At 33.5% G+C, this 144179-nt stretch overlaps 16 protein-coding genes across 22 annotated transcripts; 10 read left to right on the forward strand and 6 right to left on the reverse strand.

Annotated features, from left to right (window-relative positions):
* Positions 1-4436: 4436 nt before the first annotated feature.
* Positions 4437-6993, reverse strand: LOC108222455 (F-box/kelch-repeat protein SKIP30-like). Its single transcript, XM_017396373.2, has 2 exons — positions 6889-6993; positions 4437-5751 (listed from the first exon to the last, which is right to left on the reverse strand). Exon 2 carries the CDS (start codon positions 5677-5679, stop codon positions 4621-4623), a length of 1059 nt encoding a protein of 352 aa, XP_017251862.1. The 5' UTR covers positions 5680-5751; positions 6889-6993; the 3' UTR covers positions 4437-4620.
* A 5489-nt stretch (positions 6994-12482) lies between these two features.
* Positions 12483-23107, forward strand: LOC108219690 (probable RNA-dependent RNA polymerase 5). 2 transcript variants are annotated; one of them, XM_017393189.2, is made up of 19 exons: positions 12483-12809; positions 13433-13622; positions 13711-13855; positions 14449-14523; positions 15379-15550; positions 16045-16243; positions 16317-16404; positions 16487-16627; positions 18221-18262; positions 18372-18443; positions 18625-18731; positions 19425-19573; positions 19806-20031; positions 20211-20436; positions 20548-20693; positions 20881-21043; positions 21156-21294; positions 22483-22646; positions 22765-23107. In XM_017393189.2, exons 1-19 carry the CDS (start codon positions 12785-12787, stop codon positions 22951-22953), a joined length of 2658 nt encoding a protein of 885 aa, XP_017248678.1. In that variant the 5' UTR covers positions 12483-12784; the 3' UTR covers positions 22954-23107. The 2 variants fall into 2 exon arrangements, with proteins under 2 accessions (XP_017248678.1, XP_017248679.1); XM_017393190.2 differs by having other exon boundaries at positions 18387-18443.
* Positions 23108-24207: 1100 nt separating this feature from the next.
* On the reverse strand, positions 24208-26511 carry LOC135146725 (F-box/kelch-repeat protein SKIP30-like). Its single transcript, XM_064093334.1, has 2 exons — positions 26367-26511; positions 24208-25600 (listed from the first exon to the last, which is right to left on the reverse strand). Exon 2 carries the CDS (start codon positions 25519-25521, stop codon positions 24493-24495), a length of 1029 nt encoding a protein of 342 aa, XP_063949404.1. The 5' UTR covers positions 25522-25600; positions 26367-26511; the 3' UTR covers positions 24208-24492.
* Positions 26512-26756: 245 nt separating this feature from the next.
* On the reverse strand, positions 26757-29590 carry LOC108220896 (uncharacterized). Its single transcript, XM_017394778.2, has 4 exons — positions 29133-29590; positions 28194-28848; positions 27122-28104; positions 26757-27039 (listed from the first exon to the last, which is right to left on the reverse strand). The coding sequence occupies exons 2-3, from the start codon at positions 28308-28310 to the stop codon at positions 27175-27177; spliced, it is 1047 nt and encodes a 348-aa protein (XP_017250267.1). The 5' UTR covers positions 28311-28848; positions 29133-29590; the 3' UTR covers positions 26757-27039; positions 27122-27174.
* A 2888-nt stretch (positions 29591-32478) lies between these two features.
* On the forward strand, positions 32479-35566 carry LOC108220299 (F-box/kelch-repeat protein At3g23880-like). Of its 2 annotated transcripts, XM_017394035.2 has the most exons (3): positions 32479-34162; positions 34280-34326; positions 35318-35566. In XM_017394035.2, exons 1-2 carry the CDS (start codon positions 33212-33214, stop codon positions 34322-34324), a joined length of 996 nt encoding a protein of 331 aa, XP_017249524.1. In that variant the 5' UTR covers positions 32479-33211; the 3' UTR covers positions 34325-34326; positions 35318-35566. The 2 variants fall into 2 exon arrangements, with proteins under 2 accessions (XP_017249524.1, XP_017249523.1); XM_017394034.2 differs by having other exon boundaries at positions 32484-34326.
* A 3054-nt stretch (positions 35567-38620) lies between these two features.
* LOC108223890 (F-box protein At2g43440-like) lies at positions 38621-51237 on the forward strand. Of its 3 annotated transcripts, none has more exons than XM_017398343.2 (3): positions 38621-38952; positions 39171-40161; positions 50985-51237. In XM_017398343.2, exons 1-2 carry the CDS (start codon positions 38942-38944, stop codon positions 40120-40122), a joined length of 963 nt encoding a protein of 320 aa, XP_017253832.1. In that variant the 5' UTR covers positions 38621-38941; the 3' UTR covers positions 40123-40161; positions 50985-51237. The 3 variants fall into 3 exon arrangements, with proteins under 3 accessions (XP_017253832.1, XP_017253831.1, XP_017253830.1); XM_017398342.2 differs by having other exon boundaries at positions 38622-38952; positions 39051-40161; XM_017398341.2 differs by having other exon boundaries at positions 38625-40161.
* Positions 51238-53908: 2671 nt separating this feature from the next.
* On the forward strand, positions 53909-55030 carry LOC108221654 (F-box protein CPR1-like). The gene has a single exon (XM_017395518.1). It carries the CDS (start codon positions 53909-53911, stop codon positions 55028-55030), a length of 1122 nt encoding a protein of 373 aa, XP_017251007.1.
* A 2158-nt stretch (positions 55031-57188) lies between these two features.
* LOC108221656 (F-box/LRR-repeat protein At2g43260-like) lies at positions 57189-58325 on the forward strand. Its single transcript, XM_017395519.1, has one exon. The coding sequence runs from the start codon at positions 57189-57191 to the stop codon at positions 58323-58325; it is 1137 nt and encodes a 378-aa protein (XP_017251008.1).
* Positions 58326-61203: 2878 nt separating this feature from the next.
* LOC108221657 (putative F-box protein At1g47790) lies at positions 61204-62349 on the forward strand. The gene has a single exon (XM_017395520.2). The coding sequence runs from the start codon at positions 61204-61206 to the stop codon at positions 62296-62298; it is 1095 nt and encodes a 364-aa protein (XP_017251009.1). The 3' UTR covers positions 62299-62349.
* Positions 62350-68271: 5922 nt separating this feature from the next.
* On the forward strand, positions 68272-69366 carry LOC108221658 (putative F-box protein At1g47790). The gene has a single exon (XM_017395521.2). It carries the CDS (start codon positions 68272-68274, stop codon positions 69364-69366), a length of 1095 nt encoding a protein of 364 aa, XP_017251010.2.
* A 1464-nt stretch (positions 69367-70830) lies between these two features.
* On the reverse strand, positions 70831-71824 carry LOC108222517 (non-specific lipid transfer protein GPI-anchored 5). The gene is made up of 3 exons (XM_017396436.2): positions 71407-71824; positions 71277-71312; positions 70831-71161 (listed from the first exon to the last, which is right to left on the reverse strand). The coding sequence occupies exons 1-3, from the start codon at positions 71723-71725 to the stop codon at positions 71037-71039; spliced, it is 480 nt and encodes a 159-aa protein (XP_017251925.1). The 5' UTR covers positions 71726-71824; the 3' UTR covers positions 70831-71036.
* A 1529-nt stretch (positions 71825-73353) lies between these two features.
* LOC108222289 (non-specific lipid transfer protein GPI-anchored 5) lies at positions 73354-74669 on the reverse strand. Its single transcript, XM_017396210.2, has 3 exons — positions 74234-74669; positions 73980-74105; positions 73354-73673 (listed from the first exon to the last, which is right to left on the reverse strand). Exons 1-3 carry the CDS (start codon positions 74550-74552, stop codon positions 73543-73545), a joined length of 576 nt encoding a protein of 191 aa, XP_017251699.1. The 5' UTR covers positions 74553-74669; the 3' UTR covers positions 73354-73542.
* A 499-nt stretch (positions 74670-75168) lies between these two features.
* Positions 75169-76410, forward strand: LOC108222396 (non-specific lipid transfer protein GPI-anchored 16-like). Its single transcript, XM_017396313.2, has 4 exons — positions 75169-75586; positions 75683-75709; positions 75801-75863; positions 76017-76410. Exons 1-4 carry the CDS (start codon positions 75244-75246, stop codon positions 76235-76237), a joined length of 654 nt encoding a protein of 217 aa, XP_017251802.1. The 5' UTR covers positions 75169-75243; the 3' UTR covers positions 76238-76410.
* A 554-nt stretch (positions 76411-76964) lies between these two features.
* LOC108220456 (uncharacterized) lies at positions 76965-81623 on the forward strand. Of its 3 annotated transcripts, XM_017394234.2 has the most exons (7): positions 76965-77119; positions 77257-77322; positions 77650-77745; positions 78632-78735; positions 78829-78965; positions 80294-80379; positions 81305-81623. In XM_017394234.2, the coding sequence occupies exons 2-6, from the start codon at positions 77263-77265 to the stop codon at positions 80374-80376; spliced, it is 480 nt and encodes a 159-aa protein (XP_017249723.1). In that variant the 5' UTR covers positions 76965-77119; positions 77257-77262; the 3' UTR covers positions 80377-80379; positions 81305-81623. The 3 variants fall into 3 exon arrangements, with proteins under 3 accessions (XP_017249723.1, XP_063950658.1, XP_017249724.1); XM_064094588.1 differs by lacking the exon at positions 81305-81623 and having other exon boundaries at positions 80294-80556; XM_017394235.2 differs by lacking the exons at positions 80294-80379; positions 81305-81623 and adding an exon at positions 79230-79295.
* A 1316-nt stretch (positions 81624-82939) lies between these two features.
* LOC108221659 (vicilin Cor a 11.0101-like) lies at positions 82940-85526 on the forward strand. Its single transcript, XM_064093050.1, has 7 exons — positions 82940-83208; positions 83305-83663; positions 83753-83928; positions 84026-84106; positions 84205-84489; positions 84572-85022; positions 85104-85526. The coding sequence occupies exons 1-7, from the start codon at positions 83078-83080 to the stop codon at positions 85256-85258; spliced, it is 1638 nt and encodes a 545-aa protein (XP_063949120.1). The 5' UTR covers positions 82940-83077; the 3' UTR covers positions 85259-85526.
* A 31628-nt stretch (positions 85527-117154) lies between these two features.
* On the reverse strand, positions 117155-118582 carry LOC108203941 (uncharacterized). The gene has a single exon (XM_017373156.1). It carries the CDS (start codon positions 118580-118582, stop codon positions 117155-117157), a length of 1428 nt encoding a protein of 475 aa, XP_017228645.1.
* Between the last annotated feature and the right edge of the window lie 25597 nt (positions 118583-144179).

Below are 144179 nucleotides of genomic sequence, written 5' to 3' on the forward strand. Positions count from 1 at the left end.
TTGGATGAAAAATATCAAAAATTAGAACTACCTCTTTTATTTTCGGATATATTAGAAGCAAGTTTCATAATCTAATTTTGTTTCAGATTATTTATGGAATATAGTAGCTTGAAAATTTAATCTGATTTTGTTTCAGATTATTTAATTATGAGAAAGAGTAGCACACAAGTCTCTCTGTACCCATAAATATTGTAAGGTTTTGGATATGTAAAGACAACCTCCTCTCTCAATACAACAACCTCACGGATTTAAGTTAGATGTTTTTTTGCACAATCAATCCAAAAAAATTGGAGGAAGGTGATAATGTAAGAACATGATTACTTTTTAAAAAAACATAAATAAAACTAAGATTCGTCGTGCTTTAAATTGTTAATTACGTGTATAAATTTATTTTCATTTTTTCACCATGAATTATAGTCCAATTTTACAATTTTATATATTAGTATTGGTATTACATCAAGATTTTTACAATATAAAATTAATTTTATCCTACAAATATTAATTTTGAAATATTAATATACTTTTTATAGACAACCACAAAATTATTTTATTCTACAAATATTAATATTGAATCATTAATATAATTTTTATAAACCGCCGCAACGCGCGGTTTTTCAACTAGTTTAATATATAGAAGTAGATTTTACTCCTATAGTAGAACTTCCAACGCACACTAAGTTATGGTCTTTATGGAACTGTGATAATTAAATAATTAAAACTAATACAAGTGCGATTATTGGTTAATATGGTGAACAAGTCAATAAGTGCTGCCCCGGCCATAGTAAGACGACCTAGAGGCCAAATTTAACCACACCTCATTGTTAACTAATTTTAACTATATCTTGCAGTCCTTCAAAAGAAACTATGTAGTCGATCGTAATTTTATTTCTCGAACTCATTATATTAGAATTTCGAAAGGATATAAATTATTGTATTTCACTAGAATTCTGCAGTAATATTGAGATATTTTAGTGTCGCTTTCGCTTAAACAGTGGACCTGAGACGAACCAAAATCGGAGCAAAAATAATGGGTGGTCAAATCTCATAATTTTGGTCTTGCAGTGGGCCCCGGAAATTGATTGGTGTCTACCCACTTGCGAATAATCAAATCTGCACAGCAAATTTTACCAACTCTATCCGGTAAAATATTAACACTACCTAGGTGGGGCGCGTTTCGGAAAAAACAGTATTCTCTCATTTAGGGGCTGTTTGGCTGAGCTTAAAAGAAGTGACTTATTGCTTAAAGTAAAGAAGTGGATTAGAAGTGAGAAGTTGATGTTAACTTATAAGCTACCAGAAGTGTTTGGATACTGTGACTTATAAGCTACGAGAAGTTTTATAAGTGTTTGGATAACTTAACTTTTAGGTTGGTATAGTTTCGTAATTTTATAATATAGTAATTTGTTTCTATTAAAAAATAAATTATAATAATATAAGACCTTTTATTATTAACACATGAAATATATTATAAATACAAAATTTTATTATTAAAATAAATTATGATAATAAATCTACGATTTATTATGCATCTTGAGTCATGAATTAATTAATTTTTTTTAAAAATTATCTCTGATATAAATGATCTCGTGTGTAGATTTATTTATTTCAAATTTTACAAAGTTTATTTAGCATGAGACTAAACAATTGTCTAGGATCCGGTACATTAAGCAACAGTGAAGAAGATCAGAAAGAAGCCAGAGTTCGGGAAAAAAGCCAGGTAACCTAGCTTTTTTCTTGGGCTTTTATTACAACATTTAAGCACCTCTGATAATTTGCCAAACGGTAGCAAAGAAGTAGAACTTAGCTTATGTCTCTTTTAAGTTGAGAAGCACGGCATCCAAACACCCGCTTAATTGGAATATTAATTATTTAAGAATTCGATAAGTATCTTCTTTTTTTTTTAAGATAAGTATCTTAAAACTCTCGTATATATATTTATACTCCCTCCGTCCCCCATTTACATGTCCATTTTGACTTTTGACCAGTCAAATTGACTATATTTTTATTGAACTTTACATGTATTAGATAATCAAGAAAAATAAAAAAAATTATATCATTCGAAAGTATATTTAGTCTACTTTAATATGCAATTTTCAGATCTTAGAAATAATGAGTAGATAATTTGTAATATTTGGTCAAAAATTGGTCAATTTGACTTCTCGAAAAGCAAAATGGACATGTAAAAGGGGACGAAGGAAGTATAATTTTACATATTAATTGATTATGATTGAATGACAATGAAATATGTACTAATAAAGTTTACGGTTTCGATTTTAGCAAAAACTATTCATTTTTTCATAAAAATCAAAACTTTTTAAAAAAAAATCCCCAGGAGATACTCGTGTTCAAAATCTTCCGATTAATTGTAATTGCACTTGTAGCCAATTTATCTTCTGGATAACTTTATCAAGTTTCGGCTGTTTATTTATCTCAATGATTATCTATACTAGATTATCAAGAGAATGATTAATGAAATCCTGTTCTCACTTAATTACCACAATTAGTGATGATGCGCCCCTACCAAAAACGATAGGCACTTTGAAGGCAAAAGAAAACAGTAAAAAATGGTAAGCTGTCACATTATCAAACAAAATGTCGACACTCCTCATTTTCTATATGATTCCGTCACTTCAATTTGCTTCTTCTTTAGGTTGATAAGATGAGATAATGACATTTTGACATGATTAACAACGCTCATATACCTTGTATATACTGTAACCAGAATAAAAGAGGTTTTCGGTGGAACTCGTCTTTATAACTCCCACTCCTTTTACTAGTATTTTGTCGAAAATATTTCATGCATCTTATTTAAATATTTTTTTTATCAATTTAATCTATCCAATCGTATTGAATCGTGTCAGTAAAATAAATGTATAAAATGGATGAAATATGGTGTTTGATAACGCTAGATCTCGTTTAAGTGTTTCCTCCGCCGTGTACTTGTGTCGAGATCTGGCGTTACCGGTATCAATTACTCACTCCTTCTCAAATTAGATGAGCTAGTTGATTTTCAGCACATAATTGAAGTTGCATATTTCAAAATTTATTTTTTTAATTTTTTTTTTGTAAACGAAAATTTCATATTTAAATTTTTATTTGTAAAATTATAAAAATATATAATGTAGTTATGCGGCCAACAGACTTTAAAATGCGTGTCCAAAGTAATTTGGTAAACGATTTTTACAGCGGTAAAGCCTTTCTATTACATGAGATGATGAAACGAGGTAAGAAAATACGAAAGAAATGATGCTTGAAAAGGGACACATTGATAGAGGCGTGCTTCTGTCAGGAAAGTGATTGGACAATGAAATGACGATCATCTACTAATTGACTGCTGCCCTTTTCTTCTATGCTTTCCCGGGCCTGTGGGCCGGCCTGCCATCTGGCCCACTTTTTCTTATTTCTCAGGTACTCATTTAATTTGACCCCTCCGATTTCTTCGACTTTCGTTTTTCATAAACTACTTAGGATTATTTTCCATTTTATAAAAACAAGATGATTCTTATATTTATACATCATTTAATTCATGACCACGATGTCCTTAATCTTATACTATTTTATAGTAATTCGTACACGTATAATATATAATATATATTAAATCTCTAAGTAATTTTGAAGATAATTTATATTAAAATAATATGTACCTTTTAGTCAAAATAGTAATTTATAAGCATGTTTGGACCAATATTTTTATTAGATTTTCTTATAAACTTTTTTATACAACATATTGAATGAGCTATTGAATCTAAATAGTAAATATACATACACAAGGATATTTTACCCCATATTATCAATGTTATAATAAAATTGTATAAAAAAGCGTATCTAATTTCATAATTTTTATATTAACCTATCGATCTTTTAAGAATTTATTTACCTCTAATTATATCTCGCTCAAAAAAGAGAGTAAACTTTTGAGATCGATGAGATATTCCTTTTCATATAGTAGTTTTATAAGACTCTGTTAACCATATTAGACTTACATATTTTAAAAATCATGTCAAATAAAATATTTTTCTTTACTATAGTAGTTATTTTGATAATTAACAAACATGTTTGAGTTATATTTTTATTAGACATGTCAAATAAAATTTTTATTTAACATCTTAGAAAGCTCCTAATATTTAAGCACGTCAAAAAACTAATTAAAAATTTAACCCGAAAAAGTATATTTTCATAAGAATATTTAAATAATTCTAATTATAAGTAAGAGGTCGAATAGATTATGTTATAAATTAAGTATGCTCGCAAACCCAAGTAGCGACGATTTTGTCTATTTTCATGGCCAAGATAGGAAAGGTAGGCCCGGTATTATTTTCGGGAGAACATTTGAAAGGTTGTAGACTTTTTAGTCAACTAATTTGTCAATTCTTGACAAAACATGATTATTAGCTGAGTTTGGGGCATCAAGCCATCAACACATATAGCCGAGTCACTGATAAATAAGACCACAGTCCTCGAACATATCATATCTCCATAGTTCAAATTTGAGAGAAAGATCATACCTTCGCAGTTCATATCATATCGATCTTCTCGAAAAAAGTTTGCAAAGCTTTTACAGAGTTCCTCGTGGCTCAAAAATAAACATGAAAAACTAGTTCAAACAAACGTCAATGCTAGCTACATTCTCAACGGTGTACAGCCCAAGATAGTTCCTCGACAACGAGTCATTGGTGAGGCATGATGCGATGCCCAGGGCTCCTGCAAACTGGGAGTCAGGACAGTAACATCGGACAGCTCGTATTTCTCAGAATTGAAAATGTCGCCTCTCATTCCAGACCCGCCAATAAGATATATACTATTTCCTAAACTTGTCACTGCAAATCCAGATATTTTGTTATACCCAACTGCTGTAAACTTAGGCTCCTTTTTTTCCCTAACCTGACTCTCGTGGTAAAATTCTTCGTTACACATTACGTAGACATCATTCCCAATTACTGCCCGTGGATAATTTCGCCAAGGACATCTAGATAATGTCCAAACCCGTGTTTCTTTATCCAATACTTGCATTGCTGACAATTGCCTGTGCACCACATGCAGCTTTCGCCTTACAACCACTCCATAGCAAGGGGCATTGTTTGCGTACAGGAGGTCGGGTAATTGAATCCAGACATCTTTTGTAGGATCATACATTTCTACTTGTTTGATTGGCCTCCAATGTAATGTTGCAGTACTGAGACCACCAGCAACAATAATCATTCCATCCAGTACGCCACATGCAAAATTGGCCCGGGCCTTAATCATGGGTTCACACAGTGTCCACCGTCTGGTGACAGGCTCATATGACCATACCTGATTGGTTGCGGGAAAAGTATGATGCCGGCCATAAGCTATATCATCAGGAACATGGACGCCACCCAAAACATACAGCTTTCCTGCAGTCGACACAGCACCAAAGTAGGAAAGATGGCTAAGTTTTGAAGGAAGGACAGGGGCGGTGATCCAAACATTGTTCTGGGCGTCATGAAGCTGCCATATATTATCAGGTTCATGGGAGCACACACACATAAGATCCTCAACAAAATTCACCTCTTGCCGAACTTTCAATAATTTAACACTATTCACAATAGCTCTCCAGGAATGGCAAACAAGCCTCAACTTGGGATGGAGGGACAAGGGAACTCGTGCAAGGATCATGAGAGAGATTTCATCAGGAAAAACTTCAATAAGTGCAGACATAATGACAATTATCTTGTCCTCCCAGTCGTAATATCTAGAACAATTGTGTTATTTTTTGCTACAACCAGTCACCTACAAAAAACACACTAGCAGTTTACCAGGTGACTCAAAGTTAAGAACATGAGTATTAAGCATAACAGTACGTGGAAACGGCAGAAAAGGTATTCTTCAATATTAAAATGGATGCTTGACAACAAATAAATAATATTAAAATAGGCACTGATCTCTAGCAAACATGCCAGAGAGCTATATGCCGAGACTTTAAAATCAACATTAAATTGAGTGTCATCATTTTAGCAAGCAAGGGGATTAGCATTTAGCAGTTTACTAGTAATAAAAAGGAAGGATCTTGTTCATGTTCATCTAACATCCCTACAAAAGGGGGTTAGCCCTCCATCTGTGAGTAAAACAAAGATAACCATCTACAGTGCTACTTTAAGCTTCAAATATACAACCTTTAGGGGTATTCTTCTCTAACGTTAGTAACGCGTAGAAACAATTTAACAATCAATGCAACAAAAAACCATAGTGAAATAATACACAGTGCCACGTAAAAACAATCTAAAAATGCAACAAAACAAACATTGACATAACATCCATTGTATACATAAAATTCTGCAGAACAACCATTTATCATTTTATGGACCGTGTATTAACTCTATACTATAAAACTGGACAATAGGAAACCAGAATTCATGCGACCAAGTGAACTAAAGGAGTTAATCCGAAACTCTTACAGGCAAAGTCTAGATACATGATCACGATACTATAATCATTACCAAATTGTGCCCAAAAAATGTCAACTAACAAAATAAGATCATCAATAAAATACATGATTGCAGTGGTACCGGGGATTAAACAGCCTCTGTGAATATGATCTCATATGTAAGTGAAAATCAAATTACGCAACATACAATCTCTACTACAAACTGCTGGATCAACTATATTCCATTACTATCAAAGTTTAAGCTATGATGTTCATTAAAAGAACAACTCTACTTGACAATAATAAATTCACTAAAACAGCGGTTTGAATATTTATATGGCTCATCACAGAAAAATAGAGTAAAAATATTTAATTAGAAGTGCTTGCACATGCAAGAAAGCACGAGAACTTTCCAGCAATCGATCTGCCACTCGACACGAAAAGTAACAAAAACCGAAAAAATCAATGGTGAAGAAGAGAAAAGAGCTTGGTCCAGAATTTACCTGAGCAAGGAAAAGGGCAAGTTTCTGCTAGGTTTTTCCCGAAATTTTCGTATCAAAATGGATTCTAGGCCGGTGGATCTTAAGTCATACTAAATTATGGTTTTGGTTTGGTCACCAAAACTATATATAAAGAACGTAATTTACGTTTAACAATCTCATTAGGATTCCCAATGATGGTGGTCGATATATAAATATTTTAATTCATAAAATATTTTATTGAACAAAAAATATCTACATGCACAACGAACTATATTTTGTATTTTTTTTTTTTTGACAAAATCCGTACTTGCATTAAATCAAATCAAAAGTGATTACATCCGATAAGAAGTTGGGAACAACCTCCTCCCATTCCTGTAAGCCTGACATAGAACGAGACACTCTTGCTAGCAAATGAGCGACTTCATTCGCAGACCTATGCACAAAACGCACTAGCACACTCTCAAAGTGCTTAACTAAATCAACACAATCATTGACGATAGAATGGAAATAAGACCTTCCTGGAGTACCATTATATGCATCTGCCAATAGCTTGGAGTCCGTCTCAATAACACAACGTGCAAAACCGAAACTTTTTACCCATGATAATACTTCCTTGAGACTTAAAGCCTCTGCCTCCCTGGGAGTCCATGTTCCTGACATTTGTTTACACATTGCTCTTAGAAAACTCCCGTGTTCATCCCGAATTACGCCTCCAACTCCGATAGTTTTTGTATCTCCAAAAATTGCCGCATCAACATTTATTTTCACCCAGCTCTGCATTGGAACCTGCCATCTTCTTGTACTTCCGTTTATTGTTGCTGAGGCTCTGGTGCATGCCATTTGAGCTGCCTTCCAGTCCGTCAATAAGTTCACTGCTGCACTTGTCGTACCAAAAACAGATGTCTCAACTCGGTTCCACACCCACTGGTTTTTTTCATAACTTTGCTTCGGGAAGGAAGAAAAATAATCGGATCTCTAGATTGAAAAATAAACAGGGGGAATGGGTGGATAGTGTGCAGGGTATACAGGAAATAATTACCGACTATTTCTCAGAGGTATTTAAATCTTCATCGCCAGGAGGAATGCTTTCAGAAAATGAGAAAGTGAAGTGTGTTACAGAAGAGCAGAATGAACAACTTATGGCGCCTATTGAGACTGATGAAGTAAAAGAAGCTGTTTTTTCAATGCACCCTGAAAAGGCACCCGGATGTGACGGACTTAATCCGTGTTTTTATCAGACCTATTGGAGTGTGGTCGAGAAGGATGTGGTGGGTTTCTGTCAAACATTTTTACTTACAGGAGAGTTGCAAATGGAGCTCAATCGTACTGTTGTCTGTTTAATTCCAAAAGTAAAACAACCACAACAAATGAGTGAGCTACGCCCTATATATTTGTGTAATGTCTTATTCAGAATTCTGTCAAAGGTGCTTGCAAACCGACTAAAGAAGTGTTTACCAATGTTAATATCTGTTAACCAAAGTGCTTTTATAGAAGGGCGGCTATTAACTGATAATGCTTTGATAGCATTTGAAATAAATCATTACATTAAACGGAAAACTCAAGGGGGGAATGGTGTGGCTGGATTGAAGATAGATGTGTCGAAGGCCTACGACAAGCTAGAGTGGAGCTTTATCGAAGGTATGTTGAGAAAATTCAGATTTCATGACGTATGGATTGAGCGAATCATGACATGCATTAAGACGGTTACATATAGTTTTGTGCAACAGGGACTGGTTTTTGGTGAAGTTAAACCGCAAAAAGGGATTAGGCAAGGGGACCCTATATCCCCATACCTATACATTCTTTGTGCGGAGGGTCTGAGCTCAATAATTAAAAGGCAAGAAGACATTGGTTTGCTCCATGGATGCAGAATTGCTAGAAGGGCACCATCAGTTTCACATTTATTATTTGCCGATAACTGCTATTTTTTCTTCAAAGCAGCTGAAACTGAAGCGAGAGTGATGAAGGGGATTATACAGCGCTATGAAGAATTATCTGGACAAGCAGTAAATTTTAACAAGTCTTTGATCACTTTCAGTCCGAACACATCTGCAGAAAATCGCGAGCTGATTTGTGGAGTTCTTGAGGTTCGAGAAAGTGTGACTCCAGGTAAATACTTAGGAATACCAATGACAATAGGGAGAAAGAGAAATGAGGTGTTCAATTTTATAACTGATAGAGTGAGACAGAAATTGAAGGGATGGCAAACTAAGACAATTTCTAAGGCGAGCAAATGTACACTTCTGAAAACTGCAGCACAGGTAGTCCCAAATTTTTGGATGAATCTGATGATTATTCCTAATGAAATCTGTAATACAATTCAACGCCAAATGAATGGCTTCTGGTGGGGTAGTGGAGCTGATGGTAAAGGAGTTCGATGGATGGCTTGGGATAAGCTTTGCACTATCAAAGAAGCAGGAGGATTGGGTTTCAAAAGTTTACAACAATTCAACGTCGCAATGTTGGCTAAGCAAGGTTGGAGGCTGGTAAATGAAGAAAACCCCCTGGTTACAAGCATTATGAAGGCCAGATATTTCCCAAATACTGACTTTTTAGGTGCCAAGTTGGGCGAGAATCCCAGTTACATGTGGCGAAGTATTATTGCAGCGCAAGAGGTGGTGAAACAAGGCTGTAGACGTTGTATTGGCACAGGAATGGACACGTTTGTTTGGCAAATACCTTGGTTACCTTGTGTTGAAGATGGGTTTATTTCAACAAGCATCCCCAATGATTTTCCAAATATAAAGGTGTGCGACTTAGTGAATGCTCGAGACAACAGCTGGGATGAAAATATTCTGAATAATTTGTTCAATGAAAGAGATATTCGCTTGATCAAACAAATACCTCTAGCATCAACAGATAGACGGGATACATGGATGTGGCTATTTGATACAAAAGGTGAGTTCACTGTTAAGAGTTGTTATAGGCAGCTGGTTGGAGAATGTAGTACTCCTGATGCAACATTTTGGAAAAAACTATGGCATTTGGAGTTACCTGGAAAGGTTCGATTCTTCGTATGGAGGACTTGCAGAAAGTGCTTACCTACGGCTATGGCGTTGTTTGAAAAACGAGTGGATATTGATAGGAGATGTTCTTGGTGTCGGGTGGAGCAGGAAGATGCGAAGCACGCCCTCTTTGATTGTTCTTTTGCACGCAATGTATGGACAGCAGCAGGCCTGGCAAACTGGGTTCAAACATTACAAGGAGAGTCGATTATGGAGCACTTTAAAAGATTGTTTGCAACTGGCACGAAAGAACAATGTGCTTCATTGGCGCTGTTCTGCTGGAGCATATGGAACTATATTTTGTATTTAGTTTGGTTTGTATAGTATTTGTTTAAAATGTGATTATTTTATATTTATTTCAAAATTTGAAATATATATGATTAACTGAAAATTATTTTTGAAAGATAATGTGTTTTTTAAAAATATATTCCCATATATATTTTTTGTAAGATAATTTAAAGAAAATGTCACTCGTGAAATATATATATCCAAAATTAATTTTCCTCGATCTTTATAGTTGAATCCAAATTTCATAAAAACTATATTTAACTTCACTTTTAGATAAAGAATATTTTCATAAAATATGTCCTTCCCATCAAAAATTTCCTCGAGTATGGTTGAAAAGTGGATGAATATTTTATAATATGCTATTATATTTATATCTTGTTAAAATAATGATTGGTAATTATAACTCCACGTTTTGACTAAATATAATAATTTGTAGGATCAAAGAGAGCGTTGGCCAATAAAACATCAACTAGAAATATATATATTAAATATTATAATATTTTTTAAAATATATCTAGTAGTAAATAAAATAATATACAGGCTATAAAAAACATTATTTTGGATTGACTTTTAAAAATTTGTGATATATTGTATTCATCAACTAGTTGATGGATCAATAATAATTTTGAATTAAGATACGCAGGATTCACGTGAATCGTGATCGTAGAGTAAAGAAACTGGATTACTGGATCTGTCAAAAAAAAAAATTGGATTACTGGATGATAAACTCCGCTGAGATACGCATTACGCAGCACTGAACAGAAAAACATGAAACACATGTCTATAATCGCTCATTATTTTATTGGTAAAGGAAAAAAGTACAGTAACAAATATAAAATCATATACTGAGCAAAGCTTATTGGAGAAGTCTGACTAGGGGCTTTGGAACGATGAGATCCCGGAGACGTAATGTAAACGTGGCACACCATATGGTGGAGAGGGAGAGGAGCACTAGTGTCTTAGTTCAAGTCTCAAATATAATATAAAATATTATGTCCTAGCAATTTAGGACATGTTTTACTAACTTGAACTCCAATAATGTCCCTATTCTCACAATATGTCTAATATTTTATTATTAAAGACACTCTTTCTTTATTAATGCATAGAGGAAAGTTCGATGGAGACCACAATTTCATCGGAGATCATGTATGTTCTGCAATCAAAACATTATAAAATACATTATTTTGTAAAATATGCTCAACAAATATCATGTATTCATTAAAATTGTTGAAGATCATCTACATTTAATAAGTGGATAATGTATATTCTGCAAGTTGAACAAATGTTCTGCAAACTAAACATATTTCATAAAACAAAACATTTTGTAATGTTCACATGTAAATCTTATATAAACTTATATGATATTCAAGATTTTTAATGAAATAATGATTTCGTAGAATATGATTTGCAAAATTATACGTTTTGCAATGTTTTTATGAAATATTTTATTTGCAGAACATAGGTGGTCTCCAGGTCTTCAGGAAAATGTGGTCTCCATTGAACTTGACTCTTAAAGCATAATATAAAAGTAGAGAGAGAAAGAGAGTGGTGATGAAAATTTATAATAAAATATAGAATAGGGCAAGGAGAGATGTGCCTTAAATATAGGGCTTGAGTAGGTTGTCCTAGTGATATAATATAAGGCATCACTAGGACATTGTTGGATCATGTTTTTTCATCAATTGCCCTAAATTATAACTTAGGACATGATATAGGGCATCTTTTGGACTTGCTCTTGCTCCCCTGCTTGTGTCTGTTTTGTATGAGCATAAGCTGGCTTTTGTTTCTCTTGACCCGTTTGTGTAAATAAGTATGTGTAAATAAGTAAAAGCACTTTTAAGAAGTTAAGAAATTAGCTTCTCCTTCACAGCTTCTATTTTTTTCCAAACACTTTATTAACTTATATATTTCTCATTCCTACCCTACTTCTTTAGTTTAGCAAGGAATCACTTTTTTTAAGTTAACCCAAACCGCCCCAATATACTAACTTATAATTATAAGTCAGTTTTTATTAATTTTATTTTTACGCCAACTTCTAATCATCTCAAAAACAAAAATTTCTAGGCTTGAAATTAGAAAAAAATTTAAACCCGACTTTAAGCTAAAACAACAGGCGCATTCTGACTCCTATAAAATATAGTTTTAAATTATTTTTTCTAAAAAGAATCCTAAAAAAAATTGATATTTAAATCTTTATTCAAAAAAAATATATTCAAAAACGTTATTAAAATATATTTTTATATATTTTATAGGAGTCTCGCGCAAACCTAAACTCCCTGATGGGACCCGTGGTTATAAATCCCACGCATCGCCCCACATTAAACCCCACAAACACTTTCCCCCCTCACAAAAACTTCAACCCAACTCAAAAAAATCCGGTGCATATATACTCGTGGCATCGTCTTCTTATACAAATTTCTGTCATATTCTTCATAAATCAATCCCTTCTTTTTCACTTGTTTTTTTTCCGGTCAACTAACCCCCTCCGACAAAACTTGATTCGAATACTATACATTCATATCCCTCCTGTTGGACAACATTCGAATCAGAGGTTTGTGGTAATAGTAGTAACTAGCAAGGGAAGTAGCATTAGAATCAGAGCTTTCTTTGCCTGTTTTCTACCTATGTCTTCTAGAAAACGCCGCTTAGGTATGCAAGCTTCATGCTCCAATTTTATACCCTATTTTCTCGATTATCTAGTTTGGAACATATATAATAAGTCATGATTAAAGAATCAATTAATGAATCAATGTAACTGAGTCATAATCGAATAATCATTGTCTATCCGGAGATTCCAAATCATTCTCATTCATATCAACAATTATGAGGGGTCATCATACTTGTGCTTAAATCACTATCAGATCTTTGTATAATTAGGAATTTGGTTTACGTTTCTTGATCATTAGTAATTAGTTGATTATGTTGTTATTTATTACCAAGGAATCTGTCCAGTACACATACCTTACTTGGACCGTGCTCTCTATCGGGACATTTTGGTTCTCGGGTTACCTTTGTAGTATAGAGTGCATCAACCAATCTTTATGAGCTTCTTGTATTACTAGATGTTGCTGAATCTTGTTTTGCTAATTTTCTTTGTTTTACACAAATTAGTAAAGTAATTATGAGGATCAGAATGTATTTTTTAATGGATGCTGTCTAATTAGAATCATACAGCTAAAATCTTTATGTGCTAAGGATGTTCATTGGAAAAGGAAGTATACAGCTAAAATCTTTATGTGCTATATTCTTAACATGTTTTCGTGTGGCAATAGATAATACTTCATTGGTGTTGGAGCCTCGGAAACACACAGTCACTTCTACTCGGGTGGATATAGCAATTCCTAGAGCAAAAGATAGAAGGGTTAGACCTTGTTTTCTTTCGAAGAAAGCTAAAAGGTTATTGCTGCATCTTAGTGAACTCGAGTTTAGGAAAGCTTTCTTACTCTTCAGTTACATAGGGAGGTTAGTTTATCACTCATTCTGGTGGTAGATCTTTCTTTTTTCCTTATATGATTTATTTTTGAAACATGTGGGAAAACTTATTCTACAGGAATAATATTGTAGACATTATGTCTTTCGAGGACGCTGTTGAACTTGTAAGTTTAACTGATCTGCCTATGGAAACGTTTGAAGAATACCTTTGGAGTAAGTATGGTCGGCGCTATCTCGGAGAGGAGTCACTAGACAGGATAAATGTTCTTCTCTCGTCTCTGTCTCTGTATTCATGAGAAGTTGCTACACCATAATTTAGTTTTAATAATAGTTAATTATTCGTCTAACGAAAATTCGTCTATTAGATGTTTTGAACAATTGTAATCGTATATTGATGGGCGTGTTATAGTTAAACCTGGTAAGTAGCTTAATTGTAATTAGGTCTTTAGCAATCCTGCAATATGTCCAATTATCACACTAAGATTGAGTGACTGAGCAACTGCCAACTAGCGAAACTAATAAAGTGATAGCTCTGTGGTCTTTGCATATCTCTGTGATCTCCAGATGCCTAATTGCAGTGGGCATACAGCCCTTTGTCTCTAATGAAATTATAAATAGAACTTTTATCCCCAGTGGTCAACATGAAACTTCTAATATTTTTTCTACTTGTTCTGATATTATCTTTTCCGTAAACATGAAAGTGTACTTTTTTACTTCCTTTAATAATTTTTCTGTCATAAATAACCTCAACAACAATGAGGGCTGTTGCGGACTTCCTTATCGTAATTTACTAATCTTACCTTGTGAAAAAGATCACGATGGAATTCTTACAATCCTGTTTCAACTTGTCTTGCAGCATCATGATTGGGACTCTAGGAGAACAAATTTATTTTACTGTTATGTTTACCAGGATGGAACTTACAGTTTTAAGGTACATATCTGCGAGTCATAATCAGTTTTTACTGGATTGCATTTATTTATACAATTGTCATATTACTCGTACTATTCTGTTGCATGTACCCTGTCACCCTTCCTTTTCCTCCTGTGTTACTCGGACTCTTCGATTTTGGCCTTGTACCCGTGTTGTCCGGTCATGACATGGGTGTGGGTACGGCATCTGAGTTGGATCTTTCATATCGTAACCGGATACATCATCTTGTAACAACCTAAGGCCTTGCAACAACTTGTTAGTAAAGAGCAAGGTCCATATATGACTTTTCTATGTTAACCTTTGACTTTATGACACAGATATGACACATTAACGTGTATAAGTTTTATTGGTAGAAACCACTAGTCACACATGCACTTTAAGATGTAAAATGGATTAAGAACATATAAATTTTCCCTTCTATTAAGCTTATATGCCAAGTCCCCGAACTCGTGTCCGATTTTGGATTCACATCAATTTTCAAAAAACTAAGGATACGACACTTGGATCCGCACCCGTCTCGGACAGCCATACCCAAGTCCGGGTAACTTAGTTTGCCCCTCATGAAAGGGAGAGGAAGAGGGGGGAGAGGGTTGGTGCTCAAACTAAACCTCAATTCGACTAGGTTGCCTTTTATCTGAATTTGTACTTAGTGAGAATCACCAAGTAGATTAATTTTTTTAATTTGTAGACAATGCTTGTGATTGGATATAGGATTTCAATAGAGTACTTAGTCTGCTAGTTGTATTATATTGTGGAAGAACATGGTACAAGCATAATACAAAGTTGTTTGCCTTTAAACCATCTTATCATTATGTTATTCCTTAATTATGATGCCCTTTTGTGTGTATCATGCAGGGTCCATATCTGGACACAACAAGAACTCACTTACAGAGAGCATTGGGAGATGAAAATATATTGATTGTGAGATTTCATGACTGTGATATTAGCATCAGTGACTACGATGCAATGTGTACGAAGATTGCTGAAGAAGGAATTCTTGTTGGATGGAGGCTTTATCGACACTTTGGTGATATCCTTGTCAAGCTTTGAATTGTCTATAAGAATCTTTGTCTTCTTTAGTTGTTTGCTCTGGCTTTCTAATGTGCTTTTAATAAATATTATGGTTTAAATATCGTAAGACTTTTTGCAAAATAAAAAATTGTAAGACTAATAAGTCTCTTGTAGTTCTTGTTGTCGAGAAGAAGCGTGCTTAAAAAATTATGTTTCACTTGCAACTAAACTTATTTACTTGTTTTTCTCGTATGTGCCAAATGTGGAGAAGGAGTCTCAGGGATGAATAGAACATGTTTTACTTTTCTTTGTTGTCAGATTATCCATTCCGTTTTATACTCAAGAGTTCAGTCAGACGTGTTCTATACAACTCTAGGTTTCATTGTGTATCATACTCTCAGTAGAGGAACTTCTTGATGACTTAAATAATTGATAATAATAATTGACTTTTTTTGGCTTTAATGTGAAAAGTAGACTGTACGTGCATCTCAATATAATTATATTGATCAGGTTTTAAAGATGGGGGCAGAGAGGAAAAGAGGAAAAATCCTTCTTTATCTTCAGTGAAGTTCTATTTTGTTTGGACAGAATCTATTGTTCCCTCTTATACGAATGAAGCCTATATACTCGAAAATAGAACCATTCAAGAGGCTAGGAGTCTTTTTATGCATATACATATGACGCCTAGTATGGCCAAATATGCCTCGAGGTTGGTATTTTGACTAGTGAACATTATTTATCTTGTGAATCATACCATTTTTGTGACAGGTTGGAAATTACAGGTTTTCACTGATTTTGTCGAAGACTATAAAGCTTCAAGTGGATCTTGATTCAGTGCTTATCGAAGTGATTGAAGACATCCCTTGCTGTGTATGCTCCTTCTACTTCGTATAACCAGTAATCAGATTTTACAACTGTTTTTTGGCTTATTGTTACTGTGTCTGAGTTGCAGGATCAAAATGGCTGTCATGTTTACGAAGATGGAGAACGTCTAATCCACACCGATGGAACTGGTTATATAGCAGAAGATTTGGCAATGAAATGTCCTAAAGATATTTTCAAAGCTAAATATATGAAGGATCAACAATTCGAAGTTAGATTTTTGACCAATTTTCTTTTTGCAGAAATCTAACATCTATTAATAGTTTTTTGCTTAAGAGTCTGAGACTAATAAATATTATTGACCATCATTAGTAAATTTCTTTATATGTGCGTATATAGGGTATATTATATATATTATTATTTATTGTCAGATTAGAGTGTTAGGTTAATGACTGTCCTTTTCTAGCATTGAACAGCCACGTGTTCTTCTTTTAAATTCCAACCCTGGTTGTATCAAAGTAGAATCCTCGTCCCAGTTTCTACCATGTTAAAAAAATTATTAGGGGTAAATGCTTTGACGAGTATTTGAAAGACAGGAAAACTTTATCCTATAAATTAATTGGATGTTGGCATTAATATCGACATGATTAGACTGACAATTGTTACCGGAACATATAGTAGGTTATACTGAATCAAAATCTGTTCATCCCTTCAAATACTCAATTTCAAACCAGTTTCAATTGCAGCTTATTGCTGAGAAGTACTCGAAAGTAGAAGGGTATATATAGTGATCCAGCCATGTGATTACCTATCTTGACTGCTCGACCCACCTGATGCTTAAATACCGGGGCTCCTCAATTTTAACTTTGTTACTGGATGCTCAGACATGTTTCTGGAGTGTGTGCCCTTGACACTTTAATTCAGGCCAAATACATATATTGTTAAGTCAGACACATGTCCATGCTGGACATTTCCAAAGAGTCCTGGTAAAAAGCTTGAGTAATGATAGCATTGACCTGCCTAGTGTGTAGGAGAAATTGCTTTTTGCATTTTCTTCTGCCAGCAGTCGAGTTGGCGGAGGTAGCGTAAGTCTTGTGTGTGGCGGTAGTTGATTTCCACGTGCTCATTATTCTAACCTTGACACTTGTTGGCTCTGTGTGTGGGGGATCCACCGTGTCTCTAAGCCATTGGGTTGGATGATGTGGCATGGCTGAGATGGTAGGTTATGCACAGGGCATGGATGGTGCTGCTATGTGCTTCTATAAGTATTGAGCCTGATTGGTACTATCCTGTCATAATACTATGAGTAAATTATAATCATTTTGTTCGTTCATTTGAGGGAGACTATATGTAACACCTATACTATGAGAACTTAGAGAATAAGTTTGGGAATACAGAAATTATTTTAAGTGTCGATTAAAGGAGCAAGGAGATATAATCTATCTCAAGCATTACTACTGGAAACAAATATAGCACTTGGTATCTCTGATTGTGCAGGGTTAAGTAAGGAAAGCCGCTAGTTATATCTTTTAAAGTTAAATGTAAATAATATGGTTCCTTTTAGAGTTCTAGGACATTTATTAGAAGTCCAGGTTAAGCAACAAGTTCACTGTGACTTGAAATTTCACACCATGTGAGAATCTTTCTTTGTTTTTTTTTTGCTCTCTAGTATGTTGTTAAATTCTTTATAACGTTATACTTATTGCATTTTCTACTACAGCATTTTTTATTAAAAATTCTTCCATGATGTTTTCTGACATTTGTACTTGAACAACAATTCTTTGCTTATGTGCTAGTTCTGACTTTTTTCTTTATGATTTTTATCATCATTACATTTATCTATCATGTCATGTTGGTGGAGAAGATTAAGAAAAGTGCTCAGAGCAAGTATCATGTTCGAGAACCGGTAAATCTTCAGAAATCCTACTTTCTGCATAGCTAGCAATAATCAATTAGCTGACAAGCTTTGGCTATTATTGGTAATTGTATTTCATAGTTTATTTGAATGATTGTAGCCTTTGTTGATCCAGTGCCGCTTATTTAAAAATGGCCTAGCAGTCAAGGGAACTCTTCTTGTCAACAAAAAGGTGCAACATCTCTTTTAAGTGTTAAAGAAAAAAATTTCTTTGAATTATTCACAGGAAAAACTAGATTCTGTCATATATCTTATTTTAGGAATTATAATTTTGTTTATGAATGCCTCTTTTGATTGATTACTATAAGAATTGTTGCTTGAAGATTTGTTTGTTTGTCCATTTTTGTTCAAAGCTCAGAAGTGGAACAATACAAATTAGACGATCAATGATTAAGGTTGAGGCTGATTCCACACTTCCAACTGAAAAGTGTTTTAACTCGTTGGAAGTAGTTGCAGTAAGGTATCTTTCTTTGGATATACTTCATATGATTCAAATGTTTTATTTGCTTTCACTATTAATGTCTATTATTAAGTAATTGATTGGTTGAAACAGAATGACTAATAAACTCTCAGCATTAGATAACTCATAATGCCCTCAGCAAGCTTAAATTTGGTGGTAGATTTTCTAACCGTTTTTGTGTTAATAAGAAAAAAGAATTTTGGTCTTAATCAACATATGGTGCTAATGCGAAATGTCAGGGTAAATGGGTAATATACTTTAAATTAAGCAACATACTTTGGGATGATTGGTTCCAAATGCAAAAAGCAAGGGGAGTTTGTGTAGTCTTGAACTTCGATAGTACTGAACTTGTATCTGAAAGAGTATACAATTGTAATTTACTTGAAATTTCCTGTCTGCTTTTGCAGTGTCAAGTCTGATCACGAAAATATGAAAAACACGTGCTAGGAGAAAAATTGTACGTGATGAAAAACTTATATTCTTGAATAATTTCACTATGGAAGATGTGGGACATCTCTTTGAATAGTATCGTAGCTGAGATTCAATTTTCACTTAGCTTGAAGATGAACTTTAGGTGGTATTACTTGATCATAGTACATGAATTTCTACACAAATTAATGTAAGATTATTAAAATTAGATGCATGTATTATACACATATAATTTATATTTGACAGGTGTGTTTATTTTTTCAGTCATAAACCTAAGAGATGTACTCTGTCGAAGAATTTAATTGCACTCCTAAGCTTCGGTGGTGTTCCAGAAGATTTCTTTCTTAATTTATTGCAGAAAGCACTTGAAGAAACTCGGATCATATTATTGGAAAGGAGCTCAGCTCTTAAATGTACCTTTTTCAATTCTATATCCCTGTTGAAAAACTGCAGTGCTTCTTATTTGCTTTTTTCGGTCCTTTCGGAAATTGTGCTGGTCTATGTTATATACTAATGTTTCTTAAATCTAAAGAAACTAAAACTAGTCTCTTTACTTGTTATTCCCATATTTTTATATTCTGGGTAATATTCACTACTATATACTCTTTTTGAGGTTATCTTAGTTTCTACTGTTTCTACCTGCAGTTCTGATGAAGTTGAAAGATAGAGATAATGTAGGTTTGATGAGAAGAATGCTTGTGTCTGGGATTGCCCTTGATGAACCATGTCTTCAACATTGTTTAACTCATCTGGCGAGTGAAGAGAACAAGAGACTCCAGCGTGGAAAGCTTCCAATTAGTGAGAGCTATTATTTGATGGGCACAGCTGATCCAACTGGATTGCTAGAGAACGATCAAGTTTGTGTCATTTTGTAAGTGTACTTTTCCATACTATCATGATTCATAAAATTGATTTATGTGTCCTCAATGAAACACTCCCTGGACTAGTGTTTAGCTTGATGATTCATTGATGATAGCTGCCAGTTTTAACTGAGAAATAGATATATGAAGTGCACACTAAGCTTTTGTTTCCTCTTATATTATTATACAGAGGAGACGGTCAAGTTACTGGTGATGTGTTGGTTTACCGTAATCCAGGTCTGCACTTTGGGGATATACATGTTCTAAAAGCTACATATCTAGAGTCCATTGCAGATTTTGTTGGAAATGCCAAATATGCTATATTTTTCTCTGCCAAAGGCCTGAGACCAATGGCAAAAGAAATTGGCGATGGTGATCTGGATGGAGATATGTACTGGGTCTCTAAAAACCCCAAGGTTATAAATAAAATTTCTGTTAGATTTTCTGTCAAGTATCATATGGGTTGGTTATCATTCCCTGATATTTTGTATTTAACATATTATAGATTAACATACGGGATCTTTTAGTTGTTAGGTTATTTTCGATCACATCCACCATGGAAACGTACCTTTCCAGCGGGGCCTCATGTATTACACAGCAAGGTTATTGAGTTTTCTTCTGAGCAACTGGAGCAGGCACTAATGCAACAGTACTTAATCATAAGGAGACAGAGGTATGCAGTTGCACCTTTCAGATGAATCATATCCAGATAAACCACAGTCCCCTTCTCCCTAAAGCGAGACTTTCTTTTGATGTCAGGGACTTAGGGTAGAATATCTCATGTCCTTTAAACCATGAGCACACTATGCATATGAAATTATGATTATTAATCAGAAAGCTTAGCTTCTACTCTTTTCCAGCAACAATATTGCCGCGGCGGCTGATAGCTGGCTGGCTTATATGGATCGACTTCTGATATTGGGAGATAATAATCCTTCTGAGACAGAGCATATGAAGAAAACAATGCTTCACTTGATTGAGATATACTACAATGCCCTAGATGCAGCTAAGAGTGGGAAAAAGGTTTGTATTGGTGTTGTATAATGTTTTATGCAATGCACTCTGGTTGTAGATATGTTACTTCTATTGTGACCAGTTATGATCCCTTTTATATCTGCTTGGTCTATTAATATAGGTGGATTTTCCAAATGAATTGAAGGCTGAATTGTATCCCCATCACATGGAGAGGACCAACATATATGCTTCTACTTCTGTTTTAGGACTAATCTATGATGCAGTGCAGAGGAGACAAACTCAATCAGTGTCGGTGGAAGGTTTGTTCCACATTTTTTGTAATGTAGATCTATTTGCCAAATATACCACACTAGTATCTCAAGTACATATGCACCAGTGGACTATACATCATAAGCGCATAATAAGTTTTGACTCATCCAGCACAGATTTAATCAATACATCCTGCATCTTAGAGCAAGTCAAATGCTTGATGCAAATTGGCTATAGCCATTGCCATAATATGACACAGCTATAGCCATTGCCATAATATGACACCATAAAGTGATTTTGGACTTTTGGTGCTATTCTCTGATGCTAATTGCATTTTGCAACCAAATATTTCCTAATTTAACTAATTTTTGTATATGCCTTGCAACTTTTATTTAAAGTACATCAACTTGTATTTCATTCGTGGTTGATTATGACATGGCTAGACACATATATGCATCCTTGGTTGCAAATTCAGAACAAACTATGCATATTTGCATCCAATTCTGCAACTCCGTTAGAGCAAGTCCAATGCTTGATGCAAAATAACTATAGCCATTGCTATAATATGGCATCAAAAAGTGCTTCTTGGTGCCAAAATAAAACTCACTCCAATGCTAGATGCATAAACTAGTTCCAAATTTAACAATCTTTTTAGCTTCCACTCCAATTCTGGATGCCTTGATTGTTCCCTCCAATTCTAGTTGAATACTTGGTGCCAAATTTGCATCCTAGGATGCATTTATGCATCTTTGCCGCCTCACCATTTAACTAGAATTGGAGGGAAACAATTAATGCATCTAGCATTTAGCATTGGAGTGAAAGTTAAAAAGTTAATTAAAAGTTAAATTTGGAACTAGTTTATGCATCTATAGCATTGGAGTGCAAGTTTTATTTTGGGACCAAATAGCACTTTCTAATGCCATATTATAGCAATGGCTATAGCTATTTTGCATCGAGCATTGGACTTACTCTTATGCATATTAGCATCCAAATTTACAACCCCTTTGGAGTTGAATTTTTTTGCATCTGGTGCCAAATTATGGCAATACACTTTTGCACTTGCTCTTAGAGTTGATTTTTTTTTTTTTTTGCATCTGGTTTCAAATTAGACAATAAAACCAAGTTTAGCATTGCATTGGACTTGCTCTTAGTAGTCATGGCAAATCATACTGACATCCATAAGGAAGTCTATTATACCTGACAATACTTTTCTGTTATTGTTTGTTATTAAATTCTAGATACATGGGAACGACGGAACTTCAAGGAAGCTAAAGTTCCTCATGAATGCCTGAAGTTGTGGAGAGAGAGATACAAAAAGTACAAAGAAGAATTGTACTACGCCGTGAAGTCTGATGAATTCCAAAGTGTATCCGTCGATAATATTATACTGAAATATAAGCAGGTAAATCTATATCTGTTTTTTAAGTATCTTGGTAGTTGATATCCCAGAGTGTCTAGTACTCTAGTAGACAACACTTGCCCAGCAGCACAACCAATCTCAGCTAGTATCATGTTTCTAGATGTTGTATGGTGCCGAAGAATTGGATCACAGTAAGCGAGAGATGAACGATATCTACAATGATGCTCTTGCTATTCATAATGTCGTTTATGACTACGCGAAGAGTGTACGAGATGCTGGGAAATGCTTATTTGCCTGGCAAGTTGCAGGGGACGCCTTGTGCAAGTTTTATGGAATGAAAGAAAAGTAAGAATCAGGGTCTGTGCTCCTTCTGTTCCGCATAGATGCTGGATAAGCCGCGGTTTAGTATCCTCTTCGATGTAAATATAATAACGTTAATGTTGTAATGTATGATGAGCCTGTTAATGTTGTAATGTATGAGCCAGTTTGTCCTATAAGTAAAATGTTTGTTTGTGTAATAAGTTAGAAACTAACTTAAAGTTTGAAATAAGTCAAAAACTAAATGTCATAAATTAGTTTGATGTACTGTAACTTAATTTTAAATATTTTTTTGATAAAAGTTATCTATAGGTTATAAGTTACATATAAATTACTTCTTTTTCTATTGTTACATTTTTAACAATCTATAAATCATTGATAAGTCAAAATTATCCAAATAAACATTTTAAACTTTTAATTTATTATATTGAATTATATTAAGTCCTAAGTCATAATTTTAAGATGAGCTAAACATAGGCTCTCTGTCTTGTGTTCTGTCTGTAAATTGTTAACTGGAGTGTATTAAGTTTTTGCCTTTGACAAAATGTTTCATCAGTCCTCCAAATTGGAGTGATGGCATCTGCTGTAAAACGGGTTAAATAGCTAATTCATCACTAATTTGGTTGAAAATTTGCAACTGAGTCATGTTGCTGAAAAAATTTTCAAACGCATCATCAAGTAATTAAAAACTTTCAAAATCATTATTCTCCGTTAGTTCTGTTAAGTAATTAACGGAAAGTTCAAAAAAAAAATTAAAAAAAAACCAAAAAAATCAAAAAAATTGGGAAAAAATCGTGAAAAATTTTGAAAAAATTCAATAAAATCTGATTATTTTTTTTTGAAAAATGTGAATAAAATAAAATAAAATCAAAAAATTAAAAAAATGGAAAACGAAAAGTTTTAAACCTTTTTTTTATTCTTTTCAATTTTTCTAAAATCCGAAAAAAAAACTTGCCACCTAATTTTTTTCAAATTTTTTCATATTCTTTTAAGATTTTTGAATTTTTTCAGAATATTTTTGAACTTTAGAATTTTTTTCAGAATTTTTTGAATTTATTATGAATTTTCTGTTTTTTCTCCAAATTTTTCTGAATTTTTCAAGAGTTTTTCAGATTTTTTTTCATTTTTTTAAAAAAATGTTTTTGAACTTTCCGTTAATTACTTAACGAAACTGACGAAGAATGATGCTTTTGAAAATTTTTAATTACTTGGTGATGCATTTGAAAGTTTTTTCAACAACATGACTCAATTGTAACTTTCTAGTCAGGTTAGTGATGAATTAGCTATTTAACCCGCCCGCGGTAAAACTCAAATACTTAGCCACATGCTAGACAAAACATAATGAATATGCCATTGACATCCAAACTAAAGAAAGTTAACTAATAAAGTAACAATGTCAGCCTCTCAATGAAGCAGTGATGGTTAGAGACCGAAACCATCGCAGTCCAGCAAACATAACCCATGCTCGGACTTTAATTTCTACACTTGCATTGATGTACAAGTGAGTACGATTCCTCATTGAGTCATGATCGGAGCTGCTACACGGCAAGCAGGTGGTCCACTTTGATTTCTACACTCGCATCGATGTACACGCGAGTATGATTCCTCGACAACGAGTCATCGGAGCTGCTACACCGAGAGCAGGTGGTCCGCTACGACCAAATCTCAAAACAGTAACATCAGAGTTCGGGAAAGGCAGCCCATACGGGGTCTGATTCTTTTCAACTCCACCAAAGATACATATTTTATTGCCTAAACTTGCCATCCCAGACCCGAATTTATTATCGAACCCAAATGATTTATGTTCCGCATTTCTGTTGTAATAGCAGCGACGATGGTAGCTCTTTACATAAATTTCATCCTGAACCACTACCACTGGATTGTCTGACCATGAACATATGTCTGTTCTCCAAGCCTGCTCTTCATTGTCAAATTTCTGCACTGTCGGGAATCCCATATGCACGACGTGCATTTTTCCCTTCACAACCACTCCATGGCAAAGGCTGTCATTTGTATGGTTCAGATCAGGCATTAAATTCCAAACATTATTTTCAGGATCATAAGTTTCTGCTTTCGCTGTTGGGTTTCTGCTTGCATCAAAACCGCCAGCGACAACTATCTTACCATTTACAACACCACAGGCAAACATGATACGAGGCGTGACCATGGGCGCACAAATTGCCCACTTTTTGGTCACAGGCTCATAAGACCAGACCTCATTCGTTGCAAATATTCCTTCGTCGCCTTCTTCTAAGGTTTTAGGATTATGGCCACCACCTAAAACAAACAGCTTTCCAGCAACGGAAACAGCAGAAAAGTAGGAAATGTGGTGAATTTGTGAAGGCAGAGTTGGGATGGTGATCCAAAGGTTTTCACGGGGATCATAAAGCTGCCATACATTGTTAGGTTCCTCAGCAGACACACAGATAAAATCCTCAGTAAAATTGACCTCCTGCCGAGTTTTTAATAATTCAACACTCTGAACAGCAGCTCGCCAGGCACAGCAAACCAGGCTCAGACCCGGATGCTGGGACAAGGGAAGACGTGAAAGGCACATGAGAAAAACATCATCCGAGAGACCTTCAATCAGCGAAGACATAATTTTATCCAACTTCCTATAAATCCTCCCTCACTATCGGATGACTACGACCTTTTCTACTTCTGACAGCAAATAAAAACTGTAAAAGAACATACAGAAAAACAATTAATCAAATTGTAACTATGTTGCGTGATTCAAAATTGACTTAATTTGTGAATGAAATTTAAAATAATCTAAGTAAGCTGCGATCATCCCTATATAAATATCATTATCATGTATCATTGTTCGAGACTAACTCTGTATTCAAAATTGACTTAATTTGTGAATGAAATTTAAAATAATCTAAGTAAGCTACGATCATCCCTATATAAATATCATTATCATGATATCATCGTTCGAGACTAACTCTGTATTCAAAATTGACATAATTTGTGAATGAAATTTTAAATAATCTAAGTACGCTGCGATCATCCCTATATAAATATCATTATCATGATATCATCGTTCTAGACTAACTCTGTATTGCAATGTAGGTGAAAAAATTCGTCCCCGTTAGATTTAAATCCGGCTCTGCCACAATTAACACTAAAGTTATTCATCTCAAAAGAGACGTACGGGATCAACCATCCATCACATATCGCGCAAGAGTGCTAACAAATTATTATACATTAGTTATTTGCTAATAACTAAAAACATTTCGAACAGATAATTTATTAGAACAGATACTCGCTATAGGCTACACGTCATATTTGTCAAGGAAAAAAAAAAAGTTTCAGATACTTTTTATCTAATCGATTTGGGATGAGATATTAGCTGAACATCCAAAATTAAGCAAGAAAGGTAAAGAAAAATATTAGAAAGAAGAAATTTGATAAATTATGAAGTCACAGAAAATGAGAGTTGACCTGAAATGGTTGATTAAACAAACGCTGGAGTTCAATTCTTCGCGGCCGGAGTTAATGAAGATGAGTAGATATATATACACACGGGGTGGAGAGAGATTGCAGTGAGTTGACAATCAAGACAGAGTGTAGCAAATTGACGATCAGAAGATGAGTTATGTTGGGTGGTTAAATAGGGTTAATGCTTTCAGTTGGCGTACCGAGCCAAAAAAGCTTTCAGTCAACTAATTGTACCCTTAAAAACTTTCAAGTTGGCCACTCCGTTAACTCTCTGTTAAGTTTTTAACAGAGAGATCAGCAGCTGTGGATTTAAAATAAGCACACACCCTTATAAACAAGCTGTAATATCAATATTCCTAGGAAATAAAAAGCCAAATCAAAAGAGAATATAACCAAAAGCAGCACATGCCATTCAAATCAAGAATCCAGCTAGCAAATGTAAATGCGCAGTTAAACAAAGTCATGGTCCATGACTGACTACAGTGCATAAATAATACAAAAGTTTCATAGAAAACAAGTCTTTAAAGATTCCCACTGAGATAAACTAAAGTTTCTTTCTTGGATGAACAAAAGGCTTGGCCCTCTTCTTTTTGGTCTGTTGACTGCCCCCTGTAGCTTCACCCCCCCCCCCCCCCCAAGCTGCATTTATAGGGTCTGAAGGAGAGTTTGCTGGAACCTAATATAAAACAATTTGACAGAAATGTTAATAATATGCAATTACACAGCACATGTACAATTACACAGCATATGAAATTTACCTGTGTTGGTTGTTGACTGGATGGTGGGGGTGGTGTGAATAGCTCCTCTGCACTCATTCTAAGTGCTTCCTCCATTCCCCAGTCATAGCCTCTTCCTCATTTCTTTCCAGCTCATGTTCAACCTCCAAATCATCCTCAGTTGTAACCTTTCTCTTCCCACCCCTCTTCTGCCTAGCTTGTTCTACATAGCCCTCTGGCTTGTTTGGACAGTTCCCTCTGTTGTGCCCCCTCTCCCTGCAGATTGTACAGTGCATGACCCTTCCCAATCTAGTCATGCTGTTGAATTTGCCCTTCCCCTTCTTAACTGCACCTTCCCAGCCTTCCCTTCTTCTTTGTTTTTTGGGCCTCCCCCTCAGTTTTTTCATCATTGGTGGTGGAAGAATTTCATCCCCTTCAGCTTCTTCCCAAAATGGCTCTCCCCTCAACACCTCCAAGCCATGTTCATAGGTCTTCATATAAGTTTCCTTCCACTTAACTTGAAAATTTTGCTTCCCATCCCACAAACCAGAACACTCAGCACTTTCATTTATGTTTGCATCTAAAATTTGCTTAATTTTAGGCAATATTATGCAATCAACATCAACCATTGCATCTCTTTTTTGATGCATCCTCTCCATAATCAAGTCATGTATCTCAGTTAGCATGTCACATATAGGCATAAATCTTGTTTTTAAAATCCAAGAATTAAAGCATTCTGACATGTTGTTCTCAGTACTATCAGTTTTAAAATGAGTAGCAAAAAAGGCCTTTGACCAAACCTTGGGATCAAATTCTTCTAACCTCTCAGCTGCTTTCTTAGATGCTTTGGCCAAATCCTTCATTGCAGACTTGTGTGCTTGTGGATGAGTGGCCATGGCTGCTTCCCAGAAGGCATTTCTTACAGCTGCTGAGGGGAACTTCTTCTTCAGGTTGGCATAAATGTGCCTGGTGCAATTTCTGTGCTCCACATGTGGCAGCAACTCCTTAACAGCCTTGTCTAATCCCTGCAAGACAATCAAAAAACACATAATGTTAGAAAATTTAACAAGTAAAAACACAAAATGTTAGAAATCAAGTGGAAACAATGAGATACCTTTTGCTGGTCAGATATCAAAGTGTAGCCATATCCATCTCCTAAGCTCAGGTCATCCACCAACAACATGAGAAACCAGCTCCAGCTATCATAGCTCTCAGTTTCCACCACTGCCATAGCCACTGGGAGGATGCAGTTGTTTCCATCCCTTCCAACTGCACTAAGCAGTTGGCCACCACAGACTGTTTTTAGAAAACAGCCATCAAGCCCTAGAATGGGTCTACATCCAGTTTTCCATGCCTTTTTCAATCCATCATAGCAAACATAGAATCTTTTGAATCTTGTTTTTCATATCAGCACTGGTTGGGTTATTACAAACACCTCCAACATCCTCAAGCTCATATCCCTCCTTAAATATATCAAATATAGACTCCCCCCCCCATCTATTCTATCACCAACATTGCTACCTCCCTCATTACAAACAACCCCCCCTCTTCAGATCCAGCTATTGTGAACCCTAGACTTGGACCTTGATAAGCATGATACGCATGTAGTTTTACCACTCCAGTGTATCTTGAAACCCTAACCACCCTTTCAATGTGTTCATCAGAAATCAGTGACTCATACCCTTTATCTGGAGTTACCCCATCTTTCATGTAGTAAATTGTATCCTCATCTCCTACAACCTCACTAGCCTTAGCCCTAATTTCCTTCACTGTCATTGCTAAAAAATCAACATTATTCCACACCTTCTTAAATTTCCCACAATAATTATACTCAGCTGAGGTCATAAATCCACCTCCATAATACACTACTAGCCTATACGGCCTACTGAAATTCGAAATTAACCAAACACAATACAAGCATTCAAGACCCAAACATTCGAACAATCATTTCTAAACATACATACGATTATACTACTGCAACAAAACATGCAACTCATACTTTGATTTGTAAACATATATACGAATATATATATATATGTGAATACACACTTACCGATTCTTTGGATCGTTCATGTCCAGTAGCTCGGGGTTCCACAATGACGCGAAATCCATCTCCACCAGCTCGATCTTTGATTATATGATCACAAACTCCGATTCCGCACCTCGATTGAGCGAATCCCCCTTTGCTTCAGCTAGGTCACCGATAGCGCGCTCAAATATTGTAACGGATATATGTAATTAGGGTGGGGATCGGGACGGGTTTTATTAAAATGGGTGGGTTTAATAACGGGTCGGGTAAAAGCAAGCGGGTCGGGTGCTACGTGGCACAAGAAAACTGAGATTTAATGCCTCCCGTTAGAGTCAAACAATAGATTAACGACGCTGAAAATTGTGTTAAGGTTAATTATGTGATTGTAAGTGATTATATGCTTTGTTATTTAAATGAAAACCATTTTGGCTCGGTAGGCCAACTGAAAGTTTTAGTCCAGTACAGTGACCAATTAGAGCATTAACCCTGGTTAAATATGATGATTTGTCAAAGCTTATTGAGAAAGTTTTACAAATTTTTGAAAACTTATTGAGGAAGTTGTACAATGTTTTTCTAAACTTGTCTGCAAATATTAACAAATCATAAACTTAGTCCTGTAAATGCAATTAACAGCTAAAATACAATAAATAAATTAATATTAAATATGAAAATGTATGACTATTCAAGTTAGTATCAATTTAAATATAATACATAATAACTCAGATTTGGACTTAATGTTATGTAAAAATAATAGTAATCATATTTTTGAAATAAATTAGCATCGGACAATAAGTTTCTAACTATATAAAACAATATAAAAATATTATAATTATATATTAAAACAAACAAAATCAAGCAAATTTTTTCTTTGATATAATAATAAGATTGTGATACTTAAAATATATTAAATTATTAAAATATAAATTTAATATAAGCTCATATAATCACATCTTAAAAAGGAAGAACTAAACATATTTTTTTTAGACAAGTTAGAAAGTTGAGAAAATTGTAATATAAATATAATATGTATTCAAAAGTGTGATATCTGGCAAAAAAAAAAAAGAAGTGATATTTTAAATTATTAAAGACATAAAATAAATAAAAATTAATACAATCCTGTAAAAAACGGAAATCGAATTTAATCTGTAAACAGAATAAAAATTAATTAGAGATTAACTGAATTGTTCGGGGATTAATCATATTAATCGGTGATTAATTGAATATTTAATTTACGAAACAGATATTAATCGGTGATGACTTCCATGACTTCCAGAACATAGATATAATCATATTAAAATAAACCGATCCCATTACTTAGAGGGGTGTATTGGATTGGGATTTTAAAGCATTTTTTTGCATTCATGAAATCCGAGGGTATTCGATTGAGATTGTTTGAAATCCATTAAAATCTTGAGGTATTCAATTGGGATTTTAAATTATGCTACAAAATCTGGTGGTATTCAATTGGGATTTTAAATTATGCTTTAAAATCCGATGGTATTCAATTGGGATTGTTTAAGGGTGCTGATTTATGCACACCCTAAAGTTATTTATGCACACCCTCTATTATTTTTGGACTAACTTGCCCTCAATTCTTTAAGAGTGTTGTGTTTTTCTATTTACTCAATTAATTATCTTTCTTAATATTTATGCACACCCTAAAGCTTGTTAGTCAAGCTTGTTAGTAATTTTGAGGTGCTCTGTCATTGTTTAGTATAATTGGTACCCTTTCTGATAGAAACATGGTCAGCAACTCTTTGATTATAGCTCATTCCAGAATATTGCAGCATTTTGGATGATGAATACAGTTGCAGTCACATATTCTCTCTGGGATTCCAAAAAGCCTTTAGGTTATGGAACTTGTCTTGAGCATTTTTCTGACAAGTGCTTTGCGTTTGTGTAGAAATTTAACATTTGCTTAAATTTCTGATATTGATGGACTGTATGAGTTTTTTGTAGTCATATTTTTACTTTGTTGGTTTCCAGAGATTTTTGAGTGTCTAGATATGAAATAGATAATTGAAATCAAACTCAGGTTATAACAGAACTGGCTGAGATGTGATGAATGATTCTGGTCGCGGATAAATTGTTGTTCAGATTTTATAATTAGCAGGGTAATGATATAGAAACATTACTTACCGCAAACAAAAGGAGTGATGCAGAAGGGAGAGTAACTGGTGTTCTGTGCTTTTTGCATGTTGCTAGACCAGAACTTCAGTATGCGATGCAAGTCCAGAAAAAATCGAAACAAGTTGCAGCAAATTATCATAGCCATTTTCTAAGAACTATTTTTTCAAAGATGCACTGTAATTTATCTTTTGACAAGACAAATCCACCTAAAGCAAGTACTGCAAATCACTTGAAGCATATGATATAAAGAATGATTTTTTTGGGTGCTATTTATGTAACTATGAATATTAAGAAAGATAATAAATTGAGTAAATAGAAAAACACAACACTGTTAAAAGAATTGAGGGTGAGTTAGTCCAAAAATAATAGAGGGTGTGCATAAATAATTTTAGGGTGTGCATAAATCAGCACCCTTGTTTAAAATGCATTAAAATCTGATGGTATTCAAATGCTGATGGATTTTTTTTCATTTCATAAAATGATGGATTTTGTGGCATTCTTCAGTGTATTTTAAGTTTTTTGAAATCCCATCAAAATCAATGGGATTTTGAAGCATTGTACTTAAATCCTATCAACTCTGCGACATTTTATCAAGAATCCGCACAAAATCAAAATCTCATACAATCCATTAAAATCCATAGACTAAAAACAATCCATTAAAATCCCAATCGAATACAGCCCGTTAGCTTACATTTCCTGCCCTTCATCTTTACTTTACTCATTTTGTTATGTTGCTTGAGCTTCCCTTTCTTGTCTTCTTAAATTAACCAGAGGTTTATGTTGATTCTGGTGATCCAGGTCCGTTTGGAAGCATAGTCCTGAACCCTAACTAAATCTCACATTATTCAAAGTCAGGCTACTTTGGCTGGATTACAAAACTCTGATCGACTGCTGCTTTTTTGATGGATTCTTTCAGTCCCAAGTGAATCATACTGATGAGAACACACAGTCGCAAGGTAACTTAGCAACACATCTATATCTATTTCACATTTGTATCTATTTCAGCTGCACCATTGATTATGTTCACTCCCTGTATTTTCATCCAATACTGTGTTTCTGCCTGCAATCAAATGTGATCAAAAATTTAAGTAAACATGTGGTTGAGATACAAGAAATTATGCACAATGCTTGTTATGAATGTCACCGTTCACATATTTGTCCTCGAGCTCATTAGCCTTGCAACTTTTCTCCACATTTACCAATCGGAGAATTATATTGAGCACATAATTATATTTCAGTTGGCAAAATATTTCTATGGAAATCATTTTGAAGGATTTGGGAAGCTAATTGAGGAGCACTTATGCCATAGAATGTAAACAGAAACAAGTTAGTTATTTGACTGCAAGCATTGTCTTCAGCCAGGAGTTAAAAAATCTTGTTAGACAAAAGAAAAGGGCTGGTGCCTATGGCTTGCAAATCGAATCTATTAGAACATTGCATAACCTCCCCCTCCTCTTCTGCTGTGTACTATCAAAGAAATACTATCATGCCGTGTTCACTTGGATGAAATGGAATGGAATTTGTACTCTATTTGAAATTTATTTGTAATTTTTTATTCCATTTTATCCAAGTGAATGCAACCTTAGTGGCTTCCTGATGTTGATCAAGCACTTCTCTGCATTAATATTACACAGATATATTGACTCAATCGATATGAAGAAATTATTATGTATGCTCTTTTTGTTCAGATCATTTTATTGTATTTCTTTGTTATTAGCTAATTAGGAAAGGACTTATAAAACAAATCACACAAGGTTATATCCGCATTGACTCAGGGAGTCAGGGTGCGAGCTGTCAGAAAACAAGCTATAACTCTACTACCTCTTTTTCCTTTTTTTTTCCTCTTTCCAAAACGTTAATGCTTTTTCCTAAATTATAAGATATAAATGATTAAAATTTCTAAAAAACCCGAACATATTACCCGACCATTCAGCCTACCTTGATTGAGAAATCGATTCAACTTTACCTTCTCGATGGCAAAGTCTCTTGACGATTGTCCTGAAGAAGTTGTTACCAAAACACTTCTCCGACTTGAGGTAAAATCATTGCTCCTGTGCAAATCTGTCTCCAAGACATGGTTGTCAATAATCTCAGACCACAATTTCGTTAGATCTCACCTCAGCCGTGCCGTCGTAGCTTCCTCGAGTAATCCCACACTACTCATTATTAAAAATCTGCATCGCGATTATGGTACTATTGACGCTAATGTGCAACAGCAAAGCCGAGGACAACTAATGGAATTAAATGTGCCCGACTTTCCCATACGGGTTAATTATCTTATTCTTCCAGATGCGTTAGAGGTATATTCAGTTGTTGGTTCCTGTAATGGCATTATCTGTCTAAATTGTGTAGTTCGTAATTTTCTCGCCCTTTGGAATCCAGCCACAAGGCAGTGCAAGGAAATTTATGGTCCATTTCAAGAACCATTTGAAAATAATGTAGGGTTTGGTTATGATTCCGTCTCAAATGACTACAAGATCATTAAGATTGTGGAGAAAACTGGGTCTGTTGATATACCAGTAGTCCTGGTGTATTCCACAAATGCTACTTGTTGGACACAATTGAAGGTGCCTATTCTGAAAAATGAGAAGGTATGCGGCAAAAATATTATTTTCATGAGTGGGGTAGTGTATTGCGCTTTAAACAATAAGCTATTCTTAGTTGATTTGCACAAAGAGGTTGTTGGACTAGTTCCATTCCCTAAATCTACGGGACAACGGGGGTCGGAAATTATGGATTTTAATGGTTCTGTTGCTTGTGTCTTTTTTGACAATGGATCTGGAGCTAATCTATGGACATTGGATGATGTTTCTGGAAAGATGTGTTGGACTAAAAAATTCAGTCTTGAGACTAATAATATATGGCTATCTTGTTACTTGGGTGCAGGAAAGTTTTATGGTAAAGTACTATGTCAAAATGATCAGGTATTGTACGACTATGAGAAGAAAATTGTTAAATTTTATCAAATTCATGGACGTATAAATAGTTTTGTAGCTCTGAAATACATAGAGACGCTTGTTTCACTGGACGGTTTTAAACAGGTGGAGAAAATCCAAATTAGTCATCCTCATGGGAAAACAATATAGAGGTAACTTGAGAACACATTTTTTATGAATTTGTGTATAGTTTTTAAATGCCTTCTGGTGTTATCTAGTACTTCCCTACTTTTATTGCACACTTGATTATGCTTTTATTGCACACTTGATTCAGTATTCTATACCGGCACCTACATCATTCTTGAACTATTTCTTGTTACAGTCTGCATCACTTGAGTACATGTTTGATTTGATATGTCCCTGTTAGGTGTGACTTTTCTTTAGCTACTCCTTATCCACCACATTAATCTTCTTTCTTTACTTGGTTAACTGCCTTTGGCACAATTTGTTCATAAGACACAAGCTTTCTGATATAACATAAAATATTACCCTTAAGATCAATTATCTTTGTAATGACCAGAAAGCTTCACATTTATTGTTCGATCGACATTTATAATATAGAGGACTCCAGGGTTGTATACTACTATACTCTACACTCCACAGGAATTCCTTTCTTCATCTTTTTTGAGAAATGATATGCCACATTATTTCATTTGTGTAATTAACTGTCTTGATCTGCAAATTGAAATGCATGTCTACTATATCTCGTAAACTCACAAAGTTACGAAGAAATGATATCATCACTCAGATTCACATAGAATGAAACATTTCTTGCAAAATAGAGTTCTACGAAATCATATAATTATTTAATCCCCAAACAAAGCTATTGATATATTAGGGAATGCCAGTGACTTTCTTCCTTACAAACCTTAAATAATATATAGAGGCATAATCTTAAAAAGGGCTTTTTTTTAAGAACTTGGAAATATTGGTAGTTTGGAAACATCTCATCCTTGCACATCTCAGTCGAGGTGATTAATTTTTACCTTTATCTTTTTTTATTATAATGAAATAATTTACAGCCTCATTCAGCTGTTACATAGTTACAGATACGTTTCATTGCCATTTAAGTTGGTGTTATCGTCACACCACTCTCGCTTCAGTGTTTGAAGATTTATCTGACATTCATCTCAACATTTGCAGGATACCATACTTGACCAAAAGCTATTGCTGGGCAAAGTTGCTGGTATCTTTGTTTGGTTTAAGCTGGAAGAACCTAAACTTCTGTTTTATACTTTTTAAGTATTTGAGTACATTTACTAAATTGTATCCTCGCAATGGATGGATTTCTTGCCTTGTAACAGATGTTAATGGTTGTGTTTGTTTAATCATGGATGCAATCTCCTGTACCTGTCCATGAATTTCAATTCTGAACTTGAGATTTTGGCAGCACATTCTTCGTTTGCACAGATTATTACTTTTCTTAATAAAGATAGGTCAAATGTCTAAAAGTGATCTCCCAAATTATAGGCAAGATAATAACCTTTTGTGTTCACTCAGATGGAATGGAAAGGGGAAGAATGACATGAAATTTGTACTTTACAATTGGGGGTGATGAGAGGAAATGTCTATAATTTTCATTCGTTCGATCATTCAATTCCAAATTATTTGAAGTGAAGATCTAGCCTAATGTTTTAGAAGGAATGATCATTACACTTCTTCATCATATTTCCCTACAATCTTGAATCATAAAAAATTTTGACTCACCTATATTTTGTCACTATTTTCTCGTACCTTATTCTTTTTTCATAAAACTTTTTTTTCCAATTTTTCATTTTATTCTCTATTCATTTCATCATCTATTCAAATGAACGCAACTTTATCATCGTATCGGAAAAACTTCTGGTTCCTGCCATGTTCTAGAAAAAAAAAATTCAACTTTCTCCGAGTAGCAACCCAAGTAGCTCCTTTCAGTCTTTGACAGCCCAATTAGCTCCGTTGTCTGTACTATAAGTGAATCCACGTTCATGAGGCAAATTCATGAAGCAAGTGCGATACTGTTTAATCCTCGTGTTGCAACATACATGCACTAGCTAGCCTCTGGGACAGAAAACTGAAACAGTCCCTGCAGCTACAAAATGCCATGAAAGTTTAGATAGTCCATTAATAGGTGATTGACGAGAAGCATTAATATTAGACAAGCTAAACTGTTGTATAAAATTTAACCTACTAAGAGCATCTCCAGTCCTATGAAAATTGAAACAGTCTCAAGTTCTTGCTGTACAGGAAAAACCCTTCCATGATCCATCCATCTTAAGGTAAAATCTAACAAATAATCTTATACAAATTGATAAACGCGTAATAGCATCTCCAACTCATAAGAAACCTTATCAAAAGATTTATGTGACATATATTGTATGGCATTATATGGTCGGTTATTGGAATCTGTGTCACAAACCTAACTAACATTTAAGAAATAAAAAAATATATAGTTATATCTTCTATTAAATATGAGAAATGTATAACTAATTAAAATAATATCAATTAAAATATAATATATAATATTAAGATTTGGATTAATTATAACATTCGTCTGTGCTCTTGTTTCAATCCTATAAATAGTATGCTTTAACATTTCACATTTTAAATTATTGAAGATTTTTTTACGAAATACAGCAATAGGCCATCCGGGGTTGATCCTGATATACTGCTAGCCATACAGAGTTCATTTGTTTTTGCTTGAAGGTAGGCATACATGTATGTTTTTTGACCATTGATTCGATTCGATAAGTTGGAGTCTTTTGGAGGAGAAGTATAGATTCTCACTTCACAAGATTTTTCGCACACATATTTAATCTTCCTCCCATAGTTTGGCACTAGTTCTATTGGCCCCACCGTCCATGATTGCATGATTTTCCACAGCTATCCTAAATATGTGAGAATTTTTAAACAACATACCTAACTCAAAAATAGGACTTTTCATGTCAACTTCTTCATTGAATTTGGGAAAATTAGGCTCATCTTTATCAATAAAATTAGCTGTCATCCTCTCTTCATCACTCCCGATATACACACTTTCATCATATGTATACATATTGTCATCCTTCTCTGCAGAGATTTCATGATCTTCAAAAACCAGCTTATCCACATTTTTATCAATTATCAAATCATCATCACTTTCATCCATGTTTGAAGCATCTAAATGTCAATTTTCATCATCACTATCACTCCCATTTAATTTATAATCTTCACTATCTTCATGGTTTGAAAAATCTTTATACAAACCCTTTAAATACCCAAGGTCCTGTTCAAAATCTATTTCTTGCTATGTAGACTCTCCAAAAGGATTGTTCTTATTGATTTCTTCTTTGTTCGATTGAATTTGCAGTGCCTCAGAATGTTTGTTCACAACAACCTCTACAAACCTATGAGTCACATGCCTCTCTTTTAATTATTGATGAACACATTACTATAAGCTCATCATCACTCACTAACTCAAATAACCCCTTTTCATTATAGCTTCTGGAAGCTTATACCTCATAAAAATCATCACTTATAGAATTTATCTTTAGTAGACTAATAACATCATAATCACAGAAGTACACATAAATCAACATATCACCATCATAATATAGTTTAATTATGAAAAACTCATCACCTGACATTAAAAAAAACGCAAACACCAATAATTAAGTTAACATCCATTTTAACACATAAATTACACCATTAAATCATTATAATTTTAAGAACAAAGTATATACAGTCAACTATCATATTGTCCATTCATTAATTAAATCTAATCAAGTACAAAAACTTCAAAACACACGTAAAAAACACAACAATATATATCACATATCATATTCATTGTATAAAATCCCCAAATATGCATGTAGAAGAGGAGAATAAGGGTTATCTGTATATTATGGACAATTGTAAGTTTTGAACAAGTCAGTTTCTTCTCTGGAGAGTAGAGCATAAACCTAAAAAAATTAACAGGGCCCATTCAGGAACAAGAAAAGGACATTGTGATTTGGATTAGATCTCGATGAAACAATATATCAATAAGAAGTTAATTCAATAATCCGTCGACAAAAGGATCACCCTAAGATGATCATCTCATGGCTATTGAGAACGAATCAAATCAGATGGTTCTATTTCTCAATCTTTCTGATTTGCTCCTACGGAACCAAGACCGAAAAGATTGAAAAACAAGTCATTCACAACCACTGATGAAGGATTCCTCGAAAAGTTAAGGATTAGTAATCTTTTTTAGAGCTCAGTTTTCACGTCATTTTGCTATGATTGCAACTTCAAATTAAGCTAGACTTGAGAATTGCTGATTAGATGGATGTGAGAGAATTGAAAAATTTATTTTAAAGAAAATTATTTTAGAGGTTATTAGAGCAAAAAGGTTCCCGTCAATGAAATTTCTCCTTTATTCTCTTAATTAACTAAAAAATTGAGATTGTCTATCATTTGATAAGTCACTGTATCTATTATTAAAATTTAGATATTTTCATAAAAAAAATTGTAACCGAAAGATCTTCTTCAATTAAGTCAAAAATATATACATATCCTCGGCGAGAGTCCGTGGCCATAATGTATAAAGAGGCTTATGTGTTGGCTCGCAAGGCGTAACAAGAAACATAGAAAGACACACAAATAGCGATGCTTCAGAAAAAGGAACATACGCTGTATTTCTAATTTCATTTCTACTATTTTGTAAACTGATCTTCATCGACGCACACATACCCACTCTGATCTTGAAACATCTCATCTGGGTTTGCGTGAAAAAGATGCACAAATCTCTTTTCTGAGGCAAAGATAATGATTGTTCGGTATGTGTTTGTTTTTATGTCCCAGTGAATATTCAATATAGAATTCTTGTTTCTATGTGCCTCTTTTGAATGACCCTCTTAAATACCCATCTCAATAGAAACCCACCTCAATATATGGCCAAGAAGAAGGTTGCAGTCTATTTACCTGAAGAGCTTCTTTTTAATATTTTCTTGAGACTTGGAGTGAAATCTTTGCTCCGATGCATGTCCGTTTGCAGGACATGGCTATCCGTAATCTCGAGCACTCATTTCATTAAGTCTCAACTTCAGCTTGCCATCAAGAACCCCACGCTACTCATTATTGATTATCGGGGTGGATATGCTGCAAGTCTTTCGAGTAGAAGAGGTTATCATAATAACTTTCCCCGTGTTGTTCTGCCTTATGATTTGAAGAACTGTGAAGTTGTTAGTTGTTCTTACAATGGCATTATCTGTTTATGCGATGATAAAGATGTTTTTTACCTCTGGAATCCATCAATCAGGAAGTACAAGACACTCCCTCCTGCTCCCCCGCGAGAATTGGCTGCTCGTGATAACACAGGGTTTGGTTATGATTCTATCTCTGATGATTACAAGATCGTTAGGATCGTGTATGAAAGGTCTGAAGATGATATGCCTACAGTGCATTTGTATTCCACAAATGCTAATTCCCGGAGACAGTTTCGGGATCCTATTGTGAAATCGGTGCCTGGAGGCAAAACTAACACTGATATTGTTGTAAATGGGGTACTGTATTTTAATGATGGGGATGGGCTGATCTCATTTGATTTGCACAAAGAGGTGTTTGGACGAGTTACGCTTCCTGGTTTTTGGGAAACAAAGAGGTCAAATGTCTTGGATTTCGAAGGTTCTGTTGCTATAGTCTTTGAACCTGATGGTGATGAACAAGGAATATATCTATGGACGTTGGATGATGTTTCTGGCCGGATGCAGTGGACTAGAAACTTCAGGATTCACGCTTATTCCGAATCGCGTTTGTGGCTATATTGTTATTTGGGTGCAGGAGATTTTTATGGAAAAATGGCATCTTATGATTACTTCTTGCATAATATCTTGTATGACTATAAAAGGGAAGAGACCGAAATTTGTGGAGTTCGAGAAAATGTGTGTGCAACTCTAAAATACACACAGACACTTGTTTCACCAAATGGTTTTGAACGAGTGTACTAATTACCAACTAAATCATTTCATGGAAGAAACAATCTAGAGGTAACCTGGGATAACTTTTTTATCTGTTTCTGTATAGTTTTGAATATTGTAATGGTATTCAGTACTTTTTTACTGTTGGCAGTTCCTGAATTATGCCTTTATTGCTTACCTGTTAATTATTTCATATGCTGCCCATATCATTCTTATACTTATTTCTTCTTACACTTTTTATTAATTGTGTACTTGCTTAATTAGATAAGTCTGGTCTCGAGATTTCTTTTAATTAACTTTTTTATGCACATCCATTGCTGCATCCTTATCTTAATTGTATCACATTGCTGGTACATATTAGCTCTACTCTTGGTAATATGACAAAAAATTTAATATACCCAAAGGTAATCTAATATAACATAGACATATACCCTCGGGTGATCTAATTTAACATAGATATGTACATTGTAGTGATATGTCCTTTAACTCTGTGGTGACGAAATAGGCCCTCTGTATGTAATCTTTTTAATTACATGTTTTACTGGACACTTCAGTGTTTTTGATTTTTAACTTGTCGCATGTCTTTATGTTTAATTTTATTGTAGTCTACACTATTCTGCAGAAATTACTCATTGTTTTCAAATATTGACGCATGAATTTTTGGCACACAGCCACACACTTTTGAGAGGGTTGACCATGTAACTAGAATTGTTAGTTTTAAAATATTTTTCTGTGAATAAAAGTATTAGTTAAATAGTTTTATTCAAAAAGAAAATTTAAAAGATAATAATTTTAACTATGTGGTCAAAGCTCTTAAAAGTATCTGCCAAAAAGTCGAACATCAATTATTTGAAAAGAGAGGGAGTATGTGTTACAACTTGGAGGACTCTGAAGTGGCCTTTCATCAATTTGATATATTGCATTAATTGTTGTGCAAGGTCATCTAAAGGCCCATTGTTTTATGATGTACTAATTCAAATTAATTTTTAGTTATTTAGTTTAATCTCTTTGGCCTTATTTTCGTTGTATTACATTGCTGGTACATATTGGCTTCAGTTTTCTTGGTAATATGACACAAAGTTTCTATAATGGCCTCAAGTAATTTAATTAACATGGATGTAACACCCCACTTTTACAATAGGGCTAAACAATTTAACAATTCTAATTTCATTCGGAAATATGATAATTTACCAAACCAATTGTCATACTAGATAATAAAGTCTGAAACTGCATAATGATAAATCTAACAAAGTCTTAGATCAACATAAATATCGGCTCTAAAGGCTCAATATAGCCCCTAACAAAGAAAAGCAACTAGAGTGGGTGTCACTCATCACTCTCCCCGCTATCCCTGATTACCTGCGGAAAGGAAACAAACGGGAGTGAGCCAATGCCCATTACGAATATAAAAATATTGTAGGTGCAAGGAGTATCGATAATCTCGAAACAATGATTTCAATAAATTGGTACAAATAAGTACCCCAAGTCACAATAATGGAGATAAACAATGAACTATAAATAAGACTCAATGATGAATCAATGACACAATACGGGTCTCTTACACAAAACTGTACTTGCTCAACTCCAATCACCGAGCAAATACAGAACAATGATTTCTTCTTCAGTTATCCACAAGAAGAAATAAAGAATGTATAAAACATTCCACAAAACAATAACGATCATGATCTTCTCACGTCTCATACCCCAGAAACGTGCTCGTATGCTTAAATCACCGATACGAGTTGGTGTCTAGTTCACCTTTACTACGAACTCCATGTGAACATTGTCCGTGATTTACCCACACGGATAAGTTTAAGAGCCCAAACAATTACAAAAGTTGCCGACTCGAGAAACAAAATAAGTATAATGATGCAATAATAGTGCAAAGAGAAACAATTCATTATGAGCCAAGGCAATAATAACTTAAATATATGGAGGCCAAATGAAGAGAGTAGTGTGCAACAATAAAAGAGATTTTAAGGATGTCACAATAATAAATAATAAATATAATAAATATTTATTATTTAAATAAAAGAGAGAAAGGAATAGAATCCGTACCTTATATTATTGAGCTAACTTTTAAAAATAAAAATCCAAGATCAGGTGCACCGCTAATAGCCTCTATCTAGATTGAAAAACGGAATCCATGTCCAAGTATTAGTACCAGATACAATGTACTTATATACTATTAGTACTAATATTAAGTACTAATCCCAGAAATACATATTTATAATAATATTATAATATAATAATATGATTGCAGATTACAACAATACCAAATAATAATAATAATAATAATAATAATAATGATATGACTAAAAGGTGAACCTGACTAACTAAATGGACACTAGCAGTTACGACCAAGTCTGTGAAATTGAGAACAATAACATTGATCACTATGTATAACTAATAAGATAATCAAAATAATGATAATTAAATATTAGTTAACTAGGTAGAATTAATAAGCAATGCTAAGTCACTGTAGCAATTCAGTCGAACAATCAACAAGCTAAAGAACCGAGAGAAGCAATAGCCGACAGATTGTTTAACCGACTGTCCCAATAATAATAGTAATAGTAATAGTAATAGTAATAATAGTCGTCTTTTGTATCGCGCCAAGAGAAATGACATAGATAAGATCATTGCTTAAAGAGTTTCATTGTCGAATTTTTATCATCCCAATAGTAGCTGCTGCCCAAAGGATCTCCAGTAACAGTAACTTGTTTACGGGTAACAGAGCCAACAGGTTAGGTTCCGGTCTTTCTGAAAGAAAGCTACTCACTTATAAACTATTAGAGTTTTCTTCCTTTAGCTGACTTATCAGAGATCGAGAGAATTGCCATAAAGTGAAGACAGAAACCACGCAAAGGTGTACTAGTACCAAAAGTGAGTAGACAAGAAGGCTGTCATTGGGGGACCCTGCTTTGAGACTCTATTACCTATAAGATATGAGGAAGTTCATGGAAAAAGAAAGCATAGTCCTTAGGTACAATGATCGGGAAATAATAAATAAAAAAACCATTGCTTTCTTTCCAACACTCCGGATAGGCGGAAGGATCTATGTCCATCCCCAACTTCCTTTCAATCCACATCGGAAAATTGAGGCTTTCTCTACTGGGAGTCCTCAAAGGAGGAATAAGGCATACGCTGGTTCGATAAGCCAAGGAAAAACAACCACCGCTTGGTTTTGACACTCAAGCGACCCGCCCTGCTAAACATCGATGCAAAGGTTATATTTCACCACCTCTATCTACCTCGACATTTTTATTTTTGCAAACACCGAGTAGTAAAAAAATAATAATAATAATTAATAGTAGTAGTAGTAGTAAAAAAATAATAATAATAATAAAAATAATAATAATAATAATAATAAAAATAATAATAATATCATCTCAAGCTCTTTAACATAATAGCGAGATGCAGCAAAATCACGTAATACGGCGACGTTTTACAATTATATATTATATATATAAAAAAAACAAAACACATTTTTAGATAAATAAATAAGAAAACAAATAAAATCGTCAGTCACAAAATCCCTTAATGCGAAGTAACACATCATACAAGCTTACTAAGCTACAACCACATAGATGCTTATTTAGGAAGTAAATCAAGTAAGCTATAAAATTGACTAACCGAGACTAAACATATGCCAACCCATCAACCAAGCTAGTATATTAATAATAAAAGAAAATAACAAGTTAAATGCTAAAAGATGTTTTCTTCCTCGACAATCATATTGTACTTTACAAAGTAATATTTTAAAAGTGATCAAAATAAAATGTATTTTAAAATCCCACTCTCAAAATATAATCATACACCACTCGTAAATCTCGATATTAATGAATACTTATATGTTGTGCTCAACATTAAAAATAACAAATAAACCTTAATATTAAACTAATAACAAATCATAACACATATATAGGTACCAAAATTAGTAGGGCATTTCGAATATTTAAAATCATGTACTTTAATATATTGAATATATAAATCGACATATAGTATGATGAAAGGTACGTCAAAACTTACAATTTTATGCCCTGAATTTAACTCAAATATTATGTGTGAACAGAGATACGGAGCGCTGCAACCTACATACATGATGAGAAAATCAATATCTTAAATCAATACCACATAAGCATAATTAATTTAATATTTTATATATATTTTAACCATACATACCTTGTGCTATAATGAAGGCTAAGATAGAACACCTAGCTATGACTTAGAATAGCTTAGCCCCTGCATTTAGTCAACACACAATATGAATACAGAGTCACCTCTATTAACTTGGCTACATAAAACTCATTGTCATCCTTACCTGACACCATACTACTTAATCCCTTCGATGCGGCTGTACACCATGTATGAGACTATTAACTTATATTTATAAGTATATACCGATAGACATTACCTTAATATTGAGATCACGCAACTAACTAAGCCTTATCACTATAATTTCGGTATTTGATTACGGCTCCAAAAGTAGTTTCTAGAATATTCTAGAATTATAAATATAAACAAATATATTTTAATACATAATTACAATTAATATAGATTTGATGATAAAATACTTAATTAAAATATTGGGGTATTATATTCTTCCCCCCTTAATAGAATTTCGTCCTCGAAATTAAAGGCACGAACCTTATTCAAAAAGATATGGATACTTTGTGCGAACAGACTCCTCGGTCTCCCACGTAGCTTCTCGAACCTCATGGTTCTTCCAAAGAACCTTAACAAAAGGAATCGTGTTTTTACGCAAGACTCTCTCCTCTCTCGCCAATATAGCCTCGGCCTCTTCTTCACAAGACAAGTCCTCTCGAAATGCGTCCAAAGGATACTGAACAATATGATGTGGATGATAAACATATTTTCTCAAAAGTGATGCGTGGAATACATTATGAATCCGTGATAACTGTGGTGGCAATGCAACTCTATACGCCACTGTTCCGACTCTCTCAAGAATCTCGAAAGATCCAATATACCTCGGACTCAATTTACCCTTTTGACCGAACCGCTGAATGCCCTTCGAAGGAGATACTTTTAGAAAAACGTTGTCACCAACTTTAAACTCATATTCTCGTCGACCTTTATCTGCATAACTCTTTTGTCTTGACCGGGCCTGTCTCAGCCTCTCTCGAGCTACCTCTACCTTATCAGTAGTGACCTGAACCAGATCGGGACCCTCCAAAAGTTTCTCACCCACTTCATTCCAACAAGTTGGTATCCTACACTTGCGCCCATAAAGTGCCTCAAAAGGAGCCATACCAATACTCGCCTGCCAACTGTTGTTGTAAGCAAATTCCACCAACGGCAAATACTCATCCCAATTTCCCGACCAATCTAACGCACATGCTCGTAACATATCCTCCAAAGTCTGAATCGTCCGCTCTGACTGTCCATCTGTCTGTTGATGAAAAGCTGTACTGTAGTTTAGTTTGGTACCCCATGCTTTCTGAAATCCTTGCCAAAATTTTGAAGTGAATCTAGGGTCTCTATCGGAAACAATAGAAACTGGAATCCCATGAAGTCTCACAATTTCATTCCTGTACGCTAGTGCTAAACCCTCCAAGCTCGTACTACCACGAATAGCCAAAAAGTGTGCTGACTTAGTAAGCCTGTCCACGATCACCCATATTGCATCATTCTTCCTCAAAGTCCTCGGCAATCCAATCACAAAATCCATACACATGTGCTCCCACTTCCAAGTAGGCATTTCCAAAGGCTGTAACAATCCACTAGGTCTCTGATGCTCTATCTTCACTTGCTGACAAGTCAAACACTTCGAAACAAACTCGGCTATATCACGCTTCATACCAATCCACCAAAAATGTTCTTTTAAGTCATGATACATCTTTGTTCCACCTGGATGAATTGAAAATGGTGACCGATGAGCTTCCTCCATCACTTCCTCCCTAAGTTCCTTGTTATCGGGCACACATAATCGGTTACCCATCCAAACAATACCCTGATCATCAATGCGAAGTTCGGGTTGCTTTCCAGCTTCCATGCTCTGTATAAGGTACCACAACTCTCCATCACCATCCTGAGCTGCCTTAATCCTCGAGATAAGACTAGGCTCCACGTGCATACTTGCCACCATACCAACAACATCATGATGATAAAACTCCAAGCCAAACTTCTCAATCTCGCGTTGAAGAGGTCTCTGTTGTGTCATCAATGCTGCCAAATTCCCAAAGTTCTTCCGACTCAAGGCATCTGCTACCTTATTAGCTTTCCCTGGATGATACTGAATACTCACATCATAATCCTTCAATAGCTCAATCCATCGCCTCTGCCTCATGTTAAGCTCCCTCTGGGTAAAAATATACTTCAGACTTTTGTGATCAGTAAATATCTCACATTTATCGCCATACAAATAGTGTCGCCAAATCTTTAGTGCAAAAATCACGGCCGCAAGCTCCAAATCGTGTGTCGGGTAGTTCACCTCATACGGTTTTAGTTGCCTTGAAGCGTAGGCGATCACCTTCCCATGCTGCATCAGTACACATCCAAGTCCCTTCTTTGAAGCATCACTGTAAATCACATAACCATCCATTCCAGATGGTAGAGTCAACACTGGAGATGTCACAAGTCTCTTCTTCAATTCCTGAAAACTAGCCTTACATTCGTCAGTCCATATAAATTTGTTGCTTTTCCGAGTCAACTGCGTCAATGGCATAGCAATGGTCGAGAAACCCTCAACAAAACGTCAATAATAGCCAGCAAGTCCAAGAAAACTCCTCACCTCCGTCACAGTGCTAGGTCTTGGCCAGTTTGTAATAGCCTCAACCTTTCCAGGGTCCACCTTGATTCCATCTGCTGATACGATATGTCCCAAAAAGGCAACCTGATCGAGCCAAAATTCACACTTCTTGTACTTTGCATACAACTTGTGCTCCCGTAACGTTTCCAATACCACTCTAAGATGCTCTTCATGTTCTTCTTTAGTCTTCGAGTACACCAAGATGTCATCAATAAACACGATCACAAATTTATCTAGGAAATCTTTGAATACCCTGTTCATCAAGTCCATAAAAACTGCTGGTGCGTTGGTCAACCCGAAAGACATTACCAAGAACTCGTAGTGCCCATACCGAGTCCTAAATGCTGTCTTAGGGATATCACTTGCCTTCACTCTCAACTGATGGTAGCCTGAACGAAGATCAATCTTTGAGAAATATTTTGCCCCCTGTAGCTGGTCAAATAAATCATCAATCCTGGGTAGTGGGTACCTATTCTTCACAGTAATTCGATTCAACTCCCGATAGTCAATGCAAAGCCTCATCGAACCATCCTTCTTCTTCACAAATAATACTGGCGCTCCCCATGGTGAAACACTAGGTCTGATGAAGCCTTTATCAAGTAGTTCCTGCAGTTGTTCCTTTAACTCTTGTAGTTCAAGCGGAGCCATTCTATACGGAGCCTTGGAAATTGGTTGTGCACCGGGTATCAAATCAATAGAAAATTCCACCTCTCTATGTGGTGGTAATCCATCCAAATCCTCTGGAAATACATCAGGAAACTCACGAGCCACACTGACGTCATCAAGTTTAGTCTGCTCTATAGAAGAATCAACCATATGAGCCAAGTATCCCTCACAACCATGTGCAATCATCTTCCGTGCCTTAATGGCTGAAATAAATTTTCCCAGAGAAGCAAGCTTAGAACCTTGGAACTCAAACTCGGGTGAATTTGGATTCCCGAAAATTATCTTCTTTCGCTGACAATCGATAGTAGCCTTATGTTGTTCCAACCAATCCATCCCCAAAATAACATCAAAGTCTCGCATCGGAATAGGTAAGAGATCGACAGATAATTCCCTATCTTCAATTCTAACCACACACTCAAGATATTGAACATTCACAGACATATTTAACCCCATAGGGTTAGCAACAGAAAATTCAGACAACAATGTAGTAGGTGCAATGCATAGATGTTTGACGTAAGATGTAGAAACAAATGAATGTGTAGCACCAGTGTCAAATAAGACTGTAGCATCACAATTACCAATCGAAAGTGTTCCTGTAATGGTACCTGAAGAGTTAGCCGCATCCTTTGCAGTGAGAGAAAACACGCGTCCAGAATTTTTCTGCTCATTCTTCCCATTATTATTATTCTGGTCCCCAGACTTCTTTAATGGTGCCTTGCAGTCCTTGATAGTATGGCCTTGACGGCCACAATTGAAACATGCTCTAGAAATCCAGTGACAAACACCACTGTGCATTTTCCCACAGTGTGCACAAGCAGACCTTCCTCCATTCTGACCAGTTTGACCGCCTGACTGACTCCCAGATTGACTGCCTGACCTGTTTTGCTGATTCCCCTGATTCTCATTTTTCTGCTGAAAACTGCGGGTGTTGTACCTTTGATTGTTCTGTCTAAATCCGCCCGAAGATCCACCATTATTCTGGAATTTGGGCGGATCATCATCCCTCTTCCTCTTCTGACCCTGCATGTCCTTTTGTTTACGAAAATCAGCCTGATGAAGCTCCTGGTCCCTGGCACTATCAACTAAGCTGTCCATAGTGGTGTAGCGGTTAGCAATAATATGATTCCGGATTGAAGTCTTTAGAGCCCACTTGAACTTCATAATTTTATCAGCGTCGTTCCCAGCAATAGACCGAGCATAATTGGCAAACCTCTGAAATCGAATCTGAAAATCTGCCACAGACTTATCCTCCTTCTGAGCAATATTCTGGTACTCACGAGCATACTCCTCACGAACACTAGCAGGAAAATATCTCTGATCAAATTGTGCCTTGAACACATTCCAGGTGAGAGTGTCCTCATAGCCAGCTGCATGAGAAGCAACCATTGACTTCCACCAAGTACTAGCATCCCCTTCAAGACGGTAGATACCAAAACGAGCTTTCTCCACCTCAGAACAATTTAGGACCCGAAATATTTTCTCCATGTGATCAATCCAAGCCTCAGCATCCATAGGGTGTTTAGCTTCCTTAAAAACATTGGGCCGCTGATTCATAAAACGGTCAAACATAGTCTGGCCTTCTTGATTGGGCACATTACCAGGAGGATTCTGCCTTTGCTGATTAGCTACCTCCCTAACCATGTCCAAGAAAGTTTCCCTGTCCATCACAATCTATTGTCCCCCTGCATTATTTCTCAAGGTATCTCTTCTAGGCGGCATCCTGCAACATTTATTATGAGAACACATATATAGTGAATATTATCGAGTAAATATTGCAGTTATATCAAAATCTTACTTCTACCCATACGAAGTCAACCTAGAACTCACAGGTCAAATGCCCTAAGGCTAGTCTACAGAATCAGAACACATATATAGTGAATATTATCGAGTAAATATTGCAGTTATATCAAAATCTTACTTCTACCCATACGAAGTCAACCTAGAACTCACAGGTCAAATGCCCTAAGGCTAGTCTACAGAATCATAACCTCGCTCTGATGCCAAAATGTAACAACCCGGGTCAAATCCCGAGTCTTTTTCAGAAATCGGGTCAAGTCCCGAATTCCGAATTCGAATATAAACCCAAATAAACTGGCCCAACTGCAACAACTTGGGTAATCTACAAGCCCACCACAGGCCCGCAAAAGATCATGATTTGTTGGTGCAATTAGTAGTAGTAGTTATGCTTATAAACTGAACTAAAGTCTCCACACTTCTCGATATGGGACTGGGGTGTTACAATGGATATATACCCTTGAGTGATCTAGTAACTTAGAATTTAGATATATACCCTTGAGTGATCTAGTAACTTAGAATTTAGATATATACCCTTGAGTGATCTAGTAACTTGGAATTTAGATATGTACATTCATTGTACTAATATGATCAATAATCTTGCTGTGACAAATTAGGTCCACCGTCTGTGATCTGTTAATTACATTAGTTACTGGACTTTTGACTGTTTTTGTACTTATTGCATGACTTTATGTTCACATTTTCTACAGTCTACAGTATTCTGGCAAAATTATGTTACAGGACTAAGTTATCTTTAATTAAATTTCTTATATAGCATTGATTGTTGTTCAAGAACTTGTGAAGGCCAATTATTTTTTAATGTATCAAGCCAATCAATTATGCATAGAAGCTAAATAATTTTGTTGACAGTTATTATCTGCATAAGCATCCACAGTCAACAAGATATGTGTAATAATCACACGATCTATGTTTTGGTGCATCTTACTAACCTTGACATGAACACTTATCAAGTTGTCTTTGTGTCTTTACAATCCATCCTGTGCTGATTTAAATAAAAACGAAGATAATACAGTGACTAGTACTCCTTTAATTAAATTGATAGATAACAGGCCATACATGTTGAATATTGATTACTTCATTATATTGCCCTATTTGTAAATTTTATTTTCCACATGCTGATGGAGAAAGAAACTCATGAAGTATAACAGAAAGTCTGAATGCATTATTTACATACAGACCCTGTTTTTTGTCTACTTGTTCGGTGAAACATGATCTGGTATTCATGTAGTTCATGTTATTAAACTAAGTTGGCAGTCTTTGTCCTCAACCAGCTATTATCATTAGTGGGAGAAATAACAGAAAAATCCTTCCTTTTATGTTATATTGTGTTCTTACTGTATTTGGAAGTTCCAGTACAAACCTTAATTTGTTTCCACTGCATAGTATTTACAAGGCAACTCTACTATCCTGTTATTTACAACTTGGAGATGCTTCTAGTTCCCCTTTTATCTTTCATTAGTTATTATAATATTAATATAATGGAAGGCTGTAAGCTGGGGTTTAAACACAATGACACCAAACCTGTTTATTTACATTATGATTAGATTTTTTACCATTTGGCTTAATCAATTTTCTAGTCACATAACTCTAGCTGCAATGTTTGAAGATCTTGCTTTGATGTCCATCTATTTTTTTGCAGGAAAATACATTGACCAGAAGCTAAACTGCAGCATGTCAACTGAGTGTCATTAGTAGCAGAACTGTTGCAATTTTTTGTTTGTTGTATGCTTCACCAATAGCCTATTAGCAAAGTATATTCAAGGCATTTGAAATACTTGCCATTGTCTTGGATGGATTTGTTGCTTATTACCAATCTACCATCTGTGGATGGTTGGGGTTTGTGTGATGATAGACAAGTAAAAGTTTTTTGTATGAAAGGGATATTTTGTTTACATGGATTGTTAACGACTTGTTGCTGATCACTGTTAATTCTTACCATGGCTGGCTTATAGCATTTGTTACTTTATATTATACTAGCTTATAGCCCGTGCAAGGCACGGAAACTTTTTAATTATTTATAAATTTTTAAATATATTTTAGATGGCTTAAAAAAATTTAATTTATAGATGATAAATTAAAATTGTATGTATCATGCCAAAATATTAAATTTTTTCTATCAAATTTTAAATTGTTTTAAGTGAAATATGTGACGCCAACTCCTATTAGATAAAAATAATTTTGTGACGGCGCGATTTATATGATTCTACAAATAAAATTGGTAGAAAATATTTATTTTCGATTAAAAAAACATAAACACGTGAAATATAGAATTTGTTTTGGATTCAGAAAAGAAATTATAAACATGCAAGTAGATATCAGTTGTCTTATGGAACGGAAGTTAATTTTGTTCTAATCAAACGGTGCTTATTTGTTCAATATACGATCCGATGGATAAAAATAATTTTGTAACATTGCGATTTATACGATTCTACAATTAACTACAAATATTTGTATTGGATTAAAAGAAAACCAAAAACACATGAAAGATAGAATTTGTTTTGGATTCAGAAAAAGAATTATAAACATGCAAGTAGATGTCAGTTTCCTTATAGAACATAATTTAATTTTGTTCTAATCTAACGGTGCTTATTTGTTCAATATACGATCCAACGGATGATAAGCTTTGGGACTATAGGACCATGCGACCAAATTATCTCCCTTACGCTTATTATATATAAGTATATAATAGTAAACTAATATTATTGTGAGAACAAAATCATGATATATGTAGCCCGTGTTAATTGTAGAAGATCTGTTTTTTTGTTAGAATATATAAAAAAGATGATGTGTTTTAGTTAAAAAGGTAATTACTATGTTTTTCGATGATATTTTAGATAATGGAGTTTTTTTAGTTAGAAAATATAAAAAAAGATAACATATTTTAGTTAAAAAGAATAATTGGTATATAGATAGCCCGTATTTTGACCCAATTACCGACTGACCAAACTTTCAATGTTTCGACTTTAATAGTATAGTATAGATAGTATAGATGCCTATGTATTTTTTAAGGTTTGACTTTAGTTTTTGATATAGTCAAATAGGTCTTATATTTGTTTTATGTTTTGATCTTATATTTGTTTTATGTATTGATTTGTTTATATTTTGTTTGAAACCCGCTAATTATAAAAGTCCGTATAAAAGCCCGCGTACCGACCGATCAAAATTTTAATGTTTCGGCTTTGATAGTGTAGTATTTTTTAAGGTTTGACTTTGGTTTTGGTATAGCTAAATAGGTTTTATATTTGTTTTATGTTTTGATCGTAGATTTGTTTTATGTTTTGATTTGTTTATATTTTGTTTGAAGCCCACTAATTTTGTTTGAAGCCCGTTAAGTATAAAAGTCCGTATAAAAGCCCGCGTACCGACCGACCAAACTTTTAATGTTTCGGCTTTAATAGTATAGTATAGATATATTTTAATTGTTAATATTATTGTGGAGATAAAATTGTATTAGAATAATGTGTGTTTTAATTAAAATTGATTTTTAAATAATTATAATTGTGTTTTGATTTTTGCAAAACATCGTTCTATTTTATTTAAAACATAAATAGGAGACACTCTATCTATAGATAAAATATCGCTCTCTCTCCCAGCCGCCTCTCCTCTCTTCCTCTTCTACTAAGGTTTGTCTTTTTTCAAGTAAATCGAGGGGCTTCCACTGGTTTTCTCCGGTGGAAAGCCCCAACCCCTTTATTATCTATTTTTACTCTCGTTAATTTCTTTTCAATAAAACCCAATCTTTTGGGTATTTGTGTGTCTCTCCTCTTGGAGTGTGTGGTTGTGTCTCTCCTTTTGGAGTGTTTGTTATGTCTTTGTTTAGTCATGATTGGGTTGATTTCGTGTTGGATCAGTTGAAAACGATTTTATTGATATTTTTGGTGATCTATAAAAACTGTATCGAATCTGAGACGGTGGTGATTATTGCAAGAGCTCACCTTTCACAATCAAAGATTGTTCATCATTTACGAGTTTACACTTTCGGCATGTCTATAGCTGGTATCCGGCATGTAGATAGCTGGGGTGCCTTCGGCAAGTCTATAGCTGGTATCCGGCATGTACATAGCTGTGGTGCCACTTCTCCAATCTCGATTTATGCGGTTGGTGTTTCTGAACATTGGGCTATCAATAGTTTTTATGTGATATGGTCAATTGCGATGTTACTGTTTCCAGAGATTTTGGTGCAATTTGGATCGCTTGGGATGTCTTTGATTTCGTTCTTAGCTTCAAGAATTATTGAATTCTATCTGTTAAACGATCAGGAAACAAATCATCTAATTGTTTTTAGCATGCTATTTGTTTTACCACCTGGTTGTATCGACAGTTGGGGGCTTGTCCCGACTGTATTATATTCGAGTTAATGAAATCTTCTTGCATTTGTCAAAAAAAAAAAACATAAATAGGAGACTGTATTTTATTTACAAAACCTACTTGTATTCGATTTAGAAATCAAAAATATAATTTATTTACCAAACATGTTACCCTCCATAGATTTGTATATAAGGGATATAATGCGTGCAAAAACCTAAAGACAAATCGTTAATCTGTTCCACCTGTTCTACGTCTATGGCCAACAATTTCGACGGCGATATACCTGAAGACATAGTTAGAGAAATACTTTTGCGGCTTCCCGTGAAACTATTGTTACAATACACGTCGGTTTGCAAGACATGGCTATCCATAATAACAAGCCCGGATTTCATAAGCTCTCATACTCACCGTGCCTTGATGGTCTCCCGGATAGATCCCACACTACTCGCTATTAGAGTTAATGAACTAATACTATTCTCTCGGGCTCGGGATGGACTAACTAGTAATAATAATCATTCAAATAATCTCCTTGTCATGCCTCGTCTTTTTGGCATCAAACCTTTTGTTATAAATTCTTGTAATGGCATCATCTGTGTTGCTAATTTGGTTAACCATAATGATTTATTCTACCTATGGAATCCAGCGATCAGGAAGTGTAGGAAACTTCCTGATCCTCCTAGGCGGCGCAGTTATAGATATATAATAGGGTTTGGTTATGATTCTATCTCAGCCGACTACAAGGTAGTTAGGTGCGAGTATGATTATTCAAGGTACTTTAAAGCCCGAAAAGTGCATGTGTACTCCACGAATGCTGATTGTTGGAGAGAAATTAGGCCTACTATACCTCTAGAGTATAGCAGTTGGATACCTCTAGAGTATCGCGGTTGGAGATCAAAAAGGGCTGATATTGTTGTGAACGGGGTAGTGTATTTTGATAACTTTGATGAGCTTATATCATTTGACCTGCACAAAGAGATTTTTGGACGAATTCCACTTCCTAGCTCTCATCGACTACAGCTGTCAAAAGTCTTGGATTTTGAAGGCGCGGTAGCTATGGTATTTGGATATATTGGTGATGAAGTGGGAGCTCATCTATGGACATTGGATGATGTTTCTGGCCGAGTAACTTGGACCAAAATATTTAGCATCGATGCTGATCCGGACTCATATTTATGGCTAAAATGTTATTTGGGCGGGGGACAATTTTGTGGAAGAATTACAAACAAAAAAACTGATGATGTGTATAACATCTTGTATAACTATGAGAAGAAAAAGACTAAACTCTACAGAAATGATCTAGATGACTCCACTGTTTTAACAGGTATGATACACACAGAGACACTTGTTTCTCTTGGAGGTTTTGAACAAGTGGAGTGAAATGCCAACTAGAGACAACTTACCATCACTCTTATATCTTTTTCTTTATTGCTCTCGAATTGTACTTGTTACTCACTATGTAGCTATTTTTCATTTTCTAGTTCCTGAATTATGCTTTCCAGTTTGATTAATCTGTCCTGTGGTATTTGATTAATATGTCCATTGATGTTTATTACTCTGTCCTTTGTTGATATTAATTAGTTGGATTAAACATATATATGTTTGTAATTAGTAAGTCTTGATTTAACTTGCTAGATAACAAGCATTGCAGTTTGTGTTAAAATTTAACAATAGTTTAACAGCTTAACATTCTTATGCAATTGCGTATTTCTTTGTCACTTCGTGGTCACTGCAAACCAAAATCTTTCCTAAAACTCCTCTGCTGTAAACTTAATTTGCTTTCTTCCTCCTGCTTGGTGGATGTTGCTGGTCATAGACTGCATTCCCAACCATGGCCAGGGGATGATCTAGCCAAGAACATTCATGTATTGTCCAAATCTGTTCTTCATTAGCCAACACTTGTACGGTCATCACTCCCCTGTACAAGACGTGCATCTTCCTCCCTATAGTTACTGCATAGCCTCTGTGCAGGAGGTCGGGTATTTAAATCCACACATTAGTACATGGACAATACATTTCTGCGTGCTTGACTGGAGTTTGTAGATCACTATCACTGAAACATGTGAAATTTTTACGAGCCAAAATCAAGGGCGCACAAAGCGTCCACCATCTGGTGACATGCTCATACGACCACACCTGATTGGTTGCATTCTTTTCTTGTTAGCCTTCACTATAATCATCAGGATCATGCCATCGAAACATACATCTTTCCTGCCATTGACACAGCCCTAAAGTAGGAAAGACATCTACTTTGTGAAGGAAGAACAGGGTGGTGATCCACACACACACTATGCGGGACAATGGGCATTATCAAGCTGCCACAATTTTAGGTACGAGGGACCACACACATAAATGTTGGAAAATGTGGAGAGAAAACATTTGCAAGTTGTTTTGAGCCAAGATTTGAGTAGGCTTGTGTGTGTGTTTGCAACAAGTTACGGTTGGGATGCGTTATTTCTTGTGAGAGTTTGCCAAGGTTTATTAAAGTACTCAAAACGACTAAAAGATGGATGTGTTGTGATGATCCAAATATCTTTATCTTTAGCTATGGAGATGGTCCAAGTATCTTAATCTTCTCAGTTTTCAGTTTTTAGTTTGAACAACTTCAATATTTTCTTCTGCCAAAAAAAAAAAAAAACCTCAATATTTTCTTAAGTTTACCTAAACCGGCTCTGAATCAGCATTTAGTTTTATATGCAATCTACAGTACAACATTACGAAATATAAGAAAAGCACACGATTTTTGGTTCGGTCTGACTGCGGAAGAAGAAAGTAACTTATTGATTTCACTCATGGGATTGTAGACTGCAACCTTCACCTTGTGGCTGGTTAGATCCTGCATTTAACACCCATCCAAACACCTGATTTATATAGGATAAAGGTTTTATAAATAAAATTAGGATAAAGGTTTTATAAATAAAATTATGGATAATATACAGGTAAAAAAGGAACTCACTCCATCCCTCTTACAAATATTTTATTGTCATATCAAAATAATATTATTTTATTTATAATAACTTGAACTATTAATTATATGTTATTTTTAGATACAATCAAATATTACAACCGGGTTCATTAAACATGTTGGTTCCTATCAAAATATAAAATCTCATAGTTCATATTTATTCTATCGTATTTTGAACATATAAAGAATGAAAATCGTATTCTAATTATAAAAACTAGTTGAATTTTGCAAAATATCATTTTATTTTGTTTTGAAAAAAAAAAGAAGAAATTGTATATGACTTACAAAACCTACACATATTTGATTTGAAACAACAAAGGTATAATTTATTTTATATATAAATATTTATTATTAATATATAGAGTTAAGTTTTTTGGAGTCTTGGAATACTCATTATTTGTAATTTGATAGAATATAATTTAATGGTTCCAAATTTAATTTTGTTTTTCTTTACAATATTTTTAAACATACCACAAGTCATAACTATATTATCATGTTAGACTTGTAGTTAGGATACAATGCGTGCAAAAACCTAAAGACAAATCGTGAATCTGTTCTCCTTGTTCCACATCTATGGCCAATAATTTTGACGGCGATATACCTGAAGACATAGTTAGAGAAATACTTTTGCGGCTTCCCGTGAAACTATTGTTACAATACACATCGGTTTGCAAGACATGGCTATCCATAATCACAAGCCCGGATTTTATAAGCTCTCATACTCACCGGGCTTTGATGGTTTCTTTGATAGATCCCACACTACTCGCTATTAGAGGAGTTGATGAACTAATAATATCTGGAGTTGATGAACTAATGCTATTTTCTCGGGCTCGGGGTGGACTAACTAATAATAATAATAATAATCATTCAAATACTAAGTTTGATCGCCTTGTCGTGCCTCATCTTTTTGGCATCAAACCTTTAGTCGTAAATTCTTGTAATGGCATCATCTGTCTTGCTAATTTGGCTAATCAGAATGATTTAGTCTACTTATGGAATCCGTCGATCAGGAAGTGTAGGAAACTTCCTGATCCTCCTAGGCGGCGCAGTTTTAGATTTAAGATAGGGTTTGGTTATGATTCTATCTCAGCTGACTACAAGGTGGTTAGGTGCGATTATGATTATGATTATTTAAGGTATTTTGAAGCCAAAGTGCATGTGTACTCTACGAATGCTGATTGTTGGAGAAAAATTAGGCCTAATATACCTCTAGAGTATCAGAGATTAGGGAGGGCTAATCTTGTTGTGAATGGGGTAGTGTATTTTCAAGACAATGATGAGCTTATATCATTTGACCTGCACAAAGAGAGTTTTGGACGAATTCCACTTCCTGGCTCTCGTCGACTACAGCTGTCATATGTCTTGGATTTTGAAGGCGCGGTAGCTATGGTATTTGGATATGTTGGTGATGAAGTAGGAGCTCATCTATGGACATTGGATGATGTTTCTGGCCAACTACCTTGGACCAAAAGATTTAGCATTGATGCTGATATGGACTCAGGCTTATGGCTAAGATGTTATCTGCGCGGAGAACAATTTTGTGGAAGAATCACAAACAAAAAAACTTACGATGTGTATAACATCTTGTATAACTACAAGAAGAAAGAGACTAAACTTTACAGAATTGATCGAGATGACTCCACTGTTTTAACAGGTATGATACACACAGAGACACTTGTTTCGCTTGGTGGTTTTGAACAATTGGAGTGAGATGCCAACTAGAGACAACTTACCAACACTCCTATATCTTTTTCTTTAGTGCTCTCCAATTCTACTTGTTAATCTGTCCTGTGGTGTTTGATTAATATATCCTTTGATGTTTATTACTCTGTCCTTTGTTGTAATTTGCTGGATTAAACATATATATACATGTTTGTTATTAGTACGTCTTGATTTAATTTGCTAGATCAAGCATCGCAGTTTATGTCAAGATTTAACAATAGTTTAACAGCTTAACATTCTTCTGCAATTGCATATTTCCTGGGAGCTCATGTTGACAAAGATGGAGTATTACCTCATGTATCCCTGATCCGTCTTTCTTATATCTGTTAACAACTACATGTTGATGGAAAAAGAAATTAGACATAATGCTATGCCCTCAGTGGTGTAAAACGCGAAATAATTCCCCAAAAACGAGTCATGGGATTGGCCTTGTGCCCGAAGTGGTAAGTTCCTCCTAACTAAGTTACAATAGTAACATCAGATGACTCAGATATTCTCGGCCTTGCAAATAAACTATCTGCTGCTCCCTATTATAATATATATTATCTACAAAACTTATCACTGCAAACCAAAAGCTTTCTTAAAACTCTTCTGCTATAAACTCAATTTGCTTTCTTCCTCCTGCTTGGTGGATGTTGCTGGTCATAGACTGCATTCCCAACCATGGCCAGGGGATGATCTAGCCAAGAACATTCATGTATTGTCCAAATCTGTTCTTCATTAGCCAACACTTGTACTGTCATCGCTCCACTGTACAAGACGTGCATCTTCCCCCCTACAGCCACTGCATAGCAAGGCCAAAAGCCTCTGTGCAGGAGGTCGGGTTTTTTTTTTTTGTTGACAAAATGCATTCATTAAAAACACTGAATCACAGTCATCACAAATATCTGAACTGACAATACAACCTGATTTAGAATTAAAATGAGCTAAATAACTAGTCATTTTATTTTCAGCTTGCTTAACAAACAAAATATTAATATTCGCGACAATAAAAATGATTACAATGGTTTCCCGAGCAATCCAGTCGACACTAACATTTCTGAAAATAGTAGCGTCACAATTGATCAGCACGCATAAAAATCATGTGATACACCAACCGATGCTGGAGGTCCCATATATTTATATTGAACAATCTTTCGTTGTGCAGGGTGAGCTCTTAGTATATGGATAATAATTTTTTGCCTGCTTGATTGGAGTTTGTAGATTACTATCACTGAAACATGTGAAATCTGTACGAGCCAAAATCACGGGCGCACAAAGCGTTCACCGTCTGGTGACAGGCTCATATGACCACACCTGATTGGTTGCAATCCTTTCTTGTTGGCCTTGACTAAAATCATCAGGATCATGCCATCAAAACATACATCTTTCATGCCATCGACACAGCCCTAAAAGGAAGAACAGGGTGGTGATCCACACACACTATGCCGGACAATGGGCATCATCAAGCCGCCACAATTTTAGGTACGAGGGAGTAGGGACCACACACATATAAATGTTGGAAAATGTGGATAGAAAACATTGGGAAGTTGTTTTGAGCCAAGATCTTAAATAGGCTTGGGTGTTTGGGTGTGTTAGCGATCAGGTGCGGATCTAGACCTTTTAACACTTTTGTAAAATTTAAAATAATCAAAAATTGTAAAACAAAATTTTAAGGGGACACGGGCTTCCTAAATCCGTCCCGGTTTGCAACAAGTTATGGTTGGGAATGGGTATGCCTTATTTCTTGTGAGAGTATAATATGTGTTTCTGTTTGATTTTTGCAAAATATCATTCTATTTTGTTTAAAACATAAAAAAAGAGGAGATTATATTTTATTCACAACACCTACTTGCATTTGATTTAGAAAAATTGAAAATATAATTTCTTTTATATATAAATATTTTTATATTTTTTATTATTTAATCGGTGCTCATACCCAACATGTTACCCTCCATACTATATTATACTATAATAAGCCAACATGAGTATAATTTGTAGTCCAAATTTTTAGTTATATTTTTTGGTTTGGTACTCTCTAAACCTACAAGTCTACAACATGTGGATGTCTATTACTCTTACATTGTTAAATAATTTTATATAATGACAATATGATATCATACAATTTTATAAAAAAAATATAATGATGTTAAAAATAAAATTAATAATATTCAGTTTTGAATATATTTTTTTTAACAAAACCTTCATATAACTGTTTTTTAACTCTAACGTGTTCTATTTTAATACAAACACTAACATTACATAACCCTTTCTAACTCTAATCTGTTACACGACAAATATCTTTTTTCATACTTATAAAGATATACAAAATATGAAATATCGGATTTAAATTTAATTGAATAATAAGCATCACATATTAATAAATCATAAAAGTTAAATTTTCGTGAGAACATATAATCAGTTGGTTAATATAATTTAATTAAAATTTAACTCATTAATATTAAAAAATTACTCCCTCCGTCCCTATTTATCTGTCCATTTTGGAAGTAAAAATTTGTCCCTATTTATCTGTCCATTTATACTTTCAAAGCTAATTTAATGATAGTTTTTCAAATATATCTCCATAATTTCAATTTTCAAGACTTGACTTATTTAAAACTTGGTTGAATTCATGTTTTCAAGACATAAAGTAGGGGTATTCCACTATTTTCAAGATATTAATTAGAGGTATTTAATGAAAAAATTCATACAATCAATTATTCCTTGGTATGTGTTTTTTTTTCCAAAATGGACAGGACGGAGGGAGTAATAAAATAATGTTAAACTTTGAAAAATAAATTACCAAAAAGGCTAGTATACATAAGGATATAATCCGTCCAAAGACCTAAAGACAAATCGTGCATCTGTTCCACCTTGTTCTTCGTCTATGGCCAACAATTTCGACGGCGATATATCTGAAGACATAGTTAGAGAAATACTTTTGCGGCTTCCCGTGAAACTATTGTTACGATACATGTCGGTGTGCAAGACATGGCTTTCCATAATCACAAGCCCGGATTTTATAAGCTCTCATACTCAGCGTGCCTTGATGGTGTCCTTGATAGATCCCACACTACTCGCTTATAGAGGAGTTGATGAACTAATATTATTCTCTCGGGCTCGGGATGGACTAACTAATAATAATCATTCAAATAATCTCCTTGTCATGCCTCGTCTTTTTGGCTTCACACCTTTAGTTATAAATTCTTGTAATGGCATCATCTGTGTTGCTAATTCGGTTAATCATAATGATTTATTCCACCTATGGAATCCAGCGATCAGGAAGTGTAGGAAACTTCCTCATCCTCCTAGGCGGCGCAGTTATAGATATATAATAGGGTTTGGTTATGATTCTATCTCAGCCGACTACAAGGTGGTTAGGTGCGAGTGTGATTATCCAAGGGACTTTAAAGCCAACAAAGTCCATGTGTACTCCGCGAATGCTGATTGTTGGAGAGAAATTAGGCCTACTATACCTCTAGAGCACGGTTTGAGATCAGGAAGGGCTGATATTGTTGTGAACGGGGTAGTGTATTTTGAAAACTTTGATGAGCTTATATCATTTGACCTGCACAAAGAGATTTTTGGACGAATTCCACTTCCTAGCACTCATCTACAACCGAAGTCAGATTTATTGGATTTTGAAGGCGCGGTGGCTATGGTATTTGAAAATGTTGGTGATGAAGTGGGAGCTCATCTATGGACATTGGATGATGTTTCTGGCCGTGTAACTTGGACCAAAAGATTTAGCATCGATGCTGATCCGGACTCACGCTTATGGCTAATATGTTATTTGGGCGGGGGACAATTTTGTGGAAGAATCACAAACAAAAAAACTTACGGTCTGTATAACATCTTGTGCAACTATGAGAAGAAAGAGACTAAACTTTACAGAATTGATCGAGATGACTCCACTTGCTTAACAGGTATGATACACACAGAGACAATTGTTTCGCTCGGTGGTTTTGAACAATTGGAGTGAGATGCCAGCAGCCAACTAGAGACAACTTACTAACACTCTTATATCTTTTTCTTTAGTGCTCTCGAATTCTACTTGTTACTCAGTATGTAGCTATTTTTCATTCACTAGTTCCAGTTTGATTAATCTGTCCTGTGGTATTTGATTAATATGTCCATTGATGTTTATTACTCTGTCCTTTGTTGATATTAATTAGTTAGTATAAACATATAAATGTTTTTAACAAGTGCGTCTTGATTAACTTGCTAGATAACAAGCATTGCAGTTTGTGTTAAAATTTAACAATAGCTTAACAGCTTAACATTCTTCTGCAATTGCGTATTTCCTTGTCACTTCCTGGTCACTGCAAACCTAAATCTTTCTTAAAACTCCTCTGCTGTAAACTTAATTTTCTTTCTTCCTCCTGCTTGGTGGATGTTGCCGGTCATAGACTGCATTCCCAACCATGGCCAGGGGATGATATTCCAAGAACATTCATGTATTGTCCAAATCTGTTCTTCATTAGCCAACACTTGTACGGTCATCACTCCCCTGTGCAAGACGTGCATCTTCCCCCCCATAGCCACTGCATAGCAAGGCCAAAAGCCTCTGTGCAGGAGGTCGGGTATTTAAATCCACACATTAGTACATGGACAATACATTTCTGCCTGCTTGACTGGAGTTTGTAGATCACTATCACTGAAACATGTGAAATTTTTACGAGCCAAAATCAAGGGCGCACAAAGCGTCCACCATCTGGTGACATGCTCATACGACCACACCTGATTGGTTGCATTCTTTTCTTGTTGGCCTTCACTAAAATCATCAGGATCATGCCATCGAAACATACATCTTTCCTGCCATTGACACAGCCCTAAAGTAGGAAAGACATCCACTTTGTGAAGGAAGAACAGGGTGGTGATCCACACAGACTCTGCCGGACAATGGGCATTATCAAGCTGCCACAATTTTAGGTACGAGGGACCACACACATAAATGTTGAAAAATGTGGAGAGAAAACATTTGCAAGTTGTTTTGAGCCAAGATTTGAGTAGGCTTGTGTGTGTGTTTGCAACAACTTATGGTTGGGATGCGTTATTTCTTGTGAGAGTTTGCCAAGGTTTATAAAAGTACTCAAAACGACTAAAAGATGGATGTGTTATGATGATCCAAGTATCTTTATCTTTAGTATTGGAGATGTTCCAAGTATCTTTATCTTCTCACTTTTCAGTTTTTAGTTTGAACAACTTCAATATTTTCTTAAGTTTACCTAAACCGGCTTTGAATCAGCATTTAGTTTTATATGCAATCCACAACATTACAAAATATAAGAAAAGCAAACGGTTTTTGGTTCCCTCTGACTGCGGAAGAAGAGAGTAACTTATTGGTTTCACTTTCATGGGATTGTAGACTGCCTAAACCTTTACCTGTTAGATCTCGCATTTCCCGCCCATTCAAACACCTAACTAAAATAGGATAAAGATTTTATAAATAAAATCACTCACTCCATCAACATATTGCCCTCTTGCAAAGACTATATTATCATATCAAAATAATATTATTTTATTTATAATTACTTGAAATATCAATAATATATTATATTTAGATACAATCAAACATTACAGAATTGATCGAGATGACTACACTGTTTTAACAGGTATGATACACACAGAGACACTTGTTTCTCTTGGAGGTTTTGAACAAGTGGAGTGAGATGCCAACTAGAGACAACTTACCAACACTCTTATATCTTTTTCTTTAGTGCTCTCGAATTCTACTTGTTACTCAGTATGTAGCTATTTTTCATTTTCTAGTTCCTGAATTATGCTTTCCAGTTTGATTAATCTGTCCTGTGGTGTTTGATTAATATGTCCATTGATGTTTATTACTCTGTCCTTTGTTGATATTAATTAGTTAGTATAAACATATAAATGTTTTTAATAAGTACGTCTTGATTTAACTTGCTAGATAACAAGCATTGCAGTTTGTGTTAAAATTCAACAATAGTTTAACAGCTTAACATTTTTCTGCAATTGCGTATTTCCTGGTCACTGCAAACCTAAATCTTTCTTAAAACTCCTCTGCTGTAAACTTAATTTGCTTTCTTCATCCTGCTTGGTGGATGTGGCTGGTCATAGACTGCATCCCAACCATGGCGGGGGATGATCTAGCCAAGAACATTCATGTATTATCCAAATCTGTTCTTCATTAGCCAACACTAGCTTGTACAGTCATCACTTCCCAGTACAAAACGTGCATCTTCCCCCCTACAACCACCGCATCAAACATTACAACCAGTTTCATCAAAAGTGGTACAATCTCTTAAATTTTTATATAATAAATATATTGGGGTTTTTTTTACTAATAATCAAGTTTAGAAGAATTTTTGCAAAAATACTGTCACTGTTTAAAACAACTTGTAAAAATACTATATTTCAAAATTTTTTTTGCAAAAATATGGTAGTTGCATATGCTCCCATATCTGCAATTGCTAGCAATCATATATGCAACTACAAATGCAACTTTGACGAAATCGGTTGAAAATTACATTTAGTTGCAAATAAGTTGTAAGCGGTTTCAAATGACGAAAAATGAGTGCCCCTGCAGGGCTAATACTAATATTACAAAAGCAATCATGAAATCAACTAAAATCAAATCAAAAATCGTCCCAAACCAGCAAATTGAAATCGAAGAGATTTAGGAGAGAGAGGGAGATTTCGAAGTTAAGTTATAATTTAAAAGAGAGATAAAGATATGGAGTGAAATCGGAGAGAGAGTATAGGGAGGAAGACAAAGCGAGAAGGGGGAAGCGAAGATTTACTCAGTTTGTTTAAAAAGTTTGTTTTTTAAAGAAAACGTAAACATGCATGCAACAAATAGAGGAAAACCCTATTACTACAAATATTATGCTAAAAATAGCATGAGTGACAAATACCTTAAAATATTTTCTATCATATTAACTTTTATCAAGCTATAAAATCTCATGGTTCATATTTATTCTCCTGTATTTTGAAAATATAAAGAACGAAAATCGTATTCTAATTATGGAAACTATTTCTGTTTGATTTTCGCAAAACATCATTTTATTTTGTTTAGAACAAAAAAAAGAAGAAATTGTATGTAATTTACAAAACCTACACATATTTGATTTAAAACATAAAAGGTATAATTTATTTTATATATAAATATTTTTTATTAATATATAGAGTTAAGTTTTTTAGAGTTGGTGGAGTCGAAATTGGATAAAATATAATCTAATGAATCTAATTTGAATATTTTTTTTGTCTAATTTTTCTTCTTTTCTTTTGTGTCAGGGCCTAAAATTTTTTTAAACATACCACAGCTATATCAGAGCAACCATAAGAAGCCATTAGCTAAAAGTTTAGGTGGCTTTCCAAAATTAAAAAATTTAGCCAATGCCCACGAAAAACACCACTCCAACCATAGCAAGCCATTGTCTATAGTTATAGCCATCCCCTGTGGATGACTATATTTGTCAAAACACTACAGATCTGTAGTGAATTCCACGTCATCTCCTGCAATTTATTTTCCTCCTTCTCGCTGATTACATATAAATTATTACCATATTAAACTGATATATTCTATTTATAACAATCTAAATATTAATAACATACTATTTTTAAATTACAGTCAACCAATATAGCCAATATCATTGAAGCAAACTGTCTTAGAGCATCTCCAACCATCTAATGCCCTTGGCTAAAAGATGAGTTGGCATACTTAAAATAAAAAGATTTAGCCAACAGCTCCAAAAACTCAACTCCAACCATGATGAGCTGTTGTCTATAAATTTAGCCAACCTCTTATGGATGGCTAAATTTGTCGAACCTCTACAGGTCTGTAAGAAAATCTGTAGGAAGATTGTACATCATTTATTACCATATTGAACTGATATATTCTATTTTAACAATTTAAAACATTAATAACATACTCCCTCCGTCCCATCCAATTCTTTACATTGGGTTTGGGCACGGAGGTTAAGAAATATGTATAAAGTAGTAGAAAAGAGAAAAAAAAGTGGGTGAAGTGGTGGGACCCACTGATTTTTAATATATAAAAGAGAGATAGTGGAGTAAAAGTAGTGTGAAAAGGGAGAAAAAGTGGGAAAGTGGTGGGACCCATTAACTATTTTAGGAAAGTTTTGTAATGTAAAGAAATGGGTGGGACGGCCAAATAAGGAAACTGTAAAGAACCTGGTGGGACGGAGGGAGTACTATTTTTAATTTATAGCCAACCAATATAGCCAGTACTATTGTAGCAAAATGTCTTACAGATTCAGCAAACTTTACATAATGTCTTACAGGTCCAATTTAGCCAACGATTATAGCCAACACCGTTGGAGATGCTCTTACAAGTTCAGCAAATTTTACATGGGTCCTGTTCCCTGACAACTGATTGTCAGGGAACATTTACACAACACATTGTGTCCCAGCCGTTGGATCGACGATCCAACGGCTGGGACAAAAGGAAAACTTTTTAAGTATCCGCGGTAAATAACCGCGGACACTAGGTCTTTCCGCTTGTTTCTTACGCGGACACACAGGGCTATCCGAATAACAGCGGACAACACAGACATATGTATTAGCTGTCAAAACCCTAACCCCAGGTCTCTCCATCTCTAAAAAAATGAAATTATACTCTCCTTTTTAAATTTATGGATTTAGATGATTATTATGATTAAACTAATTTTGTTTTGAATAAATAACAATTAACATTATTTTATATTATATGTTTAGAATTTTTTGTTTATATATTTTTAATAGTTAGTAGATTATTATTAAAATTATCATTATTACCTATACATTCTTATGTTAGTATTTTATTATAAATTTAATTATTTTCTTAAAATTTTTTTAATTGATTAACTAATTTTTTTGTCAATAGTTAATATATAATTTTTATTCTTATCACATATTATATATTATAAGTATTATTTATTTTTTGTGTTATATAAAATATATTTAAATTTAATTTATTTAACAAAAATATATTGTTAAAATATATTATATTGTTTCTCTCTTTTACTTTAACAAGGTTGTGTAATGTTGTAAAGAACTTCGTGGTTAGGGTGATATTTATGTACTTAAAGTGAATATATAATAAATATTATTCTCTTTTATGTGATATATATAACACATCAATATTATTCTCTGTAATATATATAAATATTATTCTCTTTTATGGAGTATATATACCACATAAATATTATTCTCTTTTAAATTAATTTAAAACTTAAAACAAGAAAAACGTTTAAAAAAATACATTGTTTAAGTAGCATTTTATATTTTTGTTAAATAAATTAAATTTAAATATATTTTATATAACACAAAAAATAAATAATACTTATATTATATAATATGTGATAAGAATAAAAATTATATATTAACTATTGACAAAAAAAATTAGTTAATCAATTAAAAAAACTTTAAAAAAATAATTAAATTTATAATAAAATACTAACATAAGAATGTATAGGTAATAATGATAATTTTAGTAATAATCTACTAACTATTAAAAATATATAAACAAAAAATTCTAAACATATAATATAAAATAAAATTAATTGTTATTTATTCAAAACAAAATTAGTTTAATCATAATAATCATCTAAATCCATAAATTTAAAAAGGAGAGTATAATTTCATTTTTTTTGAGATGGAGAGACCTGAGGTTAGGGTTTTGACAGCTAATACATATGTCGTCCGCTGTTATTAACCGCTGATAACTCTGTGTGTCCGTGTAAGAAACAAGCGGAAAGACCTGTCCGCGGTTATTTACCGCGGATACTTAAAAAGTTTTCCTTTTGTCCCAGCCGTTGGATCACACTGTGTAAATGTTCTTGTCAGGGAACAATTATAGCCAATATGTAGCCAAAATCATTGGAGATGGTCTTATATCATCATATTTGTAGTTAGGATACAATGCGTGCAAAAACCTAAAGACAAATCGTGAATCTGTTCTCCTTGTTCCACATCTATGGCCAATAATTTTGACGGCGATATACCTGAAGACATAGTTAGAGAAATACTCTTGCGGCTTCCCGTGAAACTATTGTTACAATACACGTCGGTTTGCAAGACATGGCTATCCATAATCACAAGCCCGGATTTCGTAAGCTCTCATACTCACCGTGCCTTGATGGTTTCCTTGATAGATCCCACACTACTCGCTATTGGAGGAGTTGATGAACTAATGTTATTTTCTCGGGCTCGGGGTAATAATAATCATTCAAATATTAACTTTGATCGCCTTGTCATGCCTCGTCTTTTTGGCATCAAGCCTTTAGTCATAAATTCTTGTAATGGCATCATCTGTGTTGCTAATTTGGCTAATCAGAATGATTTAGTCTACTTATGGAATCCGCCGATCGGGAAGTGTAGGAAACTTCCTGATCCTCCAAGGCGGCGCAGTTACAGATTTAAGATAGGATTTGGTTATGATTCGATCTCAGCTGACTACAAGGTGGTTAGGTGCGATTATGATTATAATGATGTAAGGTACTTAGAAGCCAGAGTGCATGTGTACTCCACGAATGCTGATTGTTGGAGAGAAATTAGGCCTACTATATGTCTAGAGTTTCGGGGATTATGGGGGGCTAGTATTGTTGTGAATGGGGTAGTGTATTTTGAAAACTATGATGAGCTTATATCATTTGATACACACAAAGAGATTTTTGGACGAATTCCACTTCCTAGCTCTCATCGACTACACATGTCAAATGTCTTGGATTTTGAAGGCGCGGTAGCTATGGTATTTGGATATGTTGGTGATGAAGCAGGAGCTCATCTATGGACATTGGATGATGTTTCTGGCCGAGTAGCTTGGACCAAAAGATTTAGCATCGATGCTGATCTGCACTCTGGCTTATGGCTAAAATGTTATTTGGGCGGAGGACAATTTTGTGGAAGAATCTTAAACAGAGGAACTTGCGATGTGTATAACATCATGTATAACTATGAGAAGAAAGAGACTAAACTCTACAGAAATGATCTAGATGACTCCACTGTTTTAACAGGTATGATACACACAGAGACACTTGTTTCGCTTGGTGGTTTTGAACAATTGGAGTGAGATGCCAACTAAAGACAACTTACCAACACTCTTATATCTTTTTCTGTATTGCTCTCGAATTTTACTTGTTACTCACTATGTAGCTATTTTTCATTTTCTAGTTCCTGAATTATGCTTTCCAGTTTGATTAATCTGTCCTGTGGTGTTTGATTAATATGTCCATTGATGTTTATTACTCTGTCCTTTGTTGATATTAATTAGTTAGTATAAACATATAAATGTTTTTAATAAGTACGTCTTGATTTAACTTGCTAGATAACAAGCATTGCAGTTTGTGTTAAAATTCAACAATAGTTTAACAGCTTAACATTTTTCTGCAATTGCGTATTTCCTGGTCACTGCAAACCTAAATCTTTCATAAAACTCCTCTGCTGTAAACTTAATTTGCTTTCTTCATCCTGCTTGGTGGATGTGGCTGGTCATAGACTGCATTCCCAACCATGGCCGGGGGATGATCTAGCCAAGAACATTCATGTGTTATCCAAATCTGTTCTTCATTAGCCAACACTAGCTTGTACAGTCATCACTTCCCAGTACAAAACGTGCATCTTCCCCCCTACAACCACCGCATAGCAAGGCCAAAAGCCTCTGTGCAGGAGGTCAGGTATTTAAATCCACACATCAGTATATGGATAATACATGTCCACCGTCTGGTGACAGGCTCATATGACCACACCTGATTGGTTGCAATCTTTTCTTGTTGGCCTTCACTAAAATCATCACTATCATGGCTGCCACCAAAACATACATCTTTCCTTCCATCGACACAGCCCTAAAGTAGGAAAGACACCTACTTTTTGAAGGAAGAACAGATATGGTGATCCACACACTATGCCGGGCAATGGACATCTGCCGGGCAATGGACATCATCAAGCTGCCACAATTTTAGGAACGAGGGACCAAGCACATATAATTGTTGGAAATTGTGGATAGAAAACATTGAGAAGTTGTTTTGAGACAAGATTTGAGTAGGCTTGTGTGTGTGTTTGCAACAAGTCGTGGTTGGGATGCGTTATTTCTTGTGAGAGTTTCCCAAGGCATTTAAGTACTCAAAACGACTAAAAAATGGACGTGTTATGATGATCCAAAGTTGCTCCCTTAGAAGTGGAAAATGAAAGTTAAAATGTTCTATTCCACATTGGAAGGAAAGAGAATTTTTCAAGGCTTTCTTGATGTATAAACATTATTAGTGTATTTACAAAGATAGTTAAGGGATCTTTAGCATTGGAGATGCTCCAGGTATTTTTATCTTCTCACTTTTCAGTTTTTAGTTTGAAAAACTTCAAAATTTTCTTAAATTTACCTAAACCGGCTCTAAATCAACAGTCAGCCCTAAATTAAATTATCAACAGGACCAAGTGTATATTGCTCAAAAGTAATATATTCTTCTACATAATTTCAGAGTTTTCTTTCACAGAAGCTAAAAAACATACAAATGAACTCAATCACAAGGAAGGATCTTAAAAAAACATAGCAAGAAATATAATAAAGAAGTGCAATCTCAATCTGGAATATTACATTTCACTATTACCTAAAATGGTCCTTTGATAAACATATACAGTGCAATAATGTATAATGGTAGAAACAATATATTAAGAACATCAAAAGCAGTAAATTGTATACGAAAAACCAATGCACGTCGAATACTTAGGAGCTCAAACAATGATGGCTTAGAAGATAGTGGCCGAAATTAAAGCATATGTTGTCATGGATATGTATAAGAACACTAAAGAAGTTGAGAACTTGGAAGCACTTGAGTCTGCTCCTGGTGATGGTATATTCTTTGATCCAGTTCCTGTACAGTCCAGCAATGATCTTAGTATGATGATCATAGTATTGCATATGCATGGATAAAGATGCAACATGTCAAAGATGAAATAAAGCTAATTATTAGTGAATTTGCAGATAACCTGATGTTCCTGATGGCGTGTCAGTGGGAGAAGCAGCTGTGAAGTTTCACAAGACATTTCAGTAAGGTTATTGAAAGAAGACTTGTTAAAACAATGGAGGAAAGTGTTATAGATCTATCTTAATTCTTACCTATACAATGGCTAATTGGAGGAGTTTCGACCTTGCAAGCACTGGGAAGGGCCAAAGCCTGAGTCTGATTCAGGTTGATTCCGAGAGATGAACTGCCACCATTGATTACTTGACAAAGACACTGTGGTTGTGACCGGACAACAGTAGCAAACTGAGTGCAACATCCAGAAGATGGAGTAGAGGAATTTCCTGTAACGTAGTCCAAGCATGGAGATAGACTAATGATCACAGTGCTGCAGCTAGATTGAGCCGAAGACATTGTAATTCCTGCTGCCACAATGACAATTGCCAGTAAAACGTTTATCCTTTTTGCAGCCATTGAGAATCCTATTTTGGTTCACTTGTGTAATACTAATGGAGTGATGGTGTTTAGAGGAGATGCTTGTCTGTACTTTTATAAACAGAAATATATGAGAGAATGAAAGGTTGGGTCACCTAATTTCTCTTTACAGTGCCAGATGTTTTCACAAGCACCTGCTTTTGTTACTTTATTAGTGTTTTTAACTTAATCAACTAAGATTATAGCATGCGTTTTTCTAGTTTGATGTCAGTTCAAAGATATGCTTGGTGTGACTAAAAGCATGGCTCTGCATATGCATAATAAGTCCGAATGCCTAATCCTATTCATATCAATTCTTTACTTCATAGACAAGGCTATGCTTTTTAGCTATGAAAGGGACATATTGTATATCATCTCATATGCTACAGTTCTGTGTTAAAGTTCCCAAAATGTTCGGAGAAGGGTTTCATATGGATATCATGCTAACTTGATAAAACAGCCACACTCGAATCTCATGGTGGAATTGAAGTATTCAAATTTCTTGTAGTTGAACTGACCAGATGGAACAAAAAATCACGTCTCAAAATGCTTAATCATTTGAATGTTCTGAACTGGAGTCATCTATAATAAGCGGCTTTTAGTTAAACTTCTCACTTACTAAAACCAGTTACATCTGAGATTTAGAGTATGAAATGTACTTGTTATACTGGAGGCTTATGAATTCCGCGAACATATCTTGCAGGTAAAACTGCCTTGAACATTTACAAGAAACTGCTATATTTTTCACGGACCCCGGGGTGGGGGTACTCTTCTAGCTGAAAATTGCATCAGATTTTGCTAGTGTAAAAATAGGGGGAGTTCGTTCCCTAGTCTCAATAAAATATCTTCTGCAATTCAGTTACTTAACAGAGCCAGGTACTTAAACGCTATTTTTGCGTTTAAAACAGGTACCTTTTCTCAAAACGCATCACGTTCTAAATAGAAGCAACTATTAAGTAGATCAGTAATGCTGTTATAAATTTTTTCTAAAAGATGAACAGAACCGCTATATTGCATAATCAAGCTAAGAACGAGCCGGGAACATGAATATGGCAGGATAAATAGATTCTGTTGCATACTTTCATCTTCATCAGGTACATAACTTAAATCAGTTTGTCCTCGCTCTGAATTTTCATAAAGAATTAGTTCTTGACAACTTGCTCGTACAGGCTCTTCCCAGTTATTCCTACTAATTAGCAATATCAGTAGACAAACAATAACCAACTGTTACATACAGAGATACATATGGGGTTTGCAAAAAAGATCTGAACTCTAGCTGCACTTTCCATTGCTCATTAGGTTTAAATTTAATACCTCCGGTGCTAGTAGCACCGTGCTACAGACTTACTGTAAAATTTGGTAGTTATAAGTGGGACTGGAGTGCTCTTTCCTTAAATTCAACCTTTTTTCGTAAATCATATTTGATGGCAGCACCACTTTTCTGCCAATGTAGCATGAAGTTTATATTTATCTTCTTATTCTTCTTGTTTTTTTTCAGGAGGTCTATATTTGTCTATTAATTGTTATATAGCATCTGAAATCTTTGCAGAAAAGATATCCATTAATTTATTTGTAGAGATGCAATGTAGTATTATACTATGTGCTTGTAAATTCTGTTATATCATCTATAAACAGTAATACAGATTTGCAATTCATATATTTAGATGCAAAATACCCAATACATAATCATCCTAATAAGAAAAGAATATAAAAAAAAAATCGTTACAGAGGTGGAATGGTGTAAAATACTCTGACAAATTTCTTACAAGTAAATATATGAATGACAGAACTATTATAAGGCCTGAAGAGTACAGGACTCAAAATTTGCTGGCTGCTGAAGCACATGATGCAATGAAGAGAGCAAAAAGTACAATATGAACGGGCACTTTGATGTTTCCGCCAGCAGATGTGGTTCCATCTGTCGAGGGAACTGTTTTAGATCCTCCTCCTGCAGTTTGTAATGAGTTAGCTACTATACGGATCATGGACACGGTTTTGCAGATTAGTAATATAATATAAATATATCATATAATTCAATTAATATCTCAGTTATAAATCTTAGATTTGTTTTTACCTTGTCCATGATCATGTAGAAATTATTTATATAACTTTAACAGATTCATCATGATCATTATATATCTAAATTTGGCTTAAATTCCTTTGCAATTTCATAGTTCCTTTGTATTATTTATCTATGAAGCTTAGTAAGAAAATAGTTTCCAGGGAACTATTTATGAAGCTTCTCCATGACTACCTGATGGATCGTTTGAGTCTGACGGAGTGCTCGGAGTGTCAGGTGTTTCATCAGAAGTATCAGATGGAGATCCCTCAGGTGAACTTGCTGGTGTGGCTGCTGAACTTGTTGGTGGTCCATTTGCAGCTGTTTTTTAATAAAAAAACAAATTTAATAAATATTGTCCAAGGTAGACCAACCTCTTTACAGATAAGGTTAATTTCAATAAATAAAAAATAATAATATGTGAAATTTAAAAGTAAACTTGAGCTTACTGTTGCATTGACTTAGGGGTGGAGTTTGCACATTGCAAACCCTAGGAAGAGTTAAAGCTTGAGTTTGATTAACATTTAAACCCAGAGCAGCAGCACCACCACTCAAAACTGTGCAAAGGCATTGTGGCTGTGATTGAACAACATTGCCGAGTTGTGAGCAGCAAGAAGATGACGGAGTTGATGAATTCCCCGTGATGTAGTTAAGGCACGAGGACAAGCCAAGAAGTGCACTAGTACAGCTTGACTGAGCCATGGCTCCTCCACATAACATTACTACTAGAACTAAAACTAGGCTCATTTCAATCGCTTTAGAAGCCATTGCAGAATCTTTTTGATTTCTAAAATTCACAAAAAAAGGATGGCTTGGAGAACCTTTATGTGCAGAAGGAGAAGTATATGCTAGCTTATGGCTGTATTGTTGATTGATGTGAAGGAAAGGGAAGGCCTTGTAGTTTAAATATGTGAAATTCACTAAACAGGACATAAATTATAGGTAAACTTGGGTGACCAACCAATTTCTTCTTCTTCTTCTTATTATTATTTATTAATACATATATTTTAGAGAGAAAAGAAGTTGTTAGAGTACTGTAGCTGTTATTAAGACTCAATATTTTTAGTTATCAAGCCAAATTTATCAGGAAAAAATCCAGGGCAACAAATAAGTGCCCACTATTTAGAAAATTACAATCTTTCTTAGTAACAACATGTTACTTGTAAAAGTTACAAACCAATTGCAATATGCCAAACCTACCTATAACCAGAAGGTCCAGAACAGTTGAACTTCCTTGTGTTGTAGTCAAAACAATCAAGAACTGGTATGTCATATACATAAAGTAGTTGGTTAGAAGTAGTTGAGCTCCAATAACCACTTCAAATCTCCCATTTTCCCTCCAAACCTCTAGAAACACCCACCACCCCATGCACTCTATTAAAGACCACCATCTCATAATTTTAACTGCAAGGGCCTGGTAAATATCTCAGTTCTGCGTTGTGCCCTCACTTTCTTAGCTATGGAAACAGCCAATTCGTTTTTGCGTCTAAACTTAGTATCAGTAACTATGTTTCTCTTTTTTGTTGTTCCTGGTGATTGCCAAATTAGCACACCATGCACTATTTCAATGATAAGCAGCTTCACACCATGTATAAATTTTATCACTGGAAGCACCGGAAATGGTGCATCTTCACCATCGACAGCCTGCTGTGATTCTCTCAAGTCTCTAACGAGCAGTAGTGTAGATTGCACTTGTCTCCTAGTAACGGGAAATGTTCCCTTTCAACTGCCAATCAATCAGACATTAGCAATCACACTTCCCCGAGCATGTAATTCTGCTAGTGTCCCAATACAATGCAAAGGTAAAGACTTTGCTTAAATCATATAATTAGACCTCTGTTATTTAAGTTAGTAATGAATCATTAACACCCAATTTTAACTATAAATATACGTTGCAGCCTCGGGTGTCCCTTTACCAGCTCCAGGTATGTTACACTTTCATTACAAATCAGAACAGTGAAATTTCATAACTGGAACACTGAGTTGAAATATCACTATCTTCTGAAACATTGCTAGGTCCTGTTCTGTTCGGGCCAACTCCGCCACCTACAACAGCTGCTTCTCCTTTCAGCCCTACAGGTAAAAATATTCAACTAATACAGAAGTTATTAACAGTTATGTCTCCCGAATTTTGAACCTGCAACCGCCACTGCGTGTAATCAAATTTGCATTAAGCTGATTACTTGTCACAGTGTGCTAAATTAATTATTATAATTTTTTTTATATCTGTAGCTTCAAAAGCATCAGCACCAGCACCAGCAAATGCACCGGCTAAAACGATTACTGGAATGGAACCAGCCAGTGCACCAGCCGATACAACTTCAGAGAATTTAACGCCAACTGCAACTCCAGGGATTCGGCCAGTGCTGAATCCAACGTCCGCCTCAAATCGTCAATCTTTTTATGTTTTATCACCATTTCTCTTGCTGGCATTTCTTGGAATCTTGTCTTAATTCACTTAGTCGAGGCCTAATTAATAAACTGTATGCAGAATATTATACATGAAAAATAGAGTATTTCTTTGCAGCATTATCTCATATGTAATGTACACTTCCATGGTCCCATGTACATAGCACTGTATGTGTATCAGATTGTTCAAATGATAAAAGTGTTATACATAACAAAACACTAATCTGGTTAGTTTAAAAACAAAAAAAAAACACTAAAAAAGATAAAGTTCTTTGTCGTGCAATTTTTTCTGAAAAGGATTGCGATAAAATGAAATAAAACGAAATCAATCAAGAGTGTTAGATGCACAAAATTGTATAACAGAAAATTGGCAGATAATGACATGACAATTGATGCGGTGAGTTTTAATTGGCATTGTTGATGTAAATACAAGGTCCATTCCGATTAAAACCGCACAAAATTTTATACATAATTATGTAAACCAAACAATTTCCATCAATTAAAATCACAATTTTCTATCTTATCATTTTCCTATTACCAACTTATTATCTTATGCATAATGTAATATCACATACTACTCCTTTTTACAGTAATTATCGTTTTGATCTGATATTTCTACGAACTTGTCTTCAATTATTTTTTTAATCTTAAAATTTTATATTTACATTTTTATTTAGACCCGAGTGCACGAACTAAATACATAAACCGGTAAAGCAAGTACGTTTATTTCAAAAAAAATACATAAACCGGTAAAGCACAGTTATTTTACAGCGAGGTGAAAATAATTCATCAGCGGTGAAAATTGAAAGGGGAAAAAGGCCAAATAGAATCAAGACCCCAGTGATAAACCCTAGGCTCCATCAAATCAAAGATCGAAACGAGACTTGAAGAATCTCCCAATCGCAATAGCTGCTGTTTCATTTTAGGTACCCCATTCAATTTATAACTGTATGTGTATACATGTATTCTCACACCTGTGTATTATTCAATCGAAATATATGCTTGTACTATAAATTTTTGTCGGATTGATTGTTCGAGTTTGGGTTAATTTATGTTAAATTAGGTCGAAATGGGTTGGAAAGCAGCTCAGAAACTTATCCATCACTGGAAGATTCTTCGCGGCGATAATGTAACACCTCATATTTCTCCCTTTATAATTAGTTATTATATGTATTTAGGTAAGTATTTATGTATATGTAAGCTAATGAATTGTATTCATATATCTAGTTGATTTTGTGTATTTTCAGCGCGAATGGTTATTTTGTTTATCAGATTTGCATTTTGCGGTCATTTTTTATTATTGTATATTGGTTCATGATGGTTTGTAGAGTTTGTTGTTTAAGATGCTTTGTATTAGAACTTGAGCATGTATAATGGAAATTATTTTTGTGTTATGTGTTTTATGTTGTGTTTGATGTTTAGATGTAGAAGTTGTGTACCTTTATTGGCTTTGCAGGTGATGGTTATGAGAGGCAAAGATAAAGGGGAGACTGGTGTTGTGAAGCGTGTTATTCGTTCTCAAAATCGTGTGATTGTGGAAGGCAAGAATCTGGTAAAGTTTACCTCACTGCATTATCCAATCAGACAAATATCTGTTTTTATACCATAACGTTGTGTACGGATATTTAGTTTGGCTTTGCCAAATTCTGTAATTTGAGATCCTTTGGGTGATGGCCATGTTTTTGGCCAGGAGAAGAGGTAGTTTAGATAGAAACTGTTATGGATAAGACATATATATCTCTTGTGAAATAAGGCAACAATTGACTAGTGAGGTTCTGCTTGTCTGGAGGAGCACTAATGTTAAATGTTTTCCCTCTGGAAATCTGGCTATCATGAATACACTCTAAAAGCATGTGTAATAACTTGGGGCAAAAATAAATGCAGTTATTTGTGTCATGCAAGGCTGCAATAACCTCACGCCAAGGGTCATGTCTTGTACATGAATTGATTTGTGATGTCAAACATCCACACACATCCACTGTTGAAATATAAGTATAAGATCCATAAAAGGCCTTCCTCTAACACCTTAAGGTTTTAGATGGAAACCTTAAGGTTTTAGATGAAGGCCTCTTATGGATCTTATACTTATGTTTCAACATCCACACTAATAAAACCTACATGTTCCGATGTGGATAAGGGGTTACATGTATACCTTCACAATGTCTGAGTGTTTGTCACAATAAATATGTGGCATTCATTCAAGTTACCTGAGCAGACTTGTGATTAATATAATAGTATTATAGTCTGTATGTTCAATTGTCTCTGTTTTTTCCCATTAAGTTGATAAATAATTGGCGCAAGTTAAAAATATTGTCTTTAACTTCTTTAGATTATCCATCTTGAGTCCTTCACAGCCACAAGGATATTTGCTTTCTTCTTTTTTTGCTAAATGGATTTGAGATTTACATTTTTCGATTCACTATATTCTCTTCTTGCAGGTTAAGAAACATATTAAGCAAGGTCAAGGTCATGAAGGTGGAATTTTTACCGTAGAAGCCCCACTGCATGTCTCAAATGTGCAAGTTCTAGACCCAGTGACAGAGTCTGTAATCTGAAAAAAACAAGTTTCCTCTGGCTTTTGCAACTATATATTTGTTTTATTATATAAGGTGATATTTATTGATGTTTCATATAGGAAGCCATGTAAGATTGGTATTCGATATCTAGAAGATGGCACCAAGGTCAGAGTTTCCAGAGGCATAGGTGCATCAGAGTCCATAATCCCTCGCCCTGAAATCTTAAAGATAAGAACTACTCCAAGACCAACAATGGGTAAGTGGCAACATGTGCACTATCCACTCTAATTTATATCTCCTGACTATAATGTTATGATGTGTCATAGGCCAATTTCAAAGTTTAAAACATATATATTCTTATATTTGGAATAGACAGTCTAACTATATACATTTACTTAATTTTTTTATTTTAACTTTTTAAGAGATTTGGTGCTTATTTTTCTAATATTGAAAGCAGAGGGCGAAACATGGTTGTTTGTTATCCATTGTTAATTATATGTTTACTTCTTTTGAGTTCTAGGGAGGAGGGCTATTTGTAGACTGTGTACTGTAAATCTTCTTTAAACTCCAGGGAAAGTTTTTTCTAGTCCTGTAGAGGTTAGCGCACTGCTTTGTTCATCCAATTATTTGAACAAAAATTTTATTTTGTATAGCTATTGTTGCATAATCATGGCTTCTTTGATCATAAGAGTTATTGAGAAAATACACGAGTTGTATGCACTAGTTGAGTTGGTAAAGGACTAGTGGGCAGTGCAGTAATAGTCCTTGTTCAGTATTGTTTTACCTTCTATATTCATATGTATTTTGTAAGATCTCCTGAATGGATAACGATGTAAACAACTACTCTTTGCATAGATCAAGTATTACTCTTCTAAAAACTTGTACAAGAGATTGTAAAATGAGAAGTTTGCAATTATTATAGTACTTCTTTAGATCGTTTCTTGATTTTTGCTAAATTGTAAGAGGTGTCCAGAGAATACCTTATATAGAGCATCTAATTTGTGGTGATGGCATGTGAGAAAACTTTTAGGCTAGAATTATATATGAAATATATTAACAATTATTAATATTTAATCAGAGGGGATAGCAATGAGAATATGTTATTGGTTATTACTTTATAATTTAGATTGGTGATTTAGGTAATATTGTACATTACTAGTTATTTAAGTTATAGCTCTTATTAGTTAACTAGTCCATAATCCATATGTACAATAGTTGTCAGCTCTCTCGGATCAACATCTAGGATGTTGAATGATCTGTATGCATGTACGCCCTGTCGGCTTTGCTTGCAGTGTTACAATTATTTTGAATCATCCAACAGTATAATTTATATGTAATTTTCATTCAGCCCAATCACATTTATTCTCTTAACAGTATAAATAAATTTGATCTCCCTTAGAGTCTTAGTACTCCATTGTAAAATAATATTGGGATATGTAAACGATGATCTCAATTAAGATTTAATCTGCTGGACTTTATGGTTACTTGAAAACATTTGCTTCCAATTCTCTGTGCATGCACACAAATTTTAATATGGGTTGATGGAATCTTTTTATTAATCTTCTTATATTTCTTTTGTTGCAGTTGGTCCCAAAGACACGCCTATGGATTTGGTATTAGAGAAGACGTTTGATTCTAAAGTTGGGAAGGGCATGCCCAATCTTTAATTAGTATGATACTGGCTTTTATCATTTTAAGCAATATTTTTCCCTAAAGTGAATTGATTTTATAAGGATATAAATATTCTGTAATGTACTATATACTTGATTGGTCATCCTCTAGGTGTGCTGGTCATCGATCAAATTAAAAAGATATTATGATTTAATCAGCTGATAAGAGTTTTTTCATGGTTTTGCCAACGCAGTTTCATTATAAATGGCAGTGTGCAACTGTTATTCGTTATGTTCGTCAATAACCTTTTCTTTTCCAGATATGTTAGTGATCAATTAGGAAGATATCCTGATTGTTTACTATTTCTAGGAGGTACTTTAAATTCAATGTCCTGTAAAGGACAAAAAACTCATTTACTTTGTGACGAACATAACGAATAATTGTTATATCCAATACACCATTATTGGCTATGTGTTACTTGTGTTAGTAGGTCTTATTATTGGTCTAGGTTAATGGTACAATATATTCCATTTTTGTTGGACATATATTGTTTGGTGGGCGTTCCGCTGTCAAATACATGGTTTATGTCAGTGACATAGGAAATTATAAAGTAGGAACAAAATTAGCAAGAGATGCATGCTTGAGGTATTTTTAGCTAGCCACATGTTCATTGTTATAAGATTTACTCCCTCTCTAAGGCTTATGCTAACCATTATATATTCACCTTGTAAGTCGCTAAATTATAATTTATTGTCTTCTGACATTGTTTTTAATTAAAATTTGATAGCTATCAGCTATGTATCTAGGAGACGTAATCATTTTTCAGTGCATGGTAGATATGGGCATTAGCCTCGTGAAATTTAAAATTGCCATGCTGTTTTGTGATATCCTATATGAATAATTTTTTGAATTTAGGGACATCGAACACAAATTTCTCTAGTGAATCATCTACGATAGGATTTAGCATTATATCTTTATTTACAGGGTAACAGGCAAGTAAACAGGGTCAAAGGGATATAATGTACTTCGCTGCAAGTCCTTGGAATGCAACAAATGATTTGTTGCGGATATGCAACATATGATTTGTTGCTCGTGTGGTAGGCTGGTAGCCAGAAGTAAACTGACAGGGAAATAACAAAACTAGTTGGGTAGTGCAAGTATCACCGAGAAAACCATATTGGCATGACTACTGTTACTCAAGTATTTTGTGTTTATAAAGAGAAAAGTGTACTTTGTGTACCTGTACTTTGAGCTTTACAACACTTGTAATATTGTATTTGAAAAATTTACACTTTCAAGACTACTTTTCAAGATTTTCCTTAGTTTATGTACTTGTGTCAAGTGTTGGTAACGACGTTGGGTTAAAATACAGGTACACAAGGTTTATAGCACATTTTGTGTATTTGCATTTTGGACTTAACAGCACTTGTAATATCATACTTTCAATGGTGCTATTAACTATTTGCATCTTAGTTCAATGCTGGTAGCAACACTTGACGGAGATACACAAATTGAGGGGAATTTTGAAGAGTAGTATTGGAACTGTAGGTTTTTAAAATACATTATTGCAGGTGTGATAAAGCCCAAATCGTACCTATTTCATACAATTTCTTGTTTAACATACAGACTCGTTTTTAGCTATTTCACATTCAGATGTCCACAATGAACGATCTCTTTCTTATACGAAATTAGCATACAAGTTAAGCCACAACATTTATAGATACGTTATAAGAGTAAACCTGGATTGCGTAGCCAATTTTTTTTTCAAATGATATTATTTCTTGATGATATGTCAATATTAAATGTTTTAGTTAATGAAATTGTTTTATACATAAATCATCTATTACATTTAGTAAATATCTAGTCAATGATAGATGAAATTTATTTCGATAACTAATCTGAAATACTCAAAAAAATTTAAGTTGGCAAAGATGTAGCTTTCCTGACTTCAAATTAAAGTTAGGATATAATAATGAGCGCAACAAATTCGTCAATCAGTAACTTTCGGAAATTCATTTAGTTACCTTTCATATTATGAAAAGAATAAATAATTATATTTCTGCATAAACTCAGACTACCTTTGTTTTTAACTTTTTATGAAGCATAAACTTCCTCAAATTGAAGCATCGATAGATTTTGAGAAGTCAAGAAATGATATTCTTTTATCTCACGACTGATATATAATAATTTTTTAAATTTCAAAATCGAACACATCATTATCAAATGTAGAGCATCTTTTATGAAAAATCTGAGTTTTTTTTTTCTTTTCGAAATTTGTTTGCTGAGTGATAGAGTCAAATTTGGGACTTATCCGCACGATCGAAAGATATAATTGTAGAGTTATTGAAATTTGTTTTGATGACATGTAATTTTGCATGGACTTTTGTCGTCGAGTTCTCACGGGCAAACTGAACTGTACAGCCACGTATCCCCTGTTTAATCTCTGCATGCGCCTCTTGTCCTTTTGTTTTCACCTCTGATTCATATCTCACATGGATGCAATTGTGGTACAGATACATCCATATCCTAAACTCACCTCTCATCTTCCTATATTTTCTCATTATAAAATTCTGCTGCATATTTGTCTGTGTTCATACGCGGCGATAACACTCAGCAAAATCACACCACGTAGTATTATCAAAGGACACCTGGCTTCTTGCATGCAACTCTTCATTTCATCTCTATCTTTTCTCCTCACTCTCTCCAGCTATATATACCTCCTTCCCCTTCTCCATTCTTCATAGATCAAGTAGACCAATGGCCAAAATGATCAAGCCCTTAGCTTTCTTTTTGCTTCTCTCAGTTTTGCTAGCTTCGGTTAGTGCTTTCACTCATCATGACCCGAGTCAGGGTGGTCACCAGGGTCAAGATCCCGAAAAGGAATACAAGTACTCCCGTCTTTCACTGAAACTCGAACTCTCGACTGTTCTTGTATTTTTGTCATGTTTTTAATATTTGGATTTGTATGATAAATTGTGAAACAGGGAATGTAAACAGCAGTGTAAGAGACAGGCCGATCCGGGGAGGAGGCAGGAGCAGGAAGATTGTCAACGTCAGTGTAAGGAGAGGTACGATGAGCGCCGACAAAAGGGTGGTGACACGGACCCTATAACAGGAGGCGAATCACAACAAGACAACAACCCTTATGTTTTTCAAGAGCAGCATTTCCAAACACTTAGCGCTCAACATGGCAAGCTCCGAGTTCTTCCCAGGTTCTCTGATCATTCCAAGCTTCTTCGAGGTTTCATCAACGCCTTCCGTTTTGCTTACCTTGAGGCCAACCCGCAAACTTTCTTGCTGCCTCAGCATGTGGATGCCGAGCTCCTCTTAGTCGTTGTTCAAGGTGAGTTTGTACATTAATATGCATATATTGTTTGATTGAATGATGAAGTTATTCGAAGGATTTGAGATTAAGTTGAGTGATTGTTATAGGAAGGGGAAGAATCAGCTTGTTGCGTCCCGGTGGAAGGCAGAGTGTGAATCTCAGAGTAGGAGATATTATCAGAGTTCCTGCAGGAACAACTACTTATCTGATCAATAGTGACAATAACGAGAAGCTTATCATAGCCAAGCTCATCCAGCCTATCTCCACGCCAGGCGAATTCGAGGTACTTATATATGATCAGCAAAGAAGCTCCTGTTAAGTCATGAAAAGTTAGCTTGTTTGAGACTATTTCTGATTATTTACTTTGTGTGTAATGTTAGCCGTTCTTTGGAGTTGGAGCGAAGAATCCAGAGTCCTTCCTCAGGGCTTTCAGCACTGAGATACTGGAAGCCGCATTAAATGTGAGCCTCCTAACATGGAAGTTTAGTACTAATAATTATTAATTCTTCGTTTTTAAAGTATTAACATGGGATTCATTTGGTTTTAATTTGGAATATAGGAAAAGAGGGACAAGGTTCAGAGGTTGCTTGATGCACAGAAGGGTGATTTTATAGTGAAGGCTTCGGAAGAGCAGATCAGGGCTCTGGACAAGAAAGACGAGGAAGGAGGTAAAGGCATATGGCCTTTGCCTTTCGGTGGTGGTGAATCAGAGAACAAGATTAATATTTTAAGGCAAAATCCTGTTGAATCGAATGAGTTTGGTGAGCTCCGCGAGGTTAAACCCAGTGACTTTAGGCCGCTCGAAGATTTTGATGTCACTGTTTCCTTTGCTAACATCACACAGGTACGTTCATTTCATTCTCACTGGATATGTAGACGTTTATGAATGTATTATTTGTGTGATCTTGATTGATGTGTTTGTTCAGGGAGGCATGTCAACTATCTTCTTCAATTCCAAGGCAATTAAGATCTCTGTGGTGACGAATGGAGCTGGGGAACTTCAAATGGCATGTCCGCATTTGGCACAGGAACATGGCCAAGGACAGCAAGGCCGTGGTGGCTCTCAGGAGGGCCAAGGACAACAAGGCCGTGGAGGCTCACAGGAGCAGGGCCAAGGAGGCCGTGGTGGCTCCCAGGAGGGACAAGGACAACAAGGGCGTGGAGGCTCCCAGGAGCAGGAGCAGGGCCAGGGCCAAGGAAGCCATGGTGGTTCACAACAGCAAAGCTATGAGAAGGTGCAAGCACGTTTGACGCAGGGTGTGGTGTTTGTAACCCCTCCCGGCCACCCTCTAACTTTGGTAGCTTCCAAAAACCAGAATCTTGAGGTTCTCTGCTTCGAGATCAACGCTAGAAACAATGAGAGAATTGCTCTGGCAGGTAATCAAGTGATTACGAAATTGTTAAAAATTGTTCCTATATGTTTGATAAAACAGCTAACAAACTTCATTCTAATTTCAGGGCAAGACAACATATTCCAACAGATGGAGAAGGTTGCAAAGGAGCTGGCTTTCAACAGACCATCTCAAGAAGTGGATGAAACATTCGGGGCAAACAGGAAGAAATGGTTCTTCAAGGGTCCTAACCAGCAGCAACCAGGCCGCGCCTACGAGTGAAGGAGAAGCTAGCAACATCAATGGAGTAACGGGCGATGCATCAGTAGCAGGGCTACTTTTCTTATGTTATCTATAAATAAGACGTGATGTAAATTTCGAGTGAGTTTTTATGGAGAAGAATGCAGTAATGTGGTTTTGTACCGTGTAATCCTAACTATGATGATGCATTATATATAAATAAATATTGCCTTGCTCCCAATTAAAGCATCTCCATGTTGCTGGATGAGTCTATATTCTTGAAAGTTTATAAATCTATCATTTTTAATCACTTCTTGAAAATATAAAACTGTATTTCTCGTCTACATGTACTATCCATAGGAGTTAAAAACTATCAAAATCTCGGAAAAGTTATCGTTCCCCGTTTACATGCCAACGTTTCTTGTTTATTCTTCAAGCTGCAGTTCACCTTGTAAAGTCTGATACCTGAAAACGCAAAAATAAAATGCCACCAACAAAATCTGAAAGATGGCCCATAATAACGAAAATATGGAAGGTAATGCCCAGAATACCTCAGTTTGATAAAATGACCGTGAATGACGCCAAGAGACGTGCAGGAAGTAGCGTTTTTATATAATAAAAACACGCTACTTCGTGTAGCGTCTTCTACTTTTAATAAAAGAGAAGACGCTACTTTAAGTAGTGTTTATAAATTTTTTATTATATGTTTGTTTATAATGCATGCCAAACATAATTAGAAAATATGATTTTGATTGGAAAATGTGGTTTTATTTATTTTTGTGCAAGCATACTTCAATATATAGCGAGTTTTATATTTATACAAAAAAACCACAATCTAAACGCATATTAAATCAAGTAAAACAACGCATGAAAAACGCAATTGAAAAATGTGGTTTTATTTATTTTTTGCAAACATACATCCAGTTTAATACAAGTTTTATATCCATACAAAAATACACTACAGTCTAAACACATATTGAAAATCTCGATAGTTCAAAATTTTTCATGTTGGTTAAGAAAGTTATTCTTCTAAACATGTTTTGGTGGAACCTAGCCTTTTAATTTTGTGATGAAGACTTGCCGTCATATTACTTTTTTTATATCCTCTTTCCATTTTTTTATATCTTCTTTAGATTCTTTAAGTTATATAATGATACACATATAACTTTACATAAGTATACACTATAAAATATTTTAAACTTAAAAATGATGATTCTAAGTGCAAAATTAGATAATAAGAGAAATAAAAAATATTTTTAATTATTTTTTATTTGTTATAAATAGATTTAATAATAATTGAAAAAATTCCTAAATTATATTTATAGTGACTCATACAAGCATAAATGTGTGTCAAACTTCATTTTAAATAAAATCACAATATTTATGCATACATAAGATAGAGGAAATTTGAAGCTAATAATCTTGAAGACACGGCTAAAAAATAGGCAAATTATGACAGAAATTAATGCTTCAATCCGTCATAAAACATCAACTTACGAGAGAAAATTTACAAATTATTTGATCATAGTAAGTTCATAAAAGCATCACAAAAACATGGTTTTATCATAAATTGAAAACATAGATGGTAAGTTCTGAGTAGGTGGAGCCCGCATTAGTGTCAAAGTAATTGACAAACTTATGATGCCTTGTCCATCGTAAGATGGATGAATTACGACTGAACCCTTCAATCAGAGTCTTGTACTTGTGATCATATGATGTTCGGGAAGATATGTATAAACACCGTAACCGATGAGTCATTTTAAAATGTCTCAATACTTTATCGGAATAATACTATTCTTGGCACTTCTCTTTATCAACTTCTTTCGATCAATTTCATTTGTTGATGCACTTCTCACCAATCATATAGAATTAGTTAGGATATCTTTTTTCCAAATTTGGAGCACTTCACTCTATTTTAAATGCACAATTTTTCTTCAATATCATGTTAATTAGTCTTTATGATTTAAGAAGTATATCGAAAGAGTTTATATATATAGTGCTGCACCAGAGCTTGCATATATAGGTTAGCATAAGATATAATTTTATTATTCTTTATTCTAACAACACCTTCATGTTTATCTTGGTGCATTTTAAAGACATGCTCACAAACAGCATATTTAGAAAATGAATCTAAGAGTCTCAAGTGGCTCCAAATCAACATTCTCTTTGCTCATAATATTTTGTTACAACTGTATAAGAACAAAGCAAAGCATCTGTGGAATGCCTCCTGAACTTTATTACATCATCATGTCACGAATTTCCGGCAGCACCTATACATATTTCATTTGCCGGAGCAATCATGCATCACATAGAATCTTTGCTCATTGCTGGCAGCTTAAAAAAAGATGCACGCAGATTATTGTAATTAAAATGCTATTGCTACAACTAAGACTCCAACCATCAAGATAACTCAAATTACTGCCATCTCTTTGTCCAAGAAAGTATATTAGCTCTTAAAGTTCTATTGCTACAACTAAGCTCTTAAAGTTGTGGGGCTTCTTTAATTAAAGTTTGTCTTTTAAGAAGATGAAAACTGCATTTCTACTTCTACCAATCAATCTTGGTAAGCCTAGATAGGACTTTTATTGTCTGCTAATTGCAACAAAGTATACTGCAGGTACCTCCTGGTGGCCGCCCTAAGATGTTTAAATTATTGTGCTCCTATAATTATATTTAAAGAAATGTAAGGCCAATCAAATAACAAAAAAAATCTAATAACACTATATATAATAGATACTTCTTCAATTTATATGATGGAAAACAAACAACAGAAAATGTGGGCGCTCATAATTTATAACCGACAAGACATTCGGTGGTCACTTGGGCCATAATAGTCCGACGGAAGGGGTTTCCATCATAAGTTTTATATTTAATATTAAATTCATAGCACGGAAATATAAACTAATGCTTTTTATTGCTGCGAAGCATTTCGTAATAAGTAACTTGTCTAGTTTGGATATTTTGTTGAAACAAAAAATAATAAAAAAATAGGTTTTTTTTACCTGGCCAATTTTGTCATAAACTATCCGTCGTAAGTTTAAATATTTTCAATAGTTAAAGAGTTCTGTCGTAAATTGACTGTCATAATATGTTGCCTTAATATTAAGTAAAGGAAGATTAATTTTTCCCCACAATTGTTTTTTTATACATTTTCTATGAGAAATTAAAATTTTAAAATATGAAGTTCAAATTAAAAACTAAAAGAATGAAAGAATTTTTGTTTAATGACCTTCCGTCGTAAATTGATTGTCGTAATATGACATGCTAGTATTAAAATATAAAAATTAACTTTTTGGTCATAAGTTTTCCGTCAAAAATTCTCATTTTAATATGAATATCAAACTAAAAAAATGGAAAGTAAATTATTCAGCATTTTTCGTCGTAAATATCAGTCGTAAGTTTGCGACAGCATTTTGTTACATGAGGTATTAATATAATGCCAGACCAAGGAATCAATTCGATTAAGGAGAATTGTAAGGATTTTGGGACTGGGAATGAACCCCGAGATGGGCCTGAACAGGGTCTAAGTGGGGCCTAGTAGGGTCGGGACGGGGCCTAGTGGGACCATGGTGGGGCCAAGTTTTGACTCTTAAGGCTGTCTGGAGCCTGTCCAGGGCCAGTGCGGAGCCTTGGCGGGGCCCTAGCGGGCCCGGGGCGGATTGAGTGGGGGCGAGGGTGGGCCCGAGATGGGTGATGACATATAGGGGGTGGGTGATGACATATAAGAAGGTGGGTGATGTCATTTAGGTATAGTTTCTCTTGGTTTGTATTTTAGTTTTTATCTTCGTGGTTTATCTTTGAGCATTTGCCTTTATATATATATATATAGGCAAATGCTCAAAGAGAAACAACAAAGATAAAAACCAAAATGGAAACCAATAGAAACTATAAAAGTTATAAACTAGGGATCCGAATATTCTTCAAAATAGGGATCCGAATTAAATAGGGATCCGAATATTCTTCAAAATTAACAAATTTTGATAAAGTTATAAACAGAAGAACAATGATTACATAAGGTTTTATGTTTCCTCTCGAAATACATATTTTTTAGAGTGGAACGTTATCAATCTATGTTTGCTTTCTTGTTATCTCGATGAAGATCATATCATTTTCTCGGCAAGAGTCTAAAGCTATATGTATTCTCTCAGGAAGTGGTGCCATGTCCAATGTCACTGTTAGAGCTATATATATTCTCTCAGCAAATGGTCTTCAACTTGTGAACATTGATGAGAGAATACATATAGTTGTAAAAGTAACATTTGGAATGACACCATTTCCTGAGAGTACATATAGCTCTAAGCTCTTGCTGCGAAACGACACGATCTTTATCAAGACATCATGCAATCAAACAAAGATAGAAAATGTTCGACTCTAAAAATTTTTGCATTCGGATAAACCTTCTATAATAATAGTTATTTTGATTATAACTTTATCAATTTTATTAATTATGAAGAATATTCATATCTCTATTTTGTTTATACATTTATAATTATGGTACGGTTATTATGAAGGTGAGTATAGTTTAAGATATCTTAGGAGTAAAAAGAATCCTAATATGTGGTTTACATAAACACAATTAATCATAAAAAGGAGTACCCCCTAACACCATCTACAATATATATATATATATATATATATATATATATATATATATATATATATATATATATATTATAAATAAATAAATATATAATGTATCTCTTAGCAAAATGATGGTGGTCAACAGTCTCAACCACAACCATAACCATATAAAGGGCTCAATCAACCTTTAAAAGCACAATACAGAGAATTTCAAGATATATAATCAAATAAATAAAGATTTAATTACTAAAATTTTAAGCCAGGTCAAGGATCCACAGAATGAATGGCTGAGTGTTCAATTATAAGAGAAAGAATCAAGTGAAAAAATTGCACACACAGACATTTGTATGTGATTATGAAAGGGAAAAAAGAAAGAATAATCAAACCCATCCTCATACATGAACATAATCTTAATTATATATATCATTTATACAAAACAAAATGAGAGAGAAAATGTGTCATCCCCCAAGATAGCTTTGAAAGAAAGATTTAAACAACTGATATTGCAATGAAACAATATTTAAACAATTGATATTATATATAACACCCACACAAACAGAGAGAGATTGACCAATTATACTCTCACAAATGATGTTTTAAACTTCATAAAAAAATGGGTATTTATACTAGTATAAGAAGTTTCTAGATAGAACGGGACACTGTTTCTAGATAGAACGGGACACTGTTGTTGAGCTGAACCAATCAAAATTAAAGAAATTTATACAGAGCCAATGAAATTAAGATACATTTAGAGAGAGCCAATACAAGTTGATCTTTACAATAGTATGACATGTTAAAACCAATTAAAATTTGAGATGATGACATGATTTTTTAATTATACTATTTAGTCAAAAAAATGTTACATAAACTTTTTTGTATATATATATACTATTTACAAAATAGCATTACCAAACTTTGCGTAAAATTTTATTGGGATAATTAAACTAATAATTATTTATACGATATATATATATATATATATAAATATATATATATATATATATTATTTTACTTATAATTGATGGTTATAAATTGAAACCTTTTATCATGATCAATAATATATATTGCAATATATTAAAATTCCATCAAAATATTATTCATTTATTGATATAAAAAAATCAATATAAAGAACAAAAAAAATTAAGTAAATAATTATTAACTCAAAATGAGTCTTTAGAAGAATATTAAATCTTTTCATGTGTAGTTAAATTTAAATAATTATACAATACTGGAGAAATTATGATAATACAATTTGATTTTAGAATAATATAAATTTTAAAAAAATTTATAGAAATTTATAAGTCTATACTATGAAATTTCTAATTTAAGTTTTATGCATTTCATAAATATACACAACAAAATCTACAATAAAGTTCAGTTTTGTATAAGATTAAAAAGACACAATACATAGAATATTTGGGGGTGTTATACATTTTTTCTTCTAAAAGTTTAATATTTGTTTATTAAAAAAACTTATATCAATTAGTTAAATTCCTTACAATATTTGTAATTTTATTGAGATGTTGAAATTTCCACATTTTTTTGAGAAAGTTTAGCAAGTTTTTTCAAGCGAAATCTGCTTATAATTAATAAGTTTAAGCTCAAAACTAGCACCATTGGATAGCCCAGTGGTCTCAAATTGTAACGCACCTGCATAATCCAGCTTAACGCTTCCCTTATTCCTAGAGCTTCAGACACATGAATTTCTGGATTGTCCTTGAAACAAGCGGCCGTAGCATAATTATTGTCCCTTGCAATGCAACCCACTCCAAACTGTGATGAGTGCCTGAAAACCTGTCTTTATCTGAGGTTTGATCCAATGTTCATTAACACTGGCTCTGACCTGGACATGCTTCATTTGGATGACCTGGACATGCTTCATTTGGAGGTTGCACAGGCTCCAAACTAGCCCTACCGTGAATTTTTTTCTCAAAGTTTGTCTTTTAAGAAGATGAAAACTGCATTTCTACTTCTACCAATCAATCTTGGTAAGCCTAGATAGGACTTTTATTGTCTGCTAATTGCAACAAAGTATACTGCAGGTACCTCCTGGCGGCCGCCCTAAGATGTTTAAATTATTGTGCCCCTATAATTATATTTAAAGAAATGTAAGGCCAATCAAATAACAAAAAAAATCTAATAACACTATATATAATAGATACTTCTTCAATTTATATGATGGAAAACAAACAACAGAAAATGTGGGCGCTCATAATTTATAACCGACAAGACATTCGGTGGTCTCCATCATAAGTTTTATATTTAATATTAACACGAAAATATAAACTAATGCTTTTTATTGCTGCGAAGCATTTCGTAATAAGTAACTTGTCTAGTCTGGATATTTTGTTGAAACAAAAAATAATAAAAAAATAGGTTTTTTTACCTGGCCAATTTTGTCATAAACTATCCGTCGTAAGTTTAAATATTTTCAATAGTTAAAGAGTTCTGTCGTAAATTGACTGTCATAATATGTTGCCTTAATATTAAGTTAAGGAAGATTAATTTTTCCCCACAATTGTTTTTTTATACATTTTCTGTGAGAAATTAAAAATTTAAAATATGAATTTCAAATTAAAAACTAAAAGAATGAAAGAATTTTTGTTTAATAACCTTCCGTCGTAAATTGATTGTCGTAATATGACATGCTAGTATTAAAATATAAAAATTAACTTTTTCATCATAAGTTTTCCGTCAAAAATTCTCATTTTAATATGAATATCAAACTAAAAAAATGAAAAGTAAATTATTCAGCATTTTCCGTCGTAAATATCAGTCGTAAGTTTGCGACAGCATTTTGTTACATGAGGTATTAATATAATGCCAGACCAAGGAATCAATTCGATTAAGGAGAATTGTAAGGATTTTGGGACTGGGAATGAACCCCGAGATGGGCCTGAACAGGGTCTAAGTGGGGCCTAGTAGGGTCGGGACGGGGCCTAGTGGGACCATGGTGGGGCCAAGTTTTGACTCTTAAGGCTGTCTGGAGCCTGTCCAGGGCCAGTGCGGAGCCTTGGCGGGGCCCTAGCGGGCCCGGGGCGGATTGAGTGGGGGCGAGGGTGGGCCCGAGATGGGTGATGACATATAGGGGGTGGGTGATGACATATAAGAAGGTGGGTGATGTCATTTAGGTATAGTTTCTCTTGGTTTGTATTTTAGTTTTTATCTTCGTGGTTTATCTTTGAGCATTTGCCTTTATATATATATATATAGGCAAATGCTCAAAGAGAAACAACAAAGATAAAAACCAAAATGGAAACCAATAGAAACTATAAAAGTTATAAACTAGGGATCCGAATATTCTTCAAAATAGGGATCCGAATTAAATAGGGATCCGAATATTCTTCAAAATTAACAAATTTTGATAAAGTTATAAACAGAAGAACAATGATTACATAAGGTTTTATGTTTCCTCTCGAAATACATATTTTTTAGAGTGGAACATTATCAATCTATGTTTGCTTTCTTGTTATCTCGATGAAGATCATATCATTTTCTCGGCAAGAGTCTAAAGCTATATGTATTCTCTCAGGAAGTGGTGCCATGTCCAATGTCACTGTTAGAGCTATATATATTCTCTCAGCAAATGGTCTTCAACTTGTGAACATTGATGAGAGAATACATATAGTTGTAAAAGTAACATTTGGAATGACACCATTTCCTGAGAGTACATATAGCTCTAAGCTCTTGCTGTGAAACGACACGATCTTTATCAAGACATCATGCAATCAAACAAAGATAGAAAATGTTCGACTCTAAAAATTTTTGCATTCGGATAAACCTTCTATAATAATAGTTATTTTGATTATAACTTTATCAATTTTATTAATTATGAAGAATATTCATATCTCTATTTTGTTTATAAATTTATAATTATGGTACGGTTATTATGAAGGTGAGTATAGTTTAAGATATCTTAGGAGTAAAAAGAATCCTAATATGTGGTTTACATAAACACAATTAATCATAAAAAGGAGTACCCCCTAACACCATCTACAATATATATATATATATATATATATATATATATATATATATATATATATATTATAAATAAATAAATATATAATGTATCTCTTAGCAAAATGATGGTGGTCAACAGTCTCAACCACAACCATAACCATATAAAGGGCTCAATCAACCTTTAAAAGCACAATACAGAGAATTTCAAGATATATAATCAAATAAATAAAGATTTAATTACTAAAATTTTAAGCCAGGTCAAGGATCCACAGAATGAATGGCTGAGTGTTCAATTATAAGAGAAAGAATCAAGTGAAAAAATTGCACACACAGACATTTGTATGTGATTATGAAAGGGAAAAAAGAAAGAATAATCAAACCCATCCTCATACATGAACATAATCTTAATTATATATATCATTTATACAAAACAAAATGAGAGAGAAAATGTGTCATCCCCCAAGATAGCTTTGAAAGAAAGATTTAAACAACTGATATTGCAATGAAACAATATTTAAACAATTGATATTATATATAACACCCACACAAACAGAGAGAGATTGACCAATTATACTCTCACAAATGATGTTTTAAACTTCATAAAAAAATGGGTATTTATACTAGTATAAGAAGTTTCTAGATAGAACGGGACACTGTTTCTAGATAGAACGGGACACTGTTGTTGAGCTGAACCAATCAAAATTAAAGAAATTTATACAGAGCCAATGAAATTAAGATACATTTAGAGAGAGCCAATACAAGTTGATCTTTACAATAGTATGACATGTTAAAACCAATTAAAATTTGAGATGATGACATGATTTTTTAATTATACTATTTAGTCAAAAAAATGTTACATAAACTTTTTTGTATATATATATGTACTATTTACAAAATAGCATTACCAAACTTTGCGTAAAATTTTATTGGGATAATTAAACTAATAATTATTTATACGATATATATATATATATATATATATATATATATATATATATATATATATATATATATATATATATATATATATATATTATTTTACTTATAATTGATGGTTATAAATCGAAACCTTTTATCATGATCAATAATATATATTGCAATATATTAAAATTCCATCAAAATATTATTCATTTATTGATATAAAAAAATCAATATAAAGAACAAAAAAATTAAGTAAATAATTATTAACTCAAAATGAGTCTTTAGAAGAATATTAAATGTTTTCATGTGTAGTTAAATTTAAATAATTATACAATATTGGAGAAATTATGATAATACAATTTGATTTTAGAATAATATAAATTTTAAAAAAATTTATAGAAATTTATAAGTCTATACTATGAAATTTCTAATTTAAGTTTTATGCATTTCATAAATATACACAACAAAATCTACAATAAAGTTCAGTTTTGTATAAGATTAAAAAGACACAATACATAGAATATTTGGGGGTGTTATACATTTTTTCTTCTAAAAGTTTAATATTTGTTTATTAAAAAAACTTATATCAATTAGTTAAATTCCTTACAATATTTGTAATTTTATTGAGATGTTGAAATTTCCACATTTTTTGAGAAAGTTTAGCAAGTTTTTTCAAGCGAAATCTGCTTACAATTAATAAGTTTAAGCTCAAAACTAGCACCATTGGATAGCCCAGTGGTCTCAAATTGTAACGCACCTGCATAATCCAGCTTAACGCTTCCCTTATTCCTAGAGCTTCAGACACATGAATTTCTGGATTGTCCTTGAAACAAGCGGCCGTAGCATAATTATTGTCCCTTGCAATGCAACCCACTCCAAACTGTGATGAGTGCCTGAAAACATGTCTTTATCTGAGGTTTGATCCAATGTTCATTAACACTGGCTCTGACCTGGACATGCTTCATTTGGATGACCTGGACATGCTTCATTTGGAGGTTGCACAGGCTCCAAACTAGCCCTACCTTGAATTTTTTTCTCAAAGTTTGTCTTTTAAGAAGATGAAAACTGCATTTCTACTTCTACCAATCAATCTTGGTAAGCCTAGATAGGACTTTTATTGTCTGCTAATTGCAACAAAGTATACTGCAGGTACCTCCTGGCGGCCGCCCTAAGATGTTTAAATTATTGTGCCCCTATAATTATATTTAAAGAAATGTAAGGCCAATCAAATAACAAAAAAAATCTAATAACACTATATATAATAGATACTTCTTCAATTTATATGATGGAAAACAAACAACAGAAAATGTGGGCGCTCATAATTTATAACCGACAAGACATTCGGTGGTCTCCATCATAAGTTTTATATTTAATATTAACACGAAAATATAAACTAATGCTTTTTATTGCTGCGAAGCATTTCGTAATAAGTAACTTGTCTAGTTTGGATATTTTGTTGAAAAAAAAATAATAAAAAAATAGGTTTTTTTTACCTGGCCAATTTTGTCATAAACTATCCGTCGTAAGTTTAAATATTTTCAATAGTTAAAGAGTTCTGTCGTAAATTGACTGTCATAATATGTTGCCTTAATATTAAGTTAAGGAAGATTAATTTTTCCCCACAATAGTTTTTTTATACATTTTCTGTGAGAAATTAAAAATTTAAAATATGAATTTCAAATTAAAAACTAAAAGAATGAAAGAATTTTTGTTTAATAACCTTCCGTCGTAAATTGATTGTCGTAATATGACATGCTAGTATTAAAATATAAAAATTAACTTTTTCATCATAAGTTTTCCGTCAAAAATTCTCATTTTAATATGAATATCAAACTAAAAAATGAAAAGTAAATTATTCAGCATTTTCCGTCGTAAATATCAGTCGTAAGTTTGCGACAGCATTTTGTTACATGAGGTATTAATATAATGCCAGACCAAGGAATCAATTCGATTAAGGAGAATTGTAAGGATTTTGGGACTGGGAATGAACCCCGAGATGGGCCTGAACAGGGTCTAAGTGGGGCCTAGTAGGGTCGGGACGGGGCCTAGTGGGACCATGGTGGGGCCAAGTTTTGACTCTTAAGGCTGTCTGGAGCCTGTCCAGGGCCAGTGCGGAGCCTTGGCGGGGCCCTAGCGGGCCCGGGGCGGATTGAGTGGGGGCGAGGGTGGGCCCGAGATGGGTGATGACATATAGGGGGTGGGTGATGACATATAAGAAGGTGGGTGATGTCATTTAGGTATAGTTTCTCTTGGTTTGTATTTTAGTTTTTATCTTCGTGGTTTATCTTTGAGCATTTGCCTTTATATATATATATATATATAGGCAAATGCTCAAAGAGAAACAACAAAGATAAAAACCAAAATGGAAACCAATAGAAACTATAAAAGTTATAAACTAGGGATCCGAATATTCTTCAAAATAGGGATCCGAATTAAATAGGGATCCGAATATTCTTCAAAATTAACAAATTTTGATAAAGTTATAAACAGAAGAACAATGATTACATAAGGTTTTATGTTTCCTCTCGAAATACATATTTTTTAGAGTGGAACATTATCAATCTATGTTTTCTTTCTTGTTATCTCGATGAAGATCATATCATTTTCTCGGCAAGAGTCTAAAGCTATATGTATTCTCTCAGGAAGTGGTGCCATGTCCAATGTCACTGTTAGAGCTATATATATTCTCTCAGCAAATGGTCTTCAACTTGTGAACATTGATGAGAGAATACATATAGTTGTAAAAGTAACATTTGGAATGACACCATTTCCTGAGAGTACATATAGCTCTAAGCTCTTGCTGCGAAACGACACGATCTTTATCAAGACATCATGCAATCAAACAAAGATAGAAAATGTTCGACTCTAAAAAATTTTGCATTCGGATAAACCTTCTATAATAATAGTTATTTTGATTATAAATTTATCAATTTTATTAATTATGAAGAATATTCATATCTCTATTTTGTTTATAAATTTATAATTATGGTACGGTTATTATGAAGGTGAGTATAGTTTAAGATATCTTAGGAGTAAAAAGAATCCTAATATGTGGTTTACATAAACACAATTAATCATAAAAAGGAGTACCCCCTAACACCATCTACAATATATATATATATATATATATATATATATATATATATATATATATATATATATATTATAAATAAATAAATATATAATGTATCTCTTAGCAAAATGATGGTGGTCAACCGTCTCAACCACAACCATAACCATATAAAGGGCTCAATCAACCTTTAAAAGCACAATACAGAGAATTTCAAGATATATAATCAAATAAATAAAGATTTAATTACTAAAATTTTAAGCCAGGTCAAGGATCCACAGAATGAATGGCTGAGTGTTCAATTATAAGAGAAAGAATCAAGTGAAAAAATTGCACACACAGACATTTGTATGTGATTATGAAAGGGAAAAAAGAAAGAATAATCAAACCCATCCTCATACATGAACATAATCTTAATTATATATATCATTTATACAAAACAAAATGAGAGAGAAAATGTGTCATCCCCCAAGATAGCTTTGAAAGAAAGATTTAAACAACTGATATGGCAATGAAACAATATTTAAACAATTGATATTATATATAACACCCACACAAACAGAGAGAGATTGACCAATTATACTCTCACAAATGATGTTTTAAACTTCATAAAAAAATGGGTATTTATACTAGTATAAGAAGTTTCTAGATAGAACGGGACACTGTTTCTAGATAGAACGGGACACTGTTGTTGAGCTGAACCAATCAAAATTAAAGAAATTTATACAGAGCCAATGAAATTAAGATACATTTAGAGAGAGCCAATACAAGTTGATCTTTACAATAGTATGACATGTTAAAACCAATTAAAATTTGAGATGATGACATGATTTTTTAATTATACTATTTAGTCAAAAAAATGTTACATAAACTTTTTTGTATATATATATACTATTTACAAAATAGCATTACCAAACTTTGCGTAAAATTTTATTGGGATAATTAAACTAATAATTATTTATACGATATATATATATATATATATATATATATATATATATATATATATATATATTATTTTACTTATAATTGATGGTTATAAATCGAAACCTTTTATCATGATCAATAATATATATTGCAATATATTAAAATTCCATCAAAATATTATTCATTTATTGATATAAAAAAATCAATATAAAGAACAAAAAAAATTAAGTAAATAATTATTAACTCAAAATGAGTCTTTAGAAGAATATTAAATCTTTTCATGTGTAGTTAAATTTAAATAATTATACAATACTGGAGAAATTATGATAATACAATTTGATTTTAGAATAATATAAATTTTAAAAAAATTTATAGAAAATTATAAGTCTATACTATGAAATTTCTAATTTAAGTTTTATGCATTTCATAAATATACACAACAAAATCTACAATAAAGTTCAGTTTTGTATAAGATTAAAAAGACACAATACATAGAATATTTGGGGGTGTTATACATTTTTTCTTCTAAAAGTTTAATATTTGTTTATTAAAAAAACTTATATCAATTAGTTAAATTCCTTACAATATTTGTAATTTTATTGAGATGTTGAAATTTCCACATTTTTTGAGAAAGTTTAGCAAGTTTTTTCAAGCGAAATCTGCTTATAATTAATAAGTTTAAGCTCAAAACTAGCACCATTGGATAGCCCAGTGGTCTCAAATTGTAACGCACCTGCATAATCCAGCTTAACGCTTCCCTTATTCCTAGAGCTTCAGACACATGAATTTCTGGATTGTCCTTGAAACAAGCGGCCGTAGCATAATTATTGTCCCTTGCAATGCAACCCACTCCAAACTGTGATGAGTGCCTGAAAACCTGTCTTTATCTGAGGTTTGATCCAATGTTCATTAACACTGGCTCTGACCTGGACATGCTTCATTTGGATGACCTGGACATGCTTCATTTGGAGGTTGCACAGGCTCCAAACTAGCCCTACCTTGAATTTTTTTCTCAAAGTTTGTCTTTTAAGAAGATGAAAACTGCATTTCTACTTCTACCAATCAATCTTGGTAAGCCTAGATAGGACTTTTATTGTCTGCTAATTGCAACAAAGTATACTGCGGCCGCCCTAAGATGTTTAAATTATTGTGCCCCTATAATTATATTTAAAGAAATGTAAGGCCAATCAAATAACAAAAAAAATCTAATAACACTATATATAATAGATACTTCTTCAATTTATATGATGGAAAACAAACAACAGAAAATGTGGGCGCTCATAATTTATAACCGACAAGACATTCGGTGGTCTCCATCATAAGTTTTATATTTAATATTAACACGAAAATATAAACTAATGCTTTTTATTGCTGCGAAGCATTTCGTAATAAGTAACTTGTCTAGTTTGGATATTTTGTTGAAACAAAAAATAATAAAAAAATAGGTTTTTTTTACCTGGCCAATTTTGTCATAAACTATCCGTCGTAAGTTTAAATATTTTCAATAGTTAAAGAGTTCTGTCGTAAATTGACTGTCATAATATGTTGCCTTAATATTAAGTTAAGGAAGATTAATTTTTCCCCACAATTGTTTTTTTATACATTTTCTGTGAGAAATTAAAAATTTAAAATATGAATTTCAAATTAAAAACTAGAAGAATGAATGAATTTTTGTTTAATAACCTTCCGTCGTAAATTGATTGTCGTAATATGACATGCTAGTATTAAAATATAAAAATTAACTTTTTCATCATAAGTTTTCCGTCAAAAATTCTCATTTTAATATGAATATCAAACTAAAAAAATGAAAAGTAAATTATTCAGCATTTTCCGTCGTAAATATCAGTCGTAAGTTTGCGACAGCATTTTGTTACATGAGGTATTAATATAATGCCAGACCAAGGAATCAATTCGATTAAGGAGAATTGTAAGGATTTTGGGACTGGGAATGAACCCCGAGATGGGCCTGAACAGGGTCTAAGTGGGGCCTAGTAGGGTCGGGACGGGGCCTAGTGGGACCATGGTGGGGCCAAGTTTTGACTCTTAAGGCTGTCTGGAGCCTGTCCAGGGCCAGTGCGGAGCCTTGGCGGGGCCCTAGCGGGCCCGGGGCGGATTGAGTGGGGGCGAGGGTGGGCCCGAGATGGGTGATGACATATAGGGGGTGGGTGATGACATATAAGAAGGTGGGTGATGTCATTTAGGTATAGTTTCTCTTGGTTTGTATTTTAGTTTTTATCTTCGTGGTTTATCTTTGAGCATTTGCCTTTATATATATATATATAGGCAAATGCTCAAAGAGAAACAACAAAGATAAAAACCAAAATGGAAACCAATAGAAACTATAAAAGTTATAAACTAGGGATCCGAATATTCTTCAAAATAGGGATCCGAATTAAATAGGGATCCGAATATTCTTCAAAATTAACAAATTTTGATAAAGTTATAAACAGAAGAACAATGATTACATAAGGTTTTATGTTTCCTCTCGAAATACATATTTTTTAGAGTGGAACATTATCAATCTATGTTTGCTTTCTTGTTATCTCGATGAAGATCATATCATTTTCTCGGCAAGAGTCTAAAGCTATATGTATTCTCTCAGCTATATGTATTCTCTCAGGAAGTGGTGCCATGTCCAATGTCACTGTTAGAGCTATATATATTCTCTCAGCAAATGGTCTTCAACTTGTGAACATTGATGAGAGAATACATATAGTTGTAAAAGTAACATTTGGAATGACACCATTTCCTGAGAGTACATATAGCTCTAAGCTCTTGCTGCGAAACGACACGATCTTTATCAAGACATCATGCAATCAAACAAAGATAGAAAATGTTCGACTCTAAAAAATTTTGCATTCGGATAAACCTTCTATAATAATAGTTATTTTGATTATAACTTTATCAATTTTATTAATTATGAAGAATATTCATATCTCTATTTTGTTTATACATTTATAATTATGGTACGGTTATTATGAAGGTGAGTATAGTTTAAGATATCTTAGGAGTAAAAAGAATCCTAATATGTGGTTTACATAAACACAATTAATCATAAAAAGGAGTACCCCCTAACACCATCTACAATATATATATATATATATATATATTATAAATAAATAAATATATAATGTATCTCTTAGCAAAATGATGGTGGTCAACAGTCTCAACCACAACCATAACCATATAAAGGGCTCAATCAACCTTTAAAAGCACAATACAGAGAATTTCAAGATATATAATCAAATAAATAAAGATTTAATTACTAAAATTTTAAGCCAGGTCAAGGATCCACAGAATGAATGGCTGAGTGTTCAATTATAAGAGAAAGAATCAAGTGAAAAAATTGCACACACAGACATTTGTATGTGATTATGAAAGGGAAAAAAGAAAGAATAATCAAACCCATCCTCATACATGAACATAATCTTAATTATATATATCATTTATACAAAACAAAATGAGAGAGAAAATGTGTCATCCCCCAAGATAGCTTTGAAAGAAAGATTTAAACAACTGATATTGCAATGAAACAATATTTAAACAATTGATATTATATATAACACCCACACAAACAGAGAGAGATTGACCAATTATACTCTCACAAATGATGTTTTAAACTTCATAAAAAAATGGGTATTTATACTAGTATAAAAAGTTTCTAGATAGAACGGGACACTGTTTCTAGATAGAACGGGACACTGTTGTTGAGCTGAACCAATCAAAATTAAAGAAATTTATACAGAGCCAATGAAATTAAGATACATTTAGAGAGAGCCAATACAAGTTGATCTTTACAATAGTATGACATGTTAAAACCAATTAAAATTTGAGATGATGACATGATTTTTTAATTATACTATTTAGTCAAAAAAATGTTACATAAACTTTTTTGTATATATATATATACTATTTACAAAATAGCATTACCAAACTTTGCGTAAAATTTTATTGGGATAATTAAACTAATAATTATTTATACGATATATATATATATATATATATATATATATTATTTTACTTATAATTGATGGTTATAAATTGAAACCTTTTATCATGATCAATAATATATATTGCAATATATTAAAATTCCATCAAAATATTATTCATTTATTGATATAAAAAAATCAATATAAAGAACAAAAAAAATTAAGTAAATAATTATTAACTCAAAATGAGTCTTTAAAAGAATATTAAATCTTTTCATGTGTAGTTAAATTTAAATAATTATACAATACTGGAGAAATTATGATAATACAATTTGATTTTAGAATAATATAAATTTTAAAAAAATTTATAGAAATTTATAAGTCTATACTATGAAATTTCTAATTTAAGTTTTATGCATTTCATAAATATACACAACAAAATCTACAATAAAGTTCAGTTTTGTATAAGATTAAAAAGACACAATACATAGAATATTTGGGGGTGTTATACATTTTTTCTTCTAAAAGTTTAATATTTGTTTATTAAAAAAACTTATATCAATTAGTTAAATTCCTTACAATATTTGTAATTTTATTGAGATGTTGAAATTTCCACATTTTTTGAGAAAGTTTAGCAAGTTTTTTCAAGCGAAATCTGCTTATAATTAATAAGTTTAAGCTCAAAACTAGCACCATTGGATAGCCCAGTGGTCTCAAATTGTAACGCACGTGCATAATCCAGCTTAACGCTTCCCTTATTCCTAGAGCTTCAGACACATGAATTTCTGGATTGTCCTTGAAACAAGCGGCCGTAGCATAATTATTGTCCCTTGCAATGCAACCCACTCCAAACTGTGATGAGTGCCTGAAAACCTGTCTTTATCTGAGGTTTGATCCAATGTTCATTAACACTGGCTCTGACCTGGACATGCTTCATTTGGATGACCTGGACATGCTTCATTTGGAGGTTGCACAGGCTCCAAACTAGCCCTACCTTGAATTTTTTTCTCAAAGTTTGTCTTTTAAGAAGATGAAAACTGCATTTCTCCTTCTACCAATCAATCTTGGTAAGCCTAGATAGGACTTTTATTGTCTGCTAATTGCAACAAAGTATACTGCAGGTACCTCCTGGCGGCCGCCCTAAGATGTTTAAATTATTGTTCCCCTATAATTATATTTAAAGAAATGTAAGGCCAATCAAATAACAAAAAAAATCTAATAACACTATATATAATAGATACTTCTTCAATTTATATGATGGAAAACAAACAACAGAAAATGTGGGCGCTCATAATTTATAACCGACAAGACATTCGGTGGTCACTTGGGCCATAATAGTCTGACGGAAGGGGTTTCCATCATAAGTTTTATATTTAATATTAACACGAAAATATAAACTAATGCTTTTTATTGCTGCGAAGCATTTCGTAATAAGTAACTTGTCTAGTTTGGATATTTTGTTGAAACAAAAAATAATAAAAAAATAGGTTTTTTTTACCTGGCCAATTTTGTCATAAACTATCCGTCGTAAGTTTAAATATTTTCAATAGTTAAAGAGTTCTTTCGTAAATTGACTGTCATAATATGTTGCCTTAATATTAAGTTAAGGAAGATTAATTTTTCCCCACAATTGTTTTTTTATACATTTTCTGTGAGAAATTAAAAATTTAAAATATGAATTTCAAATTAAAAACTAAAAGAATGAAAGAATTTTTGTTTAATGACCTTCCGTCGTAAATTGATTGTCGTAATATGACATGCTAGTATTAAAATATAAAAATTAACTTTTTCATCATAAGTTTTCCGTCAAAAATTCTCATTTTAATATGAATATCAAACTAAAAAAATGGAAAGTAAATTATTCAGCATTTTCCGTCGTAAATATCAGTCGTAAGTTTGCGACATCATTTTGTTACATGAGGTATTAATATAATGCCAGACCAAGGAATCAATTCGATTAAGGAGAATTGTAAGGATTTTGGGACTGGGAATGAACCCCGAGATGGGCCTGAACAGGGTCTAAGTGGGGCCTAGTAGGGTCGGGACGGGGCCTAGTGGGACCATGGTGGGGCCAAGTTTTGACTCTTAAGGCTGTCTGGAGCCTGTCCAGGGCCAGTGCGGAGCCTTGGCGGGGCCCTAGCGGGCCCGGGGCGGATTGAGTGGGGGCGAGGGTGGGCCCGAGATGGGTGATGACATATAGGGGGTGGGTGATGACATATAAGAAGGTGGGTGATGTCATTTAGGTATAGTTTCTCTTGGTTTGTATTTTAGTTTTTATCTTCGTGGTTTATCTTTGAGCATTTGCCTTTATATATATATATATAGGCAAATGCTCAAAGAGAAACAACAAAGATAAAAACCAAAATGGAAACCAATAGAAACTATAAAAGTTATAAACTAGGGATCCGAATATTCTTCAAAATAGGGATCCGAATTAAGTAGGGATCCGAATATTCTTCAAAATTAACAAATTTTGATAAAGTTATAAACAGAAGAACAATGATTACATAAGGTTTTATGTTTCCTCTCGAAATACATATTTTTTAGAGTGGAACATTATCCATCTATGTTTGCTTTCTTGTTATCTCGATGAAGATCATATCATTTTCTCGGCAAGAGTCTAAAGCTATATGTATTCTCTCAGGAAGTGGTGCCATGTCCAATGTCACTGTTAGAGCTATATATATTCTCTCAGCAAATGGTCTTCAACTTGTGAACATTGATGAGAGAATACATATAGTTGTAAAAGTAACATTTGGAATGACACCATTTCCTGAGAGTACATATAGCTCTAAGCTCTTGCTGCGAAACGACACGATCTTTATCAAGACATCATGCAATCAAACAAAGATAGAAAATGTTCGACTCTAAAAAATTTTGCATTCGGATAAACCTTCTATAATAATAGTTATTTTGATTATAACTTTATCAATTTTATTAATTATGAAGAATATTCATATCTCTATTTTGTTTATAAATTTATAATTATGGTACGGTTATTATGAAGGTGAGTATAGTTTAAGATATCTTAGGAGTAAAAAGAATCCTAATATGTGGTTTACATAAACACAATTAATCATAAAAAGGAGTACCCCCTAACACCATCTACAATATATATATATATATATATATATATATATATATATATATATTATAAATAAATAAATATATAATGTATCTCTTAGCAAAATGATGGTGGTCAACAGTCTCAACCACAACCATAACCATATAAAGGGCTCAATCAACCTTTAAAAGCACAATACAGAGAATTTCAAGATATATAATCAAATAAATAAAGATTTAATTACTAAAATTTTAAGCCAGGTCAAGGATCCACAGAATGAATGGCTGAGTGTTCAATTATAAGAGAAAGAATCAAGTGAAAAAATTGCACACACAGACATTTGTATGTGATTATGAAAGGGAAAAAAGAAAGAATAATCAAACCCATCCTCATACATGAACATAATCTTAATTATATATATCATTTATACAAAACAAAATGAGAGAGAAAATGTGTCATCCCCCAAGATAGCTTTGAAAGAAAGATTTAAACAACTGATATTGCAATGAAACAATATTTAAACAATTGATATTATATATAACACCCACACAAACAGAGAGAGATTGACCAATTATACTCTCACAAATGATGTTTTAAACTTCATAAAAAAATGGGTATTTATACTAGTATAAGAAGCTTCTAGATAGAACGGGACACTGTTTCTAGATAGAACGGGACACTGTTGTTGAGCTGAACCAATCAAAATTAAAGAAATTTATACAGAGCCAATGAAATTAAGATACATTTAGAGAGAGCCAATACAAGTTGATCTTTACAATAGTATGACATGTTAAAACCAATTAAAATTTGAGATGATGACATGATTTTTTAATTATACTATTTAGTCAAAAAAATGTTACATAAACTTTTTTGTATATATATATACTATTTACAAAATAGCATTACCAAACTTTGCGTAAAATTTTATTGGGATAATTAAACTAATAATTATTTATACTATATATATATATATTATTTTACTTATAATTGATGGTTATAAATTGAAACCTTTTATCATGATCAATAATATATATTGCAATATATTAAAATTCCATCAAAATATTATTCATTTATTGATATAAAAAAATCAATATAAAGAACAAAAAAAATTAAGTAAATAATTATTAACTCAAAATGAGTCTTTAGAAGAATATTAAATCTTTTCATGTGTAGTTAAATTTAAATAATTATACAATACTGGAGAAATTATGATAATACAATTTGATTTTAGAATAATATAAATTTTAAAAAAATTTATAGAAATTTATAAGTCTATACTATGAAATTTCTAATTTAAGTTTTATGCATTTCATAAATATACACAACAAAATCTACAATAAAGTTCAGTTTTGTATAAGATTAAAAAGACACAATACATAGAATATTTGGGGGTGTTATACATTTTTTCTTCTAAAAGTTTAATATTTGTTTATTAAAAAAACTTATATCAATTAGTTAAATTCCTTACAATATTTGTAATTTTATTGAGATGTTGAAATTTCCACATTTTTTTGAGAAAGTTTAGCAAGTTTTTTCAAGCGAAATCTGCTTATAATTAATAAGTTTAAGCTCAAAACTAGCACCATTGGATAGCCCAGTGGTCTCAAATTGTAACGCACCTGCATAATCCAGCTTAACGCTTCCCTTATTCCTAGAGCTTCAGACACATGAATTTCTGGATTGTCCTTGAAACAAGCGGCCGTAGCATAATTATTGTCCCTTGCAATGCAACCCACTCCAAACTGTGATGAGTGCCTGAAAACCTGTCTTTATCTGAGGTTTGATCCAATGTTCATTAACACTGGCTCTGACCTGGACATGCTTCATTTGGATGACCTGGACATGCTTCATTTGGAGGTTGCACAGGCTCCAAACTAGCCCTACCTTGAATTTTTTTCTCAAAGTTTGTCTTTTAAGAAGATGAAAACTGCATTTCTACTTCTACCAATCAATCTTGGTAAGCCTAGATAGGACTTTTATTGTCTGCTAATTGCAACAAAGTATACTGCAGTTACCTCCTGGCGGCCGCCCTAAGATGTTTAAATTATTATGCCCCTATAATTATATTTAAAGAAATGTAAGGCCAATCAAATAACAAAAAAAATCTAATAACACTATATATAATAGATACTTCTTCAATTTATATGATGGAAAACAAACAACAGAAAATGTGGGCGCTCATAATTTATAACCGACAAGACATTCGGTGGTCACTTGGGCCATAATAGTCTGACGGAAGGGGTTTCCATCATAAGTTTTATATTTAATATTAACACGAAAATATAAACTAATGCTTTTTATTGCTGCGAAGCATTTCGTAATAAGTAACTTGTCTAGTTTGGATATTTTGTTGAAACAAAAAATAATAAAAAAATAGGTTTTTTTTACCTGGCCAATTTTGTCATAAACTATCCGTCGTAAGTTTAAATATTTTCAATAGTTAAAGAGTTCTGTCGTAAATTGACTGTCATAATATGTTGCCTTAATATTAAGTTAAGGAAGATTAATTTTTCCCCACAATTGTTTTTTTATACATTTTCTGTGAGAAATTAAAAATTTAAAATATGAATTTCAAATTAAAAACTAAAAGAATGAAAGAATTTTTGTTTAATGACCTTCCGTCGTAAATTGATTGTCGTAATATGACATGCTAGTATTAAAATATAAAAATTAACTTTATCATCATAAGTTTTCCGTCAAAAATTCTCATTTTAATATGAATATCAAACTAAAAAAATGAAAAGTAAATTATTCAGCATTTTCCGTCGTAAATATCAGTCGTAAGTTTGCGACAGCATTTTATTACATGAGGTATTAATATAATGCCAGACCAAGGAATCAATTCGATTAAGGAGAATTGTAAGGATTTTGGGACTGGGAATGAACCCCGAGATGGGCCTGAACAGGGTCTAAGTGGGGCCTAGTAGGGTCGGGACGGGGCCTAGTGGGACCATGGTGGGGCCAAGTTTTGACTCTTAAGGCTGTCTGGAGCCTGTCCAGGGCCAGTGCGGAGCCTTGGCGGGGCCCTAGCGGGCCCGGGGCGGATTGAGTGGGGGCGAGGGTGGGCCCGAGATGGGTGATGACATATAGGGGGTGGGTGATGACATATAAGAAGGTGGGTGATGTCATTTAGGTATAGTTTCTCTTGGTTTGTATTTTAGTTTTTATCTTCGTGGTTTATCTTTGAGCATTTGCCTTTATATATATATATATAGGCAAATGCTCAAAGAGAAACAACAAAGATAAAAACCAAAATGGAAACCAATAGAAACTATAAAAGTTATAAACTAGGGATCCGAATATTCTTCAAAATAGGGATCCGAATTAAATAGGGATCCGAATATTCTTCAAAATTAACAAATTTTGATAAAGTTATAAACAGAAGAACAATGATTACATAAGGTTTTATGTTTCCTCTCGAAATACATATTTTTTGGAGTGGAACATTATCAATCTATGTTTGCTTTCTTGTTATCTCGATGAAGATCATATCATTTTCTCGGCAAGAGTCTAAAGCTATATGTATTCTCTCAGGAAGTGGTGCCATGTCCAATGTCACTGTTAGAGCTATATATATTCTCTCAGCAAATGGTCTTCAACTTGTGAACATTGATGAGAGAATACATATAGTTGTAAAAGTAACATTTGGAATGACACCATTTCCTGAGAGTACATATAGCTCTAAGCTCTTGCTGCGAAACGACACGATCTTTATCAAGACATCATGCAATCAAACAAAGATAGAAAATGTTCGACTCTAAAAAATTTTGCATTCGGATAAACCTTCTATAATAATAGTTATTTTGATTATAACTTTATCAATTTTATTAATTATGAAGAATATTCATATCTCTATTTTGTTTATAAATTTATAATTATGGTACGGTTATTATGAAGGTGAGTATAGTTTAAGATATCTTAGGAGTAAAAAGAATCCTAATATGTGGTTTACATAAACACAATTAATCATAAAAAGGAGTACCCCCTAACACCATCTACAATATATATATATATATATATATATATATATATATATATATTATAAATAAATAAATATATAATGTATCTCTTAGCAAAATGATGGTGGTCAACAGTCTCAACCACAACCATAACCATATAAAGGGCTCAATCAACCTTTAAAAGCACAATACAGAGAATTTCAAGATATATAATCAAATAAATAAAGATTTAATTACTAAAATTTTAAGCCAGGTCAAGGATCCACAGAATGAATGGCTGAGTGTTCAATTATAAGAGAAAGAATCAAGTGAAAAAATTGCACACACAGACATTTGTATGTGATTATGAAAGGGAAAAAAGAAAGAATAATCAAACCCATCCTCATACATGAACATAATCTTAATTATATATATCATTTATACAAAACAAAATGAGAGAGAAAATGTGTCATCCCCCAAGATAGCTTTGAAAGAAAGATTTAAACAACTGATATTGCAATGAAACAATATTTAAACAATTGATATTATATATAACACCCACACAAACAGAGAGAGATTGACCAATTATACTCTCACAAATGATGTTTTAAACTTCATAAAAAAATGGGTATTTATACTAGTATAAGAAGCTTCTAGATAGAACGGGACACTGTTTCTAGATAGAACGGGACACTGTTGTTGAGCTGAACCAATCAAAATTAAAGAAATTTATACAGAGCCAATGAAATTAAGATACATTTAGAGAGAGCCAATACAAGTTGATCTTTACAATAGTATGACATGTTAAAACCAATTAAAATTTGAGATGATGACATGATTTTTTAATTATACTATTTAGTCAAAAAAATGTTACATAAACTTTTTTGTATATATATATACTATTTACAAAATAGCATTACCAAACTTTGCGTAAAATTTTATTGGGATAATTAAACTAATAATTATTTATACTATATATATATATATTATTTTACTTATAATTGATGGTTATAATTGAAACCTTTTATCATGATCAATAATATATATTGCAATATATTAAAATTCCATCAAAATATTATTCATTTATTGATATAAAAAAATCAATATAAAGAACAAAAAAATTAAGTAAATAATTATTAACTCAAAATGAGTCTTTAGAAGAATATTAAATCTTTTCATGTGTAGTTAAATTTAAATAATTATACAATACTGGAGAAATTATGATAATACAATTTGATTTTAGAATAATATAAATTTTAAAAAAATTTATAGAAATTTATAAGTCTATACTATGAAATTTCTAATTTAAGTTTTATGCATTTCATAAATATACACAACAAAATCTACAATAAAGTTCAGTTTTGTATAAGATTAAAAAGACACAATACATAGAATATTTGGGGGTGTTATACATTTTTTCTTCTAAAAGTTTAATATTTGTTTATTAAAAAAACTTATATCAATTAGTTAAATTCCTTACAATATTTGTAATTTTATTGAGATGTTGAAATTTCCACATTTTTTTGAGAAAGTTTAGCAAGTTTTTTCAAGCGAAATCTGCTTATAATTAATAAGTTTAAGCTCAAAACTAGCACCATTGGATAGCCCAATGGTCTCAAATTGTAACGCACCTGCATAATCCAGCTTAACGCTTCCCTTATTCCTAGAGCTTCAGACACATGAATTTCTGGATTGTCCTTGAAACAAGCGGCCGTAGCATAATTATTGTCCCTTGCAATGCAACCCACTCCAAACTGTGATGAGTGCCTGAAAACCTGTCTTTATCTGAGGTTTGATCCAATGTTCATTAACACTGGCTCTGACCTGGACATGCTTCATTTGGATGACCTGGACATGCTTCATTTGGAGGTTGCACAGGCTCCAAACTAGCCCTACCTTGAATTTTTTTCTCAAAGTTTGTCTTTTAAGAAGATGAAAACTGCATTTCTACTTCTACCAATCAATCTTGGTAAGCCTAGATAGGACTTTTATTGTCTGCTAATTGCAACAAAGTATACTGCAGGTACCTCCTGGCGGCCGCCCTAAGATGTTTAAATTATTGTGCCCCTATAATTATATTTAAAGAAATGTAAGGCCAATCAAATAACAAAAAAAATCTAATAACACTATATATAATAGATACTTCTTCAATTTATATGATGGAAAACAAAAAACAGAAAATGTGGGCGCTCATAATTTATAACCGACAAGACATTCGGTGGTCACTTGGGCCATAATAGTCTGACGGAAGGGGTTTCCATCATAAGTTTTATATTTAATATTAACACGAAAATATAAACTAATGCTTTTTATTGCTGCGAAGCATTTCGTAATAAGTAACTTGTCTAGTTTGGACATTTTGTTGAAACAAAAAATAATAAAAAAATAGGTTTTTTTTACCTGGCCAATTTTGTCATAAACTATCCGTCGTAAGTTTAAATATTTTCAATAGTTAAAGAGTTCTGTCGTAAATTGACTGTCATAATATGTTGCCTTAATATTAAGTTAAGGAAGATTAATTTTTCCCCACAATTGTTTTTTTATACATTTTCTGTGAGAAATTAAAAATTTAAAATATGAATTTCAAATTAAAAACTAAAAGAATGAAAGAATTTTTGTTTAATGACCTTCCGTCGTAAATTGATTGTCGTAATATGACATGCTAGTATTAAAATATAAAAATTAACTTTTTCATCATAAGTTTTCCGTCAAAAATTCTCATTTTAATATGAATATCAAACTAAAAAAATGAAAAGTAAATTATTCAGCATTTTCCGTCGTAAATATCAGTCGTAAGTTTGCGACAGCATTTTATTACATGAGGTATTAATATAATGCCAGACCAAGGAATCAATTCGATTAAGGAGAATTGTAAGGATTTTGGGACTGGGAATGAACCCCGAGATGGGCCTGAACAGGGTCTAAGTGGGGCCTAGTAGGGTCGGGACGGGGCCTAGTGGGACCATGGTGGGGCCAAGTTTTGACTCTTAAGGCTGTCTGGAGCCTGTCCAGGGCCAGTGCGGAGCCTTGGCGGGGCCCTAGCGGGCCCGGGGCGGATTGAGTGGGGGCGAGGGTGGGCCCGAGATGGGTGATGACATATAGGGGGTGGGTGATGACATATAAGAAGGTGGGTGATGTCATTTAGGTATAGTTTCTCTTGGTTTGTATTTTAGTTTTTATCTTCGTGGTTTATCTTTGAGCATTTGCCTTTATATATATATATATATATATAGGCAAATGCTCAAAGAGAAACAACAAAGATAAAAACCAAAATGGAAACCAATAGAAACTATAAAAGTTATAAACTAGGGATCCGAATATTCTTCAAAATAGGGATCCGAATTAAATAGGGATCCGAATATTCTTCAAAATTAACAAATTTTGATAAAGTTATAAACAGAAGAACAATGATTACATAAGGTTTTATGTTTCCTCTCGAAATACATATTTTTTGGAGTGGAACATTATCAATCTATGTTTGCTTTCTTGTTATCTCGATGAAGATCATATCATTTTCTCGGCAAGAGTCTAAAGCTATATGTATTCTCTCAGGAAGTGGTGCCATGTCCAATGTCACTCTTAGAGCTATATATATTCTCTCAGCAAATGGTCTTCAACTTGTGAACATTGATGAGAGAATACATATAGTTGTAAAAGTAACATTTGGAATGACACCATTTCCTGAGAGTACATATAGCTCTAAGCTCTTGCTGCGAAACGACACGATCTTTATCAAGACATCATGCAATCAAACAAAGATAGAAAATGTTCGACTCTAAAAAATTTTGCATTCGGATAAACCTTCTATAATAATAGTTATTTTGATTATAACTTTATCAATTTTATTAATTATGAAGAATATTCATATCTCTATTTTGTTTATAAATTTATAATTATGGTACGGTTATTATGAAGGTGAGTATAGTTTAAGATATCTTAGGAGTAAAAAGAATCCTAATATGTGGTTTACATAAACACAATTAATCATAAAAAGGAGTACCCCCTAACACCATCTACAATATATATATATATATATATATATATATATATATATATATATATATATATTATAAATAAATAAATATATAATGTATCTCTTAGCAAAATGATGGTGGTCAACAGTCTCAACCACAACCATAACCATATAAAGGGCTCAATCAACCTTTAAAAGCACAATACAGAGAATTTCAAGATATATAATCAAATAAATAAAGATTTAATTACTAAAATTTTAAGCCAGGTCAAGGATCCACAGAATGAATGGCTGAGTGTTCAATTATAAGAGAAAGAATCAAGTGAAAAAATTGCACACACAGACATTTGTATGTGATTATGAAAGGGAAAAGAGAAAGAATAATCAAACCCATCCTCATACATGAACATAATCTTAATTATATATATCATTTATACAAAACAAAATGAGAGAGAAAATGTGTCATCCCCCAAGATAGCTTTGAAAGAAAGATTTAAACAATTGATATTGCAATGAAACAATATTTAAACAATTGATATTATATATAACACCCACACAAACAGAGAGAGATTGACCAATTATACTCTCACAAATGATGTTTTAAACTTCAAAAAAAAATGGGTATTTATACTAGTATAAGAAGCTTCTAGATAGAACGGGACACTGTTTCTAGATAGAACGGGACACTGTTGTTGAGCTGAACCAATCAAAATTAAAGAAATTTATACAGAGCCAATGAAATTAAGATACATTTAGAGAGAGCCAATACAAGTTGATCTTTACAATAGTATGACATGTTAAAACCAATTAAAATTTGAGATGATGACATGATTTTTTACTTATACTATTTAGTAAAAAAAATGTTAAATAAACTTTTTTGTATATATATATACTATTTACAAAATGGCATTACCAAACTTTGCGTAAAATTTTATTGGGATAATTAAACTAATAATTATTTATACGATATATATATATATATATATATATATATATATATATATATATATATATATATATATATATTATTTTACTTATAATTGATGGTTATAAATTGAAACCTTTTATCATGATCAATAATATATATTGCAATATATTAAAATTCCATCAATATATTATTCATTTATTGATATAAAAAAATCAATATAAAGAACAAAAAAAATTAAGTAAATAATTATTAACTCAAAATGAGTCTTTAGAAGAATATTAAATCTTTTCATGTGTAGTTAAATTTAAATAATTATACAATACTGGAGAAATTATGATAATACAATTTGATTTTAGAATAATATAAATTTTAAAAAAATTTATATAAATTTATAAGTCTATACTATGAAATTTCTAATTTAAGTTTTATGCATTTCATAAATATACACAACAAAATCTACAATAAAGTTCAGTTTTGTATAAGATTAAAAAGACACAATACATAGAATATTTGGGGGTGTTATACATTTTTTCTTCTAAAAGTTTAATATTTGTTTATTAAAAAAACTTATATCAATTAGTTAAATTCCTTACAATATTTGTAATTTTATTGAGATGTTGAAATTTCCACATTTTTTTGAGAAAGTTTAGCAAGTTTTTTCAAGCGTGGTCTCAATTTGTAACGCACGTGCATAATCCAGCTTAACGCTTCCCTTATTCCTAGAGCTTCAGACACATGAATTTCTGGATTGTCCTTGAAACAAGCGGCCGTAGCATAATTATTGTCCCTTGCAATGCAACCCACTCCAAACTGTGATGAGTGCCTGAAAACCTGTCTTTATCTGAGGTTTGATCCAATGTTCATTAACACTGGCTCTGACCTGGACATGCTTCATTTGGATGACCTGGACATGCTTCATTTGGAGGTTGCACAGGCTCCAAACTAGCCCTACCTTGAATTTTTTTCTCAAAGTTTGTCTTTTAAGAAGATGAAAATGAAATTATACACCTAGAGGGGGGGTGAATAGGTGTTATGGCTAATATGACCGATTTTTTAATGTTACCGAATATTTATACTGTCACAGACAGCTTGCTGTTAATTTCAGAGTAAACAGTCAGCTAGCTAACAATGCAGATGTAATGCAAAACAGATATAATCAGTAAGCTAGCAACACAAAGAATTTTAGCCAGGTTCGACCCCTAACCCTAATGGTCTACGTCCTGGTCCCCTACCAACTGGTAAGAGATTATATTATTAATCAATAATGTTAACAATTACAATGATTCAATAATATAACTCCCTTTATCCCTTGTTCCTGTTATCAGCTTGCTGAAACCCCTGAACCACGAACCAAAAGCTCTCCAAGACCTATACTTCCCAAGTATACTCTTCTAGCTAACTAGTCCCCTTGTTCCCTTGTTTCACAAGCTCGATACACAGCAACAAAACTTTACACTTTGAACAATACAATGTATGAGTGTAATACAACCGAAACTATGAGCTCAATATAGATATATATCGAATATAAGTACTAGAGCTCAAGTAAAGATTTTGCAATGTAAGTGTGTTGTATTTTAGAAGCTTGAAGTGTGTTCTTGTTCTCTATCAAAACGGAAACCACACTCAAGTTTATATACACAAAGATCCAACGGTCAATTTGCTAACAAATTCCAACGTTCTTGTTCCAACCGAACTCACGTATAATTTGTTCTCAATTTGAACGTTTAAACTTGTGAAGTTTACTGAGTAAAAAGCGTAGAAACGTTGTAAATAAAACTCAGTAAAACGTTTATATAAAAACCATAATTTGAAATCAAATAGGAGTAGTTTTAGATAAGATCGAAATAAAGATAAACACTCCTACAAGTTAGGAAATCGTTTTTGTTTGAAATACTGATTTAAAACTGAGCTATAATATTTATATAAGTCATATATAAATATTAAAGTCCTTACAAATCGATTCCTAATAAATCTCCTTGCTTTTCGACTTTGATCCTTATCCATTTGTTATTCTGTTCACGCTGTGAGCTTGCTGATAAGCCTGAATGATAACCTGTAAGCTTGCTGACAGTTGAACATAACACTGAAACTAATTAAGCTGTTAGCACATTCATATATAACTTTGATAGCTCGCTAACAAGCACCAGTTTTATGCTATTAGCTTGCTGGCAGTGTGATCATCAAAACCTTGAGAGTATCAATCTCCCCCTTTTTGATGATTACACCATATTTAGGAAAAGTATTAAAAACTCCCCCTGAATACAGCAATCTAATCATTAAAACTTAACATATATAGCAATTAAACATATAGAGCAAGTATAACAAATATAATACTTATGCAACCAGATATCAAACAAAGCACTTGCATAGATAATTTAAATAAAATCCTAACCAGGATAAACCACCTGGTATCCAACAATCATCCAAAAACAACCTTAAACAACCTTAAACAAATTCAATCAGGATAAACCACCTGATATCCAACCAAATTCAAACCAACTTAACAACTTAGTCTTTAAAACCAAAGCAAATAAAAACATAGGGCCATAAAGTACTTAAACAGTTAAGCACACAAGTCTTACAAGTCTTATTTTAGATAGATTCCTAAATTATCTCCCCCTTAATCATCGAAAAGGTTAGAAATTTAGGTCTCCTCATCCTCCTTGTCAGGCTTCTCCTGTGCAAACTTCTTGGTAAGCTCCGCAGCAACACGATTCTGTTCCATCATCAAATTTCCAGCATCAGCATAAGCAGAATCAGTACCGGCAGCCTCCTTAAGAGCATCCATTGCAGTACGTGGTCTGGGACTCTCAGTTGCATCATCCTCAGAAGTGAAGGTAAACTTCACATCAGAAGATCCTGCAGAGCCAAACATCCTTCTACGAAGCTCATAAACAAAGCTCCCTGAGCTACACTTCTCAGGAGAATTACCTGTCTTACCAGCAAACACAAAATCTTTCCAAAATTGGAATTGATTAGCAATATCATCCATTTGCTCAGACATTTGTTTCTGACCGTCGACAAGCTGCTTATGTTTAGCACGGAGTTCATCCATGAATTCCAGAATGTGAGTATCAGATAGAGCAAACATAGGACAACTGGAGAGTGGTGGAGGTGGAGTAGGTAGAGGGACCTCGACAACCGACAATGAGCCATCTTTCTCAATTTTCAGGTTGGACTGACTGAGACATTTCACATCTAAAAATTCTTTGGCCGTGACAGACTCGACCCCATCAAGATCAACACCAAACCATTCAAACACACGGGTTAAAAGCAACCCATAAGGTAACCCAACAGTAGACTTCCCTTCAACAGCATTAATCATATTTTTCAAGACTAAATCACCCATGTCAAAACTTTTGCCCGACATCAACATAGCACACACAACAACATCCTGAGCTGACAGATTAGACCTAGTTCCCAACCTAGGACTAATGTTCTCAATTGACACCTTAAACAGAGCATGTGCAAGGGGAATTAACTGAGTAGTAGAGGGAAAAGTATCATTTTCACATTCATAGCCAAGAATAGTCTTAAACTGATCCTTAATCCCAAAATCCACAACATCTTTAAACCCACGCTTAGTGAAAATAGAGACTGGAGAAGGAGGGGTTTTCAAAATCCCATTGAGAAATAGCGGTGAAAGAGTTATTTTAGTGTCTGAGACAAAAGACACATATTGACCAGCCGGGTTTTCAAACAAGTTCAAGTAAAATTCCCGAACCAAATTAAGGTAACAAATCTTAGGGAGATCAACCAGAAAAGATTCAAACCCTAAATTAGTAAACAATTTGACTACCCCACAATTGTAAAAAGCCTTGCCAGAGAGAGGCTTACCCAGAATGACTTTGCGAGAGCCCAAATCACGCATTTCTGAACCACCTTCAACAACTTGTTTCACTTTCTTTGATTTTTCCGCCGTAGTTCCCGACTTGCGAACCCCAGAGATTTCGTCACTGCTTTCGATATCCACCATCTTTGAATCCAAATCAAGCTCGTCTTCATCGATGAGCTTCCGCTTGGTAGCACTGGAAGTGGTTGTTCGCATACTTGCTCGAGTTTTCTTCTTCATCGCTAGTCTGGCGCCGATAGTCGCTATTGTGAGGAGAGTGAAACGATTGAGTAGAAAAGATGAAACCCTATTTGGAGGTTGAGGCGATTTAAAGAGGTAGCTGTAAAGACTCGGAGATAGGATATATCTCAAACACTTTTGGATCATATTCGGGGGAGGGTTTTTAGGAATAAATCTAGTTAGATTTATTTTATTCAAATAATTCATTATATATATCCGAACGTAACTAAACAAAAATTTGTTACTATTACTCATCTCACTTCCACTTAAATAGTGACTAGATGAAGTTGAAATTTGAATTTATCATAAATAAGCATGGATTATCACATAATCACGTAGCAAATTTTCACACAAAATTCTAACTGAATCAGCACATAACGGGTAGATTATTAATTAAACTAAACTGCAAATAAACCCTTGAACTGACCCGCATGCAAAAATAATTTAAAAAATGTAAAGTACTAAGAGTAAGCTGATAGAACCTGGACCAAGCTTATTAGCTTGCTGACTGCACATCACACATACCCAATTCCCTTCTCAGCACAACATAACGTTCTTCAGGAAGAGGTTTTGTGAAGATGTCAGCTAGCTGATCTGCTGTAGCCACAAAAATCAGCTTGACAGCACCCTTTGCAACATTGTCTCTCAGAAAATGATGTCGAACATCAATATGCTTTGTCCTTGAATGATTGACTGGATTTTCTGAAATGTTGATTGTACTTGTGTTGTCACAAAAGATAGGAGTTTGCTTGCATTTGATTCCAAAGTCCTTCAATTGTTGTCTCATCCATAGCATTTGAGAGCAACAGCTACCAGCTGCTAGATACTCCCCCTCAGCCGTAGATAGAGCAACTGAAGTTTGCTTCTTGCTTAACCAAGAAACTAAGCTTTGACCCAAAAATGCACAAACACCACTTGTACTTTTTCTATCAGTTTGACTACCTGCATAATCTGCATCACTATACCCAACAAGATCAAAAGCATTTGTGATAGGATAGAATAAGCCCAAAGTAATGGTTCCACTTAAATATTTAAATATTCTTTTAACAGCTTGTAAGTGAGAATCCTTTGGTTTTGCTTGAAACCTAGCACAAACGCAAACACTATACATGATATCAGGTCTAGAGGCTGTAAGATAAAGTAAACTACCAATCATACCTCTATACATTCGAACATCAACATCTTTACCTTGCTCATCTGCTGTCAGCTTGCTGACAACGCTCATCGGTGTTGATTTCGCTTTGATATTCTTATATCCAAATCTTTTGAGTAGATTCTTGATATACTTGGATTGATGCACATAAATTCCTTCTGGAGTTTGCTTAATTTGGAGCCCCAAGAAATAATTGAGCTCTCCCATCATGCTCATGTCAAACTCACTATGCATGCACTTTGAAAACCACTTACACAAAGAATCATTAGTAGATCCAAATATAATATCATCTACATATATTTGAACAACTAATATATCTTGACCTTTAAAGATAGTAAACAAAGTAGGATCAATTTTACCTCTAATGAAACCATTTTTGATCAAAAATTCACTTAACCTTTCATACCATGATCGAGGTGCTTGCCTTAATCCATATAGTGCCTTCTTGAGCTTGTAGACACGGTTAGGATATTTCTCATCCTCGAATCCTGGTGGTTGCTTGACATAGACTTCTTCCTTGAGATATCCATTTAAAAATGCACTTTTGACGTCCATTTGATGTAGCTTGAACTTCTTGTAGCATGCAAATGACAATAGCATCCTAATAGATTCCAGTCTTGCAACCGGAGCATAAGTTTGATCAAAATCAATCCCTTCTTGCTGATTGTATCCTTGTGCAACAAGTCTAGCTTTGTTTCGAGTGATAGTACCAAATTCATCAACTTTATTCTTGAATACCCATTTGGTTCCAACAATTGAAGCATCCTCTGGTGGATCTACAAGTTCCCAAACATCACACCTTTCAAATTGGTTGAGTTCTTCTTGCATTGCCATGATCCAATTTTCATCTTGTAAAGCTTCTTGAACATTCTTTGGTTCCTCTTGAGCTATGAAGGCAGCATAAGCACAAATGTTGGCTTGAGCTTTCCTTGTCTTGATTCCAGCTGATTTATCTCCAATGATCAACTGAGGAGGATGATTCTTCACTGTTCTAGTTGATTTTGGTTGATTATGTTGAGCTATGACCTCTTCATTCCTTGTAGTCTGCCTAGGAGGTGTCTGATCAACAATATTTTGGCTTGCTGATGAAGTTTGACCTCTGGATTCATCCAATGTGAGCTTTGACATCTTATCCAAAGTTTCTTCAAGAGATGGAGTGGATTCAGTAGCTTTATTGCCTTCTGAAGTTGTGGCAGTTGACTTGTCAGCTTGCTGATTTCCAGTTTCCTTCACTGTCAGCTTGCTGCTAGTACCTGTACCTGCACATTCTTCCTCATCCCTTGCAAGATCATCAGTAGACTCTTGAAATGAAACATCAATAGACTCTTCAACAGTATGTTTACCAAGATTATACACTCTATAAGCACGACTTGTTAAAGAATAACCCAAAAATATAGCTTCATAAGATTTAGAGTCGAATTTACCATCCCTATCAATGGTTTTGAGTACGAAGCACTTAGATCCAAAAACCTTGAAGTAGCTAATGTTAGGCTTCTTTTTCCTTAGCAATTCATAAGGAGTCTTGTTGAGAATTGGCCTGATAAGCACTCTGTTAAGAACATAGCTTGCTGTGTTGACAGCTTCTGCCCAAAAACTTCTTGGCAGCTTGCTCTCCTGCAGCAATGTCCTAGCTGTTTCTTGTAAGGACCTGTTCTTACGCTCTACAACTCCATTTTGCTGAGGTGTACGAGGTGCTGAGAACTCATGAGAGATTCCTCTTTCTTCACAATAAGTAATGAAGTCTTTCTGGAATTCCCCACCATGATCACTTCGAATACCTACAAGTCTTGTATCTAGTTTGTTCTCAAGCAACTTGATTAGTTTCTCAAATTCACTAAAAGCACAATCTTTAGTACGCAAGAATAATACCCAAGTGAATCTAGAATAATCATCAACAATAACAAAGGCATATTGTTTACCTCCAATACTCTTATAAGCTTCGGGACCAAATAGATCCAAGTGAAGAAGCTCTAAAGGTTTAGAAGTAGATACCATTTTCTTTGCCTTATGTGGAGTCCTTGTTTGCTTTCCTAATTGACAAGCAGAACATGTCTCCATCTTGACATACTTAAGCTTTGGTAGTCCTCGAACAAGCTTCTTTGCTGACAGCTTGCTGAGATGATCCATATGAGCATGTCCAAGCCTTCTATGCCAAATTTCTGGATTGTTATCCACAGCTGCTAAACAAACACCTGCCTCCTGTTCTTCAAAGTTCAAAACATATATATTTCCTTCTCGTTTTGCAACTAGAGGAGTTTTGTTAGCACCAAAAAGTATAGTACATTCATCCTTACCAAAGTTAACAATATGACCATCATCAAATAACTGACTTATACTAAGCAAGTTATAAGTAAGACCTTTGACATATTGTACCTTGTTAATAGAAATGATACTATTACCTATAGTTCCTTTGCCAAGAATAGGAAGAGTTTTGCTATCACCAATTGTGACACGTCCACCCTTCTTCATCTTCAAGCTTAGAAACTGTGATTTGTCTCCACTCATGTGCCTAGTGCATCCACTATCCAATATCCATTGATTTGGCTTTACTTTAGACACGAGACAAACCTACAAAACAAACACAAAACACTCAACGTTTTGGTACCCATATTTTGTTGGGTCCAACAGTGTTAGTTGATAAAACATATAGAACATTAAGATCAGATTTCTTGATCCACATTTGGACCACTTTAGAAGCATTCTTCCATGTTCTGCTGGTCTTATCAGCATACTGTCTTGGAGCTGTTTTCTGTCTGTTCCTGTTGTCAGCATACTGTCTGTGAGCTGACTTCCTTTTCCAGCTTGCTGATTGAGTATTCTTCATTGGACAATTATTAGCAAGATGGCCCTTCTTTCCACACTTGTGACAAGTCACCCAAGGCATGGCATAATTATATGGAATGCCATTTTTCCCTTCATATCTCATTGAAGATGTGGATGTAGAAGCTGCACCAATGCCTCCTTTGTCATGAGAACCTTTAGCTTGTTTCATCATAGATTTGAGACTTTCTTCTCCTTGAACAAACTTTCCCATGGCTTTCTGAAGATCTTTGACTTCTTGCTCCAGTGACTTGATCTTTTCAGCTTGAATAGAGATTTCGGCTAAGCTTTGGGATTTGCTTAACTCGAATGCCTCCAAGCTTGCATCCTTAGCTTTAAGATCTGCTCTCAGCGAGCTGAGTTCCTTCATGAGTGTATCATTCCTTCTTTGGATTTGCATGTTGTTCCCTTCAAGTTGTGAAATCTGTTCCTTGAGGGTAGCAATGATTCCACTACTCGCTTTGGCACTCTTTTCATTCAAGAAATCACCTATGACTTTCTTCAAATGAACATTTTCTTTCTCGAGCTCATAATTCTCATTCTTCAGATCAATGAGTTCCATTATTGATAAACAACTCTTATCCTGCATGGTTAGTTCACAAGTAGTTGTATCAATAGTATGTAATTCAGAATTAATAGAGTTTACCTCACTGTTAGTGTCCGTATCTGAATCCGTTGTATCAATTGAGCCATCGAGACCAACAAGAGCCAAATTCACCATCTCATCACTAGAATCATCAGAGGCTGATTCATCCTCATCATCACTCCAAGTTAGAAGTGCCTTGGATTTCTTTTTATTCTTGTAATCAGCTTGCTGTCTAGGCGGCTTTGACTTATTTTTCAGCTTGTAGCAATCCCTTTTGAAATGCCCTTTCTTGCCACATTCAAAACATGCATCATCCTTTGGATCTTTCTTAGCACCAAAAGCTTTGCCCTTTTCTCGCTTCATTTTGCTTTTCTTTTCAATCATTCTCTTGATTTTTCTGGACATAAGAGCTGGATCCTCATCTGATTCTGTTTCCTCATCTGTTTCCAGCTTGCTGACAGAGGAGTGCAGTGCAAGATTCTTCATTTTCTCTGTTGGCAGCTTACTGCTTTCTGAGCTGTTAGCTTCAATTTTTGCTTCAAATTGTTCCAACTCAGCAAATATAGCCAGGTGATCCATAGTATCAATGTTGAGAGCTGACTCCAATGCTGTGACCTTGGCACCATATTCGAATTGAGCTGCATTAAGAATATTCATGTTGATTTCCGATTGAGGAATCTTTTTGCCAAGTCTTTCAAGGCTGTTAAGAGTGACTTGGAATCTAGCTTGGCTTTCACGAATGGATTCTCCCTTCTTGATAGCGAAGCTTCCAAATTCTTTCATGAGCTTTCCGAGCTTGACCTTCTTTAGACCTTGTGAGCCTTCATGATATGTCTCCAGTGCATCCCAAATTTCCTTTGCTGTTTTGAGAGATGAGACCTTGTCATATTCAGCTTGATTCAGCCCATTGATCAATGTACTCCTTGCTTTTCCATTGGCAGCAACCTTTGATAGCTCGTCCGCTGTGAGAACATCAACGTCCTTGACTTTGCCATCTTTATCAAGATATTCATAAGGACCTCTTTGCACCACTCTTTGCATTAGGGGATCTCTGGATAGATGAGCCTCCATTTGGCCTTTCCACCAATTGTAGTTGTCAGAACCCGTGAGGAGAGGAGCTCTAAAATCGGACTTTCCCTGAAAGTTATCAGCCATATCGATCGATACTATTCCTGTTACAGAAGTATTAGTACAAACACAGCTCTGATACCAATTGAAATTACACACCTAGAGGGGGGGTGAATAGGTGTTATGGCTAATATGACCGATTTTTTAATGTTACCGAATATTTATACTGTCACAGACAGCTTGCTGTTAATTTCAGAGTAAACAGTCAGCTAGCTAACAATGCAGATGCAATGCAAAACAGATATAATCAGTAAGCTAGCAACACAAAGAATTTTAGCCAGGTTCGACCCCTAACCCTAATGGTCTACGTCCTGGTCCCCTACCAACTGGTAAGAGATTATATTATTAATCAATAATGTTAACAATTACAATGATTCAATAATATAACTCCCTTTATCCCTTGTTCCTGTTATCAGCTTGCTGAAACCCCTGAACCACGAACCAAAAGCTCTCCAAGACCTATACTTTCCAAGTATACTCTTCTAGCTAACTAGTCCCCTTGTTCCCTTGTTTCACAAGCTCGATACACAGCAACAAAACTTTACACTTTGAACAATACAATGTATGAGTGTAATACAACCGAAACTATGAACTCAATATAGATATATATCGAATATAAGTACTAGAGCTCAAGTAAAGATTTTGCAATGTAAGTGTGTTGTATTTCAGAAGCTTGAAGTGTGTTCTTGTTCTCTATCAAAACGGAAACCACACTCAAGTTTATATACACAAAGATCCAACGGTCAATTTGCTAACAAATTCCAACGTTCTTGTTCCAACCGAACTCACGTATAATTTGTTCTCAATTTGAACGTTTAAACTTGTGAAGTTTACTGAGTAAAAAAGCGTAGAAACGTTGTAAATAAAACTCAGTAAAACGTTTATATAAAAACCATAATTTGAAATCAAATAGGAGTAGTTTTAGATAAGATCGAAATAAAGATAAACACTCCTACAAGTTAGGAAATCGTTTTTGTTTGAAATACTGATTTAAAACTGAGCTCTAATATTTATATAAGTCATATATAAATATTAAAGTCCTTACAAATCGATTCCTAATAAATCTCCTTGCTTTTCGACTTTGATCCTTATCCATTTGTTATTCTGTTCACGCTGTGAGCTTGCTGATAAGCCTGAATGATAACCTGTAAGCTTGCTGACAGTTGAACATAACACTGAAACTAATTAAGCTGTTAGCACATTCATATATAACTTTGATAGCTCGCTAACAAGGACCAGTTTTATGCTATTAGCTTGCTGGCAGTGTGATCATCAAAACCTTGAGCAGAAAACTGCATTTCTACTTCTACCAATCAATCTTGGTAAGCCTAGATAGGACTTTTATAGTCTGCTAATTGCAACAAAGTATACTGCAGGTACCTCCTGGCGGCCGCCCTAAGATGTTTAAATTATTGTGCCCCTATAATTATATTTAAAGAAATGTAAGGCCAATCAAATAACAAAAAAAATCTAATAACACTATATATAATAGATACTTCTTCAATTTATATGATGGAAAACAAACAACAGAAAATGTGGGCGCTCATAATTTATAACTGACAAGACATTCGGTGGTCACTTGGGCCATAATAGTCTGACGGACGGGGTTTCCATCATAAGTTTTATATTTAATATTAACACGAAAATATAAACTAATGCTTTTTATTGCTGCGAAGCATTTCGTAATAAGTGACTTGTCTAGTTTGGATATTTTGTTGAAACAAAAAATAATAAAAAAATAGGTTTTTTTTACCTGGCCAATTTTGTCATAAACTATCCGTCGTAAGTTTAAATATTTTCAATAGTTAAAGAGTTCTGTCGTAAATTGACTGTCATAATATGTTGCCTTAATATTAAGTTAAGGAAGATTAATTTTTCCCCACAATTGTTTTTTTATACATTTTCTGTGAGAAATTAAAAATTTAAAATATGAATTTCAAATTAAAAACTAAAAGAATGAAAGAATTTCTGTTTAATGACCTTCCGTCGTAAATTGATTGTCGTAATATGACATGCTAGTATTAAAATATAAAAATTAACTTTTTCATCATAAGTTTTCCGTCAAAAATTCTCATTTTAATATGAATATCAAACTAAAAAAATGAAAAGTAAACTATTCAGCATTTTCCGTCGTAAATATCAGTCGTAAGTTTGCGACAGCATTTTATTACATGAGGTATTAATATAATGTCAGACCAAGGAATCAATTCGATTAAGGAGAATTGTAAGGATTTTGGGACTGGGAATGAACCCCGAGATGGGCCTGAACAGGGTCTAAGTGGGGCCTAGTAGGGTCGGGACGGGGCCTAGTGGGACCATGGTGGGGCCAAGTTTTGACTCTTAAGGCTGTTTGGAGCCTGTCCAGGGCCAGTGCGGAGCCTTGGCGGGGCCCGGGGCGGATTGAGTGGGGGCGAGGGTGGGCCCGAGATGGGTGATGACATATAGGGGGTGGGTGATGACATATAAGAAGGTGGGTGATGTCATTTAGGTATAGTTTCTCTTGGTTTGTATTTTAGTTTTTATCTTCGTGGTTTATCTTTGAGCATTTGCCTTTATATATATATATATAGGCAAATGCTCAAAGAGAAACAACAAAGATAAAAACCAAAATGGAAACCAATAGAAACTATAAAAGTTATAAACTAGGGATCCGAATATTCTTCAAAATAGGGATCCGAATTAAATGGGGATCCGAATATTCTTCAAAATTAACAAATTTTGATAAAGTTATAAACAGAAGAACAATGATTACATAAGGTTTTATGTTTCCTCTTGAAATACATATTTTTTAGAGTGGAACATTATCAATCTATGTTTGCTTTCTTGTTATCTCGATGAAGATCATATCATTTTCTCGGCAAGAGTCTAAAGCTATATGTATTCTCTCAAGAAGTGGTGCCATGTCCAATGTCACTCTTAGAGCTATATATATTCTCTCAGCAAATGGTCTTCAACTTGTGAACATTGATGAGAGAATACATATAGTTGTAAAAGTAACATTTGGAATGACACCATTTCCTGAGAGTACATATAGCTCTAAGCTCTTGCTGCGAAACGACACGATCTTTATCAAGACATCATGCAATCAAACAAAGATAGAAAATGTTCGACTCTAAAAAATTTTGCATTCGGATAAACCTTCTATAATAATAGTTATTTTGATTATAACTTTATCAATTTTATTAATTATGAAGAATATTCATATCTCTATTTTGTTTATAAATTTATAATTATGGTACGGTTATTATGAAGGTGAGTATAGTTTAAGATATCTTAGGAGTAAAAAGAATCCTAATATGTGGTTTACATAAACACAAATAATCATAAAAAGGAGTACCCCCTAACACCATCTACAATATATATATATATATATATATATATATATATATATATATATTATAAATAAATAAATATATAATGTATCTCTTAGCAAAATGATGGTGGTCAACAGTCTCAACCACAACCATAACCATATAAAGGGCTCAATCAACCTTTAAAAGCACAATATAGAGAATTTCAAGATATATAATCAAATAAATAAAGATTTAATTACTAAAATTTTAAGCCAGGTCAAGGATCCACAGAATGAATGGCTGAGTGTTCAATTATAAGAGAAAGAATCAAGTGAAAAAATTGCACACACAGACATTTGTATGTGATTATGAAAGGGAAAAAAGAAAGAATAATCAAACCCATCCTCATACATGAACATAATCTTAATTATATATATCATTTATACAAAACAAAATGAGAGAGAAAATGTGTCATCCCCCAAGATAGCTTTGAAAGAAAGATTTAAACAACTGATATTGCAATGAAACAATATTTAAACAATTGATATTATATATAACACCCACACAAACAGAGAGAGATTGACCAATTATACCCTCACAAATGATGTTTTAAACTTCATAAAAAAATGGGTATTTATACTAGTATAAGAAGTTTCTAGATAGAACGGGACACTGTTTCTAGATAGAACGGGACACTGTTGTTGAGCTGAACCAATCAAAATTAAAGAAATTTATACAGAGCCAATGAAATTAAGATACATTTAGAGAGAGCCAATACAAGTTGATCTTTACAATAGTATGGCATGTTAAAACCAATTAAAATTTGAGATGATGACATGATTTTTTAATTATACTATTTAGTCAAAAAAATGTTACATAAACTTTTTTGTATATATATATACTATTTACAAAATAGCATTACCAAACTTTGCGTAAAATTTTATTGGGATAATTAAACTAATAATTATTTATACGATATATATATATATATATATATATATTATTTTACTTATAATTGATGGTTATAAATTGAAACCTTTTATCATGATCAATAATATATATTGCAATATATTAAAATTCCATCAAAATATTATTCATTTATTGATATAAAAAAATCAATATAAAGAACAAAAAAAATTAAGTAAATAATTATTAACTCAAAATGAGTCTTTAGAAGAATATTAAATCTTTTCATGTGTAATTAAATTTAAATAATTATACAATACTGGAGAAATTATGATAATACAATTTGATTTTAGAATAATATAAATTTTAAAAAAATTTATAGAAATTTATAAGTCTATACTATGAAATTTCTAATTTAAGTTTTATGCATTTCATAAATATACACAACAAAATCTACAATAAAGTTCAGTTTTGTATAAGATTAAAAAGACACAATACATAGAATATTTGGGGGTGTTATACATTTTATCTTCTAAAAGTTTAATATTTGTTTATTAAAAAAACTTATATCAATTAGTTAAATTCCTTACAATATTTGTAATTTTATTGAGATGTTGAAATTTCCACATTTTTTTGAGAAAGTTTAGCAAGTTTTTTCAAGCGAAATCTGCTTATAATTAATAAGTTTAAGCTCAAAACTAGCACCATTGGATAGCCCAGTGGTCTCAAATTGTAACGCACCTGCATAATCCAGCTTAACGCTTCCCTTATTCCTAGAGCTTCAGACACATGAATTTCTGGATTGTCCTTGAAACAAGCGGCCGTAGCATAATTATTGTCCCTTGCAATGCAACCCACTCCAAACTGTGATGAGTGCCTGAAAACCTGTCTTTATCTGAGGTTTGATCCAATGTTCATTAACACTGGCTCTGACCTGGACATGCTTCATTTGGATGACCTGGACATGCTTCATTTGGAGGTTGCACAGGCTCCAAACTAGCCCTACCTTGAATTTTTTTCTCAAAGTTTGTCTTTTAAGAAGATGAAAACTGCATTTCTACTTCTACCAATCAATCTTGGTAAGCCTAGATAGGACTTTTATTGTCTGCTAATTGCAACAAAGTATACTGCAGGTACCTCCTGGCGGCCGCCCTAAGATGTTTAAATTATTGTGCCCCTATAATTATATTTAAAGAAATGTAAGGCCAATCAAATAATAAAAAAAATCTAATAACACTATATATAATAGATACTTCTTCAATTTATATGATGGAAAACAAACAACAGAAAATGTGGGCGCTCATAATTTATAACCGACAAGACATTCGGTGGTCTCCATCATAAGTTTTATATTTAATATTAACACGAAAATATAAACTAATGCTTTTTATTGCTGCGAAGCATTTCGTAATAAGTAACTTGTCTAGTTTGGATATTTTGTTGAAACAAAAAATAATAAAAAAATAGGTTTTTTTTACCTGGCCAATTTTGTCATAAACTATCCGTCGTAAGTTTAAATATTTTCAATAGTTAAAGAGTTCTGTCGTAAATTGACTGTCATAATATGTTGCCTTAATATTAAGTTAAGGAAGATTAATTTTTCCCCACAATTGTTTTTTTATACATTTTCTGTGAGAAATTAAAAATTTAAAATATGAATTTCAAATTAAAAACTAAAAGAATGAAAGAATTTTTGTTTAATAACCTTCCGTCGTAAATTGATTGTCGTAATATGACATGCTAGTATTAAAATATAAAAATTAACTTTTTCATCATAAGTTTTCCGTCAAAAATTCTCATTTTAATATGAATATCAAACTAAAAAAATGAAAAGTAAATTATTCAGCATTTTCCGTCGTAAATATCAGTCGTAAGTTTGCGACAGCATTTTGTTACATGAGGTATTAATATAATGCCAGACCAAGGAATCAATTCGATTAAGGAGAATTGTAAGGATTTTGGGACTGGGAATGAACCCCGAGATGGGCCTGAACAGGGTCTAAGTGGGGCCTAGTAGGGTCGGGACGGGGCCTAGTGGGACCATGGTGGGGCCAAGTTTTGACTCTTAAGGCTGTCTGGAGCCTGTCCAGGGCCAGTACGGAGCCTTGGCGGGGCCCTAGCGGGCCCGGGGCGGATTGAGTGGGGGCGAGGGTGGGCCCGAGATGGGTGATGACATATAGGGGGTGGGTGATGACATATAAGAAGGTGGGTGATGTCATTTAGGTATAGTTTCTCTTGGTTTGTATTTTAGTTTTTATCTTCGTGGTTTATCTTTGAGCATTTGCCTTTATATATATATATATAGGCAAATGCTCAAAGAGAAACAACAAAGATAAAAACCAAAATGGAAACCAATAGAAACTATAAAAGTTATAAACTAGGGATCCGAATATTCTTCAAAATAGGGATCCGAATTAAATAGGGATCCGAATATTCTTCAAAATTAACAAATTTTGATAAAGTTATAAACAGAAGAACAATGATTACATAAGGTTTTATGTTTCCTCTCGAAATACATATTTTTTAGAGTGGAACATTATCAATCTATGTTTGCTTTCTTGTTATCTCGATGAAGATCATATCATTTTCTCGGCAAGAGTCTAAAGCTATATGTATTCTCTCAGGAAGTGGTGCCATGTCCAATGTCACTGTTAGAGCTATATATATTCTCTCAGCAAATGGTCTTCAACTTGTGAACATTGATGAGAGAATACATATAGTTGTAAAAGTAACATTTGGAATGACACCATTTCCTGAGAGTACATATAGCTCTAAGCTCTTGCTGCGAAACGACACGATCTTTATCAAGACATCATGCAATCAAACAAAGATAGAAAATGTTCGACTCTAAAAAATTTTGCATTCGGATAAACCTTCTATAATAATAGTTATTTTGATTATAACTTTATCAATTTTATTAATTATGAAGAATATTCATATCTCTATTTTGTTTATAAATTTATAATTATGGTACGGTTATTATGAAGGTGAGTATAGTTTAAGATATCTTAGGAGTAAAAAGAATCCTAATATGTGGTTTACATAAACACAATTAATCATAAAAAGGAGTACCCCCTAACACCATCTACAATATATATATATATATATATATATATATATATATATATATATATTATAAATAAATAAATATATAATGTATCTCTTAGCAAAATGATGGTGGTCAACAGTCTCAACCACAACCATAACCATATAAAGGGCTCAATCAACCTTTAAAAGCACAATACAGAGAATTTCAAGATATATAATCAAATAAATAAAGATTTAATGACTAAAATTTTAAGCCAGGTCAAGGATCCACAGAATGAATGGCTGAGTGTTCAATTATAAGAGAAAGAATCAAGTGAAGAAATTGCACACACAGACATTTGTATGTGATTATGAAAGGGAAAAAAGAAAGAATAATCAAACCCATCCTCATACATGAACATAATATTAATTATATATATCATTTATACAAAACAAAATGAGAGAGAAAATGTGTCATCCCCCAAGATAGCTTTGAAAGAAAGATTTAAACAACTTATTTGCAATGAAACAATATTTAAACAATTGATATTATATATAACACCCACACAAACAGAGAGAGATTGACCAATTATACTCTCACAAATGATGTTTTAAACTTCATAAAAAAATGGGTATTTATACTAGTATAAGAAGTTTCTAGATAGAACGGGACACTGTTGTTGAGCTGAACCAATCAAAATTAAAGAAATTTATATAGAGCCAATGAAATTAAGATACATTTAGAGAGAGCCAATACAAGTTGATCTTTACAATAGTATGACATGTTAAAACCAATTAAAATTTGAGATGATGACATGATTTTTTAATTATACTATTTAGTCAAAAAAATGTTACATAAACTTTTTTGTATATATATATACTATTTACAAAATAGCATTACCAAACTTTGCGTAAAATTTTATTGGGATAATTAAACTAATAATTATTTATACGATATATATATATATATATATATATATATATATATATATATATATATATTATTTTACTTATAATTGATGGTTATAAATTGAAACCTTTTATCATGATCAATAATATATATTGCAATATATTAAAATTCCATCAAAATATTATTCATTTATTGATATAAAAAAAACAATATAAAGAACAAAAAAATTAAGTAAATAATTATTAACTCAAAATGAGTCTTTAGAAGAATATTAAATCTTTTCATGGGTAGTTAAATTTAAATAATTATACAATACTGGAGAAATTATGATAATACAATTTGATTTTAGAATAATATAAATTTTAAAAAAATTTATAGAAATTTATAAGTCTATACTATGAAATTTCTAATTTAAGTTTTATGCATTTCATAAATATACACAACAAAATCTACAATAAAGTTCAGTTTTGTATAAGATTAAAAAGACACAATACATAGAATATTTGGGGGTGTTATACATTTTTTCTTCTAAAAGTTTAATATTTGTTTATTAAAAAAACTTATATCAATTAGTTAAGTTCCTTACAATATTTGTAATTTTATTGAGATGTTGAAATTTCCACATTTTTTTGAGAAAGTTTAGCAAGTTTTTTCAAGCGAAATCTGGTTATAATTAATAAGTTTAAGCTCAAAACTAGCACGATTGGATAGCCCAGTGGTCTCAAATTGTAACGCACCTGCATAATCCAGCTTAACGCTTCCCTTATTCCTAGAGCTTCAGACACATGAATTTCTGGATTGTCCTTGAAACAAGCGGCCTTAGCATAATTATTGTCCCTTGCAATGCAACCCACTCCAAACTGTGATGAGTGCCTGAAAACCTGTCTTTATCTGAGGCTTGATCCAATGTTCATTAACACTGGCTCTGACCTGGACATGCTTCATTTGGATGACCTGGACATGCTTCATTTGGAGGTTGCACAGGCTCCAAACTAGCCCTACCTTGAATTTTTTTCTCAAAGTTTGTCTTTTATATAAGAAGATGAAAACTGCATTTCTCCTTCTACCAATCAATCTTGGTAAGCCTAGATAGGACTTTTATTGTCTGCTAATTGCAACAAAGTATACTGCAGGTACCTCCTGGCGGCCGCCCTAAGATGTTTAAATTATTGTGCCCCTATAATTATATTTAAAGAAATGTAAGGCCAATCAAATAACAAAAAAAATCTAATAACACTATATATAATAGATACTTCTTCAATTTATATGATGGAAAACAAACAACAGAAAATGTGGGCGCTCATAATTTATAACCGACAAGACATTCGGTGGTCACTTGGGCCATAATAGTCTGACGAAGGGGTTTCCATCATAAGTTTTATATTTAATATTAACACGAAAATATAAACTAATGCTTTTTATTGCTGCGAAGCATTTCGTAATAAGTAACTTGTCTAGTTTGGATATTTTGTTGAAACAAAAAATAATAAAAAAATAGGTTTTTTTTACCTGGCCAATTTTGTCATAAACTATCCGTCGTAAGTTTAAATATTTTCAATAGTTAAAGAGTTCTGTCGTAAATTGACTGTCATAATATGTTGCCTTAATATTAAGTTAAGGAAGATTAATTTTTCCCCACAATTGTTTTTTTATACATTTTCTGTGAGAAATTAAAAATTTAAAATATGAATTTCAAATTAAAAACTAAAAGAATGAAAGAATTTTTGTTTAATGACCTTCCGTCGTAAATTGATTGTCGTAATATGACATGCTAGTATTAAAATATAAAAATTAACTTTTTCATCATAAGTTTTCCGTCAAAAATTCTCATTTTAATATGAATATCAAACTAAAAAAATGGAAAGTAAATTATTCAGCATTTTCCGTCGTAAATATCAGTCGTAAGTTTGCGACAACATTTTGTTACATGAGGTATTAATATAATGCCAGACCAAGGAATCAATTCGATTAAGGAGAATTGTAAGGATTTTGGGACTGGGAATGAACCCCGAGATGGGCCTGAACAGGGTCTAAGTGGGGCCTAGTAGGGTCGGGACGGGGCCTAGTGGGACCATGGTGGGGCCAAGTTTTGACTCTAAAGGCTGTCTGGAGCCTGTCCAGGGCCAGTTCGGAGCCTTGGCGGGGCCCTAGCGGGCCCGGGGCGGATTGAGTGGGGGCGAGGATGGGCCCGAGATGGGTGATGACATATAGGGGGTGGGTGATGACATATAAGAAGGTGGGTGATGTCATTTAGGTATAGTTTCTCTTGGTTTGTATTTTAGTTTTTATCTTCGTGGTTTATCTTTGAGCATTTGCCTTTATATATATATATATATAGGCAAATGCTCAAAGAGAAATAAAAACCAAAATGGAAACCAATAGAAACTATAAAAGTTATAAACTAGGGATCCGAATATTCTTCAAAATAGGGATCCGAATTAAATAGGGATCCGAATATTCTTCAAAATTAACAAATTTTGATAAAGTTATAAACAGAAGAACAATGATTACATAAGGTTTTATGTTTCCTCTCGAAATACATATTTTTTAGAGTGGAACATTATCAATCTATGTTTGCTTTCTTGTTATCTCGATGAAGATCATATCATTTTCTCGGCAAGAGTCTAAAGCTATATGTATTCTCTCAGGAAGTGGTGCCATGTCCAATGTCACTGTTAGAGCTATATATATTCTCTCAGCAAATGGTCTTCAACTTGTGAACATTGATGAGAGAATACATATAGTTGTAAAAGTAACATTTGGAATGACACCATTTCCTGAGAGTACATATAGCTCTAAGCTCTTGCTGCGAAACGACACGATCTTTATCAAGACATCATGCAATCAAACAAAGATAGAAAATGTTCGACTCTAAAAATTTTTGCATTCGGATAAACCTTCTATAATAATAGTTATTTTGATTATAACTTTATCAATTTTATTAATTATGAAGAATATTCATATCTCTATTTTGTTTATAAATTTATAATTATGGTACGGTTATTATGAAGGTGAGTATAGTTTAGGATATCTTAGGAGTAAAAAGAATCCTAATATGTGGTTTACATAAACACAATTAATCATAAAAAGGAGTACCCCCTAACACCATCTACAATATATATATATATATATATATATATATATATATATAGAGGGTTACTCCAGTGAGAACTTCTTAAAATGAGAACCGTGAGAACTTCCTTAATTTATTATATTTTGGCTAATCTAAACATCAAACTAGTGGATACCCAATATAAAAAATGTATATAAAACTAGTCTCTTCCTAACTAGTAAAAAAAAAAAATTCAAAAAAAAAGTCCACTGCCACGTCATCAGTGATTTTTTTTTTGATTTTTTTTAATTTTTTTTTTTCGGCTAGCTAGGTGGAGACCTTAATGATATACATTTTTTGTGAAGGTGCCCCTGGTGAGGCCCTTCAAATTAATGAGATTTTGATAAATTACAAAAGTTCTCACGATTCTCATTTTAAGAAAGTTCTCATTTGAGCAAGTGCCTATATATATATATATATATATATATATATATATATATATTATAAATAAATAAATATATAATGTATCTCTTAGCAAAATGATGGTGGTCAACAGTCTCAACCACAACCATAACCATATAAAGGGCTCAATCAACCTTTAAAAGCACAATACAGAGAATTTCAAGATATATAATCAAATAAATAAAGATTTAATTACTAAAATTTTAAGCCAGGTCAAGGATCCACAGAATGAATGGCTGAGTGTTCAATTATAAGAGAAAGAATCAAGTGAAAAAATTGCACACACAGACATTTGTATGTGATTATGAAAGGGAAAAAAGAAAGAATAATCAAACCCATCCTCATACATGAACATAATCTTAATTATATATATCATTTATACAAAACAAAATGAGAGAGAAAATGTGTCATCCCCCAAGATAGCTTTGAAAGAAAGATTTAAACAACTGATATTGCAATGAAACAATATTTAAACAATTGATATTATATATAACACCCACACAAACAGAGAGAGATTGACCAATTATACTCTCACAAATGATGTTTTAAACTTCATAAAAAAATGGGTATTTATACTAGTATAAGAAGTTTCTAGATAGAACGGGACACTGTTTCTAGATAGAACGGGACACTGTTGTTGAGCTGATCCAATCAAAATTAAAGAAATTTATACAGAGCCAATGAAATTAAGATACATTTAGAGAGAGCCAATACAAGTTGATCTTTACAATAGTATGACATGTTAAAACCAATTAAAATTTGAGATGATGACATGATTTTTTAATTATACTATTTAGTCAAAAAAATGTTACATAAACTTTTTTGTATATATATATACTATTTACAAAATAGCATTACCAAACTTTGCGTAAAATTTTATTGGGATAATTAAACTAATAATTATTTATACGATATATATATATATATATATATATATATATATTATTTTACTTATAATTGATGGTTATAAATTGAAACCTTTTATCATGATCAATAATATATATTGCAATATATTAAAATTCCATCAAAATATTATTCATTTATTGATATAAAAAAATCAATATAAAGAACAAAAAAAATTAAGTAAATAATTATTAACTCAAAATGAGTCTTTAGAAGAATATTAAATCTTTTCATGTGTAGTTAAATTTAAATAATTATACAATACTGGAGAAATTATGATAATACAATTTGATTTTAGAATAATATAAATTTTAAAAAAATTTATAGAAATTTATAAGTCTATACTATGAAATTTCTAATTTAAGTTTTATGCATTTCATAAATATACACAACAAAATCTACAATAAAGTTCAGTTTTGTATAAGATTAAAAAGACACAATACATAGAATATTTGGGGGTGTTATACATTTTTTCTTCTAAAAGTTTAATATTTGTTTATTAAAAAAACTTATATCAATTAGTTAAATTCCTTACAATATTTGTAATTTTATTGAGATGTTGAAATTTCCAAATGTTTTTGAGAAAGTTTAGCAAGTTTTTTCAAGCGAAATCTGCTTATAATTAATAAGTTAAAGCTCAAAACTAGCACCATTGGATAGCCCAGTGGTCTCAAATTGTAACGCACCTGCATAATCCAGCTTAACGCTTCCCTTATTCCTAGAGCTTCAGACACATGAATTTCTGGATTGTCCTTAAAACAAGCGGCCGTAGCATAATTATTGTCCCTTGCAATGCAACCCACTCCAAACTGTGATGAGTGCCTGAAAACCTGTCTTTATCTGAGGTTTGATCCAATGTTCATTAACACTGGCTCTGACCTGGACATGCTTCATTTGGATGACCTGGACATGCTTCATTTGGAGGTTGCACAGGCTCCAAACTAGCCCTACCTTGAATTTTTTTCTCAAAGTTTGTCTTTTAAGAAGATGAAAACTGCATTTCTCCTTCTACCAATCAATCTTGATAAGCCTAGATAGGACTTTTATTGTCTGCTAATTGCAACAAAGTATACTGCAGGTACCTCCTGGCGGCCGCCCTAAGATGTTTAAATTATTGTGCCCCTATAATTATATTTAAAGAAATGTAAGGCCAATCAAATAACAAAAAAAATCTAATAACACTATATATAATAGATACTTCTTCAATTTATATGATGGAAAAAAAACAACAGAAAATGTGGGCGCTCATAATTTATAACCGACAAGACATTCGGTGGTCACTTGGGCCATAATAGTCTGACGGAAGGGGTTTCCATCATAAGTTTTATATTTAATATTAACACGAAAATATAAACTAATGCTTTTTATTGCTGCGAAGCATTTCGTAATAAGTAACTTGTCTAGTTTGGATATTTTGTTGAAACAAAAAATAATAAAAAAATAGGTTTTTTTTTACCTGGCCAATTTTGTCATAAACTATCCGTCGTAAGTTTAAATATTTTCAATAGTTAAAGAGTTCTGTCGTAAATTGACTGTCATAATATGTTGCCTTAATATTAAGTTAAGGAAGATTAATTTTTCCCCACAATTGTTTTTTTATACATTTTCTGTGAGAAATTAAAAATTTAAAATATGAATTTCAAATTAAAAACTAAAAGAATGAAAGAATTTTTGTTTAATGACCTTCCGTCGTAAATTGATTGTCGTAATATAACATGCTAGTATTAAAATATAAAAATTAACTTTTTCATCATAAGTTTTCCGTCAAAATTCTCATTTTAATATGAATATCAAACTAAAAAAATGGAAAGTAAATTATTCAGCATTTTCCGTCGTAAATATCAGTCGTAAGTTTGCGACAGCATTTTGTTACATGAGGTATTAATATAATGCCAGACCAAGGAATCAATTCGATTAAGGAGAATTGTAAGGATTTTGGGACTGGGAATGAACCCCGAGATGGGCCTGAACAGGGTCTAAGTGGGGCCTAGTAGGGTCGGGACGGGGCCTAGTGGGACCATGGTGGGGCCAAGTTTTGACTCTTAAGGCTGTCTGGAGCCTGTCAAGGGCCAGGGCGGAGCCTTGGCGGGGCCCTAGCGGGCCCGGGGCGGATTGAGTGGGGGCGAGGGTGGGCCCGAGATGGGTGATGACATATAGGGGGTGGGTGATGACATATAAGAAGGTGGGTGATGTCATTTAGGTATAGTTTCTCTTGGTTTGTATTTTAGTTTTTATCTTCGTGGTTTATCTTTGAGCATTTGCCTTTATATATATATATATATATATATATATATATATATATATATATATATATATATATATATATATATATATGTGCAAATGCTCAAAGAGAAACCACAAAGATAAAAACCAAAATGGAAACCAATAGAAACTATAAAAGTTATAAACTAGAGATCCGAATATTATTCAAAATAGGGATCCGAATTAATAGGGATCCGAATATTCTTCAAAATTAACAAATTTTGATAATGTTATAAACAGAAGAACAATGATTACATAAGGTTTTATGTTTCCTCTCGAAATACATATTTTTTAGAGTGGAACATTATCAATCTATGTTTGCTTTCTTGTTATCTCGATGAAGATCATATCATTTTCTCAGCAAGAGTCTAAAGCTATATGTATTCTCTCAGGAAGTGGTGCCATGTCCAATGTCACTCTTAGAGCTATATATATTCTCTCAGCAAATGGTCTTCAACTTGTGAACATTGATGAGAGAATACATATAGTTGTAAGAGTAACATTTGGAATGACACCACATATAGCTCTAAGCTCTTGCTGCGAAACGACACGATCTTTATCAAGACATCATGCAAGCAAGCAAAGATAGAAAATGATTGACTCAAAAAAATTTTGCATTCGGATAAACCTTCTATAATAATAGTTATTTTGATTATAACTTTATCAACTTTATTAATTATGAAGAATATTCATATCTCTATTTTGTTTATAAATTTATAATTATGGTACGGATATTATGAAGGTGAGTATAGTTTAAGATATCTTAGGAGTAAAAAGAATCCTAATATGTGGTTTACATAAACACAATTAATCATAAAAAAGAGTACGCCCCTAACACCATCTACAATATATATATATATATATATATATATATATATTATAAATAAATAAATATATAATGTATCTCTTAGCAAAATGATGGTGGTCAACAGTCTCAACCACAACCATAACCATATAAAGGGCTCAATCAACCTTTAAAAGCACAATACAGAGAATTTCAAGATATATAATTAAAACTAACTAGCACGATTGGATAGCCCAGTGGTCTCAAATTGTAAGGCACCTGCATAATCCAGCTTAACGCTTCCCTTATTCCTAGAGCTCCAGACAAATGAATTTCTGGACTGCCCTTGAAACAAGCGGCCGTAGCATAATTATTGTCCCTTGCAATGCAACCCACTCCAAACTGGGATGAGTGCTTGAATCTCAGAGTAGGAGATCTCATCAGAGTTCCTGTAGGAACAACTACTTATCTGATCAATAGTGACAATAACGAGAAGCTTATCATAGCCAAGCTCATCCAGCCTATCTCCACGCCAGGCGAATTCGAGGTACTTATATATGATCAGCAAAGAAGCTCCTGTTAAGTCATGAAAAGTTAGCTTGTTTGAGACTATTTCTGATTATTTACTTTGTGTGTAATGTTAGCCGTTCTTTGGAGTTGGAGCGAAGAATCCAGAGTCCTTCCTCAGGGCTTTCAGCGCTGAGATACTGGAAGCCGCATTAAAAGTGAGCCTCCAAACATGGAAGTTTAGTACTAAGAGTTATTAAATTCTTCGTTTTTTAAGTATTAACATGGGATTCATTTGGTTTTAATTTGGAATATAGGAAAAGAGGGACAAGGTTCAGAGGTTGCTTGATGCACAGAAGGGTGAATTTATTCTGAAGGCTTCGGAAGAGCAGATCAGGGCTGTGGACAAGAAAGACGAGGAAGGAGGTAGAGGCATATGGCCTTTGCCTTTTGGTGGTGGTGAATCAGAGAACAAGATTAATATTTTAAGGCAAATTCCTGTTGAATCGAATGAGTTTGGTGAGCTCCGCGAGGTTAAACCCAGTGATTTTAGGCCGCTCGAAGATTTTGATGTCACTGTTTCCTTTGCTAACATCACACAGGTATATTCATTTCATTCTTACCGGATATGTAGACGTTTATGAATGTGTTATTTGTGTGATCTTGATTGATGTGTTTGTTCAGGGAGGCATGTCAACTATCTTCTTCAATTCTAAGGCAATTATGATCTCCGTGGTGACGAATGGAGCTGGGGAACTTCAGATGGCATGTCCGCACTTGGCACAGGAGCAGGGGCAAGGACAGCAAGGCCGTGGTGGCTCTCAGGAGGGGCAAGAGCAACAAGGCCGTGGAGGCTCAAAAGAGCAGGAACAGGGCCAAGGAGGCCGTGGTGGCTCCCAGGAGGGACAAGGACAATAAGGGCGTGGAGGTTCCCAGGAGCAGGAGCAGGGCCAGGGCCAAGGAAGCCGCGGTGGTTCACAGCAGCAAAGCTATGAGAAGGTGCAAGCACGTTTGAGGCAGGGTGTGGTGTTCGTAACCCCTCCCGGCCACCCTCTAACTTTAATAGCTTCCAACAACCAGAATCTTGAGGTTCTCTGCTTCGAAATCAACGCTAGAAACAATGAGAGAATTGCTCTTGCAGGTAATCAAGTGATTACGAAATTGTTAAAAATTGTTCCTATATGTTTGATAAAACAGCTAACAAACTTCATTCTAATTTCAGGGCAAGACAACATATTCCAACAGATGGAGAAGGTTGCAAAGGAGCTGGCTTTCAACAGACCATCTCAAGAAGTGGATGAGACATTCGGGGCAAACAGGAAGAAATGGTTCTTCAAGGGTCCTAACCAGCAGCAACCAGGCCGCGCCTACGAGTGAAGGAGAAGCTAGCAACATCAATGGAGTAACGGGCGATGCATCAGTAGCAGGGCTACTTTTCTTATGTTATCTATGAATAAGACGTGATGTAAATTTCGAGTGAGTTTTTATGGAGAAGAATGCAGTAATGTGGTTTTGTACCGTGTAATCCTAACTATGATGATGCATTATATATAAATAAATATTGCCTTGCTCCCAATTAAAGCATCTCCATGTTGCTGGATGAGTCTATATTCTTGAAAGTTTATAAATCTATCATTTTTAATCACTTCGTGAAAATATAAAACTGTATTTCTCGTCTACATGTACTATCCATAGGAGTTAAAAACTATCAAAATCGCGGAAAAGTTATCGTTCCCCGTTTACATGCCAACGTTTCTTGTTTATTCTTCAAGCTGCAGTTCACCTTGTAAAGTCCGATACCGCAAAAATAAAATGCCACCAACAAAATCTATATAACCAAGTAACGCAAAACTATATAACCAAGTAATATAACGCATGTCAAACATAATTAGAAAATATGATTTTGATTGGAAAATGTGGTTTTTATTTATTTTTGTGCAAGCATACTTCAATATATAGCGAGTTTTATATTTATACAAAAATAACCACAATCTAAACGCGTATTAAATCAAGTAAAACAACGCATGACAAACGCAATTGGAATATGTGGTTTTATTTATTTTTGCAAACATACATCCAGTTTAATACAAGTTTTATATCCATACAAAAATACACTACAGTCTAAACACATATTGAAAATCTTGATAGTTGTGAAACTTTTTCATGTTGGTTAAGAGAGTTATTCTTCTAAACATGTTTTGGTGGAACCTAGCCTTTTAATTTTGTGATGAAGACTTGCCGTCATGTTATTTTTTTTATATCCTCTTTCCATTTTTTATATCTTCTTTAGATTCTTTAAGTTATATAATGATACACATATAATTTTACATAAAATACACTATAAAATATTTTAAACTTAAAAATGATAATTCTAAGTGCAAAATTAGATAATAAGAGAAATAAAAAATATTTTTAATTATTTTTTATTTGTTATAAATAGATTTAATAATAATTGAAAAAAATCCTAAATTATATTTATAGTGACTCATACAAGCATAAATTTGTGTCAAACTTCATTTTAAATAAAATCATAATATTTATGCAAACATAAGCTAGAGGAAATTTGAAGCTAATAATCTTGAAGACACGGCAGAAAAATAGGCAAATTATGACGGAAATTAATGCTTCAATCCGTCATAAAACGTCAACTTACGACAGAAAATTTACAAATTTTTTGATCAAATAGTAAGTTCATAAAAGCATCACAAAAACATGGGTTTATCGTAAATTCAAAACATAGTGGTAAGTTCGAGTAGGTGGAGCCCACATTAGTGTCAAAGTAATGGACAAACTTATGATGCCTTTGTCCATCGTAAGATGGATAAATTACGACTGAACCCTTCAATCAGAATTTTGTACTTGTGATATCTCATATGATGTTCGGGAAGACATGTATAAACACCGTAATCGATGAGTGATTTTAAAATGTCTCAATATTTTATCGGAATAATACTATTCTTGGCATTTCTCTTTATCAACTTCTTTCGATCAATTTCATTTGTTGATGCACTTCTCACCAATCTTATAGAAGTAATTGGGATATTTTTTTTCCAAATTTGGAGCACTTCTCTCTATTTTAAATGCACAATTTTTCTTCAATATCATGTTAATTAGCCTTTATGATTTAAGAAGTATATCGAAAGAGTTTATATATATAGTGCTGCACCAGAGCTTGCATATATAGGTTAGCATAAGATATAATTTATTTTTTTATACTAACAACACCTTCATGTTTATCTTGGTGCATTTTAAAAACATGCTCACAAACAGCATATTTAGAAAATGAATCTAAGAGTCTCAAGTGGCTCCAAATCAAAATTCTCTTTGCTCATAGTATTTTGTTACAACTGTATAAGAACAAAGCAATGCATCTGTGGAAATGCCTCCTGAACTTTATTCCATCATCATGTCACGTATTTCCGGCAGCACCAACTATACATATTTCATTTGCCAGAGCAATCATGCATCACATAGAATCTTTGCTCATTGCTAGCAGCTTAAAAAAAGATGCACGCAGATTATTGTAATTAAAATGCTATTGCTACAACTAAGACTCCAACCATCAAGATAACTCAAATTACTGCCATCTCTTTGTCCAAGAAAGTACATTAGCTCTTAAAGTTCTATTACCACAACTAAGCTTTTAAAGTTGTGGGGCTTCTCTTTATTAATTATTAGGTTTTATTAGTGTGAAGGTAGGTAATTTGTATATGGAACTATATATGTAGATTCTGATAAATTGAAAATGCATATGAGCCTGGGAGTCCCAATATAATTGTGCCCAAGTAATGAGTATATGGTTCA

Source organism: Daucus carota, chromosome 5 (genome assembly GCF_001625215.2).
Source record: "Daucus carota subsp. sativus chromosome 5, DH1 v3.0, whole genome shotgun sequence".
Lineage (NCBI taxonomy): Eukaryota > Viridiplantae > Streptophyta > Magnoliopsida > Apiales > Apiaceae > Daucus > Daucus carota.

Bases quoted from the DNA above. Each gene is read 5' to 3' on its own strand.
- LOC108222455 (XM_017396373.2), bottom strand. From the start codon at position 5,679: ATGTCTGCACTTATTGAAGTTTTTCCTGATGAAATCTCTCTCATGATC.
- LOC108219690 (XM_017393189.2), top strand. From the start codon at position 12,785: ATGTCTTCTAGAAAACGCCGCTTAG. The intron at 13,623-13,710 runs GTTAGTTTATCA...CTTATTCTACAG, and splicing joins CTCTTCAGTTACATAGGGAG to GAATAATATTGTAGACATTA. The intron at 15,551-16,044 runs GTGATATCCTTG...TATATTGATCAG, and splicing joins GAGGCTTTATCGACACTTTG to GTTTTAAAGATGGGGGCAGA.
- LOC135146725 (XM_064093334.1), bottom strand. From the start codon at position 25,521: ATGTCTTCGCTGATTGAAGGTCTCTCGGATGATGTTTTTCTCATGTGC.
- LOC108220896 (XM_017394778.2), bottom strand. From the start codon at position 28,310: ATGGCAGTGGTGGAAACTGAGAGCTATGATAGCTGGAGCTGGTTTCTC. The intron at 28,105-28,193 runs GTATCTCATTGT...ATTGTCTTGCAG, and splicing joins TGATATCTGACCAGCAAAAG to GGATTAGACAAGGCTGTTAA.
- LOC108220299 (XM_017394034.2), top strand. From the start codon at position 33,212: ATGGCAAAGTCTCTTGACGATTGTCCTGAAGAAGTTGTTACCAAAACA.
- LOC108223890 (XM_017398341.2), top strand. From the start codon at position 39,022: ATGACCCTCTTAAATACCCATCTCAATAGAAACCCACCTCAATATATG.
- LOC108221654 (XM_017395518.1), top strand. From the start codon at position 53,909: ATGGCCAACAATTTCGACGGCGATATACCTGAAGACATAGTTAGAGAA.
- LOC108221656 (XM_017395519.1), top strand. From the start codon at position 57,189: ATGGCCAATAATTTTGACGGCGATATACCTGAAGACATAGTTAGAGAA.
- LOC108221657 (XM_017395520.2), top strand. From the start codon at position 61,204: ATGGCCAACAATTTCGACGGCGATATATCTGAAGACATAGTTAGAGAA.
- LOC108221658 (XM_017395521.2), top strand. From the start codon at position 68,272: ATGGCCAATAATTTTGACGGCGATATACCTGAAGACATAGTTAGAGAA.
- LOC108222517 (XM_017396436.2), bottom strand. From the start codon at position 71,725: ATGGCTGCAAAAAGGATAAACGTTTTACTGGCAATTGTCATTGTGGCA. The intron at 71,313-71,406 runs GTAAGAATTAAG...GAAACTTCACAG, and splicing joins TCCAATTAGCCATTGTATAG to CTGCTTCTCCCACTGACACG. The intron at 71,162-71,276 runs GTTATCTGCAAA...TGGACTGTACAG, and splicing joins CACGCCATCAGGAACATCAG to GAACTGGATCAAAGAATATA.
- LOC108222289 (XM_017396210.2), bottom strand. From the start codon at position 74,552: ATGGCTTCTAAAGCGATTGAAATGAGCCTAGTTTTAGTTCTAGTAGTA. The intron at 74,106-74,233 runs GTAAGCTCAAGT...ATTAAAAAACAG, and splicing joins ACCCCTAAGTCAATGCAACA to CTGCAAATGGACCACCAACA. The intron at 73,674-73,979 runs GTAGTCATGGAG...TACAAACTGCAG, and splicing joins AGACTCAAACGATCCATCAG to GAGGAGGATCTAAAACAGTT.
- LOC108222396 (XM_017396313.2), top strand. From the start codon at position 75,244: ATGGAAACAGCCAATTCGTTTTTGCGTCTAAACTTAGTATCAGTAACT. The intron at 75,587-75,682 runs GTAAAGACTTTG...TATACGTTGCAG, and splicing joins TGTCCCAATACAATGCAAAG to CCTCGGGTGTCCCTTTACCA. The intron at 75,864-76,016 runs GTAAAAATATTC...TTATATCTGTAG, and splicing joins TTCTCCTTTCAGCCCTACAG to CTTCAAAAGCATCAGCACCA.
- LOC108220456 (XM_017394234.2), top strand. From the start codon at position 77,263: ATGGGTTGGAAAGCAGCTCAGAAACTTATCCATCACTGGAAGATTCTT. The intron at 78,736-78,828 runs GTCTGTAATCTG...TGTTTCATATAG, and splicing joins GTTCTAGACCCAGTGACAGA to GAAGCCATGTAAGATTGGTA. The intron at 78,966-80,293 runs GTAAGTGGCAAC...CTTTTGTTGCAG, and splicing joins TACTCCAAGACCAACAATGG to TTGGTCCCAAAGACACGCCT.
- LOC108221659 (XM_064093050.1), top strand. From the start codon at position 83,078: ATGGCCAAAATGATCAAGCCCTTAGCTTTCTTTTTGCTTCTCTCAGTT. The intron at 83,929-84,025 runs GTACTTATATAT...GTGTAATGTTAG, and splicing joins CCACGCCAGGCGAATTCGAG to CCGTTCTTTGGAGTTGGAGC. The intron at 85,023-85,103 runs GTAATCAAGTGA...TTCTAATTTCAG, and splicing joins TGAGAGAATTGCTCTGGCAG to GGCAAGACAACATATTCCAA.
- LOC108203941 (XM_017373156.1), bottom strand. From the start codon at position 118,582: ATGAAGAAGAAAACTCGAGCAAGTATGCGAACAACCACTTCCAGTGCT.